The sequence below is a fragment of the Podarcis pityusensis genome (assembly GCF_964106645.2).
Source record: "Podarcis pityusensis genome assembly, chromosome: 11".
Taxonomy (NCBI): domain Eukaryota; kingdom Metazoa; phylum Chordata; class Lepidosauria; order Squamata; family Lacertidae; genus Podarcis; species Podarcis pityusensis.
In genome coordinates this window covers 21,289,158-21,433,336 of record NC_138036.1, presented here as the reverse complement: position 1 = coordinate 21,433,336, position 144,179 = coordinate 21,289,158, and positions in this window count along the sequence as shown.

The window sequence follows — 144,179 nt, the reverse complement described above, 5'->3', positions numbered from 1 at the left end:
GTTCTTTCGCGCCATGGATCTGATGTTTTCCAGCGATATTGAACAGGGAGTGGTCCGCAGACAGTTAATGGCTTGCAAACAGGGGAGCCGATCTGTCCGTGAGTACTGGACTGAGTTCACCATGTTGATCCATAAATTGGGGTGGGATCTATCGGCGGAACCCATTCAAATGCTCTTTGAAGAAGGGCTTTCTTCGGCTGTGAAAGACGAACTTTCCCGGGCGCCCAGGGCGGAGTCTATGGACCAGCTGACCAAATCAGCGCTGACCATAGGAGCGCGCCAGGAGGCGAGAGCATTGGAGAGGCGGGAAGGGAAGGGGGAACGTTGGAAGGAGTTCCGCATTCCAGACATTCCAGAGCCAACTTTCCCGCCGGCAGAGCCGATGGAAATCGGAACAGCGCGCGCGCGTGCAGTTTCAAAGCCCAGTGAAGGGGGAAAGAAGGAGGGAAAAGGCGCCCGGAAATGCTATCTCTGCCAACAGCCAGGTCACTTTGCCAGAGTCTGCCCCCAGAGGAAGGAATGGCAAGGGATGGTAGGAGCTGTGGAGGGAAGAGAGGAAGAAATACCGAAGCAAGTAAAAGCCAACGCCTGGCTGCCACCGTCGGGGCACAGCAGCCAGGCCAAAGAGCAGTGAAAGTGCCCACGCCAGAACCTCCTAAACCCGCCCTAGTGATAGAAGTGGCGCTAGAGCTGCCAAACGGACACCCTCTAAAGATAAAGGCGCTGTTGGACTCAGGCAGCTCCTGCAATTTCATGAGCAAAGAGTTTGCAGCTGAACACCAGATACAGACTATCCCTTTAAGCAACCCCCTGCAGGTGACCACGATCGATGGCAGGGAGCTGTTGGGAGGAGAAGTCAGCTTGCAGACCGTCCCAATGATAATGAAGGTGGCAAGGCACACCGAACTGATAGCGTTTAATGTGGCCACCTTGGGAGGAGCTCCCATTATATTGGGGATGAGCTGGCTAGCGTTACATGATCCGCTGGTGGGCTGGCATCAGAGAGTGGTTTCTTTTGGTTCAGCACATTGCTTAGAACACTGCAAAGAGGGAAAGGGTTTGGCAGGGGCCCAAGCCACCCTAGCAGGGACTGAAGTAACGGAGAACGTGAAGGTACCACGACAATACGCAGATCTCCGCGACGTCTTCAGTGAAAGGGAAGCTGACCAACTACCCCCGCATAGACCCTTTGACTGTCAAATCAATTTACTCCCTGGGGCACAGCTCCCTGTAGGCAAGCTGTACGCCATGTCAGACAGAGAGATGCAGGAGCTAAGAGAGTTCATTGACAAGAACCTGAAGAGAGGGTTCATCAGAGAGTCCAGGGCGGTGGGGGGCAGCCCAGTGTTTTTTGTGGATAAAAAAAACACGAACAAGCCGAGGCTTGTGTGTGACTTCAGGGCCTTAAATGCAGTGTCAGAACCAGTGGCTTTCCCTATGCCCAGGATTGACGACATTTTGACAAGGGTCAGGAAGGGAAAGATTTTTACTAAACTGGACCTAAGGGGGGCGTACAACCTGATACGAATAAGGAAGGGGGATGAATGGAAAACCACCATGTTCACCCCTTTGGGGGCATTTGAATATTTAGTTATGCCCTTCGGCCTACAAGGAGGCTCCGCGTGCTTTCAATCGTTTATGAACCACGTCCTGGGGCCTTTGCTTTACAAGAATTGTGTGGCCTTCTTAGACGACGTGTTGGTGTATTCTGAGAATGAGGAGCAGCATGTGAGAGACGTCAGAGAAGTGTTGAGCAGGCTGCAAGCCAACCAGCTGTGGGTGAAACTGGAGAAGTGTCAGTTTCATACCAAGGAGGTGGAATTCCTGGGGTATCGCCTGTCAGACAAGGGATTGGCCATGGATCCCGGCAAGGTCCAGGCGGTGCTGGAATGGAAAACACCCAAAACAAGGAAGGATGTGCAGAGGTTCCTAGGATTTGGGAACTTCTATCGTAAGTTCATCCGAAACTTTGCCCACCTGACGGCGCCCATTACGGACTGTCTCAGCAGTAAGAAGAAGTTCGTTTGGACTGAGGAGGCGGAGCGAGCATTTGAGGAACTAAAAAGGGCCTTCGCCTCGGAACAACAACTCCTGCATGTGGATTTACAAAAACCGATGAGAGTGGAAACTGACGCATCAGACAGAGCTATTGGGGCGGTGCTTCTGCAGCCAGGGAAGGAGGAGTCAGAGTGGAGACCGTGTGCCTTTTTTTCGCGAAAGCTGAACAAATCCGAGAGGAACTACACGGTGTATGACCGAGAACTACTAGCCATTTATGAGGCGTTCCGGAGATGGAGGCACCTGCTAATTGGCGCACAACATAAGGTGCAAGTGTGCACTGACCACAAGAACCTAGAGTATTGGAGGACGGCACGAGTGCTCAACCAACGGCAAGTGAGATGGGCCCAGGAGTTCTCCAAATTTAACTTTGAGATTTGTTACGTGCCAGGCCCAGAGAACATTAGGGCGGACGCTCTCTCACGCAAACCTGAATATTTGGAGGGGGAGGGAGCACCCGAAGAGAGACATGTCATTCCAGAGGACCGCTGGGTGTGTGGGGCGGCATTGGTGGGACAAAGAGAACTGGTAGAGGAAACGGAGAATGATGAATACGCCCAGAATAAGCTCAGAGGTCTTAGGGGTGAGGGAGAGGAACCAGGGGGTTTCGAGGAAAGAAATGGAGCTTTGTATTACAAAGGGGCACTGTATATCCCTGAAGGAGACTTAAGGGGGAGGGTACTCAAGCAGTTGCACGACAGCCCCACGGCGGGGCATTTTGGACAACACAAAACCATGTGGTTGGTCACCAGGGAATTTTGGTGGCCTAAGGTGAGGGAAGATGTACGGGAGTATGTAAGAGGGTGTGAGCAATGCCAGCGAGCCAAAGGGGAGAGGCGGGCACCGGCGGGGCTATTAGAACCCTTACCAACCCCAGAACGACCTTGGGAGGCAGTGTCGATAGATTTTATGACTGATCTGCCGAAGTCCAAGGGGAAAACAGCCATCATGGTGGTGGTAGACCTACTAACAAAGATGTGCCACTTTGTAGCCTGCTCGCATGCAGTCACGGCGGAAGAGACAGCGAAGTTATTTGTAGAACACATTTTTAGGTTGCACGGGGTGCCATTGAGGGTGGTCTCAGACCGAGGAAAACAATTTACTTCCAGGTTCTGGAGGAAGCTCATGAGCTTACTGCAGGTGGAGGTCAACTTTTCGACTGCCCGGCACCCTGAAACCAACGGGCAGGCGGAAAGAGCAAACGGGGTCCTCCAGCAATACCTGAGGTGTTATGTCAATGACAGAGAGAATGACTGGGTAGAAAAGTTGGCGCTGGCGGAATTTGCCTACAACAATGCCGAGAATGTGTCCACAGGGATGAGCCCCTTCTTGGCTAATTATGGGTGTCATCCCAGGGCTTTCCCAGGGGGAGAAGGGGAGAGATGGGGTGTCCCGGCAGCCGAGCATTTTGTAGAAGAAATGGAAGCAATCCATCGTCAGCTCCAACTCAACTTAGAAAGGGCGAAGGAAGAATACAAGAGGCAGGCAGACAAGAACCGAAGGGAAGGTGAAACCATAAGGGTGGGAGATAGGGTGTGGCTGTCAACCCAAGGGTTGCCGTTCAAAGGAGGTTGTAAGAAATTAAGACCCAGGAGATTGGGTCCCTTTGAGGTCATTCAACAGGTCAACCCAGTGGCTTTCAGGCTCCGGTTACCCAACCACATGAAACTGCACCCAGTATTTCACAGGTCGTTACTGTCACAGTATGAGGGGGGACGAGAAGGGATGGCCACTCGGGGACCGGTCATAGAAGAAAGGGAATGCAGCAGCCATGTGGCAGAAATCATCGACGCCAGATGGAAGGGGGATCAGGTGGAGTATTTGGTAGCGTGGGAAGGAGAACCGGAGTCAGAAAACACTTGGGTAATGGCAGAAGATATCAATGACGAGGTATTGATAGAAACGTTCCATCAAAGGTTCCCAAGGAAACCTCAGCCTGTGGAGAGGTTCCGGAGGGAATACTTTGGGACCACCGATGAGGAGGAGGAGTTGGAAGGATTCTCGGAATCGGAAGGGGAAGGGGAGATGGACTCTGAGGAGGAGGAGTACTTCGAGACCAGGAACCGCAACAGGTGGAGAGAAGTGTTCGGGACATCGGAAGATGAAGGAAGTTCATTCCGGGGTTTTGCCTCCTCACCGCCCGTAGAGGAGGGGGCGAGAGGGGATGAAGGGGGCCCTGGAGGGGAGGTGGATGTCAGGGAACTGCCATCGGAAGGAAGGGAAGTGAAAGGGCTCACACAGGTTGGGAGAGACTCAGCAGCTGAAGAGGGAACCAGTAGGGGGAGAGGAGCTGAGCTGAGGAAAAGGGAGCTGGAGGGATGGCTCAGAGACACTTCCAGCGAAAACAGTGGGGAGGTTTCAGGACCTCCTGTAGGGACACCCACTCCTCGCCGGAAACTGTCACGCAGAGAGTCCAGAAGACGTGTTTCCGTTAAGGAGCTTTTATGTTGGAAGCGATTCCGAAAGCAACCACTGTCGGAATCTGCCAGCGACTGACGGAGCCATGTTTAAGGGGCTCCGTTACAGACAGAGGTTTGCAAACTTGACCAAACTCTGAGGGACTAGGATTTTACACACAAGCAGCTCATCGTCCCATCACACCTTCTTTGGCACCAATTGGCCGACTATGCCCAACAGGAAGGCCTCTGGTTTTTTTAGAAAGGTATATTTAAATACCTTTTTCATTTCATTATAGATCATCTCCCAGAAAGCCTTAATCTTTGGGCACGTCCACCAAAGGTGAAAGAATGTACCTTCGTTTTCCTTACATTTCCAACATTTATTATCAGGCAAATGATAGATTTTTGCAAGCTTGACTGGTGTCATGTACCACCTGTATATCATTTTCATAATATTCTCTCTTAGGGCATTACATGCCGTAAATTTCATACCTGTAGTCCACAACTGTTCCCAGTCAGCAAACATAATGTTATGTCCAACATCTTGTGCCCATTTAATCATAGCAGATTTCACCGTTTCATCCTGAGTATTCCATTTCAACAGCAAGTTATACATCTTTGACAAAATCTTAGTTTTGGGTTCTAACAGTTCTGTTTCTAATTTTGATTTTTCCACCTGGAAGCCAATTTTCTTGTCCAAATTGTATGCCTCCATTATCTGATAATAATGAAGCCAGTCTCGCACTTTATCTTTTAATTTCTCAAAACTCTGCAATTTCAATTTGTCTCCTTCTTGTTCCAAAATTTCCCAATATTTCGGCCATTTGGCCTCCATATTGAGCTTTTTCTGAGCCTTTGCTTCCATCGGTGACAACCACCTTGCGCCAGTCACTGTCTGTCAGTCCTACCTACTTAACAGGGTTGTTGTAAGAATGGAGAGCGTAAAACTTTGTACACTGCTTTGAGATCATTGAAGAAAAGGTGGGATATAAATGTAATAAATAATATAAAATCAGGGTGGTTTTACTGAAAAAAAGAGGCTGATTCTGTCTGAGAATTTGAGTAATTCATGCCAATTTATTTAGTACGTCAGCAATGTCTAGGCAACACGATGACCATACACATACATAATAGACAATCTTTATAGAATTCCTTCAAACCATAACAAGTACAAAATGAAATCTTTAGTCTCAATGTCTCTGAAAATCTTTAAACGAAGCGAGGTACCAAACTTTGTACGATGAAAGACAAGCTGTGAAGCATTTTGCATTCAGCAAATATGATGTCCAACACTGAACAGTGGATCTGCATATTGACTACTGTTTTGTAGAATTCTTCGTCAGCGTGGTGGGAGGATATAGAATTGCTTCATAAACCCATCTTGTTTCGAATGAATGTATGTAAATGAAAATATCAAATGCTGTGGAACAATGCTCATGTAATAATGTAGTCGCTGCTCAGGTGTTTTTTTGGGGGGAGGGGGGATGGAATCTGGTTTTTGCCCAAGTTGGACGGAGACAACCCTGGATCGCCATGTTTTGGTCCCCAGAGCAATCCAGGGCAGTCAGGGAGCAGGCAAAAGGAGAGGCAGGCAGCCCCAATATATTCCCCTGCAAGGAATGAACTGGGGGAGCAGATCCCAGGAGAACTGAATTCTCCACTCACCAGAGGATACAATCCTGCAGGCTGCTCCTTAGAGCCAGGCAAGATTTCACCTTCCACTTGCAGTGTGTTTGTGGTGGAGATAGGAAGGAATTCAATATGCTGCTAAGGAGATTGCCCCATTGGCACAAGCATTGCTGCTTGCCTGACTGAACAGTCTCCCCTATCCTCTTCCCACATGCTGTGCTTGGGGGTTCCATCCTGCCACCCCCCACTGCCATATTGGGTTGGGGCAGGGAGGAGAAAAGCTAGAGGAAGTCCTTGTATATTGAATAATATTTGGAGGACTTCTCCTTCCTGACATAAGTACAGTGGTACCTCCGGTTACGAACTTAATTCGTTCCGGAGGTCCATTCTTAACACGAAACCATTCTTAACCTGAGGCGCGCTTTCGCTAATGGGGCCTCCCACTGCCGCTGCTCCACTGCTGCGCGACTTCTGCTCCTATCCTGGGGCAAAGTTCGCTACCAGAAGCACCTACTTCCGAGTTAGCGGAGCTCATTACCCGAAGTGTTTGTAAGGAGGACAGTATGTAATTCAAGGTTCCACTGTATATTATGTTTACTAGGTTTTCATATATCAAATAAACAAGCTACTTGCTTCATGCTCATACAGGCAAGCCAATTTCAAAAACAGCTTTCTTTCTTTCAATACCCCTTTCTATCATTTCCAGTAATATATTGACCAGCCTATGTGTTTGGCTTCTGATCCACCCTTATCTTTTTATTAGTATGCATACATTTCTTTCAGAAAGCACGGCGCGCACACAAAAGCACACTCAGTGAAGTATAGTTTGGATGTAGAATTTTATATTCCCCTTAATTGGAACATTGATCTTCTTTCATCCTTTCATCTTTTTCTTTTCTTTTTTAAAGCGTTCTTCTTTTTGTTTCCACCACCCCCTCCCATCTGGACCATGAAAGAGAAGAAAGAATATGGATACCCTTCAGAGAAAATGAAGATCTCTTATAATGAGAAATAAGCATATATATGTTGTTTTTTTTAAAAAGCAACAATGAAATGGTGGAGAAAGGAACTCATAAGGCTAAGCCCAGAGTTCAAGAGAAATTGCTTGCAAGGGCTTATTTCACAGAACTCCTTCTCTGATAAAAAAATGTATGCTCACAAATGAAAGGTTGGAGAGGAAAACATGGATCAAAGTCTGATTTACGCAAATACTGAACTAAACCCTTTCTTTCCTTATAACTTAGTTCGTCTGCAAAGAACACGCTTCCCCAAACTGGGCCCCCGTTCAAAACATCTAGATTGGTGAAGGTGGATGTAGATTAGCAGGTACTCATTTTTTACATATATAGTGGTACCTTGGTTTTTGAACGACTCTGTTGACGAACATTTCGGTTTTCGAACGCCATAAACCCAGAAGTAAATGCTTAGTTTTTGAACGCGCCTCGGAAGTTGAACATGCCACGCGACTTCCATATTGAGTTTTCTGTGTTGAGTTATCCATATTGAGGCTTCCATATTGAGTTTTCAGTTTTTGAATGTTTTGAAACTCCAATGGTCTTCCAGAATGGATTCGAAAACCGAGGTACCACTGTATAAAACTGTTCATACTAAAATAATTGAAAAATCATGAAAACTTGAGCTGAGTTCTAGGTTAACACAGGAATGAATTTTGCTGTCCTTTGGCTACAACACTGATGTGGCCTTATGAGTAATGGGTAATCTCCCCCTCCTTAAAGAACACCATTCACAACTCTTCTCTCCATTTCATGGTCAAGATAGAAGACCTGCTTTTTCAGGCACTTGCTCTAAAGGACTTCATTGCATTTCCATTTCCATGTGAAACTGACAGGAACTTAGTAGGAATCCCATCTCTCTTTGATCAGAAATCTAGTTTAGGGGTGTATGTTAGGGAATGGCTAGGAAGAGGGTTTCTGCTTCTGCCCCTCCAGCATCTGCCGCCTGAGGCAATGGCCTCACTTTGCTTAATGGTAGAGCCAGCACTGCCTATAGCGCTTCTTGGTAAAGTGGAGGTGAGGAGAATTTCAAACAATATCAGTGCGATTTCTGGATCAGCTCCAACAATATGGCTTGCTTTTACAAGGAAAATAAAAACTTACACAAAAGACTTTTCACACAAAGGGTGCCATAGCATAGTAAGATCACAGCTGGGCTCTCTATTTCACTGGCAAATGAAGAAGTGTGCTTGCACACGAAAGCTCATACCAAGAACTAACTTAGTTGGTCTTAAAGGTGCTACTGGAAGGATTTTTTTTTTCTTTTGACTGGCAAATCTGACATTGATATTTTCTAGTTCACACAACAGAAGAAGACATATTCTATGAGTCACTCCAAACTCACATTGCTCATATGAGAATGTTTGTGTAATATTTTTAAAGGCATGCCAGGGTTGTCTGCTGCTGCATTCCTTGAAGAAATTCTCAGTAGCAGTTACTTCCCTGTATATTTGGAAAGTCCCTCTGCACTGACCATCATTCATTTTGTGGCTTCTTTCTTCATCTGCACAAGTGTGTATGCACGTATCCACACACGGGAGAAAATCTGAAATGCACAGAGTAAAATGTAAAGGCAAAGTAGCGTATATAAAGTTTCCCGGGGAGGAAGTTGGTCGTATGTGAGATCCTTCCTTTCTTTTTAAAAATTTCAACAAAAATAAACAATAAACAATAACAAATACAACAACAACAAACACAGAAAAATATACACAAAAACAAATACATAAAATGGGATTCTCTGAATCCCGTGACTTCCCTCCCCTGGTTTCATAAATTTCTTTCCCCCACCCCTGGTTTCTTAAATTTTCTTTTCAACTGCACATTATTTCCACTCCAAAATATCGAATTTCCTGTACCATCTCTCAAATTACAAGTGTTCTTAAAATCCTGCCAATGTATTAACCTGTTTACAATACTTTTGCAAATACATAATAAACATATCCCATTCTTTTTTAAAATTTGTCATCTTGATTTCTGAGCTTTCCAGTTAGTTTCGCTATTTCAGCATAGTCCATTAACTTGGTTTGCCAATCTTCTTTGGTTGCGACTGCTTCCTCTTTCCACCTATATGCAAGATCCTTCTAATGGCATTTTTTCATCTCCACCAAGCTAAGCAGTTGGCCCCTTATCTCTCTCGCCCTGACCTAGCCACTGTGATCCACGTGACGGTCACCTCCAGACTGGATTATTGTAACTCGCTCTACGGGGGGCTGCCCTTGAGACTGACCCAAAAACTTCAGCGGGTGCAGAATGCCGCGGCGAGACTCCTTATGGGGTCTTCGCTGCGAGATCACATTCATCCGGTACTATACCAGCTGCACTGGCTCCCGGTGGAGTACAGGATCAGGTTTAAGGTGCTGGTTTTAACCTTTAAAGCCCTATATGGCCTAGGACCCTCGTACCTAAGGGACCGCCTCTCCTGGTATGCCCCACAGAGGAACCTACGGTCTGCAAATAAAAACATCCTGAAGGTCCCAGGCCACAGAGAGGTTAGGCTGGCCTCAACTAGAGCCAGGGCTTTCTCGGCTGCGGCTCCAATCTGGTGGAATGCTCTGTCACAAGAGACTAGGGCCCTGCGGGACTTGACATCTTTCCGCAGGGCCTGCAAGATAGAGTTGTTCCACCAGGCCTTTGGTCAGGGCGCAGCCTGACCCCCTCCTCTGGCAATCTGCACAGAATTTTGCTTAACGGTTGCCATTAATTTGATTTTAATTAATTTTTATAATGAAATGTTTTTAGAATGTTGGATTATTTGATTGTTTGATTATTTGATTGTTGTTAGCCGCCCTGAGCCCGGCTTCGCTTGGGAAGGGGGGGTTATAAATAAAATTTATTATTATTATTATTATTATTATTATTATTATTATTATTATCATTAAGCCCCAGATCTAGCAAGTATAAAGATATATAAGCCAGGCCAGCTTCCTGTGTTAAGGGGATAGCCTGGGTGATGGGTCATTAAGGGAAACAAAGGAAAGAAGCTCTGTGTGAGATGGCAAATGGGTGAGGCCCCCAGTTTGCAGTTAGTTAGTGTCAGAGCAATGTTTGATTTAATTCCAAGGCTGCGGCTATGCTGCCGAGACCACATAACACCGGTCTTGAAAGACCTACACTGCCTCCCAGTACGTTTCGAGCACAATTCAAAGTGTTGGTGCTGACCTTTAAAGCCCTAAACGGCCTCGGTCCAGTATACCTGAAGGAGCATCTCCACCCCCATCGTTCTGCCCAGACACTGAGGTCCAGTGCCGAGGGCCTTCTGGCAGTTCCCTCGCTGCGAGAAGCCAAGTTACAGGGAACCAGGCAGAGGGCCTTCTCGGTAGTGGCACCCACCCTGTGGAATGCCCTCCCACCAGATGTCAAAGAGAAAAACAACTACCAGACTTTTAGAAGACATCTGAAGGCAGCTCTGTTTAGGGAAGCTTTTAATGTTTAATAGACTATTGTATTTTAATATCCCCCAGAGTGGCTGGGGAAACAAATTAATAATAATAATAATAATAATAATAATAATAATAATAATAATTTATTATTTATACCCCACCCATCTGGTTGGGCTTCCCCAGCCACTCTGGGCGGCTTCCAAAAAAATATTAAAATACTGTAATACATCAAACATTAAAAGCTTCCCTAAACAGGGCTGCCTTCAGATGTCTTCTAAAAGTCTGGAAGTTAGACTAATTGTTGTTGTTGTTGTTGTTGTTGTTGTTGTTGTTGTTAGACCCTTTTGGGATATTAATGCTGTTATCCCCCTCCATTGTAGGCTCAGGTTGTATATATGTGCAAATAAACCATATATCATAAAGACACCACATTCTCCACAGTGCCTCATTCCCAAGGGTCCTTTGGGACCTCTGGAATCTCACACCACTTGAAGATTGGGATGACGTGCAACAACACATAAGCCTCTGTTGTCAAGGAAACAGCTTTCTTTCTATATATTCTGAATGGCAGTTGAGTGTCAGTCAAGGCATCTCACAGTGTGATCTTGATTTTTTTTTTTATTAAAGCTGAACAAAGAGGGAAAATACTTATAGGGAGGTCAAGAAGAGCTACCAGCACTAGAAGGAACAGCGATTGCTGGGGGAGGCAGCGCTTCGAGGACTTGTCAACATGCACAGCTAAGTGCATCCAATGTGCTGTTTAAATAAAATTAAAGTCTGGTATCCAAAGATTGCAACTAAAGCACAATAGCACTTTGTGCAAAGGCCTTGGGCGTAGGTGAAAATCATTTCAAGGAAGAAATTGGTCAAAATAAAAGCCAATGCCAGCACACACTTATTGGGGTGTTCAGATGTTATATTCAACAAGTGTACAGTCTGTTGTAAAGAGGCAGCTGAGCTGTGCCCTTGTACTGGTGCTGACCTTTAAAGCCCTAAACTGCCTCGGCCCAGTGTACCTGAAGGAGCGTCTCCACCCCCATCATTCAGCCCAGACACTGAGGTCCAGTGCCGAGGACCTTCTGGCAGTTCCCTCACTGCAATAAATGAGGTTACAGGGAACCAGGCAGAGGGCCTTCTCGGTGGTGGTGCCTGCCCTGTGGAACGCCCTCCCGTCAGATGTCAAGGAAATAAACAACTACAGTGGTACCTCAGGTTACAGATGCTTCAGGTTACAGACGCTTCAGGTTACAGACTCCGCTAACCCAGAATAAGTACCTCGGGTTAAGAACTTTGCTTCAGGATGAGAACAGAAATCTCATGACGGTGCCACAGCGGCAGCAGGAGGCCTCATTAGCTAAAGTGGTACCTCAGGTTAAGAACAGTTTCAGGTTAAGAACAGACCTCCGGAACGAATTACGTTCTTAACCCGAGGTACCACTGTATCTGACTTTTAGAAGACATCTGAAGGCAGCCCTGTTTAGGGAAGTTTTTAAAATTTGATGTTTTATAGTGTTTTTAATATTCTGTTGGAAGCCGCCCAAAGTGGCTGGAGAAACCCAGCCAGATGGGCAGGGTATAAATAATAAATTATTATTACTACTACTACTACTACTGCTATTCACACGTAACATTCAACGAGTGTACAGTGTGTGCAGAATAGCTGAGATGTGCAAATCCACAAATCCACCACCTTTCACATGAACATTTTTACACTTGTCGAGGCAGCTTGCACCCGTGTCCAGTGTAATGTATGAACAAGCCTTCTGTGTCCATTTTGCACTGCTTTGTTCTTAGGGGCAATTGCTGAATTGTATCTTACACATGCACTGCTGGGGAAGTGAACAGGTTATTCAAAGAGGAAATTTATGGTTGATACATCGCTGGTCCAATTAAGATGGAGGGAAATTCCTGCAGGAAACTTCTGGTCAATACTGTACTTCAGTGCCAAATTCCAGGAACATAGGAAGCTGCCTTATATTGAGTCAGGCCACCGTCCCAGCCAGCTCAGTATTGTCTACATGGACTGGCAGCACTCCCGCCATCCTGCCACGCCAGTTCAGTCTGTACATTTGTAAACGTCATTTTATTAACAAATTAATTCTTTAAAAATTTTTTTTTAAAAAAATTCATTTTAAAACATATTAATTGTCGTACATACCACAAAATTTCACATCTTATACAATCTTTTGGACTTCCATCAGGACCTCTGATGATTCCCCCATTTTTATGATTTCTTCTGCATTTCTTAAATTTATATTGCCTTTAATTATCTTAACTAACATCTTCCTTTTCATCCAATTATTCAATAATTCAAATTATTCACCTCACAAAACTTCTTGCAAACCAACAAATGTAATCTGATCATCACAATTACTTTTCAGATAGTCTGTAAATTTACGCCAATCTTCTGTGAATCTCTGGTCCCGCCGGCTTCGAATTCTTCCTGTTCTAATCTAATTCTGCATAGTCCATCAATTTCACCCTCCAATCTTCTTTCCTCGGTAATTCTTCTTGCTTCCATTTTTGTGCCAATAATATTCTTGCTGCCGTCATTGCGTATAAAAACAAATTAATTCAGAAGCATTTCTAAACTGCTAAGTGTCTAAAAATCTCTTATGCTTCATAAAAAGTACAACATAAAAACAGTAAATCGGTATCATAAAAACAAAGACACAAACATAAAACCAATAAAGTTATTATAAAACAGATAAAAGCAGACATTCAGTAATAACAGGGCTTAGCCTTGTGGGTCATGGAAAAGCCTGGGCAGAAAGATAGGTGAGGGCAATGTGAATGAAGGAAATGACACATGATTCTTCAGGTATGGTAGAGGGAAAGACATTCCAGAGTATAGGGGCAATGTCAGAAATGCCCATTTGAAGGTCCCAAGCTACGAATAAAATTTCCCCAGATGAAGGGGAAATTCAGGCGGTCTTCCAGGTCCCATATAGGGGTGGGCAGTAGAGATGAGTTATTCAGCTCAATTCAGTGTGCACTTCGCAAAACAATCTGCAAACCAGAATTTCCTTTGGAAATCTGCAGCTCTACAAATTCTTCAGTACAGTTCTCCAGCCAAGTTATATGTACAGAAATGCATATACTAGGGGAGATGGTGCATAAAAATTCATGTATTTGTGAAAATAGCATACCCAAATGCATTATACTGGGGGGAAATTGCCTTGCATGAAAGGTGTATGTTAGGGGAAAAAAGTATACTAAAAATGTGTACTTAGGAGAAATTTGCGTTAAAATGCTTATGAATTTTCACAAGAACTTTTTAAAAAAAGAATAAAATAAATCAACAAACTGATGCGGAATTATGGAGAACTGAATTTAGGACTGGAAAAATAAGAAAGCGAAACTGACAGAAGGCTATACAGAGAGGCCTCTGACCCCAGAGCCTGTCTTTGCCCATTGATGATCTAGCAGGACCAATCTACACCCTCATATGAAAAGCGTGTAGGCTTTTCCTTCCAAGTCAAATCTCTCACCAGCCCTGAACTGCACCTTCCTTGAATGGCTTTTGCCTGGCTGGAACCTCTTGTTGAACTCTGATTGTGCTTTTCGCTTGCTGGATGGAGGAACAGAGATGGGTGGGTGAGTGGAAACAAAGGCAAAATCCCTATTCATTGTTCTACTCGCTATTGCATTTTGCCCTGCTCACCCCCGGCATGTGGCCCCCAGAAGGGAATGTGGACCTCAGCCTGAAAAAGATACCACAGCTCTGCCTTAGATGCCTCTCAGATGCCACTAATTATATCTTGGGCATGGAAAATGAAGGAGGAAGGACCACCAGCCCTGATCTAAACAGACAACCTCCACCATGTTGTTGTTGTTTAGTCGTTTAGTCATGTCCGACTCTTCGTGACCCCATGGACCAGAGCACGTCAGGCACTTCTGTCTTCCACTGCCTCGTGCAGTTTGGTCAAACTCATGCTGGTAGCTTCAAGAACACTGTCCAACCATCTTGTCCTTTGTCGCCCCCTTCTCCTTGTGCCCTCCATCTTTCCCAACATCAGGGTCTTTTCCAGGGAGTCTTCTCTTCTCATGAGGTGGCCAAAGTATTGGAGCCTCAGCTTCAGGATCTGTCCTTCCAATGAGCACTCAGGGCTGATTTCCTTAAGAATGGATAGGTTTGATCTTCTTGCAGTCCATGGGACTCTCAAGAGTCTCCTCCAGCACCATAATTCAAAAGCATCCATTCTTTGGCAATCAGCCTTCTTTATGGTCCAGCTCTCACTTCCATATATCACTACTGGGAAAACCATAGCTTTTACTATACGGATCATGTTAGGCACTGCCTAACATTTGATCACCTCTGCAAACAGGAGCCTCATTCAGAAGCCCCACACAGTAGTGCAATGTTATTTCCCCCCCCCCCGTCTGTTGCACTCTTGAGCCAAGAGTCAATCCAACTTCCATTGGATCAGGGTGAGTGTTAATCCGAAATGCAATCTGATATCTTTTTTTTTTACGATATAAGTGTAGCTCCATCTGCATGTTTGGAGTGCTATGGAGTAGCTTGCATATATAACTGGGTAATTTTTGTTTATAGGTACTGCAGGAGAGAGGTACTTCAGAAATGGTATAAAGTGTATGGCTGCTTTTTAATGGTACATTTCTTCATAATAATGCACTATAAATAAGCCGTCCTGTAAAACATTGTTGCTCTTTGAAAAACCCCAAGCACTTAAAAGCACTCTCACATATTCCGCTTCTGGGGAGGAGAGAGAAAAAAAAAGCACCACACCACCTAGCTATTAATATTTATATATCTGCAGTGGCGTACAATACGTGTAAAATCCAGAGCTTAAATGCTAGCTCTTCCACTCAGGTCAAAAAGGAACTTTTAGATCTGTCTCAGAGGATTTCTTGCTATTACCAATATGAAACCAGGATATTTAAAAATGAAAAAAAGAAGCAGCAGCAGCAAATTTAATAACACTGGGGGAGGGGGCAAGTTGTGAGAGGGGCTGCTCAGCTTGATGGCTCCAGAGAATGGAAGGAGATTGTGTTAAGGTCTAAATGGAGCTTTAACATTTTTAAATCCAGAAGGTCTAATCTAATCTAATTCTTTTCAATCCAATTTTTTAAATGCAGCCTAGACATCAGATTAAAGAAGCTAGGCTTTGCTCTTCTTCTTCCTCCTCCTCTTTTAAAAAATTCTGTTTTAAGCAGACTCAGCATCTGTGCAGCCTTTCCCCCTTATTCAACATTTTGGTTAAAAAAAAGATAAAAGAATTTTAGGCATAGTGAAAGTATAATAGCAAAAACTGACAGAAAAGAAAGCTAGTCCCATTAGGTCACAAATTGTCATGGGTAGGCAAACTAAGGCCTGGGGGTCGGATCTGGCCCAAACGCCTTCTAAATCCGGCCCACGGACAGTCCGGGAATCAGCGTGTTTTTACGAGTAGAATATGTCCTTTTATTTAAAAAGCATCTCTGCGTTATTTGTGGGGCCTGCCTGGTGTTTTTGCATGAGTAGAATGTGTCCTTTTATTTAAAGTGCATCTCTGGGTTATTTGTGGGGCATAGGAATTTGTTCATTCCCTCCCCCCCCAAAAAAAATAGTCTGGCCCCCCACAAGGTCTGAGGGACAGTGGACTGGCCCCCTGCTGAAAAAGTCTGCTGATCCTTGGGTCACATCTTCCTGTTCGGAAAGCAGGATCCCCAACATTTTGCAGATAAAAATGGGGACATGCTCTTTACATATACTACATTGTTGGGATTCCATTCCACTTTTTGCTGCAGACATGGGATTGTTGCATGTCACATTTCTGTTTACATTCCAGCACAGATTGCTGGCGTAAGCGGAACTTCTGCTCTGTATAGCTGTTGTTTTTAGCTCTCTCCCCGAGAAGATGCCAAGGAGAGACGACATGTTTCTTTGTCCTGATTTATGTTTAATAAATGCGTAGCTTAGTATGTATCTACAGCCTCAAGCCTCTACTGTTGCCCAGTATACAGTGGTACCTCAGGTTAAGTACTTAATTCGTTCCAGAGGTCCGTTCTTAACCTGAAACTGTTCTTAACCTAATGCACCACTTTAGCTAATGGGGCCTCCTGCTGCCGCCGCGCCACTGAAGCACAATTTCTGTTCTCATCCTGAAGCAAAGTTCTTAACCTGAAGCACTATTTCTGGGTTAGCGGAGTCTGTAACCTGAAGTGTATGTAACCTGAAGCATATGTAACCCGAGGTACCACTTTACACTGCTAAGTAAAGTGTGCTCAAGTCTTCAAGCTTGAGTCGCTGATGTACGTTGGAGCAGAGGTCGAGGAAACCTTCGCAGCAGCAAGGCTAAGAGGGAGACGTTCCAGCTGGGCCGAGCCAGCTGGCCTATCGACCCTGAGATGCCAACATGGAATACAAGGCCTATTCCCCAACTCCAGCCTCCAATCATATTTGAAGTCAGAGGTGGCTCCACGTTTGAGGGGGTTAATATTACTTAGGCTCATGGACTCTCTCAAGCTTACTTAGAGTCATGGTGGTAGCACAACATGGAGGGAGGTGCCATTTTAATTTTCCACAGTGCTTGGGTATGCCTGCTGTAGTGCCACTCCAGGGCATTATGGGAAATGACAATGGAGGTTTGCAGACACAGCTACTTGATGAGATGGGCCTGGAGCAAATATCTGGGCTGACTGCTGCCCTAGATTGCCAGGTGCTGATGCCACACTCTACTGATGCCAAAGTCTCTACTCCACCTGTTCTTCACCATATTACTGTACTCTGCAAAAGGGTTTAAAAACGAAGAGGTTGCTTGTTCTTTTGGCTAAGGATGTTCTGGGGTGGGGGGATGCATCATTGTCTGGTTCAGAGTATACTTCAGCAGCTTCAGTTTGCAAAATGGCTGACTGTGCCCTGTGCCCTGTCTCTGTGTGCTTCATGCATATGCATTTATATGCACCTGGACAATTATCCTGTTGTCTCCCCTCCACCCCAGCAGCTTCCAGCAGAGCTTCTCTGCTTGTGTTGCAATTATGAACCAAGAAATGGGAAAGCACTTACTTGCACGATGCAATATCAATTTATTAAATTTGGGGCCAGAAGGTGTGGAGATGACTACTAGCTTAACTGGTCTGAAAGGTGATTAGATACTCCCCATGAGTTTTTTCTCAACAGAAGCTAGTAGTGACCCCTCCATCTTAGTAAGATTTGATTATCGAATGTTACTGGTCCTGATGGCTATATTGAACTTTAAGATTCAGAGGATCTGGCTGAAGACCAGCTTCTGGGGAGCAATTGTGGAAGACACCTATTGCCTTCCTGCCCTGCTTAAATGCTTCCCAGAGGTCTTTGAAACAATATTCTGACTGCCATTACTTGCTCACTGGAGCAATCTCTTCCATCCTTTTTCTGTATGTTTTTTTTTAAAGGACATACCTGAATAAATCCTTTAAAAAACTGCACATAATTTATCCAGCAGAACTTCTTAAGGGGTATTATAAGGAACTTCCAGCTTGCTATTACCGCCTCTTCAAAGTGCATAGTTATAGCTAAATGTCCTTCTGAATGCAAAGGTTTTCCTGTTGGGGCTTTTTAAATGTTAAAAGTTCCATTTAGACATTAAATATTCTCTGGACCATGTAGCAGCAAAGTTTGGTTGGTTACCTCTCATGCAGCTGGCATTGCATAATTTTATCCCTTTCCCCCCTAGGTGGTAAGGTCTGCATTCTTTTTGTTTTTACTCCTGTGGATTCTCTTTTTACTCCTGGATGGTTTGACAGCTTTCACTTTTTGCTTTTTCACACTTGTCCATCCCATTGCCCATTTCCTTGAGATCTTTGCTACAGGGTGGCCTGCAGATAAACAGATAAGGAACAGATGGTTTCGTAAAGGTACATTTCTGGTGCTGGTCCCCAAGAATCCAAAACCTACCTAAACTACCTGCCACATTAGCTACTGTTTCTTTTTCAAATTGGATTGTTTCCTGATAATTTCCATATTTTATGTGATTATGCACATGATGCAAAAGCTACTGCTGGAAATCTGGTGGAGGTTTAGTGCTCATTTCTTTGTTAATTGTTTATAGAAAAATATATATATTTTTGTTGCCCTGTTAACTCAGAAAAACTTGGGAGTTTTGCATTATAATTTCATGTGACGACATTTGAGGCAATATCCTTGTATACAGTTCTTTCCCACCATTTGAAATTTAGAGTGAAATGACGACATATAAATCAAAAAGCCACAGTTTAATAATGCAACAGGTTCTGCAGTTTTAAAGGAATGTTAGAAATTGGGACAGAAGCGCTAGCATTTTAAACAGCAAAACTAACACAATAAGCACCACATCTGAATGCCGCCTTGGTTCCCCTTTCCTCCCTGTGCCTGCAGATGACAGCTTTTTATCTCTTTTTGCTATCTCCATTCATCTTGGGTGTCCCTAGCTTCCTAGATTTATGTTTTTCCCTTGATGACACTATTTCACCAGTTCCTTGTCCTTGCTGTTCCAGACAGGAGAAGCAAATTTGATCTTTGAGTACTACAATATATCCAAAACATTGGGAGAAATTGGAAGGATCTCAAAAGAGAAGATAGACAGGGACTGGAAGGTGTTTAAAGGAAACTTGCAAAACCATAGCGAAAAATCAGAACTCCTATTAGAATAAACAAGTTCCGTTTTAAATACTGAAATACTAAATAAGATGGATACCAATGTGTAATAGAAAAAGAAGCATGAAATTAGGTTAAAGGTGTGTGAAAGAAAGTAATAGAAGTGGAAAGAAATTGCAATTGAGTAGATTGGAAGTCTAACACAAAGGTGGGGTGAGAGGTGGTGGATGGTGATGGGAAAAGGAATTATCTGTGGGACTGAGTGTAGGTATGTTTGAACATTTTTAAGGATTGTATGAAATGTATGTTTGTATGCTTGTATATTCACAATATGTGTGTATTAATGCTGAATTATTTTAACAATAAAAACTTTTCACAAAAAAATGGATCTTCTAACGCACCATGGTCACATTCACACAATACACTTAAAGCACTAAGACACCACTTTAAACAGTCCTGACTTCCCCAAAAGGATTTTGGGAGAGTTGCTAGGAGACCCCTATTCCTCCCAAATAGATACAATTCCCAGGGTGGTTTAACAATCTCTCTTCAAAGGGAATTCTGGGAATTGTAGCTCTGTGAGTGGCCTCTTTGCAATCTCAGCACTCTTAACAAACTACTGCTCCCAGAATTCTTTGGGAGGAAATTCTTGGTCAATCCTTCTCTACGTGGTAAGCTTCACATCCACTTATTCTGTGTACTGTAAGCCTTAAACCTCATGTAACTATGGCTTGTGTTAGTCCCCTATCAGCTGATAGGCACTGACTTTAAACCTGCTGGGAATTCTGACGTCAAGTACAATGGGGAATTCTGTAGCTCAGCCATCTTCTACTGGGAACTCAGTCACACTACAAAGGGAAAATGGGACTGTGGACACCAGGTGAGTGACAGATAGTTGGCCCTATCCCCATGTCAAAGAAACTTGCTAGGGGTGGAGGATCTGGGGATCCTGGGATCTGGCCCACCAGCTGAAACAGTTTGCTCATCCTCTAATATAGTTAATCAAAAACTGATTTCTCAACCATAGATGCTCTTTTAGTCCTATGTGGGTTGGCTGTTTAGAGAATGACTGACGATCAGAATAATTTACCCACTTCTTAAGAAAGAGTAAAGAGGTCCCTGTGAGTGAGCTCACAGGCTTGCATTATGGCTGCATCTTTCTACAGACTAGAAACTGCAAGCTGTGACACAGAAAGCAGCCCAAAGGAGATCGATAATTGCCCGTTGCTGGCTTAGGAGAGGGAGATGGCACATTTCAGATAGAGCTGCCTTCGTCCTTTGCCAAAGGCTGACCTTTTCCCGTTAATGATCTCCAGTATGACTGAAGTCTAATTAACAGAGTCTGGTTATTCCACGAGACGGCAACATTTCTAGTCCATAAAAGAAGGGTGCATTCCACCCGCCTTGCGTCAGGAATAGATAAAGTCAGGAAAAGGTCACATCCCAAATGGGCATGGCTTCTGCTCTTTATCAGCCCTATCACGCTGCGTCCAGAGTAGACTTCAATATCCATCTCTTAAACCTGCCCACAACTAAAAGAAAAAGAACGGCTCAAGAAATGTCAGCATGCCCTCTGTCACAGGTTTTTTCTCTCCTTTTCCAACCATAAAGCAAAGCAAAGACAGCTCAGGACATTCAATATTATGATTGATTTTTCTCAGGGTTGGCAGCCCTGTGCTGGCACTCAGTTGTTCTTCTTAAAGGTGTTGTTTTGATAGATGGCAGCAGCTGACACCAGAGAAAAAGAGAGCTCACAGTGGCGAGCGCAAGTGAGAAGAATCAAGTCCTAGGAGAGGCTGGCGCTTGCGTGTAGCTTTGGGACGAGGTCATTGCGGGTTTAATTTTTATGTGCTTGTTATGCGCCAGTTTGAGGCTGAAGTGGATGTATGCAACCAAAAATGTGTACAAGACTGGTGCAAGTTCAGGGAGGTAAATCAACAGTGGTGTACATTTGAGTATGGGATTAAATTCTGAGAGCACAGGATGGGGAACATTTCATAGAACTGTAAATAATAATAATAATAATAATAATAATAATAATAATAATTTATTTATACCCCGTCCATCTGGCTGGGTTTCCCCAGCCACTCTGGGCGGCTTCCAACAAAACACTAAAATACAATACCCTATTAAACATTAAAAGCTTCCATAAACAAGGGCTGCCTTCAGATATCTTCTAAAAGTTTGGTAGTTATTTTTCTCTTTGACATCTGGTGGGAGGGCATTTCACAGGGCGGGTTCCACTACCGAGAAGGCCTGCTGCCTGGTTCCCTGGATCCTGGCTTCTCGCAGCGAGGGAAGTGCCAGAAGGCCCTCGACGCTGGACCTCAGTGTCCGGGCAGTTGGAAAGGAGCCTGAGGGTCGTCTAGTCCAACCCTCTGCAATGTGGGAACCTCAACTAAAGCATCCATGACAGATGGTCACCCAACCTCTGCTTAAAAACCTCCAAGGAAGGAGAGTCCACAACCTCCCAAGGGAGTCCACTCCACTTTTGAACAGCTATTACTGTCAGAAAGTTCTTCTTGATGTTTAGTTGGAATCTCCTTTCTTGCAACTTGAACCCATTGGAGCTGGAGTAAACAAGCTTGCTTCATCTTCCATGTGACAGCACTTGTGATATTTGAAGACGGCTATCATAACTCCTCACAGTCATCTCTTACCCAGGCTCAACAGACCCAACTCCCTCATAAGGCTTGGTTTCCAGACCCTTAATCATCTTGGTCACCCTCCTATGCACACATTGCAGCTTGTCAATACAATCAGTGCTAATTTTATAGAAAAAGAGGTGCCAGAACTCACCATGAAGGTCTGCTCTCCCATCAAGCAGATATTTAGAATATGCTTCTTTGTTTTGCTTTTTGAATTGTAGAGGTACAAATTCTAATGTAAGACCAATTATTTCCTCTGCAATAGTGCCACTAAGAAGTACCAAAAGCAAAGTAAGGGACTTCTTAGTTTCATCCTCTGAAGGGCGGGAAAAATGAAATAGCTTTCTTCCTTCTCTTATGTTGACTGGTGGCAATGATTAGGGTGCAATAAACAGAATCAAGGCACATTTATTTTATTTTAACAACCACCATCATCCCTGATCATTGGCTACGCTGTCCAAGGCTGATGGGAATTGCAATCTAAAATATCCTGAGGACACCAGGTTGAAGAATATTGCCCTTGAGACATGGTGCCTTGGGTGAAAAAAGTACTGTTGGGTGAGCTGTTTCCCATTGTGTCATGCTAATAGTATGCAAGGACAGCCTACTATATCCCCAAACTTCCTTATCCCAAGTCAGACCATTCATACATCTCATTCAGTATTGCCAACACGGACTGACAGTAGCTCTCTGTGGTTCATCTCTCTACCTAGAGATGTCGGGGATTAATCTGAGATCTGCTTCATATAAGGAAGATGCTCTACCACTGAGCTATGGCCCTTTCTCAACAGCCTGTAACAATTTGGGTGCTATAGGCTGGCCCATGTATCTCCCAAGTATTCTGTAGTCTTGATAATACATTAGTCAGACCTTGCTCGGTGGGCGACTGGCTGTGGAGCTATTTTTATAACACCTGTGAGATCATAGTTAGTGTTAAATGGAGACAAATGCCAATAGAGTTTTTCCTTTTCATTCAAAGTGTTTTCTTCCTCCTTGCACAAAGAAGTGTAAATAGGAACGAGTACCATGCAAATAAGTTTGGGATTTAATCACAGAATGAAAAAAAAAAAAAAAAAAAAAAGAACCAGTTAACAAAAGAGGTCAAACACTCTAATTGGGAGGAAACAGAAAGTTTGCAATGGGGACTCTTTCCCCACCTCCTCTTTCATGACTTTCTGATGACATTGGTGTTGCTTCGCCCTTCCAGCCTCCCACACATATTGATTACTTCTCAACCTGATGCCTTTCCACCCGACACGCCTTGGTATCTAGCTCTGTGAATAACACACTTTTTCCCCCCAGACTGTGGGCAAAATTATCCCTGGTGAATTTGCACTGACTTTACATTAGAGGGGGGGGGGAGACTAAGTTGCACTATCTTAACTTCCCAATTGAGATTTAAGAACTAAATAAAGGAAAGGTGGGTGGGGAACAATCCAATGGATAACTAGAGCACTGAATACTCGGGCAAAAGTTCTCTGAGCTTAGGTTAACATTCCATAAGGCACTGTAGAAAGAGGGACAAACTTGGGGTGATTCTTTTTTTTTTTTTTTGGTGGGGAGCCAATTTCTCCCCAAAGTTGGGGGCTTTTATCTATTGTATCATAGTGGTGGTCCTTTATCTTTTCTTTATATTTTGTGTTGTCTCCTGGGCAGGTAAAAAATTTCCCCTGCAGAAGCCCATGGGTATCCCATGGGTGCTTCCAGAGTGTTGCTATTTGGGGGTGGGATTCAATCGTTTACTAGCAAATTCAGGTTGTGCACTTAGAAGGGGTCTTGTGCAAGAAAACTGCCCTCCTCCTCAGACTTCCTGCAATAATACGGAAAGTGAATGGGAGGTGCACCAGAAAATGTGGGAGAATTATTGCTTTGCACGCATAACCTCTCTGCAAATAAACCAGAATGGATGCTCAGTAAATAGCTGACGTCCAAATATCCCCACAAACTTGGTGCAAACAGATCAGAATGAATGAAATGAGTTCCATTGGGTACATGGCAGGTGCCAGGACAGGGGAGCAAGAAGACTATGAGGTGCAGTGTTGGAAAGCTATGTAATCCAGGGGGTCCCAAACAACCCCAAAGACAGCAAAGTGGGGTCACAGCATCAAATAGCAGCATATGGCACAATCAAACAGGGTTCCAGCTGTCTGTTTTAATTTAAATCATTTCTGACCCCAGGGGAAGAGTAGAAGTGAGCATCATCATCATCATCATCAGTTTATTTGTATGCTGCCTTTCCACAGTTAAAACAATGCTCAAGGCGGCTTACAATATGAAAAGATTTACATAGTTACAAACATAGCAAAGTAGTCATAAAGATAAATGTTGTTGTTGTTTAGTCATTTAGTCGTGTCCAGCTCTTCGTGACCCCATGGACCAGAGCACGCCAGGCACTCCTGTCTTCCACTGCCTCCCGCAGTTTGGTCAAACTCATGCTGGTAGCTTCGAGAACACTGTCCAGCCATCTCGTCCTCTGTCATCCCCTTCTCCTTGTGCCCTCCATCTTTCCCAACATCAGGGTCTTGCCCAGGGAGTCTTCTCTTCTCATGAGGTGGCCAAAGTATTGGAGCCTCAGCTTCAGGATCTGTCCTTCCAGTGAGCACTCAGGGCTGATTTCCTTAAGAATGGAGAGGTTTGATCTTCTTGCAGTCCATGGGATAAATAAAACACATCAAAAACTGCATAACCAAACTGAACAATTACCACATAAAAATAAAGATACAAAAAATTAATATCAATAACAGCAAAAACTCCAGACAAAACTTTCCCCAAAATACCCCAGTCCTTGCTGAGGGGCAGCAGCAGCAGTTCTCATGAAGCCTATCAGGCCCCGCCCTGAGCCAGGTGGAGGCAAGAAGGGTGATGATTTGGGTTTGTTGAGCACAGCCAATCAGGCATCATCTTCAGGAGTAGGTCACACCTCAGTGGAGAAATGCCCATGAGGGGAAAAATATTTAGGGGCACCTTTGAATTTTACTGGTCCTCTAATTTTGCAAGCCCAAAAGTTTTCCACCATAGGAAGCCATTTAGTTGGCCAAGTTGGTAAACAAGCTCTGCCCAGATGGCATCTCGTCAAACCTGGGAGTGGAACCTACACCTTCTTCTGCTACCGAAACACAACAGACAAGAGCCCCTACCTTTGGGGCAAGTTTTGCCTGCCCTCCTGAAAAATCAGCAAAATCTTTGCAAAATGTCATGGTGAAATGGAGTGATGCCTTTTCAGTACAGTATATCTCTTGGGCTTGTCGCCACCAGAATCATAACTTAACTGTGGGGAAACAGGACTTCCCACTTGGCCATGCACACAACACCTTAGGACTAACACTACACAAACTCGACACAAATTGTGTTTTTGCATGATTCGTCAAGAGGGCAGATTGTACCAACATGGCACCTTCATGAATGTGACATTATTTGCACATTTCAGTAGCGCCACCTTGCCCTGCACCACACATGTTCTAGGACTTAAACGATGCTCTCATCTGAAATCTGAAATCCTTGATGAAGGAGAGTAGGTGAGGGGCAAGACGTTAAGGGGTGCACATACACAGATAAATGTGTTTCAGATCAGACCTGGCTTAAAACATTTTAAAAGAGCACATGATGAGATGTCCTCATGAGCTAATACAAACTCTGAAGGCACATGGAGGGTGTGTGTGTGTTAGGCAGTCTTCTCCCAGAGGCATAAGCTTTACACACAAAAAAATATTTTTGTGTGAGGGTGTTTCCAAATGTGCAATCCCCCACATACATTCTTCAGTTGTGTTGGTCCGTGAGGACTTGCCAAATGCTCTTTTAGCAGTATCTCTGCGGTTGAGGAAGGATTTCTTTTCAGATGAAAAACTACGCAGTTGACCTTTTAAGTGTACCATATTTTTCTGTCTATAGGACGCCCCCATATTTAAGACACCCCCTATTTTGGGGGCAACAACCAATTGCCAGTCCACCCTCGGCCCACTGATTTCTGACTTTTTTGGGGGGGGACCCTAGTCTTATACATGGAAAAATACAGTATTTCCCTCTTTTTATTCTTTGGCAACTTCAGCGTAATTTAGCAGAGCCAGTGTGGCATAGTGGTAATAATGTTGGGAGACTGGGGTTCAAATTCCCACTCAATCATGAAGCTCACTGGGTGACCTTGGGCCAGTTGCTGTCTCTCAGCCTGACCTACCACACAGGGTTGTGGTGAGGGGGAAATGGGGAGGGGCAAAACAATGTAAGTCACCTAGATCTCCTCGGAGGCAAGGAGCTTTTTATATGTAATAATAAATTAAAAGCAGAAGGACGGAGTAGTAGATAACATGTTCAGGAACCCCCTCCACATGATGGAAAACATTTCCCATGAGCAGACTGAGCCCTGACTTTTACATCCTCTCACGAAAGAAGGGAGTATGGAAGAAGATTGCCATAGCACTGAGATTCCTCTCTAGGTGCTTGTTATTGTCTTGTCAGACACACTATTGATTTGCTAGACTGGGCAATATTTTGAAAGGGAAGGAAAAAAGGGGTTTTCGTTTTGCAGCTCTTTCATCCACATCTTCCCAAACAATATTTCTGTCCCTAAAGCAATCCACAATACAATCTTGTAAACACACACATTCGAAAACATTAAAATACATTTTAGCACATAGCCGAAGTTCAAGTCCTCCCCACAGTGAACTATCCAGGGTTCTGGAATGTAAGAAACGAAGTAAGTTGAGTTTCCCTTAAATGATCCTGTCTCCTTTTTGTCAGACTGAATGTTCTGAGAACGCTCGCTGTCAGAATCAGACAACACAGCCACTTGCCTTGGTCTAATGACATCTGTAGTGGAATTCTTACCCTAGCTCCATTTTCCACCAGTGTAGCCTGCTGCCAACATAACAAATGCCTGGTTTGGAAATGCAAGCCGCGTGTTGGAAAAGAAGAAGGAAGAATTACCTTTGCTTTAAGCACAACACTTTACCTTTGAAGGTTTGAATTTGGTGCTGCACTTACATGCGGGCTCAAGCTACAGTGACCACGTGGCAGAAAGAGTACAGACAACAATTTACTAATTAGGGATGAAGGCTGTCATCTACTGCTGAGCTAAAAAGTCCCCATACTTCTGCAGGCTACAAAAGGGGAGAGAGAGAGAGAGAGAGAGAGAGAGAGAGAGAGAGAGAGAGAGAGAGAGAGTGTTTGGGACTGTTGAGGGAAGGAACAGGAGAAATTCTAGTTTCAAATCTAACTATTGTCTGAATTAGTTCCCATCTCCTTTAAACATAGCTTGGCCCCTGCTACAAACATCAATTGACTTCCTATTAGCAGGGAAGTTCACCTGGCATTTTCATTATACACCTTTAGATGCCAGGCAAAAACGTTCCTATTTAACCAGGCCTTTGGCTGATCTGATTTACATCCTATGCCCTTTTATAATATGTTTTTTTTGGGGGGGGCTATTGGGTTTTTGTTTTTGTTTTTATTATGTATTTTGTGGTTTTATATCTTGATTGAGACCCCCAGTTATAGGTTGGTATATAAATTTAATAAATAAGAATAATAAATAACATGAGGCCTGTATGTGTTCCTCCAATCCCCTACAATGTCTCATTTGAAATGCCATGCTGCAGCAGCATCCCCAAGGCATCGTGGGGGAATAGAGTAGGCTATATAGACCAGTGGGAGCCCACTCACCGCTAGCCAAATATCTTTGGGACATGGCAACCCCAAGACAAATCAGTATTCCATATAAAGCAGTTGTCGGGGAACCTGTGAAGAGGGATTGATTGTTAAACTACAGCTCTGTGAATCTCCTAAGAACTCCCAGCACCCTTAATGAGCTACAAATCCCAGAATTCTTTGTGGAAAGCACCATAATGTTGGTACCATAATGATATAAATGTGTGGTGTGAATGTGGCTATACGATCCCTACTGGATGCAGTCACATTTGCCCTGTGCAGGTTAAGGGGTGTCAATGTGTGCACCTTGCTGTTGATGTGTGGGGAGTTTCATACAGATAAAAAGAAGCTCCAAATCACATCTCCCAAGCCCCCCACCTGGTCTCATCTCCAGTTCTCCTCTTAATCCCCGCGAGAGGCCTGCCAGCTACCTGTTTGTCTCTTCAGAACCACTCATCTCCTTTTGTTTGTTCTCACTAATGTGTGGTAAATGTGGCATGGTCAAAAGCACACAGCACCTAAAATATAGGATGGAGACCTTATCAACCTCTCACTGCAGTCACCCATGAATGCGTGAGCCAAGATTTGTTAAATGCAGTTAACAATTAACTGCAGACTCTCCACATCTTGGATGCCGAAATTTGTGCCTTTTTAATTTTATTACTGCAAAGTGATCAGCCACCTTGAAGGAAGCAAATGGGCGCATTTGGTGTGGGAGAACATGCAAGTTATAAATCACTCCAATTAATCACCTGGGCTACCCATTTCAGGAGGCGAAAGAGAGAGAAAGAAATGTGGGGAAAGCACTCCGGAAATAAAACCAGATGGTATAATCATGTCAGATCTGTTTAGATAAGGTGTTTGCCCAGAGACAGCAACGGTGTAATGCCAGATTTCCATAAACTGAATCAATATTTGTGCATTTGACCAGCTGTTTTTCAAGATGCCATTAAGGGGCAAGGGCACTCAGAGAAGGCTGCCTTGCCCTTCGCTGCCACACTCGCATTCCTCAGTTTCTAGTTTCCATTGGATCGAGAAGAACTGGGACAGATTGCTGCTACCCTGCCTGGCTTCTTCATCGAGTGTTTTATACATTTAGTGCCAGCAATAATCAATTCACTGAGCTGCATGTTTATTTGCATGAGGTCGCCTGCTCTAGAGGCAGTAAGAGCTCACCCAGTTTTTTTCCATCTCCAGTTTTTGCATCGCTTTGTAACTAGGCTAAGCGACCATTGATTTAGTTGAATGTTGATAAACATCCAACACTGCCATTAGTGCCTCGTTTGACTTAAGCTTAGTGACCATACTCATGTTGTGCTCCTGATAAAGATGGGGTGGGGGTGGGGGGTCAGTCAGTGGGCTTTTGCAATGATTTAGTCCCACTGAAATTAACCCTGTGGCCCAAATTCAGATTATGGACAGGTTAGCTATTCACAATGCCATCATCAGCACCATTGGGTTGGATTCAGAGATCCCATGAGGGGAGATCTGCTCATAGAAATCTTCTTTCTCTACAGTCTCCTGCATCCCCCCCTCAAAAAGAAATTCTTCTCTGGAGGTTTCGTGCATGTTCTTATTTATGCAATCAATGGTCTTTATTTTGAAATTATAGGAATTAGCTCCAGATTTGCAACTATGTGACTTTTTAAGTGGAGATCTTTATCCCAGTCTGTGTTGGTGTTGGAATTGTTTTTATCTATGAAATTGTTTTTGATGGGATGCGGGTGGCGCTGTGGTCTAAAACACTGAGACTAGGGCTTGCTGATTAGAAGGTCGGTGGTTCGAATCCTCATAACGGGGTGAGCTCCTGTTGCTCGGTTCCTACTCCTGCCCACCTAGGAGTTTGAAAACACGTCAAAGTGCAAGTAGATAAATAGGTACTGCTCCAACGGGAAGGTAAATGGTGTTTCTGTGCGCTGCTCTGGTTCGCCAGAAGAGGCTTAGTCATGCTGGCCACATGACCCAGAAGCTGTATGCCAGCTCCCTTGGCCAGTAAAGCAAGATGAGCACCACAACCCCAGAGTTGTCCGTGACTGGACCTAATGGTCAGGGGTCCCTTTACCTTTATGAAATTGTTTTAAATTATATTTATATATGGAATTATTTTAAATTGTTCTTGTTGCTGCTGCTTTTGCAGTGAAATCACTTTGAGATATTTTATAGGAAGCAATTTGTAAATGGAGTCGAAAAATAAATATAACGTATGCACAAATTGTATGCAAATCTGTCTCCTATTTTGTCCTATTTTTGGGTGCTGCATTTTCTCTTTAAGGAGATGCATATGTGGTTATCCTGCACCTGCTACAGTAGCACGGCAGTGGTTACCCTGGCCACAGATTTCTCAGGTGACTTCAGCAATAAGATGTGCTTGTTGAATGCTTGTGAAGGGGTGTATTTTTTTGGCACACCAAGTGTCACATTGAAATCAGGCCTCCATATACACTAAATCTTGTGATGCACTTTGACAATGGTTCACTTTCATCTTTGACAAACATCAATGGACTGAATTTCTGTGTTTTGATTTTGGGGCATATCCCTGCTAGGCAACAATAATAAACAAGTGTCTTTACCTTGCTTCTTCCTGTCCCTAATGGCTGAGATAATTGCCAAGATTTCCCACAGGCAACATATTATAAAGTAGCCAAGGTAAACAGAAACTACTTTAATCGACCAAAATGTTGGCAGTTGAAACCACGGTCCCTGAGAACACATCAATCATAGGTTCCTGACCCTTCCTATGCTACAATGATGCTATTGATTAATACGTGCAGCTAAAATAATTACTTCCATTTTTTTTTTTTTTTTGCAAAAATAAAATAACATGGTGACCTGGTTTCAGTGATGAAGGTATGATTGAAGGAAATGAAGAATCAATTTGATGGCTACAGTTCGAGATACATAATCAACTGGCTTGGTTTCAAGAAATGAAGATGAGAAATGCTTGTTGCTACAAATAAGTAGTAATATTAAGTGCAGTATCTAACATGATTATTCCTCAAATTACTTTTAGAATCTGCTGTGTTGTGTTTGGTTAAGTACAGTAATTAGCCCCACTGAAATAAATATATTTATTTATAAAAATATTTATACAACACTAACTCATTTTAAAAAATCAAAGTGGGTCACAGCAGCTGTACATAAAAACAAATAATAAAAACAACATTTAAAAAGTTGAAATCAGAAATCAGATAACTATTGCGGAAAGATATATTCTTAATTGCCCTCCTAAGCCTTACGGAGCAGAAAAGTTTTCAGCAGGTGCTTCAAAAGCAGGGGCAGAATGAGGGCAACGAATTTTGTGAGCTGTGTGTTAGCTTTGTTGTACCAATGTCTGCTGACCAGATGAGAAAGCGCTCTGGCAGAGATGGGGCAACTCAGGCCTGGAGCTGGAATGCAGACCTCTGAATCTCTTTACCTGGCCCTTAGAACTCTCCCCAGGTTGCAGTCCTTAAAGGTCCTTCTTCATATCCTGAGGGCATTTGCCTGGTGGAATGAGTTGTTGAACTCTGATCATTCCCCCTGCTTGTCCGGATGGAGGATGTAGGAAGATGTGCAAATGTGTGTAGAAACTAGTCCACACACACATTACACACCCATCACATATGATGCTCTATCCATCTTTGGCCTCCAGAGGCAGTGGCCTCTGGATTGTTGTCCAGAAGGCACTTGGACTGAAAAATGTCTCCTACCCATTCTAGAGGGTTAGAAAAATACAGGGACCATTTGTAGTGGGAAGGGAGAGGTTATGGCCAGTTGAGCCCAAGAGAACACAAAGAGTTGCAGAGCAAGGCTTCACCCCAACTTATTTGAAGCTTTGTAGCTCATCTCTGCTCTTGGCAGATGATGAGTCTACTTGCGTTATATTGTGAAACTTTTATAAAACTATGGAAGGTACGTTGGTCTTCAACACAAGGAGACTCCAGAGAAGAATACTGAGAAGACTCATCACCAGGCTGAGTTGATGAATCAGTGACCAAACAGCCTGATTCAGTGCTTGGCAGGGAAGATTAAGCAAAACTCCATTGTTGATAAAAACTCAAGAATATTGTACAAAGAAGCTGGAGGAGACTTGGCCACTTGCCTTTGGATCATGGGCGGCTTGAGGGGAGGGGCTGGCCACAATGGCTATTTTCCACAAGTGGGGGGAGAGCTGCTGTTGCACTCAGTTCCTGCTTGTGGGTTTCCCAAAGACATCTGATTGGTAGCTGTGAGAAAAAGATGCTGGACTTGATGGACCTTTGGACCTGATCCAGCAGTTTTTCTTATGTAGCTCACTTGTGGACCACATGATTTGCATGTGGGATGTCGCAGGTTCAATCCCTAGGATATCCAGATAAAGAATCTAAGATAACAGATAATGGGAAACCATGCAGGATAGATGGAGAAATAGTATTGCGTGTTGAGACCCCAAAACCACCCTTTTGTTGATGAATAAGACACAAGGAGATGGATATTAGGTTAATGTTATTGGGCAAATTTAGGCCACAGCTTTATTGGTTACAGAATGTGAATGGTATTGGCTTGGGCATTGGAATTGACCCGACTATATCTGACTCCTGCCCGTCACGCAGGGAGTCCTGTAAGGGTCAACCACTGATAGGGGGAGCCTCGTCAATGCAAACCAACTTGAGCTCCCCCAGGGTTCCTGAAATATACTCAGAGTCGAGAGTGGATTTCATGCTCTTTATTCAGCTCATAGTGGTGAGGAGGAATGAAAGTTCCCCCAAAGTATCTGCTTTATATACATTATTTACACAATGGGCTGCACGTGACTGGCTAATTCCGGAATTCTCCTGTAGGCCATTCAGGTTGTGGATCCACTTCCATCTGGAGCTGGATTGGGTGGCTCCTGCAGACCAATCATACTGCTGCATTGCTCTAGGACCAATCAGACTGCTGCATTTTGGATCCTATTCAACTCAGTACATAACAGTTCCCGAAGGGGTCATGGCATGGCCCTAGCCCCGCCCCGGGCTTTGGACAAGATCCACACCCCCAGATTCCTTTAATGGAATACCCTTAAGCTTGGAGGGGCAGGTGATGGCCACACCTCCCCTCCCCCAACATATGATCAACCAATGCCTAACTGCCAAACCTTACAAAGTTGTGACGGTTGCTACGAAGTAGGTGAAAACCAAATGGCCCATGCCAATTTGCCAAGTGGAAACATTCCTACCAGGCCCTTCAACAGCGCCCAACTGAGGTCCATAGCAAGGGAAATGTCGAAACCTGAAAATTAGGGAGGGCAGGTGGGAGATTGAGGAAGCGAGCCAAGAGGAAGCGAGCCAAGAGGAAGCTCTCCAGCTCGTGCCTCAGTTTAAATGGGGATTGGCTGGCTGGACAATGACGTGGCCAGGAACCTCCTGGTGACACGGGACTTCATCCTCCTCCCCCAGAGGGGAGTGGCTGGCCACGTGGTCCACCGCAACTCCTCCCCACTGGGAAGTGGAGCGGATTTACCAGGTATAAGGCAGCTTCTAGTGTCCTAGCAGAAGACAACTCAGCCAAGACTGATTATGACGTCAGTGTTTGTGTCCTGGAGCAGCAGCTTGACCCTAATGCTTGATCTCCCGGGCTGCTGCCAAAATATGTCATAATATGATCTATTGGTTAGATTCTTTGATCCAACTTGAATTACTTTCCCTGTCTTGTTCTTCACTGTTCCCAAGAAGTGAGTGAATGCCACTGAGTTAAAAAAAAAAAATTACATTGCCAATGTGAACTGACAGATTATTCCCTCCGCCTTAAATACCCTGCATTAGGCTGACCACATTTTCCATTTCCTTTTTCAATTGAGTCTTAAATATGTGTCCTATGGCAGCAAGCAGTTACATGGATCGTATCACTAAATAGAAGCATCACAGAAAAAAAACTATAAACATCATTTAGACACTACAGATTTCCCAGTCCAATGATTTTGATGTTGATAGAGAGAGACTTCCTTTGCAAGTGCAATGATCTGCGCACGTTTTGATCAATGTCTTTGGGGCAGTCTAATATTATTTCACTTTGGGGGAATACTAACAAATCTTTGTAGGGTGGTTTGATTCTTTTTTATTTTTTACTGCGTCTATATATATATATATATATATATATTTGCTCATGTATCTCATCTGCTAGATGGATTAATATATGTTGTGCTAATGATCTGTGACTCTTCCTGCATGTAAACTAGATGAAGGTGTGTTGACAAATACCCAGGGGGAAATATGGTTCCTTTTTGTTGCTAGCAAGACAATTCACCCCCAAAGGTACCACAAGAATATGTACTGTAGCTCTGCATGTAGAAAGGCATTCATGTTGGAACTGTGGCTTCTAATATTCACCCCAGGAAAAAGGTTAGGAGGTTAACTGGCTAAAAGCAGGAGGCCACTGTGTATAACTGCATGCTAAGTTCTAGTGTGTTTCCCACTGGCATTTATGGATGTAGTATCTGGATGGACTGCTTACTAGAAGAGAGAGAGAGAGAGAGAGAGAGAGAGAGAGAGAGAGAAAGAAAGAAAGAAAGAAGACTTTGTCCTTGAAACTTGCAAGGATGATATTTTTAGGGTATGGAAATGCCAAACCCATCATGAATACTTTGCATTTTGTGTATGCATTAATGATTTTACTGCTTTCCTTCCAGTATTTACAAGTTCTCAACTGCAAGCCTTTGGTGTTTTTACATTTGTACGTCACTCACATTTACATTTGTACTTCATTCACTCACAAACTATGGGTTTTATAGTTTGAAGGCCGTATAAGCAGCATTCTTGTCTATTATACTAAGATACTAAGATAATACTGAATCTCTACTGTCACTCAAACCAGCAGAGCACTGCCTGGATCAATCCTGCAAAGCTGTGCATAAATCCTGGCAAATTTGCATATCATTTCAGAACATGATTCTGTCTGAAGGGATCTTAAAATTTCTACCCAATGTGTAGAAATTCAGAAGGAACCCTAATTTCATTTGGAATGAAATGATCCAAGCTAATACTAATGGACTGAGTCATATAATCGCATCCATGATTACTGCAGCTGCTAAATGAGGTCTTAAGTTATGCAACTATGATGAAAGACACTACTTATAAAAGGAGTGAGGTTTGTCAAGTAATACACAAATGTATTGCCACAAATGAGTGCAATTCAACCCAAATGAATGACTCTCAGCAATCTCACTTGGAGGGCACTCCTTCTCCATTAAAGTGAATGGGGATGAGCCTTTATGAATGCAAGAATCTGCTGTACCCAGAAGAAACCACTGGATTGCAATGACTGGCTGAAAAACAGCAAGACTTGTATGTTTGTACTATATATTATGTATTGGCTTGTTAAAATTATATGCTGCCTTTCCACTAAATCAGGCATAGGCAAACGTGTCCCCCCAGATGTTTTGAGACTACAATTCCCATCACCCCTGACCACTGGTTCTGTTAGCTAGGGGTGATGGGAGTTGTAGTCCCAAAACATCTGGAGGGACGAGTTTGCCTATGCCTGCATTAAATGGTGCTCAAGAAGACAACACAGATATAATAGGAAACAATAAAACAGCAATAAAATGTAAAATAAACAAACTTTAAAAATGAGGCAGGTAGAATAAAAATATATACATCAATAATAATTAAAAAGAACAACCCAACCACCTAAAGCCAATTACAATTTATGTCTAAGTCAGTATATGGACCAAAGGCATGTCTAAATGAAACCATCTTTGCCCGTCTATGGGAGGTCAGATGCGGCCAAGTGAGCCTTTCTTAACAAGGCATTCCAGAGCCCAGAAGCCATCAAGCCATCTTTGAGTTCTTACTAATGTGCTTTGCGCAAAATATGGTCTGAAGCTCAACATAAAAAAACAACAACCCCAAGATCATGGCCACTGGGCCCATCACCTCCTGGCAAATAGAAGGGGAAGAAATGGAGGCAGTGAGAGATTTTACTTTCTTGGGCTCCATGATCACTGCAGATGGTGACAGTAGTCACGAAATTAAAAGACACCTGCTTCTTGGGAGGAAAGCAATGACAAACCTAGACAGCATCTTAAAAAGCAGAGACATCACCTTGCCAACAAAGGTCCGTATAGTAAAAGCTATGGTTTTCCCAGTAGTGATGTATGGAAGTGAGAGCTGGACCATAAAGAAGGCTGATCGCCGAAGAATTGATGCCTTTGAATTGTGGTGCTGGAGGAGACTCTTTAGAGTCCCATGGACTGCAAGAAGATCAAACCTCTCCATTCTTAAGGAAATCAGCCCTGAGTACTCACTGGAAGGACAGATCGTGAAGCTGAGGCTCCAATACTTTGGCCACCTCATGAGAAGAGAAGACTCCCTGATGTTGGGAAAGATGGAGGGCACAAGGAGAAGGGGACGACAGAGGACGAGATGGTTGGACAGTGTTCTCAAAGCTACCAGCATGAGTTTGACCAAACTGCGGGAGGCAGTGGAAGACAGGAGTGCCTGGCGTGCTTTGGTCCATGGGGTCACGAAGAGTCGGACATGACTAAACGACTAAAGGACAACAAATGTGCTTCAGATATTGGTAGCCAGCTAGAAGGGCTTCTTCAAAGGATCTAAAAACCCACTGGCTGGATTTAGGTTTCATGAGGCCCCAAGCTACTGAAGGTAATGGGGCCCTTTATATATCCAGCTGTCCTTTGTCAACAACAAATTGTCACTGTTTTTTGTGTTTAATATATGCTATATGGTAATTTATGGACCTAATAGGTATCTAAAGCCATTTGCACATAACAAATAGGAGCCTACACAACACAAAACACTGTTGCTGTATGTAGGTTTTATTTTTATTTTTATCTTATACTGTATTTTGGAAATGTACATCCAGTTTTTTCCCCTTTAAATTTTTTAGGGGCCCCCAAGAGAGTGGGGCCCTAAGCTATAGCTTGTTTAGCTTATACATAAATCTGGCACTGGGTGGGGAGCACGCAGAGGGAGGGGAAAGTCAGGAGGGTGGGGGGCACAGGGACGAGGAGAGAGGGGAAAGAGGGGGGAGGGCGGGCTGAGCCAACACTGCTAAGAGAGAGGGATAGTATTAACTCTACCTCTTCCCTTAATCCCCTTTGGATTTAAAAATTAGCTTGCATTGAAAGAAGAATGAGCTGTATTCAACTACCGGTAAATCATTGTATTAGCTAGTGCGAGGGTTTTCACTAGTGCAACCAGAGTTAATACTATCCCTCTCTCTTAGCAGTATTGGCTCACCCAGGGCTCACCCAGACTTCCATTTGTTGTTCTGTTCAGAACAAATGTCAGTCTACAGAAAACCGAACTGACGTTTGTTTCGATTCTAGGATAAACAGCTAGTTTCCTTGGGGAAAACATGGGACAAAACAAAAACACCCATTGCTAGGATCCATGCCTGGAAAGCATGGACCTTTGCCTACAAATTGCAGCACAAACAGAAAATTTGAGTGAGCCCCCATAATTTAAATATTACAGCCTCCTGCACTGTTGTCAGAACTGCAAGTCCGTTTTCTTAAATCATTAAACCGAGAGCCTCATTCATCCAACTTGTGTATCTTGTCTCCTTATCTCCCTGTACGGTCACAATAGGCAGACAGATATATATGGGGGCGGGGGAGGAGGTAAAAAATAATAATAATCCAACAGTAAAACACATATTAGCAGAATTATATGCAACCTCATTTGCAAATGACTCTATAAAGACTTTTAATATTGTTTAGTGCATTGCTAGGTTTGTGACTCTTTGGCATAATAATTAAATAGCCCCTCTTCATCCCCCAAGAAGTCACCAACCTTTTGTCATCATTAGACAAAATCAGGCAGAGTGTAAACACCGTCTCGTTTCCTCCACATTTCTGTATTTGTATGCAGCAATTGTCAGCATGTTGGCAGTGGACGGTGATAAAGTGCATTTTTCTGCTTGGGTGGTTAGCCCTTTCATTTTTACAAGTGACAAAATAAAAATCTGCTGAAGAGTGAACATGCTGCTTTCACTGTGGCATCTCAGCCCTGCGGGTCATTTTATTATAAAAATGTAAAAATCCAGTCAATTTTATTTAATCAGCTGAAAAGGAAAAGTGTTTCCAGGTCATTAATCAAGTGCTCCCTCTCTGTGGGGCTTGTCTCTTCAAAAACTGCCATCTGAATCATTAATAAAGCTGAAAAGATTTGGTGCCAGCAAGCAAGTTCCCCCAAAGCCTAGATGTTATCAATATAACAGAAGGAAAGTAATTTGAGGTCAACAAATAAAGCTCCCTAGTACTCATCACTTAAAAAAACACCACATCTGGGCTTTAAAAAAAGGGAGGGAGAGACTGAGCTGGATTTTTTCTTTTCTTTTAACATAATCAACAACAAAAAAGACCAAACATTTAATTGTTCAGATTGTTGGAAAACATTCTGCGGTTGTGATTGTATTTGATTATACATTCCATAATTACATGTTTTCTGGAATGTTCCCTAACCTTATATTTACATGAAACCTTTATTATGTGAATTGATCAAAACATAATGAGACAGTATGAAGAGATAATTGCTACTGGATCTATATAATAATGATAGTAATTAAACGGCAGAAAGAAAACGGCATTCATACCACCACACTGAGCTGGTGACTTAGGCTCATAGAAGCGAAGAAAGGAACGGGGGACATTTATTACAGGCACCCCTACTGTTTGTGCGTGCCTAGGAATAGTGGCACATAACTGAGACTGTAGCAGAAGGGGGAGAAAGACATTCTGGTTGCTATCAGGGTCTTTGCTACCTCATGGAGGAAGGGTCATAACATCTGCTTTGAATGCAGAAGGTCCCAATTTCAACCCCTGGCATCTCAAGTTAGGGCTGCAAAAAAATCCCCGCCTGAAAACCCAGGAAGCAACTACCAATCAGTATAGACAAGGCTAAGCTACACTGCCCAATGGGGTATAAGAAGAGCTTTCTGTGTTCCTATACGACTTTCCGCACACAGAGAGCCCCCCCAAGGGGCCTTCGAGTGGAAGCTGTTGCTGAAATGAATTGCAGCAGGGAAGAGAGACAATTTGGCTACTATAAGGCAGATGCTGAAGGTACTATCCTATTTAGTCCTGGTAAAGGTAAAGGGACGCCTGACCATTAGGTCCAGTCATGGCTGACTCTGGGGTTGCAGCGTTCATCTCGCTTTACTGGCTGAGGGAGCCGGCATACAGCTTCTGGGTCATGTGGCCAGCATGACTAAGCCGCTTCTGGCGAACCAGAGAAGCGCACAGAAACACAGAGCGGTACCTATTTATCTACTTGCACTTTGATGTGCTTTCGAACTGCTAGGTTGGCAGGAGCAGGGACCGAGCAACAGGAGCTCACCCCGTTGCGGGGATTCGAACCACCGACCTTCTGATCAACAAGTCCTAGGCCCTGTGGTTTAACCCACAGCGCCACCCACGTCCCTGGAGGAGAGGGTTAATTTGTTATTTTGAAAATGCACCTGGTTTGAGGGTGGGGGGGCACGGTGCATACCCCTAGTGAATCTGATGCACACCCCTGCTCAAGAGAACCTTACCTGAATGAAGCATTTGTACCACTTCCTACAGGCCATATGTCCCAGAATGCCTTAGGGGTCAATGCAATGCAATGCAATGCAGCACTGCTCCCAAGGCATATAATCTGGTATACATCTTGAAGCAAAGTGTGGAGGGAGCTCTGCACTATTTTGAAGGGTGTGGAATTGTTTTGTATAGTTAAGAGGGATAATATATTGGGGGGGGGGGGGCGCGTCCCTACATATTGTTAGTTTCCAGTATTTATAGATCAGTTTTCACCATGGATGGTCACAAAGTAGTTTATAGGACAGTCAGTAAAACAATTCCTCAGTTAAAGAATCTGACAAACAAAATCCAAAGTTATCTGAACCATTTATATCTGCGCAATCAGCGATGACTTTTTTAAGGCTCTCTATATATTTGATATCAGATTCAGATTCAGTGCAGCTTTCATACAAATGGTTTTAAGTTTCTTTTGCTCATTAGAAGTACCTCATTTTCTGTGTTCCTAGATAAATCTATACACAGTCCTGGGCAGTTTCCCATATATCCCATGTTGTATATCCTGGACCTCAGCTGCTATACAAACATGCATAGTCCACTAGGTTTCTTTCATTCCCTTTTGAAACCTTGCAGCATATGCCTAAATTGCTGGTTCTAGGTCACCTGGTTTGTAATTTATTTCCATCCAAATTGTCTAGACAGCTGATCCCTAAAAAGGGATGTGCCCTGACACATTCTTTTCCTGATCAGTTTCTTCTCACCTGTCCTGGGTAACTATTAGACTCCACAAGAAACTCATGCACACTTAGAATTTGGAAACTGTCTCATTTTTAGTTTCCTTGTTCTATTATTCCCCTTAAATAAATTTCGATAAAGAACAATTTATCGAAAAGGGTTTTGCCTTTGAGGTTCACATTAGTTGCTTACCACCAAGTTCAAGGCTACCTAAATCTTCATTTGTGATGATGGGATTGGAAAATCTAGATTAGTCATGTTTATGACCACAAGTAACACTGCCAACTCAAAAGTGAAGGTGCTAACTAATAGGATGGTGCTGTTAGTTGTCTCCGCCCCCACCACCCATAAGTTATTTCATACTATATAGTCCACAGGCAATTGAACAAACCCAGAAGTAGCTAATTCCTGACTTTATTCATAGCATATATCTTCAGATACAACATACTACATTTATCTGGTTTGTGTGTATGTTAAACAGTGATCAGTGGGGCAAAGAGCCAACAGTTAACATTGACATGAAAAAAAATGATTGTTTGCCAGGACAAAAGAGACTACCTCCGAATTTGCTCCACTTGACCCGGCAGTCATTGGATGGTAATGACTTTTTGGCCTGAGCAAACTGCGTTGACTTCAGAACAGCAAGTTCTCAGAAAAATGGTTCTATAGCCCACTTATGAATCCCCAAGACCAAATGGCTCAGGAGACTACTAATGGGTTAGGAAGCACAAAGCTACAGTGCTAGATATGCATCTATATCAAAAACAATTGAGATGGAAGCATCCCTATACCTGCTGTGATAATATAGGTCTTAGCAGACTTCTGTAATTCAAGGCAAAGAGTTTTTGTTGTTGTTTTCCTTCCTTCCCATTCTGATCCATGTTTTCATGTATAATAGTGTGCTGAAGATTCTTTGTTCTTATTGCAGGCTTATTAATGTCTATTCTGTATATAGGTTGTGTGTGCGTGTGTGTGTAGAATCAACCTCATTAAATACTTGTATTGTTCTTATATCACTATTATCATTAAAATATTTCAAAACATCTAGGACATTTGACTTTAAGATAAAGGAATATACAGATGTAGATTATATATAGATGTCTAATGCTATGTCACCAGCTTTCTAAGGTCTTCATTTAGCACAATAAGAATGAAGATAATAGTATCATAGAGTTGGAAGGGACCCTGAGGGTCATCTAGTCCAACCCCCCTGCAATGCAGGAATCTCAACTAAAGCATCCATGACAGTTGGATGCTTAAAAACATCCAATGAAGGAGAGTCCACAACCTCCGGAGGAAGTCTGTTCTTCTGTTGAACTGCAATGTCAGAAAGTTCTTCCTGACTTAGTTGGAATTTCCTTTCTAATAACTTGAAGCCACTGGCTTGAGTCCTACCCTCCAGAGCAGGAGGAAACAAGTTTGCTCCATTGTCTATGTGGCAGCCCTTTAGATATTTGAAGACGGCTGTCATATCTCCTCTCAGTCTCCTCTTTTCCAGGCTAAACATATACAGCTCCTTCAACTGTTTCTCATAAGGCTTGCTTTCTAGACCTTTGATTATCTTGGTTGCCTGTCAGAGACCAAGCTGAGGTGTACTGCTCTGATGAGGAATGGTGGGAGCCTCCTTCTTCCCTTGCTCCTGACCAGGATCCTGAATCTTCCCAGGAACAGTGGAGCTGCATAGATTTGGAACAGTGGTTTGCAGAGGGGCGTGGTTCTGAAGACAAAAGTTGGGACGAACTGGGGGGTGAACAGCAAAGAACAACTGGAAGAAAGAGAGCTAACAGACTCTCTTCTCACTGGAAAGTGTCCAGCCTATCAATCCAAGGTCACATAGAGCAGATAAGGTGGCTACATAAAAAACACAGTGCTTGCAAGATCAGGTTGCAAGTGACGCTTTTCGCTTTGTCCTGCTTATCTACAGCCAAAGGGGAGGAGGAAGCAGAGTCCCTGCTTTGCTGAAACCTGACATTGCCCTCCCTTGTCAACATCCTTATTAAATTGTGGTGCCCAGACACAGTATTGTTATAACAATATTTTTTTTTTTAAAAAAGAATCTGACTCCTAGATTCATGTAACATGCATTTGAAAGTCAAATAAGGGATTCAGCATTTTATGGCAAATTTCTCCCCCCCCCCCAAAAAAAAAATCATTCCAAAACCAGACTTCTCCAACCTGGTATCCTCCAGATGTTGTTGGATTACAACTGTCATCAGCCCTAGCTGGCATGACCAATAATGAGGGATAACAGGAGTTGAAGTCTAACAAAATCTGAAAGACACTAGGCTGCAGAAGGCAATTTTAAATGTAAGCACCCATCAGTACACTTTCAAATACACTCTAAGACTGAGTTACAACATTGAACCACTTATGCATTCAATATATTACATTTACAATTGCTTTTCATGAGTGGCTTCACTGGCATCCCTATCAAGTTTTGAAGTTCCTTCAACAGAGAACCCATGATCCACTTAATAGTCTACTTACAACAAAGATCCTGATATCTGGAAATTTTGACAACAATTTGACATATTCATTATCCCTGGACTCAAGGTGGCATTCTATTAATTAGAACAGGGAGAGAAAATTCGGGGCTTTTCAGATTGGGGTAGTAGGTAACACTGTGCCCTCCAGATGTTGTACTGAAATATTTTATGAATCACATTCAGAACGTGCCTGTGGGTCACAAATCTCTACAGTGAGATAGCCTGACTGTCAATAGTCATATATTAGTAGCAGGCAATGAATTCTAGGAACAATCTATATATTTGCACTACTGACTCTAAGAGTAGTTCTGTTCCTAATACATAATGTGATGGTAGAATTCTGGCCTACAGGCCTACAGAATTGGAGGGATATGTCCTATTTTTGAATGTTTACCCAATGTAAAATAAAAACTCCTTGTACATAATAAGTACACCACAGAGAGGTTGGTCCTAAACCTTGCAATCTAGTGGCACACTCCATAATTCTGTTAGCTTACTTCATTCCGTACTACATTTGAAGGTTGGCTTTAATATTGGTCAATGCAATCCAATACACAGCCATTGAAATATTCGCTCAGATCTTAGTGTAGAGGGTTTTTGGTTTGGTCTATATGGAGGCCAGAGGGGTTTGCTAGATACCAGTGCAAAATGTTTTCTAGTAAGTACCCTTGTCTACTACGATTGCCGGAATGAACCTCAGGCAGCCCTTTTCCTCACCAGAGGAAACAGTGTGTCAAGATATGGAAGAGATCATCTGCTATGATCTAAGTGGGTTGTGGGATAATGTATTAGGAACACTAATATCAGATGAAAACATATCCTGGGAGACAGGCTGGGAAATGGAGTTTATCAGTGCTCTGGCAGCACAGACTCAACTCATTCTTCGATTGGTCCTGTTTCAGGAGGTGCAGGGATATTGTGCCTCCCAACTGAGCATCATGGAATCAAAGTCTGTAATGCTGTGGCTTTTGCAAAATATGTGCCCAAGTCTTAGTGCTTTTTAGGAGTTCTAAAAGCTCTGAGCATCCATGACGAATTCAACCACATCCTTAAACACATGATCCCTGAAATTAGTTGAACATGGTTTCTGAGATACATTAGACATAATGGCAACCAGTTCAACAGCAAGGGAATGCCCCCATTCATTTATCTTTTTCTTTACTACTGCAAAGACCCTAATTTCATTTCAGACTCCCTTGGTCCTTACCTTTACGGTAAAAAGCACTTTGCAGAAGATGTACTATATCAGTGATGGATTCCGAGGGCTCTCTAAATGTTGGCAGGTCTCTTTTAAGAATTAGCTCTGAGAGCTTGGAACCGACCCAAGTGGCAAGCACTCTTATCTTATAAGAGATGAGGCAGATTAAGACATGCTGAGTCCCTAAGCTATGTCAAGCTTTAACATGCCCTAAAGAAGAACCTCACCAAATATGTATTAGTCTAACAGAAAGCACAGTGAAAATAGAAATTGTAAAGTTTTGTGCTTGCTTGCATATCTATCTATATCTATCTATCTATCTATCTATCTATCTATCTATCTATCTCTATCTCTATCTATCTATCATCTATCTATCTATCATCTATCTATCTATCATCTATCTATCTATCTATCTATCATCTATCTATCTATCTATCTATCTATCTATCTATCTATCTATCTATTATCTATCTATCTATCTATCTATCTATCTATCTATTATCTATCTATCATCTATCATCTATCTATATCTATCTATCTATCTATCTATCTATCTATCTATCTATCTATATCTATCATCTATCTATCTATCATCTATCTATCATCTATCTATCTATCTATCTATCTATCTATCATCTATCTATCATCTATCTATCTATCTATCTATCTATCTATCTATCTATCATCTATCTATCTATCTATCATCTATCTATCATCTCTCTCTTTCTCTCTCTCGCTCTCTCTCCTTACATAGGTAAGGATGAAAACTTAAGATTTAAGATTCAAATATGTATCTTGCAATAAGCCTATGAAATAGTTTTGAATTAAAATACTATATGATTTCCTATTCAGCATATATGAACACTTTTGGTGTATGTTTCAAAATCTTTTTCTTGTTTCTTTTATTTTTTAACCAACTATGTAAAACTTGACATTATAAAATAGCCATCAGGGTAAGCAGCTGTTTGTAGCCTTATCCTCCAGGCTGCCTAATCCTCTTTTAAAGCCTTCCAAGCTGGGGGCCAGATCTGCCTCTTAACACCACAGATTTGTAGAGTTGGAAGGGACCCTGGGGGTCGTATAGTCCAACTCCCTGAAATGCAGGAATCTCAACTAAAGCATTCAGGACAGATGGCCATCCAACGTCTGCTTGAAAACCTCCAAGGAAGGAGTCCACCACCTTCCAAGGGAGTCTGTTCCACTGTTGAACAGCTCTTATTGTCTGTTCTTGAACCTTCCAACAGTCAGCTTCAGTGTGTGCACTTCTAGAATGTTGTCTCTACTCACATTTTTCCCAAATTAAAAAAAAAGCCCTAAATGTTGTAACTTCTTGTGCCGCAGAGTTCAATATAGCAGGTGCCACTACATAAAACCCCGTCCCACACAAACATAGTTGAGCACCCCTGCTTCTTATTCTCATGCCCTTCTAAAGTAAGCTGAAGTTTAAAGATCAGTCATAGAAAAAGAAACAGAAATATAACGGCTAAATTGGTTATTACAGAAATGGATATTGGAAGATAAGCAGTCAAACTCCTTGCAAGCATCATGGTAAAGCCAATGTACACTCCTCCTCCCCCTTCAAACCCATCTTTTGTTGTTTGTTTCTTTTCTTTTCTTTTCTTTTCTTTTCTATTCTTTTCTTTCTTTCTTCTTCTTTTTTAAAAAATAACTCATTAGTCAGACTCTTAATATTAGCAGCTCTTAACACTGATTATTCGTGAACACCTTAGGATGTCAACCACCCTCTTAGGCAGCCTGATGGGTAGCCGGGGAGCCAAGAGGAAATACCTTGATTATAAAGTTAACCAGATTATTTGCAAATAATTACATGAAAACAGGAAGAATGCATTCTAAATTTGGGGTGAAGGGGAGGGAGAACACCCTGTTGTTCCTATGATTTGCGGAGATGCTGTGCCTATTATTTTCAAATTGCCTGTTGTTCTCAGATTTCTGGTTCTTTGTTTTAATTCCTTGATAGCAGCTATTTTGTGTCTTTCTTTCTTTCTTTCTTTCTTCCTTCCTTCCTTCCTTCCTTCCTTCCTTCCTTCCTTTCCTTTCCTTTCCTTTCCTTTCCTTTCCTTTCTTATTGACTGAGATGCACTTGCTACACACACACACAGGAAATGCATTACGCCTATGTGTAAGTCCATCCCTTTTCCTCTTGAACCCAAGTTCAAGAAGAAAATAAGTGCATATGTTTTAGAAGAGGTGTCACATCCTGTTGACTGCTTGGCCCTATCAACAATCTAGCTACTGCATTCTGCCCCAGATGGAACATCTGGACCAGGCCTAAGGGAATCCCCACAACTGAATGCAACTCAAAGGCCTTCTGTACAATTATACACAAGGCTCACATGCTACATTGTATAGCTAAGATGGAGGCTTGAAGACAGAAATTGGTAGTGAGGAGGATTGCAGGGCATAAGTGGGCGGTTGCTGGTGATCCCTGCTTTCCCTTCTTGTAGCTCTCTGTCTTTTGAAAGGACGTGGTCTGAACATCCCTTCAAACAAAGGACTGTTTTATGTAAAGTAGACATGGCCACTATGCTCAGACCACAGCAGCAGCAGCAACAACAACAACAAGTTACTTATATACTCCACCCATTTGACTGGGTTGCCCCAACCACTCTAGGCAGCTTCCAACATAATAAAAACACAGCAAAACATCAAACATTTAAAACTTCCTGATACAGGGCTGCCTTCAGATGTCTTCTAAAAGTTGTGTAGTGCCTTAGCTCCTTGACATCTGAGAGATCGTTCCACAGGGAGGATACCACTACTGAGAAGACCCTCTGCCTGGTTCCTTGCAACTTCACTTCTCACAGTGCTGGACCTCAGTGTCCAGGCTGAACAATGGATGTGGAGATGCTACTTCAGGTATACAGGGCTGAGGCCATTTAGGGCTTTAAAGGTCAGCACCAGCACTTTGAATTGTGCTCAGAAACATACTGGGAGCCATTGGAGGTCTTATATGGTGTTATATGGTTGCGGCGGCCGTTCCCAGGAACCAGCCTAGCAGTCACATTCTGGATTAGTTGTAGTTTCTGAGTCACCTTCAAAGGCAGTCCCATGTAGTGTGCATTGAAGTATCCAGCACTGTAGGATTTAGCTCTAGCTGACATAACTCAGTAGTGCAGCATATGCTTTATATACACAAAGTCCCAATTTGTCCTGTTCAGTTAACAGGATCTTAGGCAGCAAAGCTTTAAAAGAGTCAATATTTGAGGCCAGGGAGAGTCACTGCCAGTTGGACTCGCCAACTACTAGAAGGGCTTAATGTCTCCCATTAAGCCCTAAGTGCACAAAAGGAGGAAAAGGTGATTTCCCCCAAACTGTTCATACAGAAATAAGGTCCTTCATTGTGGAGAGTCAAGGTCAGTGAGTTTCTCACACATTGACTAACATCACCTCCCACTTCGAGGACCACAGATAAACATTAATATTGTCACTTACTATATATATATATAGTCGTACAAGACAGGACGGCATGTGTATGAGATAGAGACAGTGGTGATGGGGGAACTCTTACATTAAAAGGTAGTTGTTAGGGGCAGCCCAGTGTCATTGAAAGTTCCAATCCAGATTGCAGGGTTCACTTAAAAGGGATCTTGCATTTGTGTATGAAGGTAGCCAAAAATCCAAATGCTTTGGGGGGATTTCACAAGAAGGTCAGGTGCACTGAGTGTGTAATAAGTAGGAGGCAATGCTGCAGCCATTATCTTCCCTCTGACAAGGGAGCGGCTCACTGACCTGGCATGCTGACAAATGGAGAGGAAAACGCTGCGGCGAGATGTAAATTCCCCGCGCAGGTCCCTCATGAATATCTTGTCTCCAAGATTCAGGCTGGTGACCTGGAAAACAAGGTTTCTCCCCAATCAGAATGACAGGCAGAGCTGGTTTCCTGTTAGGAAGACTACTAGGTGTGTAAAAAAATTATGATTTCCGAAGGAAAAAAATGAGATGTCACACAGCGCAAAATATTACTTTCAAATGGTCTCTCTGTAGCCCCTTTGAGTGACAGCTGTTAAGAATTCAATTGTGTGTGAGAGACACACTGGAAGGCAGGATGGAAGTTGGGCTGGGGTGGAGGAGGGGAAGTCAAGAGAATAGGGATTTTCAATTCAAATGCTCATTTGAGAACAAACTGAATATATCTGTCATTCTTTCTAGCCTAGAGGTTAATTCTTAGAAATGAATTTCCATTAGTAACACAAATTATAACCTTGTCAAATCCTCTTATGTAAGGTAGCCAGTGTTGAAAGACGTCGATGGCAGAGCTACTCTGGCAAAATGCATAACCTTGATTCTTAGAGAATATATGCTTACAGATATTTCATTGATTTATCAGTTATGGATTTAAGAGAGCATTTTCTAAAAAGAAAATGTGTGTGCGTTTTTCTTAGTGGGTTATGGGAAAAAACTATTTTCAAGTTTTATTGTGAAATAACAGGATTGCTGCCTATGTATTCTTAATATTTCAAAAGTTAAGTGGCTAGTTGGATGTTATTGTAGCCAATAACTTATTGTTATTGTAGAGGAAGGCAATTGTTGGAAGATCTACCCCCACAACTCCTTGAGAACCAATTTCCATCTCTACATTCATACAGAGTTGAACACTCATTAAAGTGTCTGCCATTTTGATGTTGTAGGTTTTCATTAAAATTAGGCCATGCAAACATAACATGTTTGAATCCTGAATCTCTTAATCTGTTCACATCCTTATGGTTTATTTTTAATAGTTACTTTTAAGGCTAAAAAAATGCCACTATAGGAAATTAAAATGGCAGCCCCCATTTGTCAGTGACACTGCTGAGACACTGCTGTTCCAGCAGCTTCCCGAAGATGTCAGATGCTAGTATCAGCCTGGCTGTTGCACATTTGGGTGAGGAAGACTTTTCCTTTCACTTCAGTGACTCCTCTTCCCCTTGACTTAAATATCAAGGACTGCTTCAATACCCAAACACTACATCTGCCCCAAGTTACAAGGCACAACTCCTGCTTTCTGATACCCATCGCTGGTAAATCATTGTTCCTCTTCTTGCCTTTTAGCTTTCCTTGTTAACTTGTTGTCAGTGTGAGTTACTTGAGGCATTCTTCTCCAATGTTTTCTAGAAACCAGATGTTAATTCTCTGAGGGGACAATTGGAAACATTGTGCCTCCAAGGTATGTGCATGTTTGGGCACGTACACAAATAATTAGGGACCAGAGAGATCACAGCCTCCATTTCACATACTCCATCTCCTGAACAGTGGAGAACATATGGTGAAACATCATGGCGACATCAATATGCAGCACTATGGAGTAGGTGCTTTATAACAATAGGATAAAATGTAGTTAGAAATGCGTACATTGGGAGACAATTAAAATATGTTTTTTGTGATGAAATATGTATTTATCAGGCTGTTTCAATTCACAATTCACAGACTTTCGATTCACAGATTAAAATGAAAACAGGATAAAACAGACACGTGCAAGATTGACATGGACAATGTAAGCATTTCAGCGCATATTACTCTGGTGTAATGTGAGTTGCATGAACTTCCCATTTGTTTCTGGGAACAATTCAAAGGGCTGGTTATGTCAGGTGTAAAGAGGATCCAGCCCCCACGGTAGGTTGCCAGGAACGGATAAGACAAGGAAGTTCTTACCAACTGCTTTTTATTCAATATTCACAGAGAGAGGCTTAGAAAGGTAGCCTCTTGGAATACAGTGATACCTCGGGTTACAGGCACTTCAGGTTACAGACGCTTCAGCTTACAGACTCCACTAACCCAGAAATAATACCTCGGGTTAAGAACTTTGCTTCAGGATGAGAACAGAAATCACGCGATGGCAGTGCAGCAGCAGCGGGAGGCCCCATTAGTTAAGTAGTACCTCAGGTTAAGAACAGTTTCAGGTTAAGAATGGACCTCCAGAATGAATTAAGTTCTTAACCCGAGGTACTACTGTAATGGCGTTGCCCCCAAGTAAATCTCCCCTCCTCTTCTCTCCCACTTCCTCATTCATCATCCCATCTACAGGTGGCGCTAAGGGCCTTTTGCTCCTGAGTCCTTTGCTCTCCTACTTTTAAGGCTTGCCGGGTTCTGGGAGATGGTGGGTCTGGAATGCTTTCTAGTGATAACGTGTCAGCCAGCTGCTCCAGCTCTGCCTCCTCCTCATCTCCCATTACTTCCTAACCTTCCCCCTCATCATCCTCTGAGCTGTGGTCTCCCTCAAACCCCTGTTGTAATTCTGAACTGTCTGCTTCTTCTCTGGAAGGGTCAGGCTGGGGAGGCAGTCTCCACCATTCCTCCTCTGCCCAGTCCCTGACAGTTATTATCTATAAATCTCTGAATGGCTTTGGATCAAGCTATGACCATCATTTCGCCTATGAAAGGGGAAGGTCATAGATTAGCGGCAGAGAACCTATTTTTCTTCAGAAGCTCCCAGTTTCAATCTCCACTTATGGCTGGCTACGTCTCCTGGCTAAAACCCTGGAATGGGCATCCTAGGGAAATCTAGGTGAGCACCGTGGAAAACAGGATGCTGGACCACAAAGGTATCTGGTCTGATCCAGCAGGGCTCTTCTAAATTTTCTCAAATCCTTGTGAGCAGCTCATATAAACCCAAGTTATTTGCAGAAGCCAATTGAGCTATTGCCGGTGGTACTGGATTCCATATTCAGTTTCCACGTCGGCTGCCAATTGACTCCCATGTTGAAAGTCCACTAAATGCTCTCACAAGTGATACTTCATGCAGCTCAGCGCCACTGCGAAGTGCAAAGGTGGACAGATCTTGTGAAGCCACCACCGATTAGTGCTGTAGCACTTACTCCTGCCAAGCACACTTGTCCAGGGAGAGTGTGGGCAAATAATCTTGATTTGTTCATGTGTTCTGTACTTTAAGGAGACATGCAAGAAACACATATAGTATAGCAACTGAGCTTCCCAATAGATGGTAGAAAGTGTAAACAAGCAAAAAGTTTTATGAGAAGGTTATTTATTTTACTTTATTGAAAATATTTTTAGGCCATTTTTCCGGTCAAACGCCTGTCCAGGCAAAAAGAAGAAGATAAAAAGAGTACAGAATTTAAAACAGTACAAAATTTTAAATTTTAACACTGTAAATAATTATTATCTTATATACTGCTTATATGCCAACTCAGCCTCTAAGCTGTATACAAGTATAAAGTCAGTTATAAAATACCCACACATAGTTAAAATGCATGATCAAACAATTCCACCAAAACATTTAAGGCATCCATAATTATATATGTGTGTCTGTGTGTCTCCCAACAGAGGTCATCATACTGTTTTCAAAGTCTGTCTTATCACCATTTTATATACTTTATGAATAGTATGAATATCTCCTACTATTTTATCTAAACTGCTTACACTCACCCACTCCCTTCCATTAAGCAGTAATTAAATCCTGTTAATAATAATAATAATAATAATAATAAAGTTAACTTAAAATATTGTATCTGTCACATTCCAGTCACTTGGGCCATAATTTTAGGAAGTTTGCAGCAGCGAATTGAGGAGGCAATCCTATGCCAAGATGTGCCAGAATGAGCTGCTTAGGATGTGGCAGATCTTCAGATCAGCTGGCATTAAGTCCCCAAACTTTGCTCAGTCGAAAGTACACTGGCAAAACTTGCTCATTGTGCCTCAGCTGAGGCTCAGTTGAGTTGAGGCCAGTGTAAGTCCCCACAAAGAGGCATGATGGAGATGGGGATGGGTAGGGGTGACTTCACCTGTATCCTGGCTGTTCATCTCGGTCATAAGTCCTGTCAAAAAAGAGTGAGGCAATAGCCTTGCTCCTGAATGTTGCAGTATCTAAGATGTACCCAAGAAGCTTGCCACAGGCTTGATGGAGTCACCATGCTCCCAAATGATCTCAAATGATGAGCTACAGAGGTTGGTTCTAAGGCACCATATCAAAATATACAAAGATAAATAAAATCTGGCTGACACCACAAAGTTGTCATGTTTTGCTTTAAAAACAAGCAAACAATGACTTTAAGAAACATTTTTTTTTAAAAAAAATGAGTATACCAAAATTACATTAAAAATCGCATGCTTACTCCTAACTGCCTCTAATGTCACTTGTCCAGAATCTGATATTTATTTATTATAATTTCTACTAATAAAAAGAAAATTATTTGGGTCAGTTCTTTTGCAAGCGCTTTTCTGGAAAATAATATATATTGCAATTGGATTACATTGCCATCTCACTCTGAATATCCCCTCTCCCCAGCATCCTTGTGCTAGTTGTTTTAAAAGGCTTATATTCCTAAAAGAGAACCATCATTTCTCATGCATTTATTATTATTCTTGCTGGAATATCTCAGGCACCTGTGTGACTAATTTATTCCTTTATGTATTCATTCACCCATTAGAGAAATGCTATCGTTTAGAATGATGAGAAAGAGGTGCAGTAATTGACCAAGGCTGTCGTCCTAAAACTACTTACCTGGAGTATTTATCCTTGAAGTCAGTGGGATTTACTTCTGAGTAGACTGGACTGTGCTGTAAGCTTTTCATTATGTTTCGGGGATCCATTTGCTTCGTCTGGTGGAACCCTACAGCATGGATGATTTTGCTGAACACAAGGGGGCACAGTCTCTCTTTGAGGAGTCCTTGCAATTATTTCCAAGGTAATTTATGGGTTAGATGCACAGGAAATAAGAGACTGGAAAAAGTACACAAGGCTTTGCAGCTAGCTCTATGCACCATTCGGTAACACAGCATTTCAAGATCATACACTATGGAAGGAAACTGTGGTTTTATTTTATTTTTTTATAAGATATTTATTAAGATTTTTTAAAATATTACAATAAAAATGAAAAAAAAATGACAAAAATACAAAATAAAAATAGTTAAAAACACACAGATTTTCCATTACTTATTTTCCTTTGACTTATTTCCCGGACCTCCTCATACCTCCCTTTTTTGTATTCCACTTCAATCTGTTGGTTCAGCAAATCCTTTAAAAGTAATAATATTAAATTTTTACCTATTTATAACCCTTTTTTCATATTCCCTTAAAGCATTACAGCTGAAAACCACTTAATTACTATCCAACATCATTCTAACATTCATTAATTTTACAATATTTCTGTAGATAATCTTTGAATTTCTTCCACCGACTCTTCTCCCTGGTCTCGGATTCTGCCAGTCATTTCTGCCAGTTCCATATAGTCCATCACCTTCATCTGCCATTCTTCCAGAGTGGGTAGATCTTGTGTCTTCCAATACTTTGCAATGAGTATTCTTGCTGCTGTTGTGGCATACATAAAAAAAGTTCTGTCCTTCTTTGGCACCAATTGGCCGACTATGCCTAGGAGAAAGGCCTCTGGTTTCTTCAAGAAGGTATGTTTAAATACCTTTTTCAGTTCATTATATATCATTTCCCAGAAGGCCTTAATCCTTGGGCACGTCCACCAAAGGTGAAAGAATGTACCTTCAGTTTCTTTACATTTCCAGCATTTATTGTTGGGCAAATGATAGATTTTTGCAAGCTTGACTGGGGTCATGTACCACCTGTATATCATTTTCATAATATTCTCTCTTAGGACATTACATGCCGTAAACTTCATACCTGTGGTCCATAACTGTTCCCAGTCAGCAAACATAATATTATGTCCAACATCTTGTGCCCATTTAATCATAGCAGATTTCACCGTTTCATCCTGAGTATTCCATTTCAACAGCAAGTTATACATTCTTGACAAATTCTTAGTTTTGGGTTCTAACAGTTCTGTTTCTAATTTTGATTTTTCCACCTGGAAGCCAATTTTCTTGTCCAAATTATATGCCTCCATTATCTGATAATAATGAAACCAGTCTCGCACTTTATTTTTTAGTTTCTCAAAACTTTGCAGTTTCAGTCTATCTCCATCTTGTTCCAAAATTTCCCAATATTTCGGCCAATTGGCCTCCATATTGAGCCTTTTCAGAGCTTTCGCTTCCATCGGTGACAGCCACCTTGGGGTTTTGTTTTCCAACAAATCCTTGTATCTTATCCAAACATTAAACAGTGCTTTCCTGACAATATGGTTTTTAAATGATTTATGCGCTTTGACCGTGTCATACCACAGATATGCATGCCATCCAAATACATTGTTAAAACCTTCTAAGTCCAAAATGTCTGTGTTTTCAAGAAGTAGCCATTCTTTCAACCAGCAAAAAATCTGTAAATTCCTGTGTAAGGAATTCAACCAAATTGTCTTTCTCACGTTCTGGTACAGCCCTGATTCTTAGATTTCTTTGTTTCTCTTTCAATTCAATCATAGACAATGTCAAACCGTGGTCCTCCAATTGCTTATATACCGGTGGTATCTTCTCTTGAGTAGCAGTTGCTATATCTTTTGCTTCTTCGGCTATCTTTCGGGTCGAAGCAGATTCCTGTAATAATTTTTCAATAGACTCTGTATTGGTATTCACCTTCTGTCCCAAATTATTAATGCTTGTAGTATTCAGGTCAATTTTAACTGATGCTTCAGCTACTTGTTTGTTTATCTCGGCTACCTGCTTAGCTAAATTTTCCAAAGATTCATTAATTTTTCCAAGTGCATGTGCCAAAACATCTTCGGACGACATAACTTTTGGTTTGACCTGTGGAGGAGCAGCCCCTGATGTTCCAGATGCTCCAGATGTTGAAGCCCTTCGCTGCTGCGCAGTATCTGTCCGATAGGGTCTGCCAGACCTGGTTGTTTTATCCTGCGCCAGCTCTAACTTTCCTCTCCCATCTGCCATAACACTCTCATGAGAATTCAAGGTCGATCCCACAGTTGAAAGGTTGTTTTGGAATGGAATTTTCCTCTGACCCAGTTGCTATTGTAGCAATGTCAAACCTCCTCTAGGGGGACACAGTAACCACCAAAGCTTGCAACTTTTAAAAATGAAAATAGTCCTTATAAGCCCCCCAATTCATCTAAAAACAACAGTTTCAGTTACACTTAAACAGTTACTTTAGAACCAGGAGAGGTCCAGAAACACTGTATCTCTTTTGCAGAGTTAGCTGTCAGAAGTCAACTGCTTACCGATAGGCTTTCCACTGAACGACGTTCTTTATCTAGGGGCAGCCCGTTCCCAGGTTTTAGGCAGCGGATTTTAGCTTCCTTTTCCCCTTTTTTTGCAGGTAAATACAGTTCAAACCTTCCCCCCCTTCTCTCCTGCAATCCGGAGGGGAGACCGCTTTCCAGATGTTAAGATTTAAGTCTTTTTCCAAACGTCTTTCCGAGTTTCCGCTTTACAGTCTCTTTGCTTTGATCTATTTACAAGAAAGGAAGGCAGACTTCCTGTTTATACCTTCCCGCTTCGGTGTCGAATTAACTTGTTTTTTCTCCTTTTAAATCCAATTTAATCCTTCTCACGGGTAGTTGCTTTCAAAGTCCAATTGTCCCAGGAAAAAGTCAGTGCTCTCCGATAACGGCTGTGCGGCTTCACTCCGTGGAAGAAGCAGTCGACTCTCAGCAGCGCGCCGCTCACCCCGTCCCACTCCAGAGCCCTTAAAAGGGTCCCTTCGCAACTTGGGGGGGGGGGGGCGCAAAAGGTGCCCGTCGAGTCCCCACGTTCACAGGCTTCCCCCGCCTGTGATTTTTAAAGGGCCCCCGCTTTGCCGCAGCGGTAAGACCCGATCCCGCGGAGCTGGTCCCTCCGAGACTCAGAGGGAATCCGCCATTAACGATGGCGCTGACCTGGAAGTCTAGGAAACTGTGGTTTTATAAGGGCACAATTTTGTTTTCAGCTCTTCCTCCACAAAACATTAATTTGATACCTTTATTTCCATGAAGAAGAACGGCCCAGTTTTCACATTTCTGTATTTCTGTATTTCTTTGTGCTTGTTAGGCTTCCTCTACTAACAATGCAGAATGTGATGGTAGGATTTTGTGGACTGTACCACTTCAAATTCCAGGTGGTGGTGACTGGGACTGCCATTTTTATATGTCCCCTCACACAAAACACACACAGAGTAAAATTCTACCATATCAGGGAGAAAGATTAGTACCCCCTCAATCTGCTTCCTGCTGATTTTATTTACAAGGATTATTAATTTATTTTTACACCAGGGAGCATTCAACAATGAGATTCCTTACCTGCAGTCTGGAGTGACACTGTTAATTTCATCACACGACAAGACTGAAATGTGATGGGATGTCTAAGGTGCATGAATGACCCTAAATACTTCTACCAATCTCTCTGTCTCATTAGCCTGTAGATGTGTCACATGCAGGGCTATATTGTGTGGATGGGGTGGGGAGAGAAGGATTTTGTCTAGGGATGCAGAAATAATCCATTTCCAATGGGTATATTCAGAGAATTTGACATTTCTGACCTGGTAGAGCTTTGCTTGCATCAGAGAACCTCCTGTTTTGAGCACCCACTTAATGTTTGAGCCAGAATTGCATTGTCAGATTCTTTTCTTAAAAAAAATTAATGCAACTATTGAGATGCAAAATTATAGTCATAATATGTATAGGTATAATATTCTTCAAAAAGAGTCAAGCCTCACACTGTAATAGATTTTTGCAAAATAATTTTACAAATACGTTAAGACACACATAATTTATACAGTTATTTACATGGTTGTGTGTATCTGTTTATGTATCGATTTCTTTTAAGAAACCTGGATTATATATGCATTTAATATGTGTATAATATCATACAGAGAATATTGCATCTAATATGTGAGAATCGCTCCTATTTTTATGGGAACTGGGAATGGGAACTCACTTCTCACTGAGATTAAGGAGCAAGATCGAAATTCGAAAAGAAAATCCTTGCGTATAAATTTGACGCTGACATTTTCAGAAAAATTAATCCCTAATTGCACCTAGTGGCCCAGACCCCATCCCTATATGAACAGAGTTTCAGATGAACATATAGATGGTGTGAGACCCAGCAAATACAACCTCATTTCTCCCTCCACCCACGGTATTGTATCCCAACACATTGTGTTACGTCCCTTCCCAAGAGCCAGTTGTCTCTGTGTCTCTCTCTATGACAGATATTAAATCTCCCCCTATTTTTTTTTTTTTTTTAATGCTGGGTACTAATGACACAAGCTCACACACTAATAATGCACCCTAATACATGAAAAGCATAATCTGGCATCATAAAGCACTTTCAATCAAGGAATTATTTTCCATGCCCATTAGGAATGTTTGCTTTTTGCTTGGGCTTTACAAGAAACACCACAATCATTTATATTTATACATATATGCATTGTTGTACACATTGGTTGCAGGGGATGCGGGTGGCACTGTGGTCTAAACCACAGAGCCTAGGGCTTGCTGATCAGAAGGTCAGCGATTCGAATCCCCATGACGGAGTGAGCTCCCGTTGCTCGGTCCCTGCTCCTGCCAACCTAGCAGTTCAAAAGCACGTCAAAGTGCAAGTAGATAAATAGGTACCGCTCTGGCGGGAAGGTAAATGGCATTTCTGTGCGCTGCTCTGGTTCGTCAAAGGTGGCTTTGTCATGCTGGCCATGTGACACGGAAGCTGCACGCCGGCTCCCTCGGCCAGTAAAGCAAGATGAGTGCCACAGCCCCAGAGTCGATCACGACTGGACCTAATGGTCAGGGGTCCCTTTATCTTTATACATTGTTTGCAGAACTGAAAACTGAGACTATTGAAGGTGTCCATTCACACGTTGATTTGAGAAGTGCGTAGTTTCTCATTAAAATGCAAAAGAACCTCAACAAATTTCTCCCACATCCTTTGTTATGCAACATGCTTTCTGAATGTTTATTTTTTTATTATTCTGTATTTCTTGTGTATCACACTTCCTTATACAGAACCTAGAATGCCAGCACCATTTTTAAAATGCAACATTAAAAATAAAGTTAAAACACAATTCGCCACATAATTTGATAACAGCCAGAGTATTATGCCCAGCAAAACAAACAGGGCCAGAGACAAAAAATATTCCTTCTAGTAGCACCTAGGAATATTTTTTATTTTGACTATGGCAGACCAACACGGCTACCTATCTGTAACAGGGCCAGAGACAGTCAGTTCCATAAATAGGATGCCACCACTGAGAAGATCCCATTGGTGTTGTGGCCTGCTGGACCATACTCAACAAGAGGATTACAAGCAGCTCCTGGCTGGAAAATCTGAAAATGTTGGTTGGCTGCTGCTGAAGAGGGAACCCCATCAAGTACCTGGTTCCTAAGCAAATCAGAGCTTTGTACACTAGTACTAATGCCTTTAATTGGGCCCAGTAGCTTACTGGCAGCCAGTGGAGAGTATTTTATCAGTTCTGTGTAATGTTACTTTTAGCTTAAGCTACAAACATTCTGCGCTCAAATTACTTCTTTTGTGATATCCCCTGCTTAGAGGCCCATTTCATAACTCATGGTTTGGAGCTGCCTTGTTTAGAGACAGACCATAGGTAGTGTTAAACCATGATAATCCAAGTTCAGAAGAAACAGTAAGCTGCGCTTTACTAAAATGGAAATGTACTCCTCTTACTAGTCATATGGTGAGAGGAACAGAGGGGATACACATGAGCCTTTGATTTACTGTGACCCATGCATATCATGATAAATCATGGTTTATCATAATACGTAAACACGATTGGTGGGTGCTCCACTGTGTAAAAGATGAGTTGGTTGTGTACCTTGGCCAAAATTAAATTATTATGCTAAATTCTTCTGTTTAAAGTTAACATGGGATTATGCTACTCTATTTCTACAACCCAAAATATCAAGGGCTTGTCATATTGCTGTGAAGAATATCATTCACAACAATAGCTTGGCCAGAAAACAAATATGAACAAAAAATTGAGAGGTGGGGGAGAGAAATAGAATCCTCTCTGATAGCTGGCAGAAAGGTAAATAGGATTGCAGCACTGAAGAGTTAAAGTAGTTAATATGTAGATAGAGCACTCTTGCTGAATGAGTTTGGCTGCTGTTCAACTCAGTGCAATATCAATATTAAATTTCCATTTAAATCTCTGGATCGGATGAGTAAAGGGGGGATTAACATATTTTCTAGGTTTTTTTAAATTATATATCCTAATTCATTATTTCCAACCTCTGCTGAAAACAGAATGCTAAATTACATCACAAATAGATATCTTCAGGAGCCTAACATATTCCACTGTAATGTTCACAGAAATAAAAACAAAAATGCAGGGTTTCTGGGCAGCTAAATCAATAGGGTCTCTAGGCAATTTACAAATCACTGTAGAATTTTGCAGTTGCCACCAAGGACCCCAGTTCTGATGCTTCGTGTCCTGTACTCTGCCTCCACCCAGAAATGAACACAGGTGTCCTACAGGGAGCTCATAATACTCCTTAGCTCTTGTCTCTCCAAACTGGCATCATTCTCAGGGTTTAACATCCCTTTGACCAACTTCAGCTTCAGATCTAATCACATTTATAGGGTGAACTGGAAACTGAGCCAACAACTTCTGTAAACAAACCAATCAGGGCCTTTTTGCCTCTTTCTTCTTCATCTTTACCTGGTGCACATGAGCAGAAAATGATCAAATGAAAAGAGAAGCAGGACCATCTCCAGGTCTGAGTCCCCACCACCACCAATGGGCTTCTCTTCAGTTGAACTGGACCATCTTTCTGGAAACAGGTTATCTAGGACCCTACTGGAGGAAAAGAAACTGGGGAGGTTGGGACAGTTGCAGAATTGTAGAGGGACCCCAAGGGTCATCTAGTTCAACCACCTGCAGTGCAGGAATCACAGCTACAGAATCCCTGACAGATGGCCATCCAACCTCTGTTCAAAAACGGCCAAGGAAGGAGAGCCATCACAACATGGTTGCTTGCCAACCTCCCTCTTGCTCTCAAGTGGCAAGCCTGGGATCTGAGGAGCCTGCAGTATCAGGCCAATGGTCCAACTAGTCCAGTATCCTTTTTTCATATCACCTGCAATCAGGATTCAAACACAAGAGCACTCTCTTATTCTGTGGTTTCTAGCAACTATTATTCAGAAACATTACTGTCTCAGGAGGAGGAACTAGTTGGAATCTCCACTATGACCAACCTGGAAAAGTTCATCCTCTGGTCGAGTCTTCTGTTCTCTCCCCTGACAATGATTAACGACCTGAGCCTTTGATAAGGCTCCAGGCACGTTCCCCATTCAGAAGAGTATCCAGCAGCAGGGAAGGGCGAGAAATATGAGCTACATTGCAAAGAGTTTTATTTCTAGTTACGCAGACAGAAAAGAAACATCCTCTCTCTGTGAGAGCAGAGAGCAACTGAAAAACAAAGGAACAGGAAACCAGTAACATCACATCCGTCTCCTGTCTTCCGTGAGACTTCCAACAGTCTGGAATCCCTGGAATGCAAAACAGAGTCTTGTGACCCCAAGCACTGCACAGTGGCACAAACAGAAACCAATAGAACCACCCTTTTCTTGAACAGATTTTCTGTGAAGTTTCATTAGGCCCTTTGACCTCAAAAAAGACACAGAAAGGCAGAAAGAGATCCTTGCAACTACAGTTAGTAGTAAGGCAGGCAAGGTTTCTGTAGGAGGGTCTCAGCTCAGTGTTTGTTTATTTGGATTTCTAAAAAAGTTAAATCACTCTTATTTATTAAGTTAAAAAAACACCAACTGAAACCACTGATCAGACATTTCATCGAGGCCTAAGCTCTTCCTCCATCACAAACTCAAATCTGGTTGCAATTTTTGAAAAGGATCTTGACTTTCTTTTATAAAGGGATTTGGCATTTAGGGAATTCCAAGATGCAGGATATGGGATGCGGGTGGCGCTGTGGGTAAAACCTCAGCGCCTAGGACTTGCCGATCGTATGGTCGGCGGTTCGAATCCCTGCAGCGAGGTGAGCTCCCGTCGTCCGGTCCCAGCTCCTGCCCACCTAGCAGTTCGAAAGCACTCTTAAGTGCAAGTAGATAAATAGGGACCGCTTTATAGTGGGAAGGTAAACGGCGTTTCCGTGTGCTGCGCTGGTGCTGGCTCGCCAGCTGCAGCTTCGTCACGCTGGCCACGTGACCCGGAAGTATCTTCGGACGGCGCCGGCTCATGGCCTCTAGAGCGAGATGAGCACGCAACCCTAGAGTTGGACATGACTGGCCCGTACGGGCAGGGGTACCTTTATCTTTTACCTTTAAGATGCAGGATAGGGACACGTTCAGGGCAGGCTAAAGACCTCAAGATCTGACATTTAGCAGATCTCTCCTCTCCTAGGGTTCCCTGCTCCCTAAGAGGAGCAGGGGTGGCTGCTCCAGCAATGGGAGAGACGGTGCCCATGGGGGTGAGCTGGGGGTGTAAAGCAACTGCTTTGACTGCAGAAGGTGCCAGGTTCAGCATTTCCAGGTAGGGCTGTGAGAGGTTCCCTGCCTGAAACTCTGGAGAGCTGTCGCCAGTCAGTGTCATATCCTCCAAGTGTCCTGGTTTTCCAGACACAGTTCCAGAATTACAAAAGCCATCCCGGTTTCTGATTTGATCACAGAATGTCCCTATTTCCCCAGCCGGTGCTGCCGCTGCTGAGCTCGGAGAGGAGGATGAGCCAGCACTTGTCCCGAGTGCCAGCGGCTGTGAAGGAGCATCCCATTGCCTTTCCATGGCTATTGCTGCTGGCCTCCTCCCTTGGGCAACTCGTAGCAGCTGCTGCACAGCGTGCAAGGAGGAGGAAAAGCTGCTGTCAAGGTCCAGCCCCGTGTGACATGCTGGGTCTCAGGGGCAGGCAGAAGGCAGAGGGCAGAGCCATCTTGAGCAGGAAGAAAGGGGGCGTGGAATGGAGTGGAAGGAATCTAGATTATCATCATCATTATTATTTTTAAAAATGCTTTGTGCATCCATGTCTAATCTTGCCCCTTTCTAAAATTTATTTATTGGCGGGTTTTGTGTGTGTGCGAATCTACCAAAGAATAAAATAACATAGGGCTTAAGGGGTTTCCTCAGGATGGTGGAGTATGCGTGTGTTGTGTCCCTTTGGTGTTTTGGTGGTGGCACTCACAGGGGCGGAGCTACCTGCCCCGGCTCCCAGAGTGGGGCAGGGCAAGCTGCCTGCATGGTGAGCATCCCTAGCCACCTGCCGCCCATGCTGTGAGGGTTGGGAGGGGTGCCACTAGCCGCCCACGCGGCAAGCGTCGGGGGGTGCTGCTTGCCACCCACGCCAAAATAATCCCTAGTGGCCCACCACCCGCACAGTGAGCGTCCAGGGGCGCTGCCTGCACTGCGAGCGGCATGCAGTGGCAGCAATGTCACCCGCCCTCACAGCTGACACCCAGTGCGCACCGCACCCGCCTTCCTCCGCCAGTGGGCACTCATCCTTCTGGTGATAGGACATGCTCTGTGGCAGTGGGTGGGGGTGGCAAAAGGGGGGGGAGTTAAGCAGGGTCAATTGTGGGGGAGTGAGAAATGTCCATTTTTTTTCATTTGAGGAATGTTGGGGGGCTGTGATGTGTAGATAATACCGAGCAGTGCTATTTGTCTAGAAAATGAGGTGCTTGAACTCATCGCAAACACCTCCCTTGTTCTCTTTAATGGCTGTGGGGCCCACCTGAGAGGTGCCGGAACTGAGTTCCTGTGAGTTCCCCCTGAAAAGAAAGCCCTGGTACTGAGGTAGGTGGAGCTGCAGTCTAACTCGGTAGTGTCCCACATTCCAACGTGCTAGGGGAAGGGCTGCAGCTCAGAGGGAAAAAACCCTGTCAGAAACCTTGGCAAGCCATTGCCTTTCAGTGTAGATGGTACTTAGCTCTATAGTCCAATTTTTCTGACTCAGTATAAGGCTGCCACCGTTTCCTCTGTGGCATTGTACAATCTGCCAAAACGCAACTGGCAGTGAGGGGGATGGGGAGCAGGGGGGGAGGAAGAGAGAGACAACAACGCAAAACCCAACAAGCTCTTCCCAGGCCTCCTTCAGCCATCACAATGACAAAATAATTGCAGGACCACAGCAGATTAGTCAAACCACTGAGGAAGAGGGCAGGCAGTATGTGACAGAAGCTAGAAGGCTATTAGAGAAGTAGCCAAGTAGGGGCATGCTGTTCTGACACTGCTTTTGTTGCCAATGAATATAGAGTGATTTCGCCGAGTGAATGTCATGGCACCACAATTTGCATAATTGGAATATACCTTGGTGGCGTCGTCACAGGGCTGTATGGCGCCAACGTGTAAGGTTCATTTGCAATTAGCAAATAGTAACGTTAGCAAAACCCCAACCGACACTGAAGAGGCAGAGAAAAGGGATAGCCCTGCTTGCTGCATTGTTTGCAAGTTTTGATATTTCACAAGAAAGACTTTTTCCTTCCAGAAGGATATATGTTCATACAGTGGTCACTATTTCAGAATTAAAAGTTTAAAAAATGGATAAATCCCAAACAATTCTAAAATTAAGACTGCATAAATTATTGGAGGGGGGAGTCATGGTTTCAGCATAGAAAGTTGACAAACTACCTCGAAATTAGGAGTGCAGGAAATTACCAGCGAAAAAATATTCATACAATTATTGTTGGTGTAGCTTTGTGTTACTTTTGCCCCATAGTGGCTATGAAAGTGCTGCTGTGTATATACAGTATAGGGATGGGTGAATCTGTGAATTTCTTGCTTTTCCAATCTTTGGCTGAGTTCTCTGCACATCTATACTAGTTTGCGGTGTTAAAAATAAAATAAAATAGGTCTCATGAAAAAATCACATTTTAAGTGCACATTTCTCTTAATAAACACATTTTTGCGAAACAATTTCCACAAATATAACAAAGTTTTGCAGGCTATTTTCATGCATATAGGCATTCACATACAGGCTCAATGTGTGTGTTTTTCATACACGCCCTTTGGCTGCAGGACTTTTATTTTAAAATCTGGAGAAGCATGGATTTCAAAGGGTGGAATTGTATAGGTTCATGTATTGTTTAGGAAAGCATGAATTAGATAAGTTCACCTTTAAATATGAACTTAATCAAACAAATCAGACCTAGATGCTGAACAGACGGTCATTATGACAGACTTTGACACTAGCACAACCAATTGTCCAGGAGGAGAGGTGTGTTGGCTGAGTACACCAGCATGAACTATCAGTGGTGCTAGTTCAAAAGGACTTTATTATTTCTAAAGGAGAGAATACTTACTGATCTGATAAGAGTGAATTTCTAGGAGTGAGGGAGAACAAGGCCCTTCCCCTGCTTGATTATAGTGAATTATTTCAGTATAAGTTGATAAGTTGCAAGCAATATTGGGTTTCACTGGAAAGCACGTTCCTTGAGACTTTTAATTTTTTCCCCCTTTCAGAAAGCTTTCAAAACTGCATCTGTGTAGGGCGATAATAAAATCTATTGTCTGCCTGGCCATTTATTGCCTACACATATCCGAGAAGTTACAACCCAGGCCATTAATCTGAGAGGGAATAAATTCTGTTAAAACAAATCTAAAAAGTAAAATGATACAAATGGAGGATGAATTAGAACATCCGATCAGTGCTAATGCAGGGCAATTTAATGCATGTGGTGGAACTTGGCTTTTAAGACAATTCCTGTTTTTTAAAAGTATTCACTCTAAAGTAAGGCATAGCTGTCAATTAGTGATGGGTAACTGCAAGCAGCTGTGTGGAATTCCTAAATTATAAAGATCCAACAGAATATGAAAGCACACACACACACACAACTTTAGATGGAATTTCATCAGTAGCATCCAGAAGGCGGAAGGAAAGGAAAGTCATCTTTACTAGATGACTGCCTGCCTGCAGAAAATCAATCACAATAAAAGAAAGATCGACAGATTCTGGCTTGTCCTACCACATCTCCAGAGCTTATGCTGAGCTGTCGTTGCTTTGCAGAGCCAAATTCAGCTGCATCAGAAAATCCCAGCAAAGCTGTATCAGCTTAAGTTTAACTCCTGGATCTAGGTCAGTCTTCCTCAGCCTGGTCCCTTCCAGATCTTTTTGGATTACAGCTCCATATATCAGCCTCAGCCAGCATGGCCAATGACCAGGGATAATGGGAGATGAAGTCCAAAACAACTGGAGGGCACTAGGTTAGACAAATAATATGTTGTATATTGCTCATTTACTTGTCCCTCTTATAGCATTAAAATTTCTTACTTTCTCTTTTCTCTTTCAATGATTGGCCTGGAGATATACATGCTGCCCATAAAATTTAGGTTCAGCTCCAAATGAGCACCTATAATTTTTTTAAAAGAACACTTTGCAGATTAGAAGATGACTGAACACTCTGGACTTATTTGAAAATTGAAAACTATTTTTTTATCTCATGCCCTTGATAGTGCAGGGAATACTAGGGCTGCTCCCTAACTTGGGACCTCCCTTCCTAGAAAAGCTAGACTAGCTCCTTTATTGATGTCCTTCTGCTGGCTGGTGAAGACTGTTTTATTCTGGCAGGCTTTTGGGAATTGACTGCTTTTAAGGAAAGGGCTTTCAATAGGGTCATGCTGTTTTTACTATCTGCATTAAAAGGGGAGCGGGTGGCACTGTGGTCTAAACCACTGAGCCTCTTGGGCTTGCTGATCGGAAGGTCAGCTGTTTGAATCCACTCGGCGGAGTGAGCTCCCATTGCTCTGTCCCAGCTCCTGCCAACCTAGAAGTTTGAAAGCACGCCAGTGCAAGTAGATAAATAGGTACCGCTGTAGCAGGAAGGTAAATGGCGTTTCTGTGCTCTCTGGTTTCCGTCATGGTGTTCCGTTGCACCAGAAGTAGTTTAGGCATGACCCGGAAAGCTGTCTGTGGACAAATGCCGGCTCCCTCGGCCTGAAGCGAGATGAGCACTGCACCCCATAGTCGCCTTTGACTGGACTTGACCATCCAGGGGTCCTTTATCTTTACCTTTTTACTATCTGCATTTCAAAAGATTTGTTTTTATATTGTTTTTAATTCTACCTTTATTATATTTTTTGCCAACTGCATTTTATTCATGGCCATTTTAATTTTTGTGGGTCCCATTTTTTTAGGGAAGGCATGATGATGGTGGTGGTGGTGGTGGTAGTGATGGTGATACTACTACTAATACTAATATACTTTGCATTCAGAAGGTCCCAGATTCAATCCTGGCATCTTTAGGTAAGGCTGGCAGCGATCAGCATGGACAATACTGAGGCAGATGCACCGATGGTCTGAAACAGCAAAAGGCAGGCTCCTGTGTTCCTAATTGAATTTTTAGCTGTTGAATCTTCATGTCATTAGACCACCATGTGGGCCATTTTGATTACTAGCATTTTAATTAAATTGGTCTCCTAATTATTGACTTAGATTATTGTTTTCTGTAGCCAGCCTCTGGTCATTCTCATGTGCTTGATGTGCTGTAGACTGCTGGAATAAATAAGTTTATCCAATATTAACTTTGAAATGTGTAGATGATATTATGATTATGATTATTATTATTATTATTACAGAGCTATCACTATGCAAAACAGAGATTGTTTTATTTGTCATGTCCTGCTTGTTTTGGATTAAATCCTTGTCTGACTTTCCCATGATGCGAAAGTATGACCTGTAAGGTTAACCCTCCAAACGATAGAATTACAGCCCACCATCTGCCACAAGTATGATTCAGAAATGTTGTTCTGTTTAAAACGTCTAACAGGAAAAGAAAGTTTGCTTGTTTCTACTTGTTAGGTATGGAGACACTTTCAAGAGGCTTGCTATAGGCATGACATGAAATCTCCAGGATGTATTATATTAAAGTAAAAAAACCACTTGTCTTTCATGCGTTTTTAAAATGAGTGGCCTTGACACGGCGACTAATTAAAAAAGATATTCTGGTTTGTAAAACAACAACAACACGGAGTATGTCATCTGCTTAGGCCATCTTTTCTTCTGTATTTCACCTTCTCCTATTTGATCCTGAAGTCATGATGCCAAGGCATAATATTTCAATCATATCCATGGCAACGGGACATGAATTAGTAAACACCAGGTTGTTTCTTCTCAGGGAGATCAGGAGAGAAGAACACTTGTATTCAGATAACACATTTCCAGCCTCGTTATAAATAAGGCTTAGTCCTTCTGGAAGGCCAGAATGGGAGGTTCTCTACTTGTCATCCAGTAAATGCAAAGTTTAGAATACTTGCAGGAGGAGTTTTTGTTTTTTTGAGACAGAAATCAGATAAGCTTAGGAGGCAGCATATAAAAGTGTTACTGTCCTTTTTAATGCAATGTGCTGTTGGGTTGGAGCCTGGGCTTATTACAGGGCAGAATGGGGCATGCTTTTGTAGGGTCTTCAGAGGTCTCATATAGTGTCTAAGACCTCTTCCAACCAAAGAGGATGTGATGATTTGGACAGCAGAATATGCTGTCTGGCATGGTTCCCCCATGTCAATAATAGCCACTGTACAGAGACATGTTTAAGAAATTGTTCGCCCCAAAACAAGCTTTGGGCCACCCCAAATCATATGTCTACAACTCCATTCCAATGTTTGCTTAGGGTGTGAGACATTGGCAATCTTGGTGCCCCATGTTGATAATCGCCAGTGTTTATAGAAATGAATAAAGGACTGGTGTGTGGGTGTGTTTTGGGTCAACACAAAATCAGCCACCCACACCTTCAGAAGAGTGTCCTTTATGAGATGACATACAATTGCACATGACCCAGTGATTAATTTAGAGGTAAGACATTGTCAGGCATGGTGCATCCATAATTGCCAATCTAACTCTATAGAAACAAAGAAGGAAATGGGGTTTGTGGGTTCCCCACAATAAGCTTTGGGGCCAACTGAAACCATGCATCCATACCTCTTGTCGAGAGTTCTCAACAAGATAGGACAGGATTGTGTCTGGCCCAGTAAATGGTTGGGGTCCCAAAAATTGCAAAGCATTTCAGGTGGCGTAAAGTTCCTATTTAAATATTATATAAATAGATTATTTTGAATGTGTTTTCCAACAAAAGGCACATTGCTAAACGTATTTTATTCCCAAGCATGCCTTTTAAATATACGTTGGTATATTTTATCCATTGCAAAATTTGGAAAAGGGTAAATTCTGAAGAATAGCAATGTTCCAGTTATGCATGATTTCCTATCAGAATTTTCAAAGAGCACATTCCTCAAGCATTCCTAATCTGATCACCTGAAAACATGGGCATGTCAATCTGGGATTAAGTGCTCTTTCAGATAACTGAAACCCAAGTTGCTTAGGGCTGTAAGTTATAAGCACTGGCACTTGAACTGGGCTTGGAAGTGAACAGTTGGTGAAACACTTTCAGAGCTGGCCATGTAGGATAAGTTTGAGCAATGCCAGTCAAAATTCTGGCAATTGTCTTCTATACTCATTGAAGCTTCTGCACCATCTTCAGAAGTTCCATATACTATGCACTCTTGTAATCCTAGTAGAAGAAAATGATTCTACCTTTATTTTACTGAGAGTTTCTTTTAAATTAAATTTATTAACAAAGAATGCTGATTTCAAAAGGTTTACATAGATAGTTTTATAATTGTGCTGTTGGGGTTTTCTTGCTCCTGCTGCTGCTGCTAAAGTCTGTATTTTTATAGTGGAATGTGGGGAGGGTGAGGGGGGAGGATATTGGATGGTTGCTGACCTCTAATATAACGAGTGATTAAGGCATTTGTATTAGCATCATGTCAGTAATTGCAAACAGCAACTCTGTCAGCAGCCAATAAATGTACAGAAGCCATTGGCCTATGGCTGCCAATTCAAAGAAGGGACAATCTAGACCCTTAATCCCTCCTCACTAGCCATGCTAGCGGGGGCTGATGGGAATTGGAGTCCAACAACATCTGGAGGGCCACATCTCATTAAGCTTGACCTAGTCATCAGCTGTAAGATGAGGATGCTGAATAACTCCATCAATTCTATTAGCAAGGAAACATGTATTTGACCGCAACTGGATTTATATGCTTTTTCAAAAACTTCATTGGGTTATTTTGGCATTGTCTAGCTGATCTCCTTTAGCATTCTCCTTTGTTGTTTTGCACTTGTGTGTCTGGTCTTTTAGCTTGTAGGCAGGATCTGTGCCTTTTATTTTGATTTACATATAACACATTTTTAATCAAAGCAACCTTGAATAGAATAGAACGCTAATGCTAACAATAGTGTAGGTTTCGTTAGTGTTGATGATAAGAAGGCAATTAAATACACTGGCTTTCATAATATTTCTGGAGTGTGTGTAAGCATGCACTAAATTGTTTGCCTAAATAAATGAACTTGTCGGCATCTGAAATATCTCTCTACACTTAGTGAAATCCTGCTTTCCTGTTGGAGAACGCCTGGCTGCTGAGTCGCTCTGCTAAAGCAGTATGCAGTTGGAAATGAAAGGAGCAAGACATCCAATTTATGGTATGATTAGCACCAGTATGAAGAGAAACATGTGGCAGATTGACATAAATGCAAGGCAGTTGGTGTGATCTTTGTACTCTTGATAGTATCTTCAAGGGGACTTCTGTTGAGCTAAACTAAGTGAGTATCAATTTTCACCAACAGCGCCCGACAATAGATTGTGGGTAAGTCTGACAAGTCCCTTGGGATGGAATGCTGCCCTCTGCCACCATATGGCTTGAATGGGGTTTCATACCTGCTACAATGTCCTGAAAAGAAAGAATTCAGTGCTAAATCTGTGTATGGCTCATGCTTAAAGGACAGCTTAAAGCTGCTTTTTGTAAATAAGTATATTATTCAGCTTGTCAGCTGCAGTTCTTATTTTGTGGCAGATCTAACTTTCATGTATGCAATAACTGCCTTTCTTCACCAAGACGGCATTAGGGGAAGGATTAAGATAATTCTTTAGTCTGCCCAGCAAACCTTAACATTATTGTTGACCCCAGCCATTGATTAGGAAACTTGTTGATACTTTTAGGGCAAGTTGATCTATCAACTTACGTGATAAATCCCACATGTTGCTTAAGTGTTAAATGTTACAATAGCTTTTGTACATTTTTTTTTAAAAAGTGAAGTTGCTGAAATATTGATGGTATATGCTCCTTCCATTTTTCTTGAGTAAAAGGAAAAGCTGTCATATTCTTCAGCAGCTGAAGATAAGATATTAAACGGCAGTCCCATATAGAATGGCATGGAGAAAGCGGACAGAGAAAACTTTTTCACTGTCTAGAACTAGAACTCATGGTCCTCCAATGAAGATGAATGTTGGAAGAATCAGGACAGATAAAAGAAAGTACATATTCATGCAGCACGTAATTAAACTATGGCACTGGCTCCCACAGGAGGCAGTGATGGGCCACTGGTCTGATCCTGCAAGCTCTTCTTAGGGTCTCATGAATGCACTGAAGTAGTCAGTCCATGAGATTACAAAGTCATGTATGTCAGTTTAATGTGTATGTATTGATTTGTCTTAAATATATCACTATATTGACCTGCCAAACTATTATTACATACACTTTACATACAGTTAGGAAGTACAAAACTGCTTATTTTGAATCCATGTCCATTTTCCAATATTATCTCTCCCCCCCCCCCCGCTTCCCCTTCTGTTCTTTCCCCCATATCTTATTCCCCATATCTCTGGTGCCCTTCCCCCTCTGAATTAGTATTTAAATGCAGCTTTTCTCTTTAAATTCATAACTGAATGTGACATGTCTCTCGAAATATGTCTTTAAATCCCTTTTTGAAATTAGATATTTCAGGGACAACTCCAGTGGATAGCTAAATTTCAAATGGCATATTCTCTGAGGAGTGCAGATTAGGTCAATTCATAGAGGAAATCATAAAGATCTAATTTATCAAGCATCCTAAGGTGCAGCTCAGTAAGGATTCTGTTTTCTCATGGGTTTTTTTTAGTGGTTACTATGATATGACATCCCCATGAATTTCAGCTATAGAGGATGTAGATGGTGTCACTATATGAGGGAGAAGGGAAGCTAAAACCAAATGGGCAGAAATGAGGCAAATATACCAGGTGAGATGCAAAAGGTACTTATTCATCAAGGGTCAAAGCAGGACAGGGGTATGAACAGCACTACAGCACAACCAGAAAACTCTATCTGAAGTTATTGACATTCCTGCCAACAGATGCTTCCAACAATCGTTTACTGGGACTACTGGGATGCTGGAGCCAGGGAAGCTCAGATGAACCTGCATTCCAATGAAGGGTGCAGCTGAAGAAGAGCAATTCCTGATAGCTTGCTGCTCTATTATCTGAGCGATGCTTAAAATAGGTTCAGCTGCCAGTATTTTGGAAGGGGATGGAGGGGAATGAAACTCTTTGACCCAGCTGTCTTGCTCACTCAATGCTAAAAGCTGGCTTGAGCACCACTTCACTCAGACAAAAAGCTTCTTCTGTAGCCCTAACATGAATTCATAGCAGAGAAATATACGTTGTGAGTTGTGCATCATGTGGAGCAGGATTTAGGGGGATGTAGAGTGAAAAAACTAAAATTTCTGCAGATTATTCCTTTGTTTTATCTCTCCCGAACTGGCAACATCAAATGAGGTCAGCGCAAGTGGGTAGCTGCTATGAACAGCTAGCACCCAAAAGTAGCCAATCTCTGTTCCCTTTGCCATTTTGTAGTGCTGCAGGGGAGAACCTTAGACCCTTCTTTGAGTAGGCCCTCTTTGAACATTATTGGGGCTGCATGGATAACTAACTGGATATGCTGGAAACAGGAAAGACACATTATTGCTCTCCACCTTTTCCAAACCATGCATAGCAATTAAAGAAAAGCCCTGATAGGTTCAGTTGAAAGGCCCATCTGGTCCAGTGTTCTGTTCTCACAGTGGCCAGCCAGATGGCTGCAGGAAGGCTCTGAGTGCAAGAGCGCTGTTCCCACTTGTGATTCCTATCAACTGGTAGAACCATGAATTTGTTTAAGCCTCTTCTTAAATAATCACTACCTCTTGGGAGAGCGAATTCCATAGTCTGACTGTGTACTGTGTGAAGAAGTGTCGAGAAGTATCCTTCTTGGGGAAGGTGGTGGTGAAGGTCTTGGTGGGGACAACATTCTTGGAAGACTCAGATTGTTTCGATCCATTCCAATCTGGGTTCAGACCTGGCCATGGAACTGAGTTGGCTGATTGCATAGCGGGCGAGTGTGACCTTGCTCCTGTTTCTTGGTATCTCTCCTTGGTATTTGATACCATTGACCACCTATGGAGGTAGCACATGGTTCTTGAGTCCTCTGACTCCTCAGTCTCTCCCACTGGCTGGTTGAAGTCCACTCCCTTCCTCAGTGAAGTTCTGCATTCTTCAGGAGGGACGATGGAGAGCTGGTGGCTCTGCTTCCCCCTCTCCTTCATCTGGAAGCACAAGGGGAGCACCTCCATCCTCCATCCCTGGGTACCAGTCTTCAAGCTTTCCCTCTGATTCCTCTCCTTCTTTCTCCTCCTCTTCTTCCATCTGGGGCTGCCAAACCATGCCAGAACCAAGGGGATCATGACACCTGGTAACCACACTGACTGTTACTCCAACTGGTTTCTTGCATTTTATCCCTCTGCATCCTATTCAGCCTCAATCATTATTGTATATACCGTATTTTTTTGCTCTATAAGACTCACTTTTTCCCTCCTAAAAAGTAAGGGGAAATGTGTGTGTGTCTTATGGAGCGAATGCAGGCTGTGCAGCTATCCCAGAAGCCAGAACAGCAAGAGGGATTGCTGCTTTCACTGCGTAGCAATCCCTCTTGCTGTTCTGGCTTCTGAGATTCAGAATTTTTCCCCCTCTTGTTTTCCTCCTCCAAAAACTAGATGCGTCTTGTGGTCTGGTGCGTCTTAAAGAGCGAAAAATACGGCAATTGTGTGTAGCATGCATTGACTCTTTACTTACATACAAATGCTGGAGAAATGATGAAGTTCATTCCCAGAAGAAATGCTCCAAAATGTGAATTCATTTGTAAAATCTAAAAATAGGGCCTGAACCCCATGAGGGGCAGCCACCCATAATCCAAATCTTGCACAGTAGTTTTTGATCTGGTTTTGGTTAAAAGACAATCATGCCCATTATACTACTTGCTGGGTTTCTTGTAATCATTTAAGAACTATAAAACTTTTAAACGTTTAGAGTTATCCTCAGCAGTTTAGAATGGACATTAGACCTTTTTATGAAGCGGCTTTTGTCCTTTGAAGTCTTGGTCATAAAAATGAGCTGAGTTTCTCAGAAGGCATAAGAGGATAAGTTACAAGCGACTTTCTTTTATAATTTATGGCTGCTGTATTAGATATTTACATTTTGCCATAGTTTCAGCTCTGAATGTTTTGCATTTCACTTGAGAAGCAAACAGAGAAGGAGTCAAAAACCCTTCTGACACCAACATAAAAGCCAAGCTGGGATCTCTTTTGCTTTCTGTTAGGACCGGTAACTCTTACATGTGTGCAAATATTTTGGATTTTTAATTCCCCCCTACCTTAAAAGAGAATTATTCCTCATCTTAGGTTGGTCAAGTTTTAAAAGTCACTGTATTTTTGTAAACAGATTCTTTAAAAAAATATCCTATAATGTCCTTGCAATGGATACAACCATTAGTTAGAGCCCAAGGTAATGCCATAGAAAAGTCAAGCTTTTGTGCAGGGTTTTGGGCCTAATCCAATAACATAGCAAGCAGTCTTCCAATCTGGTGCGCTCTGGGTGTTTTGGACTTCAACGCTCAACAGGCTAGGGTGGCTGGGGATGATTGTGGGAGTCATCGGCCAATGCATCTGGAGGGCACTAGGTTGGGGGAGGTTGCTCTAGAGAACCAGAGCTACAAAATATTTTTTTGGTCCACACTGGACTGGTGCATATGAAGGCTCTGAATTGCAAACGTACCTGGAGGAAGCTACATGGCTGAGTTCAAATTCTCTGACAACAAAAATGCTCTCATGCTTACTCTTCTGATCCTTTATGAGGAACGTGGCAAATAAAATATCAGAGCACATGTATTGCTCATAATTTCTGTGGGACTTTTCATAAGGAGAGGAAGATATACTGACAGGATCATCAGTTACTCTAGTTTAGGGCTGAAGAGATTTTGAACTTCTATATGTTGCTGAACTGCACCTCCCTTCATCTCTAACATTGGCCATACTGGCTGGGTCTGATGAGAATTGGAGTTCTACCACAAATGAAGGGCTAAAGATTATCTAGTCCTGCTCTAGCTGGTCTTGCTATGTTATTTGTCCAAGCAGATGCCATCTTTAGTGACTGCCAACTGGTGTTGAGCATCGGAGTGAGAGGCTTGCACTTTCTGTGTTTGGGTGGGTTGGATGAGATCTTGGTCTTTCATATTTTTTGAGGACCTGGGCATGGACTAGGTGGACAAAGCCACAGCCTGTGAGTCTGGGAGTCAGCTGAGTGGTAGAAGCCATGTGAGGGGTGATATGAATCAGGGGGGAGGTTTTGGGTAGTGGGCTCCCAAAAGACAACACCTTTGTTTGGATGGAAGAATTGTCATAGGGATTATTATCAGTGAATGAATACTGAATGTGGCAAAATACTGTAAGTTACTCAATGGGAGAGGATGAAAGCAGATAACAAAAACAGAACAGAAATGCTGGACGAGCCTTGACTCCCATCATCCTCTAAACAATCTGTCAGGTGGGTCCTGTTACCTGACTGCCTTCTATGTGGCAGGCCAAATAGTGCAAGCATATGGAGAGATATTTTTTGTGTTTATGTGCTCCATTTTGGAGCTACATTTTCCAAGAGAGCCCAAACTTGATAAAAAGTGATATAAAGCCTTCTTATTCAAGAAAGTAGTGGGTGAGTTGAGTGTTCTTTTGCTTTCTGACTTGAAAAATAAATAAAAACACAGTAAAGATTTTGATGTGTATGTGGGTTGGATAATAATTGTCCACATGAGGTTCATACCTATCTGTCCGAGTTCAAATGGCACACAGTAGCTTAGAACAAAAGAACAGCCTGCCGGATCAGTTCAGCAACTTGTTCTTACAGTGGCCAACCAGATGTCTATGGGAAGCCTACAAGAAAGACTTGAGCACACAGCACTCTTGCCTCTTGCAGTTTCCAGCAAATGGCATTCAGAAGCATATTGCCTCCAACAGTGGAGCCAGAATATGCTGGACCACAATGGAATATATCAATAGAAGTATAAAACTTCAGAGGTTTAGTAAGATTTGTTGAACTATATTCATAAAGTATTATCTGAGAGAATGTACATTATTTAAGCACACTCAAAAAAACTCACATTGATGGCCAACGTTAGCTACATGAATCTCCCAGGATACGTTAGACACATCTTCCTGCATGAAGCCCTCGGGCAAGTGAGGAAGGAAAGAAGCAAGAGTTACACAGTGCCCTGGAGGTAAACAGCTTCAGACTCTGTCAGACCAAAAGGGGAAATGAATTCCAGAGCGATTGTTTTTCTGATGAGAACTCTCTCCTTCCCGTATCCAGATGTCTAAGTCATAGCAGGACAGGTAGTAAAAGCATATCAATTAATCTAAGTCAAGAATGGCAAGCCCTTGGCTTGTGTTTCCAATCAGAAGCCTCTATCCATTTACATGGTACATCTCAAAACACATCTTTGATACTTGCCGGCTTGCATCCTCCCTACTTCCCAGATGTTGGTAGGTGAATGGTTTTGGCTTCATGCCTTATTCTCAACATGGGAAGTTCTCCAGAAGGAAGACACTCAGAAGTGCATTTTATCTACCCTTGCAGGTATACTGGTGTAGATTTGAACCCATCCAAGGTTTGCAACCTTCCAATGGCTTCTCCATTCCCCTCAGAATCAGGTTTGAAGAATTTTCCCATCCCAGGGATCCCTCAGTGTACTCAAAGATGGTTGAGTGGAAGAGTTCCCTCTTGGTAGGGAAACCCTACCTTTGGTATCTTTGTAGTCTGGCTAGAACAACTCATGTCTCGTGGCCGGACTCCAGAACATTACAAGCCTCTGCACTGCACCATCTCACCTCTGTTATCTATAAGGACATGGTGTCCAGCATAGGGCTTCTTCAATACCTCTCCATATCCAAGTACCATGTCCAAGACCTGGCTCTGGGTAATGGCAGCAGTAGGATTCAGGTGTGATTGGAGTGATGGAGCTGTCCTTGTTCACAACCCAACACAGATTTGTTTCATAAGTCCTTTCTTGGCCACTAGCTCTATATTTTCTGCTAGCGGGTTGAGGAAGAGAAGGATGTTGGGCTCAGCAGTCTGATTTCTAGGGGCATTTGCGAATACACATAAATGTATGGGATTTGGGGCTAATGTTTAATTATGTTTTTAAGAACCCCAATTAATCATATGGTTGGAGGGGGCAGGAGGAGTTGGTATCAGAAAGTGGCCAGTTTCTTCTGTGAATCAGTCAGTACTGAAAGTCTACAGGCCCTTTTAACACCAGTGTAAAATGGGCCAGTTTACACCACCTGCTGAGTTGTGTTTAATAGACCAACTTGGTGAAAACTGGAGAAGCTCAGTGTTCGAAAAGTACCAGTTCTGGCAGTGCAAGTTTGTTGAAGCAGCAGGAATAGATAGGCAACATTTAGGATGATCCAGTGGCCCTTGCACCAGTGTAAGTGTCACTGCTTTATGTCAGTGCAAGGGCCGCTATTAGGCAGTTACTGTGTGGTATAGCTCAAACTACTGACTCCTATGCATCCCTGATACAGGGTGTAAGCAAAGAGAAAAGCACAGTTTGTGCCCATTTGTTTTTTGGTTATTTTATAGTGTGGGTTGTCTGATGGAGAATTTGTGCATTTGGAAGATCTGCTTTTTTAAAAAAAACCTTGGGGTTCCCCATCCCTGGCCCATGCAATGAAGTACCCTCAGGCCCAGAGCTGACTACACTCAAGCTAGACACTGGTTCCTCCTAGAGAGGAAAGAATATCAAGGGGCATACTGTTCTACTTGAGCCTTGCCCTAGCAACATGTTCTTATTGTCCTATGTTTGTTCCTGGGTCCTTCTGGCTTGCTCTTGAGACCTGACCTCTGATTTTGGTCATGCCTCCTGGTTTCCCCTTTAATTCTGACTTGCTCTGCACTCCTGATTTATGGCTTTGTCTCTTGAATCCGATTCCCTGGCACAAATTCCGCCTCCAGTTTCTCATCTCACACTACTGCCCTGAAAGCCTCAGAGGGAACTGGCTTACTTGGACAGTAGGGAAAGCCAGGGGTTCTTTCCTTTAAAATGTTTCTGTCCTCCCACCACTCCAAGTGATGACCTTATACACCACCTTCAAACAATAAGAATAGAGTATTAGAATGATACGACATCATGCTGATCCACGTAATCCCTCCCCACAAAAAAGGTGAACTGGAAATTCATCCCCCATCCCAGAGAAATGGTGTCCCCCACTTTTTGCTGCCCGCAAATGGTGCTGCGAAACTGTAAGGTCTTTCAGTAGTGCTCTCCTATGTTCCGCTTTAATCATTTAAGGGATTATTCAAGATCATAGCTGGCGTTCTCCCAAAGTTAGGTAGCCTTGGCAGGATGGAACACTGAGATTTCCCCATGACCTTTAAATCTGCTGATGAATCAGAAGATGAGACCTTCTGCAACCTGTCTACCCATCTGAAAGCTTTTGTCTCCTTCCTTTCTCACCTGCTGTGAGGGACATGTAGAATCCTGTGTGCGCAGGGAGAAAGATTAGATCATGGGGGTGGGGGAGGGGGAGGAAAGGGGAAGATAAAACCATGGCTGCTGAATCTATCAGTTCCACAATAGATTATAGAGGGGAAATTACTAGGCCACCACCTTCCCTTCTCCTGCTTCTTTTGCTAGCATATTCTAGACCTGGATTGCAGCATTTGTCTATTGCCCTTTGTAAACACTTATCTCGGGGCAGTTTACAATACGGTTTAAAATCCATGGCAACAACTAGAAAGCCTTTATAATAGAGCATTTTTTAAAAAAAAATCAAGAAAACAAATACATAGTCACAGCTGAGTGGAAGCAAATTTCTAAAATGGTCAAGGTTTTAAAACATTAAAACTTCTTAAAATGCCTGAGAGCTTCCAAACTTGATCGAGAGAATTTGGGGAAGGGCTATAGCTCAGTGATAGAGCAACCGGTTTTTTTGTGCAGAACGTCACAGAATCAACCCCCAGGATCTCCAGGTAGGGTTGCGGGAGACCTGTCAGAAACCCCGAACAGCCACTGCCAGTCAATGTAGAGAACACTCAGCTAGGTGGAGCAATGATCTGACTTATTACAGCGTAGCTCCCTATGTTCCTAACTGGAGGCATATTGCAGGAAAGCCCAGTGGATGCACAAAGTGTCCCATGCAACTTTATTGCACTTAGTGGGAATCATCCTGGGCCGGTGTCCTCAGGTAGCATAGCTTCTCTGCAGCTGTCACTGTGGCTACCTTCGGTTCTGTAGGGATGAGATTGAGATTATGGTGATGATCGCTGCTCCAGAAACGGTTTCCAGGTCAGCACACTAAGACTGGTGATGGGGAAGGATAACCTTGGTGGAACTCCTTTCCACCAGGCCATTCTAGGGAATTCTGAAGGGCAGAGTTGTGTACCTTCTAACAGCTTCATTGTTAGCATCCTGTATTGCAAACTTTGAAGGAGGGCCATAGCTCAGCAGTAGAGCTCAGTGGTAGATGCAGAAAATCCCAAATTCAACCACCAGCATCTTGGAAAGACTAGGAGAGACCCATTCCAGAAATCCTGGAGAGTTGCTCCTGGTCAGCATAGATTAGTATGATTCAGTAAAAGACAGCTTTCTATGTTGCTAACATCATGCATGTGGTGTGTTTTGAATACCCTGTGTTAGATCTCTACTAAACGCTATGATGGATTATGATTTATCTGTCCTCCCAGATCTAGAAACCAGATTTCATACGTTAGGTACAAACCTTCATACACATGTGATCAATTAGCTGGTACTTGAAGGTGTTGTTAGTATTGACTGCCAATCATAAATACAGGGGTTTGATCACAAGTTGTAATGACTGGGAATAGATTAGCCAGCTGGCAAAGCAGTAGTTCTGCCTCTGTATTTTAATCTACTATTAATCTACTCCTAAACTGGGAGATCCACAATCACAGAATGCTGATATTTGACTGAATTTGCTTTCAAAGGCTGAAACTGCTATGTAGATTGGCCAACAAATGAACAGACAAGGTGTATTTTTACAGTATAAAACGCCCATGTCCATTGTAAAATGTAAATCATATAGCTACATTCTAAATATGTAAGCCAAAATTGTATTCATCTACTTCATCTTTGTTTGTGGCTGCAGTTCTATGCTCCCTTACCAGGGAGTGAGTCTCATTAAACTCAGTGGGGCTTACATCTGAGTAGACATGTGTAGCAGCAAGGTACTAGTTTTCCTGGAATCTTATCTAGCAACCAAATTATATAATGACTTAACTAATTTAATTGACAACAGATAATTTAGTGAATATGTAACTGGAAATCCAACAATGAAACTCATTCTTCCTATTCCACTTGGTATATTCTTTCTAAGGCAACCTGATATGCTGCATGTAAAATTATTGTTTAAATCACATGTTGACTATGAACAGTAGGGGGTGGTGTTATACCAGCTAGTACAAAAACGCTTAAGTTTTAGAAAGAACAAACATTACCTTTTCTGTTTGTGTGGTGAGGAAAAGAACAACACACACAGACTGGTAGAAACTAATTGATATATTTCTTGTTTTGAAAATATCTGGAATGTTTTCTTCCAATTAAATATCACTCATCAGAACAAATATCAAAACTGTTTTTCATTGTGGACTTTCTGATGTAATTTCAAAGGGTTGACTGTACCTTTGCAGAAAACAAATGAATGACTAAGAGGAGGAAAATGCCAAAAAACAGGTAATGTTGGATGTGTATGTGCAAGGCAATAAACCCCACTAGACAAAATTGAGTTCAGTTCGAAGTAAACACACAAAAGACTGTGCTGTTAAGAGTAGCTTTCTTCATCTAAAACAGTGAAATCACACACAAAGAGGTGTGTGTGTGTGTGTACATGTAGGGGTGTACATGCTTTTATGACCCTCAGTCCAAAGAAACTAGGTATTCCATTTAACAATATGATTAAATTCCAGTCATTTAAATGAGCTGTATTTCCCTGGATTGTAAAAGATACCAGGCTTTTCCTGTATGGAGGGACACAGCCCCTTAGGATGGAAGGAAGAGAATCTTAGAGGAACAGAAGAGATGATGGAAATTGCAGCTGAAATGAAATGAGAAGGGGTAAAAAGTATCACACTCCCAACTCCAGTCTGGTTGGCAAAATCTAGATCTAATTCTATTTTGGGGTTCCCCCCTCATTATCAGTTAGGATCATTGCTACATTTTAGAGTATTCAACTCTTGTTGATTAATTTTAAGCAATAATGTTCTGATTTTCAACGTTTCAAATGTAACAGTTGAATTTCAAAGTGAGGTTTGTAGAGGTTTGAAATCCTGAAAGCTAAATTTTAGTTTTAAACCATTCTTTTTCTTTTTGCCTAAATTGAGGAGCCAACACTGCAAGATCAGACCTGTCTTCCACAGAAAACAATTCAAGAACTGAATAGGTCTGTTGGCATTAAAAAAAAAAAAAAAAAAGTCTTCAAGAGTTGTCTGGAAGTTAGCAAAAGGATGCCTGCCAAATCTCTGCTGTAAGAATATTCAACGGCACGGGAGTAGCAACACCACATTCCCAACTTCTATTTGGAGCCAGACAAGTTTTTGAAATAAATAACAGTGCTCCTCCATGACCGAGCAGGGATATAAGCGCTCAGGTGGGCCTTATGACCTTTCATGGATTTGTTTAATTCAGGCAGGCACTACTTCTTACTCATAAAACTGAATGCAGCTTGCCATTCACGCATGGTCGTAGCACATCAGCTTTACAGGTTGTTTTCGCTCCCTGGAAGGGACTGGTTCCATGCGAGTTACCTGGTCTGAACCACTGGGCCTCTTGGACTTGCCGATGAGAAGGTCAGCGCTTCGAATCCCTACGACGGGGTGAGCTCCATCTCTGTCCCAGCTCCTGCCAACCTAGCAGTTCAAAAGCATGCCAGTGCAAGTAGATAAATAGGTACCGCTGCGGCAGGAAGGTAAACGGCGTTTCCATGTGCCCTGTTTTCGTCACGTTGTCCTGTTGCGCCAGAAGCAGTTTAGTCATGCTGGCCACATGACTTGGAAAGCTGTCTGTGGACAAATGCCGGCTCCCTCGGCCTGAAAGCGAGATGAGTGCCGCACCCCATAGTGACCTTTGACTGGACTTAACCGTTTAGAGGTCCTTTACCTTTCCTTTTTTTTTTTTTACCTGGTTCACATGAGAGTATGGCACTGAGATATCCATGTCTTTTGGTGCTGTGCTCACAAGAGAGCACCACTGCAAGCACTAGAGCTGGCTGAAAACACCAGCTCACCCTTGTCCCCTTGCTTGGTGGCAGCAGCACTGGAGGGGGGGGGGAACAGGAGATTCTGGGATCAAATCAGCAGCTGGGATGACTTCTGTAATTCCAGGATGCCCAAGGAAAAACAGGACACTTGAAGGGTATGCGTTAGTGCATGGACACCATTTTGCCGCCATTGGCTATACAGGAAAGTATAGCTGCTTTTGGATAGCAGTGTGGGAGGAGGGGGCCCAGAATAATAGGCTGTAGAGTATCCTGTTTACATCACTAAAGGAAGGAGGATGATCCTGAAAAGAAGGAAGCTAAGGATGGGAGAATAAGAGGGCAATAAGGGAATAAGAATCTTACAGTGAAAAGCAGCAGCTGCTCCCAACTCACCTACCGCTATAATTCAACATTACTGTTTTGGAGTATGGTGTTTTCTCTCATAACATTTGGGAAGAGAATGGTTCAGGGAACAGAGGACACATGCTAAAAGTGCACCAAATAAAGTTTACGTGTTTACAGTGGTACCTTGGGTTACAGATGCTTCAGGTTACAGACGCTTCACGTTACAGACTCCTCTAACCTAGAAACAGTACTTCGGGTTAAGAACTTTGCTTCAGAATGAGAACAGAAATCGTGCTCCGGTGGCGCGGCAACAGTGGGAGGCCCCATTAGCTAAAGTGGCGCTTCAGGTTAAGAACAGTTTCAGGTTAAGAACGGACCTCCAGAACGAATTAAGTTCTTAACCCGAGGTACCACTGTATGATGAATCCTATCCAAAGCCTGAATCATCGGGGGGGGGGGGGATTGCAAGCAAACAAATGCATATTTGCTCATTTTCTGAATTACAGTGTAATTTAATTATTCTGGAGGCATTTTCTGATTACTGTAAAACGAACCCCTTGGTATATAGTGATCGAAATGTGTTAGTGATCAAAATGTGAGCTTGAGTAGTTCAAGTTATTTGTGCTGTTGTCTAAGGGGTGCTGCACACCTGCCTCCCCCCCAATGTTAAGGTTTATTTCTATACAACGAAAAGGATACACCTTGAGGCATGTGAACAATGGCACAAATGCGTTTGTGCGGCATACACGGTGCAAGACGCTTTGTAATTTGGCTTCCTGACCCACGTACCTACAGCGAAATATCTCTGTGATGGGCAACGTAGTTTGTGAAATGACCCTACCATCTCCAAATAGTACACAGTAGGTGCATCAATAATTGATGGGCTGGGGAGACGAAAATACAAGGAATAAATATAGCCTCTTTCAATGCAGTCTATAGATAGACTTGAAAGCAGGGACCCCATTGCTTCACCTTTGTCCTGTCAGATTTCATGATTGCAAGACTTCTGGCTCGGAACCTCTGTGATATCTAGCATACTGCTGGTGTTTTGTAAAGGGGAAACGGTGACAGAATGGGTAGTGGTTTTGGCTCAACAGACCATCTCTCCCTCTCCCTCCCTCTCTTTATATATATATAAATGGTAACTAAGATCGCATTACAACCTAGCTGGAAACTCAGTTCAGGATAGATCCTACTTATGAATGTAAGAAGTAGCTTGATAGTCACCAGTGGTAGTTTGTAGGCCCCTTCGCTTCCCCCATATATAAGTGCGTTCCTGCCATTTATTCCCATGGAGAAAGAACAATGGTCAGCAGTTAATGGACGTTGTTGCAACAGTAGGTGGTGGGTGGCAAAGCTTGCCTCAAGAACAAAAAAAAGGGGGGTGATTTCACCAGCACCAGCCTCCACAAGAGGTGAAGAATATTATAATTATGATTAATCTCACGAAAGATCGTTATATGTGCTGAAGTAATGCCCTTGCTCAGAGGCAATATATGCTTCTGGTTTTCAGTTATAAGGAAGTCCTCCATTCTCAAGGAAACCACTGTGGATTCCCTGTATTGAAAACCATAAGCTTTTTTGCTTCCATAGGTGGTGGTGGGGGGAGAGCCCCCCACCCCACCAAGAAGAGCTTGTCTCCCACTCCTCCAGTTTCTGAACTCCTGTCATTTTTCTTTCTCACCCACCTAGAAGTACAAATGACATTTTCTGGAATATGGTTCTTAAAAATAAACAAACAACAAAGCTATCCTAACTCCCATATCCACTGCCTGGAGGGGGTGGGGGTGGGGACTGCCACAGGGAATTCTCTCTCCCAAGCTGCCACTCCCCAAATGTTTGAGAGTGACAGAACTACCAAGAAAGTCCCCTCTGCCATTCTTGACACCTGAGAGGGTCTGTAGTGAATGGGCAATTTATGCTGCCCAAGTAGCTGCAGTAACCAGATCCTTTGCAGGGCACAGATAAATCATATTATTCAAGCCCAGGGCTGGGCTTACCATTTCCAAAAATAAACGACCTGCTATAGATGCTAGGTACTGAGAAGCAGCAAATGATTTTGATTTCATAAATCCTTATATTTTTACATCCAAAAGGGAGCCATTTGGATTTTATGCCTCTGGCACCCAAAATATCATGTACCGTCTATGCTCTAACCTATGCTCAATTCCCCCCCCCCCCGAAGTGGTACTGGGCCCTAAGCAGCCAGACACATGGATTTGGGCTGGAGTGTTCCCACAGAAGCTTGTAGGGCTGCTTTGGAGTAACAGGACTGAGTCTCGTGACACAGTGTCTCATAAACTGAATGTTGTTTGTTGCTGTTGTCTGTGTGAGTTAGAACCTCTATCTTCAACTTTACACCATTTGAAATAAATTGCACCTTAAATTTGAAGGCAATTTCAGGTAGTTTGGTTTGTGGAGTACCAATCCCATCTTTGATATTTAGAGAGCCTGCGATCTTTCCAACTTGTGAAGTCTTGTGTGTCGGCAAACTAGGATGGCTGTGTTTATTACCTTCTTCATGCATGCCTCAAAATGACTAAATTACAGGTATTTTACATGTGTTTTGTGGTACAAGACAGATACCGTCCGCTAGTATAATTTATCTTGAAAATATCTTGTTTTACAAAATTACAGAAAAGCACAGCAATTTGCTCATTTTTTTATTTTATTTCTAAGGCTATTACAAAATCTTCAAAGCCCACAAGATGCCTTCCACATAAGAACTTAGTCATGCAATAAACAATTTTCATCAAAGCACTGGGTTTGCAAAGATAGAATACAATTGTGAATTTAATTTTTTTTATAATGTGCCTTCCTTATTAGCTATTTTATCTTTTGTGTGTTGACCTAATTCAACCACCAAAGGCATCAGCCCTTATGTAAGATTAGATACACACATATAGTCCAAATCAGATTAACTTCAATCAAGGTAATTGTGTTGAAGAAAATTGTTCATCTCTGGTGTGCAGCTGCCTTTTGCATCTAGCATTTGATCCCAAGTGACTGCTAGAGTTTATACAGGGGTTCTTGCCTGATCCCAGATAATAAAAATAATGAAAAAATTATTTTAATACATAAAACTGTTCTGCTTGTTATAAGCTAGCAGCAAACAGCCTTGAAAATATAACTTGCTGCTGGCAGTGTTGCTAAGTGCTTCAAGGGTGTGCTGTCTGTCTTCTGCTATTGAGGCTATCATATTAAATATGGCAGGTGAACTTTTGGCAAAACTTCTGAATTATGAAGTTCTCCATGTTAAATGCAATTTTAAAATGGTAAGGGGGAGATATAAATATTTAAAACAGTGAAACGTCTGCATGTTTTGCGTTAGAAAGTCAGCATGGAAATTGTATTGAACGCCAAAAAACCAAATAACAGGAGGAAAAGAGAATATATATATATATATATATATATCGTAAAATAAAGGTAGCCTAAACAAAATGTTGGGGAACGCCAACAGACAGTGGGAAAGAGAGTGAGGTAAAGGTAAAGGACCCCTGGATGGTTAAGTCCAGTCAAAGGCGGTTGTGGGGTTGCAGTTCTCATCTCGCTTTCAGGCCAAGGGAGCCGGCGTTTGTCCACAGACAACTTTCCGGGTCATATGGTTAGCATGACTAAACTGCTGCTGGTGCATGGAGGACCATGACAAGTGCCAGAGCGCATGGAAACACCGTTTACCTTCCCACCACAGCAGTACCTATTTATCTACTTGCACTGGCATGCTTTTGAACTGCTAGGTTGGCAGGAGCTGGGACAGAGCAACGGGAGCTCATCCCATTGCGGGGATTCAAACCGCCAACCTTCTGATCGGCAAGCCCAAGAGGCTCAGTGGTTTAGAGCACAGTTAACCATTAGCAGAAGCATTGATGGAGTGATGAGAAGGATACAACTGCAAGCAAAAGCAGAACAAGAAACCTAGAGAGACCAGGCGTGAAGCGAACAAGATATAGGGTATCAAATTGTGCCACAATTGTCTGTGTGGTGTGGAATACCTAGAAGGACATGGGGAAAATCCATGATATTTCAGCACAGAATAAGCCCAGTGAAATCATTATCAGATTAATAAGAAACCCTTCCATTGCTTTGCATCAAGACCAAAGGGCCACCCAGCTGTCAGGAAAGTGATACGTGGTTGCAGCTCTCAAAAAGGATCATTTTACAGTAGTGGGACCACTATAGAGAATACCATGATGGAAATTCAGAACAGGCCTTTCAAGATTATCTCAATCCATTTCATAGAACAGTAGAATCATGGAATGGTGGAATTAGAAGGGACCCCAAGGGTCATCTGGTTCAATCCCCTGCAATGCAGGAATCATTGGCCTCCATCTGTTTTGGGAGTGTGCCTTTGGGGGTGAAGTCAAACTGTTGGAAGGTGACGATGTCTGCTGTGGCTCCCAATGCAGGTGAGACATGTTTTGCAGTTGCAACAAACAACAATATGCCACTAAATGCTTCCAATTGCCAGTTGTCCTCAGGCCGCAAAAGTGAGGGGAAGTGCACTCTGACACCTGCCACTTTCCAAAATAACATGCAAAGTGAATCACAGCCATCCTCAGAAACCCACACTTCTCCGAAATTTGCGGTACAGTTCTCCAAGCCAAGTAAGTCAAGCAATGTGTACAAAAATGCACAAACCAGGGTACAGTATGCATAAATATGCATATACAGTGGTACCTCTAGTTACATACGCTTCAGGTGACATACACTTCAGGTTACAGACTCTGCTAACCCAGAAATAGTACCTTGGGTTAAGAACTTTGCTTCAGGATGAGAACAGAAATCGTGCTCCGGTGGTGTGACGGCAGCAGGATGCCCCATTAGCTAAAGTGGTGCTTCAGGTTAAGAACAGTTTCAGGTTAAGAACGGACCTCCGGAACGAATTAAGTACTTAACCTGAGGTACCACTGTAGTCATGGAAATAACATAAATTAGGGGAAACTGGTTTTCAAAATTGTGTGTACTAGGAAAAAAATCATATGTACATTTCTAGGCGAAATCTGCACTAATACGCTGTTGAATTTTTCATGAAGATTTGTTTTTGTTTTAAATGCATACTGACATGGAGTACTGAATTTAAATCAGGAAAAGTGAGAAACCTAGAGAAACTGAAATCAACAGATTTGTTCATCCTCTTTTAGGGGCCAGGAGGGGGAAGGTCAGGAAAGAGCGGAAATGTTACTCCCCACGTTGGTGGTGTGATCCTGACATATTCTATCACCAAAGACTGATGGTTAACATTTTGGAATCTTTGACAGGAATTCTGGAAAGCACTGCAGTCACTCTACATGACTATGTTCTCCCCAGATCTGCAATGTGCAACAAGTCTGTTCCCGCTGAATTTTTGTAATGGGCAAAGTTCAACCAATTTAGAGAATGGCTAATTATATGCATTTTACCTCCCCTTGTGATTTGACAACCTTTTCTGCGACTATCCATGTAAATAAGACAATAAATTTAGAAAACCTCCCAAGAACTGGTAAACATAGGCAGATGCTCTTTACCGCTGGTGAGTGACAGAAGTCAGCCTGCAGGAAACTGTGCCACTAATGTAGCTCTTGATTAATCTCTAATTACACTTTTGTTATCTTAGCAGGGAGACAAAACTGTAGCAGTTCCGAAATAGGAAAGGAGCATTTTGGCACCTAGCAACCAACCTTTCTCTCATAATAGCTGTAGTGGACACTGCACTGTTACAGAGAAGGTGGTTATGGATCACTGCTCTATTATTTATAGTGCAGCCTTCGCAACAGTAGATAAATTAGCAGCTTAATAGGCTATCCCTGACTAAAAACATAGCATGTGCTATAGCCTCAAGTAGGAAATTAAAAACAAAAAAACAAAAACACACACATTGTGACTCAGTTATTTGTATCATGGATAGAGAGGAATGCAATTCCCCTATCCTCTGGCATTAACCTTTCGGGAGGCAGATGTAGAACACAATGTTTTATCAGTGCTCGCTGAATGTAAGCATCAAAGCATGCAAAAGTAAAAATGACCACTACGTAAAAATAACAGTCCTTTAAGATAAAATAGCATTTACTTTAGGTAGCATATGAACCTGTAGTCATTTGAATTGACAGATACAAAGTGACATAGAATTCTTCATATGAACGACTACGGGGCTCCACGTTTCATTAACATGGTCAAACACATTTGGGGGGTTTGCAGTATTCAGTTTATTTTACTAATAAAAGAGTATCCCAAAATGTTCTCAGCCATTTTTGTTTTGACGGCTCCTCCTCCTCCTCCTTCTGTGATTACTCGTAGCTGAGTAAGATTGTCTTCCATAAACACCGTTTTAACAATGAGTCCGTAAGTGACTGTGGAGGCCAATTCTGGATCCACATGTCCTTCCACAGTGGGGACATAGGTTTCTCGGTGGGAGTTGATCACAGTGTGGATTTGCCAAGCGGGCCTTCCACTTAGCATGTTCAAGTGTCTTCAAAGCCCACGCCACCTTTGGTAAAGGCTGTTCTCCAACTGGAGCGCTCGCAGGCCAGTGTTTCCCAATTGTTGGTGTTTATACTACATTTTTAAAAATTTGCCTTAAGGCAGTCTTTAAATCTCTTTTATTGACCACCAGCATTGCGCTTTTCATTTTTAAGTTCGGAATAAAGTAGTTGCTTTGGAAGACAATAATCAGGCATACGCACAACATGACCAGTCCAATGAAGTTGATGTTGAAGAATCATAGCTTCGACACTGGTGATCTTTGCTTCTTCCAGTACACTGGCATTAGTTCACCTGTCTTCCCAAGTGATGTGTAATTTTTTTCGGAGACGCCGTTGATGGAATCTTTCGAGGAATTGGATTATGGCATTTAACTTGAAGTGAGCCACCCATGGGGGCAGAGTGAGCCACCCATGGCAGACATTCGGCGTGCTGCCTGCCCGCGACTCCCAACCCCCACCCCCTTCCTACAGCCCTGCCTCTACCTGGTTCCGCATAACTTCACTTGCCATGAAGGACCATCTCCCCCTGCATTGTTCAACTGCGAAGGCCTTCTGGTGTGTCCTTGACTGCAAGTGAAGTTACACAGACCCAGGTAGAGGCAGGGGTGTAGGAAAGGGGGGGCATACCGCTCCAGGTTCCCTCACTGAGGGGAGTGACATTCGGTGTGCCGCCCTCCCACCATCGGGGTAAGGGAGGCAGCTGCACCACTTTTTTGGTGGCATTCCCCCCCTTCCCCCTTTGTTTTGACAGCTTGGGGAAGGCTTGGGAGTCGTGGGCGGGCAGTGCGCCAAATGTCCGCCATGGGCACCTTGCTCTGCCCCTGTAGGTGGCTCACTCCACCTCCCGGCTGCAGGGCGTGTGTGCGTCTCCGGGCACCTGAGCGGCTATCCCACGCCTGGGAGGGCACCCTCTGCACCATGCCCACCTCAGGAGCATGCCCGCCCTGGACAACGTGGGCATATGCTCCACCGCTGCGTAGAGGGCCTTCTCGGTAGTGGTACCTGCTCTGTGGAATGACCTCCCATCATATGTCAAAGAGATAAACAATTATACAACTTTCTGTAGACATCTGAAGGCAGCCCTGTATTGGGAAGTTTTAATATTTGACTATTTATATTTTGTTGGAAGCTGCCCCAAGTGTCTGGGGCAACCCAGTTAGATGGCTGGGTACAAATGATAAAATTATAACAACAACAACAACAACAGCTACAACAACAACAACAGCTACAACAATGGCTTTGAAGATAACTTCTGTTTGTCTGTGAATTAGGATCTACCTACCTATATAGCACAAATCTATTCAGACCACAAGATGCCATCTCCTTTGATGGTGTTAGGTGGTGTTCTCTAATTAGGTGATAAAGCAGCAATGCTGCTCCAAAGGTCTTTGAAGAAGTGTCTTATTAAAGAAGTAGAGTCGAACAATAAGGGTGTATTTCCTATTCCTGTTCTTCTTCTTCTTCATCATCATCATCTTCTCCATTTCTGCAACTGAGAGGTACAAACTCTGAAAATCTCACACCTCTCTTTCCTAGAGTCAGGGAATGATATTAACAACAACAAGAAGGCACAGTGGCCATTTATTTTTTAGTAACATTACTCCAGACTTTGATGGAAAGGAAAATCTGTTTCACTAGACCTGAATTAAAGTCACTAAGTTCTAGAAAGTTAAGGGATGAAACACTCATGTTAAAAATATGCAATGTTGCTTTCAAAGGAGCAATTTAATGAAACAGGGGTTGGACATATTTATTGGTTGCATTTATATTCCACCTTTCTGCCAAGGCATTTTACAACTCGAAAATACAAAGACAAATAAATGATATGAAATTTAAAATTAAATATGAAAATTAAAATCAGAGATAAACTTAAAACAGACTAAAACACATACCAACATTCTACATATCTGGATAGGCCTGTATAAACAGAAATGTTGTTAGCAGGTGTTGAAAAGAGTACAGTGAAGGTACCTGTCTGGTATCAATAGGCAGGGAGTTCCAAAGTCTACGTGCTGCCACCGTAAAATATCAGTTTTTTACAAATGTCAAACAGGTATTAGGTGGCACCTATAGCAGTGCCAGTTCCACAAATCAAACTGGTCTAGTGGGCATATACAGGTAAACTGGTCCCAAGTTGTTAAAAGCTTTATATGATTCTGCAGTAGATGCTACTACTAATCATTTACTTAGTTACTTTATACCCCAAAGAAATCTTTTAAAAATCTCTTTAAAATCTCTCAAAAATCCCAACAAAAAAATAATAATATAAGAGATACAATATAAATTACACAGTCAAAACCAAACAATACAACTATTACCACCACTACCACTTCCTCATTATAAGTAACATAATTAAATAAATACCTCAAAATAATGTACATGAATAAAAGAACTATTATCCACAAAAAAATAAGATGTTAAAAATATATAGACACCTCAAAATGCAACCTAAATACTATATATCATAAAATTTCATGTTTACTACAAAAATATTTACTATATATAATATAATCGATAAATCAGTCACCTACATATTGGCAGTGCACAAAACTAATTCTCACATACCCAATTATTGAACAATATCCTTCCACCAATCACATCATTGTGTATGTACGCGTACTCTCAATTTCTTTTCATGGTGGGATATCTAAAGATTTGTTTAAAGATGACACCTTGATTTTAATGAAGTGCTTTCCAGGGGTATTTTTTTTCCAATGAAATGTTTCCCTCTGATGAGCAATTTGGAATAAATAAATCCATACTTGTATCAATACTGAAAATAAAGCCCTTTTATTAACCCTGCGGATTTATTAGACACACATAGTTAAGTATTAGAAAGAACTTTTGACACAAAGGTTTAGGATCATTAGACAGGTCAATGCAACCCTCAGTAGTAAATCAGTGCAAGGCAGACTCAGCTAACGATTTCCACCAGGCAATTTGTTTATCAATCATTATAAATCTTTGTTTAAGAAAAAACAACAACACACGGAATAAGGAAATAGGAAAAGCGTGCTCATTTACGGCCATCTCCAAATTTTATCAGACACTTCCTTCTCTCTTTCTCTGAATATCCACACTGTAAAATATACATTTTGTATTTCACTCAAATGTAGCTAATGCTCTACAGACCTCCATCCTGATTTCCTGAGCAGTGAGTTCCATCGTCAATGGATGGTGGTGGTGGTGATGATGATGATGATCACCATTATTTATACAACACCTAAAATGTTGAAAGGGCTTCACATTTCTCAGTATTATTTGAATGGGATGTGTAGCTTTATGCCCCCCCCCCCCCGGATGCTGGGATTTAAATTCCCTGTCCAGTTGCCAGCATGAAAAGTCATTCCCCCCAGTATATGGAACACATCAAACCACAACCACCACTTCTGCCTTCTCTCTGCCCATAAGTAAGTTTCTCAGGTGCCTTGGGCAGAAGAAAAGGAAGTCCAGCTTCTTGAATACCCTGTAAAAAAAACACCTTGAACCCTTTCAGGATAAGACAAGGCTTAAAGAAGCATGGATCTCTGCAGTAGCATCCAGGACTATTAGGAATCAGATTTCCCATGATCCCTGACTTCCATAGATCTTGCTGCATCCAGAGTTTCAATCCCGAAGCCTCCTGCAAGGTCTTTCTACAACAATCCCTCACCTCAACAACAATTGCACTCCTCTATTTGAGGTTTCTAAACAACAGTTTCTAAAGGGACGTGGGTGGCGCTGTGGGTTAAACCACAGAGCCTAGGGCTTGCCGATCAGAAGGTCGGTGGTTTGAATCTCTGCGACGAGGTGAGCTCTCATTGCTCAGTCCCTGCTCTTGCCAACCTAGCAGTTTGAAAGCACATCTAAGTGCAAGTAGATAAATAGGCACCGCTCCGGCGGGAAGGTAAACGGCGTTTCCATGCACTGCTCTGGTTCGCCAGAAGCGGCTTAGTTATGCTGGCCACATGACCCGGAAGCTGTACACCAGCTCCCTTGGCCAATAAAGCAAGATGAGCGGCGCAACCCCAGAGTCGGTCACGACTGGACCTAATGGTCAGGGGTCCCTTTACCTTTACCTTTAAACAAAGCCTGGATGGTAATCTGTCAGGGATTCTTAAACTGTGATTCCTGCATTGCAGGTAGGTTGGAATAGATGCCTCTTGGGTTCCATTCCAGCTATGATTCTATAACTCATGCTTGCCAACTCTATGTTAGGCAATCAGAATCAAAGGTACGTGTATTTTTTTTACCTGTTAAGAAATTTCTCACAGAAGAACAGTAGCAGCTCCAAAATATTAATTAAATTCAATCGTATTGTGTGAAGATGTCTCAGTGACATCATGGGGTTAAATGACAGAAAAACACACATGGAGGTCAAGGTTTAAAGCCATCTAAAAAAATGAAGAAGTGAAGTCCTTCTGTCTAGGAGCAACACGGGGCCCAGGTACCCTTGGTGATTACAGTGACTAATAGAGCTAGCATTTGGAAGAGTCATTTGCCCTTTGCTTGCCTTTGCGAACTTAGCTGGAAAATAAAGTGAAAGAGCCAGCTGGAAAACAGAAGATTTATATGAAAAGTACTTTCCTGAGTGTATACCTTACAATGTGTCAAACCCATAAATTTTACTAATACAGACACAATCAATAGAGATTTAAAAGCTTTGGTTGGGTTTATTCCCCCTAGCGCTATGTTGCAGGCTCATCACACGTTCTGGAGAACCTAATTTCTGAGTTTTGTAGAAGGCGCATGGAAATGAATAAACATTAAACTTTCCAAGAGTCCCAGTTCCACTACGATTCATCACAGGTTGTTGTAGTGGTACTGTAGTAGTAATTTTATTATTAGCAATAGAAAAACAAATCCCACTGCATTGTGGTAAAAACAATGGTTATATAATCCCAGCCAATGGCATTCAAATCTTATCAATAGTGGATGTGATGTAATTGTTTTAGTACTGGGCTTCTTCAATTTATTTAATTATGCAGCAATTGAATCCCACTTGACTTGTCTCAAAATGGGCACACATTGTACCCCTCCAAGCTCCCTAGAGGAAGAGCAGGACACAAATAAACATGTGCCATGTTGAATTTCATGTGTTTAGATTTGGTTGTTAAAATCTGCATATCTGACAATGGTGAATCATTTGCTAAATATTACCATAAATTAAACACACCAAAAGGAGCGTTCTGTCTGTTTTTCTTTGTATCCTGTGTAGACCAGGCCTTGTTAAAAGGGGGCTGTACATTCCCACACACCACCCAGGGCTGGTTTTCCATGAGGAAACCACTGTTAGCCATATTTTGGCAGGTGATATACAGGGGAGGCTCACAATCCATTGTGCACCCATGTACAACATACAACAACAGCCTTCATATCCATTAAGTCATTAGGGTTATATTTTAAGCACTGGCGCTGTGGTATGCATGATTTGCATAACCAGTGTCTTCCCTGCTTTGCGGATGACTTCTTGAATTTTCACGAATGCTTTTGTGTGCATTATGCTAAAGTAGAAACAGACACGATACCCTGGAAGTCTCATTACCTGAAACCATTTGGGTTCGAAAAGCCAAACACATATAGACTCGCACACATCAGATTTCTTGACCAGGGCAAGAAAACTACTTCTATTTTGCTGCTTTTCAGAACCTTTTGCATAACAAAAAAAGCCCCCATACAAAATAGATCTGCTGCGATCTGGGGTGTTTTTATAACGAAGCCTGGCGTTAACACTCTGTCTCTCAGACACCATTTCACCATCACTCTGTATTGTTTTCTAATCAAAAGGGTCACCAAAGCACTGACTCTGAACAGTGCAAATGTGCAGCTATTTCCCCTCCTATCTGACAGCACATCTATAGATTGCTTAGACAGGCTGACAGGATACAGGGCTAATGACACATGAAACATGCGAAATCTTGGATGGATTATACAGTAAAATTTCAAATAATCCCATAAGGATTCTGCTTAATTTGAAGTCAGCTGTCAGGTAGTTAAGCTTCCTGTTTTAGCTTTTAAGACAAAAGGCTACAGAGATCTTTATTCTGTCTCGTCACACACACACACACACACACACACACACACACACGCCCCAAGAGTTTTCTCTCTCTCCTCTACCACCCTATTTGTTCTCCTACTAGCACATTGTAGATGCAAAAGATATTGGTCAAGAGAATGAGGAAAGCATAGTAGCATCAAAGGGGGCTCAGTTAGATAAATGGACATCTGTGACAGATAGCTCTTTGACACTGGAGTCACTAAACCTTGCACGCCTTTCTCACGGGAATGATCTGCAACTATTACAGTATCTCTAATGCATCTACGAACATGCAGCTTGAGACTCATTCACAGTCTGAAACCAGATCACATTTTACAGTGAAAAGACGAGGTCTTGAATGGCATGGAGTCCCAGATTGGTTTTTCTTATCACAGTTCTTCAATAGCATTAATCAGCTGTTTTATTTATTAAAGGTTCAATCTTTGGCCTCCGTGAATAGTTGGTCGTTGTTTCCCTTCTGCTTTGTGCAACCTGCTCCTACCAAGGTCAACACTAATTTTCAAACAAATCCTTCCTGGCAAAACTGTCTCCTAAACTCTGGGAACAAATTTCATAGATATCTGTTTTTGAGAGCATCAAGAGCATATGAACAAGCTGAGACATTATTAGCCACTTCCCCCTAAATTAGAATTCCCTTCATTTGAGATTAAGAGTCCATAGCAGCCCCCTTGCTAAATATTTTACATCTGTGCCTTCTTCCAGAGGAGTTTAACACAGTTTTTTCAATATATATTTTCAATCACATTTTAAATAAATTTAAATGCCACTTTTAAAATTAAGAAATTGGGAATGGAAGAAGGCTTATCATCAGTTAGGAATATTTGAAGATGCCATTGTTCCACCTAGCATAGCATTGTTTACCTTGACTGGCAATGGCTTTCCAGGGTTTCAGACAAGAATTTTCCCCAGGTCTTCCTTAAGATGCCGGGTATTGAATCTAGACCTTTTGCTTGCAAAGCATATTGCATTAGCTGAGATCCTACTCTTGTCTTTCAAGCATACAGTATCTCCCAACATCTCTGTTATGTCAGTGAGCAGAGTACGGTTTCCACTAATGCACATCCTTTGCGAGGAAAAAAAGGTTGGAAGCTAGAAGACAAGCAAGACCACATGAATATCTCCCAATGTCTCTGTTATATCCAGTGCTTTTCTTCTAGGAAAAAAGAGATACCAGTACTGTGGGTACCCTTGAGTACCCCAGAAAAAAGGCACTGGTTATATCACAGAGGTACCTGTTTCTGCTGAAGACACCAGTGTGGCCTCCCTTGTCTTCTAGCTTACAATCCCAGCTAAGAGTCTTGTGGAGTGGAGACAGCAGTGGTTATTTCAGGGAGTGTTCAGGACGGAGAGGGACATCCTCCAAATTAATCTTAGTCCAGATGAACAGATATTGTAGAGGTGAACAATCATATTTAAAATTAACCCTTGGTCTAAAGCTCCAGGGAAAATGGGTTATGGTCCTCTCAAAGCATTTGGTGAACAATGGGTTATGGAACCTTATGGTAATGTTAGTTATATTTGGCCCTGAAAACAAAACAGCTATCACTAGTGGCAGCATAGATATTAATTAACTCTAATATTATAAGCAGTTAAAAGATTGGCATAGCAATTGGTACTTTTTACAGGCAACCAGACCCTTTGAATGTAAATATATCTACTTTTTTCTGGATCATTTATTTGACTGATATATACACATATATACTGATAATAGGCCCAAGCTACCTTATTTCATGCTTCCAGAGCATTCTGACAAATGCAGAAGACATGGTCTCAATGTCTTAAGGATGTGCTTCAAAACGGATTATTGATATTTCATCCCACAGCTCTCTTGGTGGGTATTGAGTATCAGCCGCCTCGAAGGTTGGCGCCAAGCTTCTTCTTCTGTGCACCACAAACCAGAATTAATTGCAAATCAATCGAACAAAGTACAACTGATCAGTAAACCAATTAGTAATTTTAGCTGTTCATCCTGTCTTCATTTACTGAGGGGAAAGAGGTGGGGAGAGGGGAGGTGATTTCTAGCTAGCATTTCTTTCTTGCTAACTGTGTCCTTGTAAAAATTAAAATTAAAGAGCCATTCATGGAGAGCTGAATGTCATAGCTGTTTCACATCTTACATATTTCTTTGTTCCATTTTTTATTGCATTTGGAAAGAAAATCCAAAATAAAGCCGAAGTACATAATCTTATTTTTTTTTCTTTTTCTTTTGACACTTCTAGTGTCTTGAGTTATCACTGAATTTTGTCTAAAGCAAAATATAATAGGGGCATGGAAGATTCTTGCTAGGATGGCACCAAATTCAAAAAGAAAAATTTCCAGGCATTTCATCCATCTTGAAATTACTATTTCTATTTTTGCTAAGCTTCCATAGGTGAGGTGAAATTATTCGGTGGTTAAAGAGGATCAGAGTGGCTTTTGTGAAGAAACCCCATTCTGGGATGTTTTCTGAATTTTGGGGAAATCAAAATGACAGCTGCCATTAAAAATGGCTGTGTCCTTGGCCACCCACTGCTGAGTATAATGCACAGCATAATAATACGAGAAAGGCCCTGCTAGAACAGACCAAATGCCCATCTGGCCTAGCATTGTGTTTTCGCAGTGGCCAAACAAATGTGTATGGGAAGCCTGGAAGCAGAAGACAGCCATCTTGCAGCCTGAGAGGTGATATGATAGCCAGAACCAATGGATTTAAATTACAAGAAGGTAGATTCTAATTAAACAATAGGAAGTACTTTCTGACAGTAAGAGCTGTTCAGCAGACTCTTCTTCACTGGATATTTTTAAACAGAGGTTAGATAGCCATCTGTGATCAGTCGCATAGCATGGCTTGCCAGTAGCCGGGGCCACATGGAGGAGGGGTGGGAAAGAAGGAAATAGATGGACACACGTACATTCAACTGCCTACCAGTGTGAGCCAGTGTGGTGTAGTGGTTAAGAGCGGTAGTCTCGTAATCTGGGGAACCGGGTTCGCGTCTCCGCTCCTCCACATGCAGCTGCTGGGTGACCTTGGGCCAGTCACGCTTCTTTGAAGTCTCTCAGCCCCACTCACCTCACAGAGTGTTTGTTGTGGGGGAGGAAGGGAAAGGAGAATGTTAGCCGCTTTGAGATTCCTTAAAGGGAGTGAAAGGCGGGATATCAAATCCAAACTCTTCTCGTCTTCTTCTTCTTCTTCTTCTTCTTCTTCTTCTTCTTCTTCTTCTTCTTCTTCTACCAATGTCTGCAACACCCAGGAGATTGCAGCTGCAGAGATCTGCCCAGACACTGAGGTCCAGCACCGAGGGCCTTCTGGCGGTTCCCTCACTGCGAGAAGCAAAGTTACAGGGAATCAGACAGAGGGCCTTCATGGTAGTGGCGCCTGCCCTGTGGAACACCCTCCCAGCAGATGTCAAAGTAAAAAACAACTATCGGACCTTTAGGAGACATATGAAGGCAGCCCTGTTTAGGGAAGCGTTTAATATTTGATGAATCATTGTATTTTAATATTCTGCTGGAAGCCACCCAGAGAGGCTGGGGAAACCCAGCCAGATGGGCAGGTTATAAATAATAAATTGTTATTATTATTAGAAAAGAAAAATTGTTCCATTGTTTGGAGAGGCTACTTACTGGTTCGCATGGGGAAGTCATTTTCAGTGGAGCCCTATGACAGAAGTGTGCCACTGTATTGAGGCAGCACTGGGTGTTAACATTTTGCATCCCTAACACTTTTGGGCCCATGTGGACCACCATGCTACATCACTGATTCTGCATTGCTGAGTGTTTGACTAGGTGACCCTTGATGTCCCTTCCAACTCTACAATTCTGTGATTCTATGAAAGGCATGTTAAAAATGGTCAGATCCATTTGGACAGTTAATAGACACAAAAATATAGTATAAACACTGACAACTGGGAAACACTGGTCTGCGAGCACTCCAGCTGGAGAACAGCCTTTACCAAAGGTGTCATGGACTTTGAAGACACTCAAACTCAGAACGCAAGGGAGAAATGTGCTAAGAGGAAGGCACGCTTGGCAAATCCACACTGTGATCAACTCCCGCCCAGAAACCAATGTCCCCACTGTGGAAGCATGTGTGTATCCAGAATTGGCCTCCATAGTCACTTATGGACTCATTGATCGCCCAAAAAGAAGACACACGGACTGTATTGAACAGTAATGTATACTAATATAAGCTGATATCGCCCTGTTGAAATCTTCACACATAAAATGAATACACGAAGAAGTGGGTGTTGGTGGGTGAGACTGTATTGCTGACAAGTAGAGCTTAAGTCCTGGGCCACATTTCTCCATTATATGGAGAAGATCTAAACAAAGCCTTTCTTTTCTCTGAATCAGGGAGTGGAAAATACGTTATGATGTTAATCACAGGCATCAAATATAATTTCAGCTCATCAAATTCTTTGGCATTCCTTGGTCCACTGCTCTATTGTATTTTAATGTGTTTATCACTTGTTTTCTTAGAGCATTTTTGCGAATGTTTTCATCATTCAAACATGTGTGCGTGTGTCTGAAATTTTAGACGTTCTTTGGGCTACCGGCGTACTTTGGCTTTCATCGTAAAGAAACCCGAGACACTCAAAATTGTCAGTAATAACTGATAAATAATACGTTCCTGCTAATGATTTAGTGGGGAAAAGATCCTTTAGCACAAAGCAATCTCCCGCTTGCAGGCGTAAAAGCTGGATGCCCAAACTGTGACTGACTGCAGCAGCAGCGGTCACCAGGTGATTGAAATTAACAGTTTTCTTTCAATTGTTCTAATTGAGTCCAACGGGAGTTCTGGAATTCACTAAAAAGTAGCTCAAGTTGCTGTCTTCTCTAGGCTCCGGTGACTCTGACTTTCACCTTCCACACTCAGTTTAGTCTAACTTGAAAACATCGTTTTAAAACATGCTCTCATATGGATACAACCTCAAAGAGAAATCTCTGCATTAGTGGCGATGAGTAGGGACCAATCTTACATTGGATATCTTACACTGTTGTTCACCTCACAATGCAGAGAGTTTAGAACACTTCTTATCAGATATTTCTTATCATATGAACCAAATTTTTAAGGAATTGCTAACAGAAGCAGCCCACCACCTTTTCTTATCACATATAAGCCCTGTGCAGGTGTTACTTGCCTGAAGAGTGCAAATGTGGTCAAAGGGATTGCAGAGTCATATAGTCTAGCTTCCTGGCTGCCACATCATTGCCATCCTAGACTCCTTTGGGAAGAAGGGCAGGATTTTATTTCTTTCTTTCATATACCACCCTATACCCGGAGGTTCACAGAAAAGATCACAAAATATAAAATTAAAATAAAAACAATAACCCAATAACATGCCCCCTCAAAAGAGCCACATTTTAAAAGGGTATAGGATGTCAATCAAGTCAACCAAAGGTCTGGTTAAAAAGGAACGTTTTTGCCTAGCACTTAAAGGTATATAATGAAGGCGCCAGGCAAAATTCCCTGGGGAGAGCATTCCACAGACCGGGAGCCACTGCAGAAAAGGCCCGTTTTTGTGTTGCCACTGTCCGAACCTCTCGAGGAGGAGGCACACAAAGAAGGGCCTCAGAAGATGATCTCAGGGTCCGAGTAGATTCATATGGAAAGAGGCGGTCCTTGAGGTATTGTGGCCCTGAGCCATTATAATTGAATAAATAAATTTATTCATTGGTAGGCAGACAGGGAAGCATGAGGCACTGTGAGCACAACAGCTGTAAATTGGATTTACATCACCCCTCCCAGTAAGCAGTAGGAACTCCACTGGCAGAAAGCCAGTGTGGTGACCCTGCCCCACTGTGCTTATCTCCGCCTCTGAAGAAATGTGACAAGGTAACTCTGTTCAGCTTGTGTGTTGGTAGAAATCTCCCCCCTCTCCTGCCAATACCTTCAGTCCCAGGCCCCTTCAGCCACTTCTGCTTCTTTAGTAGTCATAAACTGCTGTTTAGATTCCCTGTAAACCACTTGGAGCATAAATCTATCAGTGGGAAACATGGTATATAAGTAAACTGACTATGTCTATACAAATTAGCTTCCCCCTGGTCCACATCCTGGTCAAACAAGGCAGAGCACAAGATTATTTAATCCTTTTGTATCACAAAGGTCTAAGTAGGCTTAAATCCAAGCACTTCATTTTAAATGTGTTGCTGATCTGGCTGCGAGATTATCAAATCATGTACTCCAAAGCGGTTCTACTTAAACCAATTGACTTTCTTCGAAGTAAGTGTTTCAGGATTAAAGCCATGATCATACCATGTCCTCTTTCTCTCTCGAAAGTGATTAGAAACACAGTATGCTGTTTTACAAGATGAAAAGTTAAGTGTCATTGCACGCTTAAAATAGAGCTTTAATTCCATTGCAGTATTTCTCATTTTAATTGTTAATTTAAACCTTACTAGGACAAGTAAATGGATACAAATGCATAATTCATTTGTTTGAAGTGTGCTCTTTAATAATGCAGCATTCAAATGATGATACATTAATCTGGCTTGCAGGGAAAAGTAAAAAAACCAAAAACAAAACAGCAAATGAGCTCATTTTGCATTTTCTGTAATTGCATATTATGAATGGAATTGATAATTAAAGGTGTGGGGCTATCCAGAGAGGAAGGAATTCAAACTGTTTGGAAACATTTTTTTTCAGTGTCTTTGAAGCAAAAACAAATGCAACAAAATTAAAATGGCATGTAACTCCCCTGTTATTTAGTGGGGTTATTTCCCAAATAAGTGTGCATACTAAAGGTGAAATGAGTTTGAACCCAGTTTCCCCCACTTCAAAAATCCCTTGACATGTTTTCTGGGGGATTAGCAGTAAATCATCAAGAGGTTCTGATTCTTGACTGCATGAGAAGAGCAACAACTAAAAGCCCCAAGAAAACTTGGGGGGGGGGGGAGGCAGAAGTGGATTTTTCTGTAAAAGGACTGTAAATTTTGATCCTTAAACAAAAAAACAAATTCCTGGGTCTGAGCATGATCTGAACGGCACTCTGTTCCTTAATGTTAAGTGTATGGGCGTTACATGTTAAGATCACCAAAACTGCCTAGAAATAAATTCACACATGACTCAAATTTTAGTTTGAGGTTTGGCACAATTTTGGCCACAACTTTATTGATTACAGACTGTGATTGGTTTGCTTAGGTATTGGTTCAGACTATCTGAACCTGTCCCAGACAGTCTAGGACAGGAACAGAACTGACAACTGTGAGTTGCAGAGGCCAGTCAAGGTCAGCACTCTGGGAGATCAATTGGGATGAGTGCAGATCCCTAAGATCATACCCAGAATGCTCCCAGGGGCTCTTGCGCAGCCCTATCCTCCTTTCAGGGGTCGGACAAATGCATGGCAAGCCCCTGGATTCCTTTAATGGAATACCTACGCAGCAACCATTGGAGGGACAGGTCACAGTCACGCCTCGTCCCCTCCACACACATTAACCAATGCCTAACCGTAAACTTTACAATTTGCTACACAGTAGGCAAAACCCAAAAGGCACCAGCCAATCAGCCAAGTGGGAAAAATTCCTACCAGGCCCCTGCCCCCAAAGCAGACGACCCACAGCGGTATAGCAGGGTCAAAAAGGACCCTAAATATAGAGAGGGTGGATGGGTGGATGAAGCAAAACAGAGGAATCTCAACGCAATGTGCAGCGGTATATATCTGTCCCTCGGAAGCAATTTCTGCAACCCCATTGGCCGGAACAAGTCCCATGCTTCCAAGGGACCAATCGGGTAGCTGTGGCAATCCAAACTTACCCACCCCAGCAACAGATAGTCAGTTGTGGCGACCTCACTGCAACACGTGCTCTCTGGGAGGAGAACCCGATTTCTTCAACTGAGCAGACTTATTGAAATTAATGAACATGACCACTTGCACCCACCACACCCCCTTCCTCCACCCCTGTCTCTGGGCCACCTCTGGTCCCTTTGAAGTCCAAGCATGGCTGAATGACTTGTATGAGGAAGCATCTCCTGACGTATTAAGCAAGTCCTCCTGAAGAGGTTCAGTTAAGGATTGCTTTGATCAGCTGGATTTTGGTAAGGGAAGATTTCGTTTTATTCATTCCACAATTTATAGACCACTTTCCTGACAAACAAGTGCCCCCCCCCCCCCAGATCATAGCAGTATCCCATTAAAACCTAACACAGCTATTGAACTCAATAGGGGGTGTTCTGAATAGTCAAGTATTGGCCTACACTGTCGGTTGCTCAGATTCCAATTCCTTCCAGGCTCTATCACACTTTCCCATTGTGATCACCCTTTCTTCTAGGAGAATACCTTTGCAATGCCTCTGCGAGGGCTGCTGGCCATTTTCACAATCTTCACAGCTCCACCAAGTTTAAGGCTGTTGTTTAAGAGCCTGTGGGATTCACACGGAATTGGGGAATGGAGCCACTGAGATCCAGAGAGAGGGAGAGGGAGAAAATACTGCAAGGCAACCTCCCTGGCACTGAAAACTTCCAGACTTACTAGCCCTGCCACATTTGATTTACTTGGTGACATGAACATAAAGCAGAGTTACTGTGCCTTTTGCTGCGGACCACCATTCCTTCTTCTGTTCTGCACTACAGCCAATATACATCTGAATGAAATGCATAATTAAAGCTCTGAAAAAGTTATTTAAGGTAATTAAAAAGATAATTATATACAAGTGAGAGAAATATTGGTCATATAAAGGTGCAATGTTGTTGTTATTTTCAGAATTTGGCCTCGGCTGGGGTTTGTTTATTGAAACAGCAAAATTTAGGTGAAACAAGTCAGAAGTGCAACAAAATGTTGCAGCATGAAATGCTCAAACTAAGTCCAGCCAGCCAGCCAGCCATGCCTCTTTCCATGATACTCCATTTGATTCACCTTAACCCTTTTGCACCCTCTCCAACAGACACATTATATTCTGCCATTACTGACCACACTCAATCTTCATTGGGCTAGTTTTTTCTTTTTATGCCCCCTTAGGTATTTTTACTCGTGCAGATTATTATTATTTTCTGCTTCTGCAAACTTTGGGGTTCCTTTGAGCATGCTGATACCTCCCACCTGTTTCTCAGAGGCCCCCCCTTTGGCTCCAATGCTGTTGGCACTCATCATCCGACTTCATTATTAGAGGGAGTGATTCCACAGATCTGTCAATTATGACTGCTGTTCTGAAACGTAAAGCTGCTTTATCAAAACCCACAATGCTTTTACCAAAATTTCAAGTGGTTTAGTGTTTCAGATGTTTCTTGATATTAAAAAAAGTGATATTGCAGGACAGGGCAAGAAGACAGGAGGTGGGTTGCGGTGAAATTAGTTGGAATGGTGTGAGAATGCAGGAAAAAAAGTAATCTGCATTCTTGCAGTATATGCATATTCATGGAGAGGCAACTTTTTTCCACGACAAACCACCATCTGTAAGCTCATCCAATTGTACAATGGCATCTTTTAATTAACTGTATCACTGTAATTCATAATCACTTGGCTCAGGGCGTGAATTTGTCTGGCTCATAATGTTCCTCTGTTTTCTGAAGAGTCAGCATTAAGCTGACTAGGCAGCCAAAGCCAGATGCCTTGTAAGTGCATTTTATTGATGGGTGGAATCGCCAAGGTTCTTCCTAGAGTGGCCTGGAGATATTCTGGACTTTCAAGGGAGCAGGATCATTAAGGACCTAAATAATAATAATCCCAATCCAGTCCAAGGGTTTGGAAAGGTGTTGCCCCCCCCCCCCCAAGTCTGTGCCTGCAACCCTCCTACATCTTTCTGCCACCTCAACCTCAAAACATGCCTTATCACCCAGAGGCGTAGCAAGGACAGGTGGTACATGATGACGATCGCGCCAATCTCGAAAATCCGCCTCCTGGGGGGTACAAGCGCCGTCACGCTGATCCGCCCGGGGGGGTTGTTGCCGCCCCCAGGCATGACACCCGGGACGGACCGTACCCCCCTTTCCAGGGTTCTGACAGTAGCAGCAGTGCTGTCAAAAGTGCAGAGGAGGGTACATTTCCCACTTTCCCTCTCCTTCTCTTCCTCCCTCTGTTACTAGATATTACGTAATCTGCACTTTCCAAAACAATGCATGGACAAAAGCCGTCACCCATCAAAATTCGCACTTCTCCAATTTTTGCAATGCATTTTGTGCATAGTTGGGTGCTTGACAGCTGGTAAATACCATAGGATGACACTTCTGTTGTAAAATAAAATAAAAAGAAAATTCATTAGCTGCAAAATAGAAATAGAAATGAATATATTTATTGCTTTGTTTCATGGTCACTCGAAACAGCAGTGTTATCAAGTAATCATGGTTTCGTAAAGCATTGACCACACAGATGGGACGATACAAATGAAAGGATGAATGTTGCTTTGCTGTAAGTTTTGAAGGACATTCAACATTTACTAGGGTTCTGGTTTCACAAACAAGAGCTTTGCCTAAGAGGAATGTTTTAGCTGGGAATGCTGAACATGTATTTGGAAGGTCTGCAGTGCAAATTGCATGGAGATGAGAGGCAAAAAACTGAATGCCAAAAAATTGTAAGGAAAGAAAGAAGAGAAATGGATGCTGAATAAAGAGTGCTTGATATTGAAATAAAACAATTGAGCTATTGATCAGTATTTTTAAATTTTTGAGTCAACAACCTGCAAGGAATCTGTATTGACCTAACAATGGTTTCTGTGTGGGACCTTTTGTGTATTCTAAGTCCACCCATAAAACATTTGTGATAGGATTGTGCAAGAGGGGGAAATAATACACTACCCAAAACCAAAACATTACTCTGGGAACTCCCCCCCCCCCACAATTCTGCTTAAAACCATATTGGTTTCCCTCAGAATAATCCAGAGACTTTGCCCAAGGAGACACAATCAAATTTCAGACAGATGCCTATGTTCCTGCATTAATGTGCAGTGCATGACCTGTGAAGAAGGGTTAAGCTCTATCATTTTATAAATTTCCAGAAATTGAATACAATTACCTTGAATATCCTACCTTATATGACTCCCAGTGATCTCAAAACACCAGAAGTCACAAATATATTTCAAGTCATGGCAAGGGGGAGAAGCTCTGCTTACATCTTGTAAGTTCTTTAGCCCATCATTCTAAGCCTTACACGAATCTTTTTAGCTAAAGTTTGGGATGAATGTGTTAAAGGACAATCAATAGGAACTGGAATTGGAACATCGTTTTTTATTGAGCAAAGGAAGAAGAGTGGTCCATTGATTTGAACCAGACTCCTGTGCAAGGACCTGCGCAGTAAGAAGACAGCATAAGGTTTTCACCTGTCAGCACTGGCTTGATATTAGTTTCTCATCATGAGTGACAAGGGAGACTAGAGCTGGCTGCTGTTTCACACCAGACATTCTTTAATAGATGTGCTTGGAATAGCATATAAAGTTTCTGTTGTCAGGTGGTGTACAATTTAAGCTGCCTTATTTGCTTGAGGGGATATTTACACAATACTCCGGGCTGTTTTGCCACATGCATCCATGTCTTACACAAATTGCATTCCCCTCCTCTTCCCTTTGATCCTAGAAGGAGCAGCCAAGGATGTTAGTTTCGAAAGTTTCCTAGGCCTCTGGAAAAGAAAGAAAGAAAGAAAGAAAGAAAGAAAGAAAGAAAGAAAGAAAAGAATTAGTAACAAGATCCTGCTGCAGGCCTCACACGACCATGGCTGAGAGGCTTTTTATTCTTTGAGACTGGAACACATGTAATAACAAAATGACTCTTAATAACAGAAGAGCACATTATTGTGATGGTGATGATTTTTTTCCTTTATGAAAGATAATTTTAACTCTTTCAAATCTAGGCAAGCAGAGTCAGCCTTCAATCATTTCAATGGAATTCAGGGGAAGAAACAGCTCCTATTGCTTCCTCCTAGTGCTATCGGCTGATTATATATAATTATTATATAATTACAGTTGTACCATGCGGGGAACAACCCGCTCCTCAGGATAATCATGATGCTGACCCAAAGAGATCCAGGTATTTATGATAAAACTCTTGGTATTTATCTGTCTGGTAAAAGTGAGGGGTCAAGTGGTCAGAAAGTGCCTCAAGAAATTACTCCCCCAAAATGACAGCCTTGTGGCGAATGTTCTCGTTAGCTTTCTGCGCCACAATTATAGTGGGAAAGGAGTGAATGAGAGAGCTTTGAAAGTTAAGAGGAAATTATTAATATTTCTTGAGGAGAAATGGAATGAAAAGAGCATTTTCTTCATATTTAGGTTTTTTCTGGGGGGTGTTAAGCATTATTTCTCCACTAGGAATAGAAATACAGTGGTACCTTGGTTGACGAACGGCTTAGTTGTTGAACAAATCAACTCCCGAACGCCGCAAACTCGGAAGTGAGTGTTCCGGTTTGCGAACATTTTTGGGAAGCCAAACATCCAACGAGGCTTCTGTGGCTCCCCATTAAGTGCAGGAAGCTCCTGCAGCCAATTGGAAGCCGCATCTTGGTTTTCGAACCATTCTGGGAGTCGGTTTGACTCCCGAAATGGATTAAGTTTGACAACCAAGGTACCACTGTAGTGCTGTCAAAATTTAATCCTCATGAAAACCAGTTTGGCTGAATGTGTTTAGTATTGGGCAAGGTGGATCTTGAAGACCTAGGCATCTTGCCCTGAGGGGAGAAGGGAGGGAGCAATGTAGCAACCTCCCTGCCACCAATTCCAGTGGTATCTCTCCTTCCCCAACTGTTACCACAGTGGCTTGGGAAGAACCATCTTGTCCATAGGAGGAGAGAGAGAAGCTGTTTGGTAAGATGCCCCAATTTATCTCCCAGGAGTGCCTCCTCCTTCCCCTCAACTGACACCACAGGGACTTCTGAAGAAGACTTGTGCTCCTGCTGACTAGGTTCTTTGCTAACAATGGTGTTTCATCCTTTGGCTGATGTATATACAGTGGAACCTCGTGTTACATACCGTCCCCCTTACGAATGCTTCGGGTAATGATCTCCACTAACCCAGAAGTAGTTGCTCCTGGTAGTGAACCCGGGATGTGAGCGGAGGTTGTGTACTGGCGGCACGGCAGCAGCGGGAGGCGCCATTAGTGAATGTGCGCCTCATGCTAAGAACGTTTTCTGGTTATGAACGGACTTCCGGAACGAATTAAGTTCGTAACCGGAAGTACCACTGTACTATTATTGCTGAGTCTGTTCATATTATGATGTTTTGGGAGCTGAATTGTATCTTGCTTTTATGGAAGTTTTATTTTCTAAATAGTTAATTTAGAACTAAAAAGTTAATTTATTTTCTAAATAGTTAATTCTCTGGGCTTGGATACAATACAATAATCACTGATGCTACCTGAGTTTATAAAAATAATCATAACAATTTATTACTCTGGGCTGCTTCCAACAGAATATAAAAAGCATAATGGAACATCAGAGATTAAAAACTTCCTGATATAGGGCTGCCTTCGGATATCTTCAAAAAGTCAAATAGTTATTTATCTGTTTGACATCTGGTGGGCACCAGTATCGAGAAGGCCTTCTGCCTGGTTTCCTGTAACTTCACTTCTCACAGTGATTAGGGTTGTCATATTTCAAAAAGTGAAAATCCAGACACAAAAGCGTTTTTTGTTTTTGTTTTGCCCAAAGTTGCTGAGCTTTATTTTGCAAATTTTCAAAAAACTAAAACTAAAAAAAGGGACGTTTTTGAGCTACTTTTAAGGAAATTCGCCAAAATCTATATGGGTTACCATACATCCGGATTTTCCCAGACAGTTCTGCAATTTCTGCCCAGACACTGTTTCTGACGGCCGAATCTCGGCTCCGTCTGGGAAAATCCGGATGTATGGCAACCCTAGCAGTGATGGAACTGCCTGAAGGCCCTCAGAGCTGGACCTCAGTGTCTGGGCTGAACAGTTGAGATGCTCCTTCAGGTATACAAGGCTGAGGCCTTACTTAACTGGCATTAACAACTGATTTCAGATTCACCATATGCACCACACCTAAAGTCTCAGCAGGGGAATTCCTGGCTTACCAACAGCAAAAGGTTCTAAAATGTAGAACAGCAGCACAGAACTCCTGAACAACACCCATGTGAGTGTCTGGCTGGAGACAAGTGACACTTTTGGAAGGACCTGCCAAGAAAAATATGACCACAGTGAATCAGCCATTTGCACAGGCTTCAAATAAAAAACAACACTGGGCATCAATCCAGACTGCAAGCATTGCCATGCTCTGCTCCAAGCTAAATAATGTCAGGAAATATACAATGCTATGCAATTTTTAAAGAAAGAGGGGGAGGAGAGAGATGGAAAGACCACACTGCACTAAATCTGGTTCAGGAACTGTAACTTTTGAGTGTGGTTTTGTCCCCAGTTGCTGAACACTGGATTTATTGGTTCATTTATAAAGATACCAAGAGTTTCAGGCATATTATACATACCATATTACTCACACCATTTCATTTTTTTTAAAAAATAATGTTTATTAAGTTTTCAATTTTACATTTCAAAATAAACATTTAATGTACTTTAAAATATCCAGTGACTTCCCTTCTTCTCCTTCCATGGTTCATTTTACATACCATACATTCCTGCATATTTTACTATAACCATTCAAATCAGTTTTCCACTTTTACATCCATCAAAAATTATTTACTCTGTTGAATTTATTTTACTGCTTCCAGTGTTTTCAGCTGTATACAGTTATTTCCCATATATTCAATAAATATTTTCCACTCTTCTTTGAATGTATACTCACACTATTTCAAGTCACTAAGTACCTTCTGTATAGGATTCTTTAGATTTTATGAAGGCTTTGGGGGAGGGGGAAAGATCTTGACCTTTGGTGAGTTGTGTAAGAGACAGCAGTGCGGCATAATGCGTTCCTCTCAAGAAACTCAGAAGATCTTCGCAAAATGACATATTTTGTTGCTGTTCTTTCTACATGTGGTTCCATTTGCTGCAGGGTAGATTTCAGAAATTTTGAAAAAAAAGTGTTTTAATCCAACAATATCTGGAGTGCCATCAGCTTCCTCATCCCTTACCTAAAACCAAAGAACTTAAACATGCCTAAATCTGTTTCGGATTTAGAGCTAGGGCTGTGTGTGTGTGTTTGCATTTGTACATTATTCAAAGTTAGTATTGCTGTCCTAATGGTATAGTATTGCCTGTCTCTCTCTCTCTCTCTCCTGAATGATAGTTCTTTGTCTCTTTTGGCACTTCCACACCTTTTGTTTTTCTAGGGTCTGCAACTTTTATTATAAATAATAATAATAATAATAATAATAATAATAATAATATATTATTATTATTATTATTATTATTATTATTATTTATTATTTATACCCTGCCTATCTGGCTGGGTTTCTCCAGCCACTCTGGGTGGCTAGCCACTCTTTTTGCATGTGGCTTGCATAATCTTGATTGACATGTTTTTCAGTGTGTTCTCATGAGCATTGTTCCAACTGGCAATTGTGACCAATGGGGCTGGATCCATTTTGGCCCACTGAGAGAGGCTCAGTGATCTGCAAAGCCTTGGCTCGCCTGATGAGTGTCACGGTGCCATGGCAAAAGATTGGATATTAGGGAAGGGGGCAACAGAGAAAAAGTAAAGCCATCTGCTCACACTGCTCACATTTATTTCAGTGGGAAACTTGTCCAGTGAACATCAAGGTGCATTGTGTCCTTATTAAGGCTGTGTCTAGGGCTGTGACCCAACTGTAAAATGCATTAATATGGGTTCAGCCATATAGCTGCTGAAACATGCTATTCAACGTAACAGTAGACCTGGATGTCTTTTGTGGGTAGAACTTCAAAAAAGGATCACAGCAGCAGACAGGTGACTCTATTTATCCGACTGGCCAGTGTGCATAAGCCCCCCAAGTGATATTTCTCAGAAATTAGAACAACTACAAGAAATAGTCAATATTGTGCCATTTTTAAATTGCAGCGCTTGTCTATCAAATCCCACACAGGCGGAGATAAAAGCTCTTCTGTGAGCAAAAAAACAAAACGACAAAACAAATGCATGCACACATCCCCCCCACCCCCCCACCCAATATTGCAACAAAATATTGAAGTGCTCTATTGAGGTGGAGATCTCATTAATTATTTGATTTACAGAAAAAGAGGACAGAGGGAAAAGAGGGCCCTAGCTAATGCCATGATGCACCATCTTGAGACTTAAGATCTTTTTAATGTATTCACTAGCGAGGCAGCTGAAAGGAGAAAGAGAGAACTGAATGGATCCATTAATTTAATTGAAGCCAGCCCTGACAACAGATAAAACATCTTGGGCCTTGCTTCTCTTCAACCCACATCAGTTCTAAAGTAAGCAGTCAATGATCCATATACACACACAAGCACACACATAGGGCTGGAGATACACATAGACTCTAGAGACTTCAAGGCCAGAGAATATCAACAGGCCTTCTCATCTTCACGCTGCCCTCACATAAGTATTTTGCATCTCTACTGTATGCATGCTCCATTGTGCAGCAGAACAATCCTGGGGTTAGCTGTAAGTAATTTTCTCCTCCTGGGGGAGGGGAAAAAGTTACATTTAGTCATTTTTTGCTGGCTTCTGAGAAAAGCACTCCAGCTCTCTCTCTGTCTTTTGAAAGATGGAAATAGAAACGGGAAATGGACTTTGCCTGGTCTTTGAAGCAGGTTAGGTGCTTGTCTTTCAGCTGCTCCCCCACCCACTCTCCTAAAAGAATTGTTGTAATTTCAGAGAACCAGCTCTGTGCTTTGGTCATTTCTCTTGTAATGCTCAGCAGAGTTTTATATGATCATAGTTGCATGACAACAGGTGGCTCAATAAAACTGAGAGTAATTGAATGTATTTTCCTATCATTTCATGAGTAAATAGAGATGTCACAATTAAAGAAACCTCAAATGATGGATTTTTTGAGCAAAGTAGTTGATAAATATATTAATATGATTTGCAGAAGATGACATGGAGTGAATGCCTCAGCTAAGAGGAGGAGAGATTTTGGCCAATTCTCCATAGCCAAATTTACACAGGGACTGGGTGCTAAAGAGGGAATTTGCAAACGTCAGATCCAGCTAGAGTCCCATGCATAAGCAGTGGCTCCACCTGTTTGCATATGACATGGATGGGGAACTTCTCGGTAGTGGCGCCCACCCTGTGGAACACTCTCCCCTCAGATGTGAAGGAAATAAGCAGCTATCCTATCTTTAAAAGACATCTGAAGGCAGCCCTGTTCAGGGAAGTTTTTAATATTTAATGCTGTACTGTTTTTAACACTTGATTGGGAGCCGCCCAGAGTGGCTGGGGAAACTCAGCCAGATGGGCGGGGTATAAATAATAAATTATTATTATATTATTATTATTCAGATGTTGTTGGGCTACAACTCCCATCATCCCTGACTGTTGGCCATGTTGGCTGGGGCTGACTGGAGCTGGAGTTCAACATTTGGGTAACCACAAGAAAAACGTAGCATATTAAAAGGCTAGAAATGCAAAGATTATTTTAATTTCAATACAGTCCGCAATCTCAAAGGTTTGGGGGGCAGTCCCACTGCTACATTTCCAGTCAGTGCACATGCCATAATCTCCTACGGAAAACCTGTAACTATGCCACAAATGTTCTGCTTTGTTTTTGTCTCACTTTTGTCCCACCACAGCCCTTCCAGACAGCAATAATCCGGTAGCACAGAGGAAGTATCACAGAAGAAAGAAAAACAGAATAAATTCACCACAAATGTGCTATTGTCGTGTCAAGCAAATGTTGCAGAATACACAGAGCTCTAACCAGCATGGGGATCTAGGCTAGAACCACCCATCACATGCAACAAATTGGGACTGCAGTTGGATTGGGACCATGAACTTGGTGCGTGGGGCCTCAACCCATATTACAAAAGCATAGCTAACAGTGAAATCCAAGAGTTGTTTACACGGAAGCAAGTCCAACAGAGTTCAATCGTTCTTACTCCAAGGTAAGTGGCTATAAGATTCAGGCCTACGTATCTTGATAAAATGCATGAAATATTTTCCGCTTCCCTTTAGATAAGGGGTTGGGGAACCTGTGGCCTTCCAGATGTTGTTGGACTCATCTCCCTTCACCCAAATGGCTTTATGGATGATGGGGGTTGTAGTCTAGCAAAATTTGTAGAGCTACAGGTTTCCCACCTCTGCTTCAGATGTATACAATAATTTGAAATGTTTGATAGCATATAAATGCCAGGTGCACGCTCTTAATATTGCCTCTGAACACCTGATGGCATAATTGAGCAGGATTTTTTAATAAAAGGTCACTTGCTTGTATGAACCAATTGTGAATTATATTAAAAGTGTTCCTGTGATGATTTTGTATGGACAGCTCTTGGAAGAACAGCTGGAATCCTATGTTTATTATACACGAAACTTGTTTCAACAGCTCCTTGGTAGCTAAGCCTGCTGTTTTGCAGGATGCTTGTACAATAACTGGTTGCTGGAAGCCAAGTTGAAATGAAGCAAGCAAGCTCAGTCTAGTAAGAAATGAGTTTGCAGAGAGGATCCATATTAAGGTTTCTCACAATTTGGCTCCTGTTTTACCTTTTCTTTCGTGATGTCGCTATGCCAAACTCTAAACCCACAAAGAAAAACCTCATTGCATAGTGCAGTCCTTATTGGGAGAAATTCAATCTTTGCTTTAGCTCAGGGCCTTGTAAATAGGAACAGTTGGGATGAATGGTGCCTTTTCTGTTCACCATCTTTCAGTACCTCCGAGCATTAACCTTTTATTTCCCAAGGCCATTCTCTCGAATGCAGGCAATGGATGAATGAGAGTGGTTTTCTTCCCTTCGATTCAACAATTGTGTGTTCATCTTGCCCATCTCTCCTTGCATAATTACAGAAGTAGTACATATGCCAATATCTGAAGGTTTTGTCAGCATTGCTATTATAAATTCTAATTTTCAGGAGTTTATAATAGGCTTGTGCATTTGGCTGGAACGGAAGGCAGATGAAAATCGGGCTTGTTGTTGTAACATTGAATCCTAAATATGAATAGTGATTTGTTTCAGGTCGGGCCAAGTATTTGGCAAGAAACAGAAGCCAAAAGCAAGCGAGCAAAATTGAAGCAAAGGAAAGCCAAGAATGCTTGAACATTATGTAATGTTAAAGAGCCAAGTAAAAAACAACAACAACAAACAGAAGCTTACTAAATAATGTTCAATCTTTACTAGGTTTTCAGAGAACTATGAAAAATTCAGTTGTGAGAGATGGTTTGGCCTGTATCTCAATTCACTGGGTGGAGGGCAGGACTACACAATATGTGACCCAGGAAGCATTGTGGACTGCTAAGTGCTTGAAAACACCTCTTATTTTCTAGTCCATGATATCATGGGAAATCTAACCAGGACTTGGAGGAAAAGTGGGACCTTCCAGGATCAAATCAGAAACCGGGATGGCTTTTGTAAATCTGGGACTGTCCCTGGAAAATAGGGACACTTGGAGAGTCCCTATTTTATGTAATGTTTTATGTTCTATGTTGTGCTATGTCCAAAATGATATAATTGAAGCTTAATAAATATTCCTAGTCCTATGCGAGATAAACAGATAAATATGATTCAGGTTAATTTGTCCATCATGCCTGTATTTCAACCAAAGGGTGAAAATAAAGTTTTTGCCAAAGAATGAAAAATCAGGCAAGTAAGACCTCAAAACAGTTTGTGTGTATTTGCTGTAGCACTTATTAGTTGTAGCTGTTTCTTTATCAGAGGTTCCCCCCTTCCTCTTCCTGCTGCTGCTATGTTCTCTTGAATAGAACTAGCTCTAAATGAAAAGTGTTTTACATGTAAAAAATGCATATGCATCGCTCATAACTTTTGTTGCTTTGCAGCACAGCTCCAAATGACTCCAAGAAAATGTAAATTATGTGTGTGGCCTGAACACAAGGGCAAATTGATCACTGCGTGCACCAGCTAGCACATGCACACACCCCACACAAATGCACACGCACATATCCTAATTGCATAAATATGGTTGCTGCCAGCCCTCTGAAAGGTTATAATGGTTTCAATTGTACCTTTTGAGAACAATTGGTTGAATTCACTATTTACGGTATAAAGATGGGTGTTCTTATTGCTGTGTCCCATTAGCATTACGCCGGTTGATGACACATCCATCATACTTGTCAAATTATTCATGGCCTACTTTTGTGCTGTACTTTCCTCTCTTATGCCTTTCCATACTGGTATGGGAATAGGTTGCTATGGAACCAGACTTTTAAAAAGAAGTCTGTTTATAGGTATGGTACCATTCTTGGACACAGTGTCCTGTGTAACTGCATGACTACATTAAATATATATGTTCTTTGAAATACTAATATGAACTACAGACATGTTTTTTTTTCGTGCAGGGGAGAATAGCTCAAAGATTTAACTGAAATGATTTCATCATTATTACTGAGCTATTTACATTCAGAACACCCGCTCCCAAACCCAATACTTAGGGATTAAGAGATACTGGAAGTACTTTCATGGTGTTTTATTCTATGGTGTGGGATGAGGATCAAAAGGAAGATAAAGTAGCATGGATATGGCCAAAGTAGATCTACAACTACCAAGGAATTTTCAGATTAATTCATTCATTACATGGCACAGACCCTCCTGTCCCAATTTTCCAGGGACAATCCCAGATTTACAGAAACCGTCCCGGTTTCTGATTTTATTCCAGAATGTCTCGCTTTTCCTGGAGACTTGTGCGACCCTAAGTCAAGGAGATAAGGGACTATACAGCCATTAAAAAACCATCTGAAGGCAGCCCTGTATAGGGGAGTTTTTTTAATGTTCACTGTTTTATTATGTTTTATATATATGTTGGAAGCTGCCCAGAGTGGAAGCTGCCCAGAAGTGTTGGAGGGTATGCATGGCATGCTACCAATTGGTAGAAGAGGAGTTACTCCTGATTTCTGTCACCTCTCTTTTAAAAAGAACGGTGTGTATGTGATTGTGGTTTCTTTCAGACAAAAAAGGGATGTGTTTCTTTTTTTTTCTTTTGCAGCAGCAGCCAGGCACAATGACATCTTTGCAGGTTCACGTTGGCTGCCTGCCATGTTTTTGGATAAGTGAATGATAGGAAACCTTTTGTACATGGATATGTTACAGATAAGAAAAAATAAAAATATGTGCTTCTGATGCTTGTTTTTCAGATTCAGGGCATGCATAGCTGATTGATACAAACGGCATGTGCAACTCAATGTATGCATAATCTAACTGAATGCTCATTGCTAATTTCCTCAATGTATGTTTGTGTGTTACATAGCTTTTTGTATTTGATGCATTAATTTTATTCCTTTTAAAAGCCAACATGAATGAAACGGCTTTACAGAAAACTGAACCACGGTGTGCTTGGGGAATGCATGTTGACTGAGATTCCCTTCAGTGTATGTGTGTTGTGTGTGGTTTTTATGAAACCTGTTTATAGGACTGACCTGATTATGCAGACATTTAGAAGTCTGCGGATACAAAGAAGCCATGCTTTATTCTTTATTTTTAAAAAGGTTGTTTGCATTAAACACTGCTGTGCAGTTTGCCTTCATCAATCACTAGACCAAGAATGAAAAGTCAAACATATTTTGTTGATGAGCTATTCAGGGTGGTAGATAGAGTGTCTCTCCAGTCACCGCTCCATTCAGTACAATTTATTCTCATCACAGTTGAAAGATTGTTTAGTTGGACTAGGGAAGAGAAGGGCTCGCCGTGGCTAATCCTGAATTATTGCACCAATTTTTCTGCCTTTTCCTGAACACGGTATGAGACTTCCCCAAGCTTTGAATCAACTTCAGGTTTTGTTTATGTCTTCCAGACAGAACCCCCATCTTTCTTGTGATATTCAGCACATGGAATTTGTCAGCTTAAGCTGTTGACATGACCCTCATTGCCTAGGAATCCATCACCAAAGAAGAGGAAATGGTGTCACCTGACAGTGTTCTCACCTGAAGCAGACAAGAGGGCCCATTCTTAGCAAGTGCAGTTTTATTGCTCTATAGTGGGGAGAAATGTAAAAGTGGAAATCTTTTTAAAGTGGGTAGTCTTTGTTCATCCCCATATACTAAAATCTGGGATTCCATTGCATAACTGGGTCAGGTTTTAAGGTCTCCTTTCGCACTTGCAAAAATGATGCTTACATTAGGGCCATTTTTCCCTCATGCGTATGATGTCAGCTCATTACGTAGGTATTCGGTTGGCACAGATCATATAAGAAAAAAGGTGTAGTGTGTGTTCACGCGTTTGTATACACACACACACACACACACACACACACACTTCATTAGATTTAAAACTACAAGTGACATTTCAACATTTCCATCCATGTGTGGTATTTAAATTCTAATGCATTTTTTTTTCAGAGTGTAAAAAGACAGTGCTTTTATGGCTTGCTGTTTTGAATGCACCTTGATTTTAGTAGTTTTAGTTAGCCCCACATGTATGGAATTGGGGTTCAGGTCTGGGGATGTGGGTTAAAAAAATCTGCTGCTTCTGTTGCATCACATCACTGCTCCATGTCACTTCTGATTTAATGACTATATGCTGCAAAACTGCATCCTTTTATAGTGTCACAATACTGCCACGCATGTGCAATGGCCTGTTTAGTAACCACCCCATGGCATATTCCGGAAAGGGTACACTACATGTTGTGCATCAGGGGGTGGGGCGAGCGTCCCAGGGGGCAAGATGCCCATGGGGGGTGGAGCAAACCACCCATGGCAGGCTGCTTCCTGGGGGGGGGGGGGGAGGTAGCCACAACACTTTGCCAGCAGCCTTCCTCCCTTCCCTCTTCCTTTTGACAGCTTGGGGGAGGCTTCCCCCCCCCCCAGGAAGCAGCCCGGGAGCAGGGGGCAACAGTGCGCCAGCCACTCACGACTCCCAAGCCTCCCCGAGCTGCCGAAACAAAGGGGGGGGGGGGAGGGGGAAGGCCGCCGGCAAGGCGACGCAGCTCTGCCCCTTCCCCCGATGGCTCGGGGTAGGCTTGGGAGTTGCAGACCTCCCCTCCCTGACATGTAAATGTATATTAGGCAGTACCAGTATAAATTCAGATGGTAATGCCACCGAGTTCAGACATGTGGGCTGGTGCTTTGTTCAATAAACAACTATTATATATATATATATATATATATATATATATATATATATATATAATTTTCTTTCATAAAACATAAGATATAACCACATTACAATAATCAATCAAATGCATTTGCTCCGCCGAGCTTGTGACTTCCCTCCCTCCCTTCAACTGGTTTCGTGTTTCCTCATAAATTATACACGCCTTTCTAATGTCAGTTTCTGTCCTTTAATACATATCAGATCCTTCTATTGTTTATGGTCAGATACTAGTTATTACACTATGTTGCAGGATTTATGTCAGTCCTGTTAGTGTCTTCAAATTTTTACACTAATCTCTTAAATACTCAATAAATTTACTCCAATCAATAAACAACTATCTGACTTTTAGAAGACATCTGAAGGCAACCCTGTTTAGGGAAGTTTTTAATATTTGATGTTTTATCATGTTTTTAATATTCTGTTGGGAGCCGCCCAGAGTGGCTGGGGAAACCCAGCCAGATGGGCGGGATATTAATAATAATAATAATAATAATAATAATAATAATAATAATAACTACTTACTACTACTACTACTACTACTCCTGAACCACACTCTCAGGATAGGTGGCAGCAATAATATACACTGCTGAGTATGCTGCAAGTTCATACCAGACACGATCTTCTGCTTCATATACTAGACAATGGCAAAAAACACATGGAAACACCACGCTTCTATAATATGACAAGAGCTCTTCTCGGCACTGCTACCAAGCCATTAATATGGATGAAATTTCAGATTAATTTTGGCAATGACAGTTTTAGAAATGTTCAGAATGAAAGAATGAAATAGGGATTTTAAGAAAGAAAGAAAGAAAGAAAGAAAGATGAAAAAGCTACATAGAAATTAAGTGTTAATTATGGTGGTGGGGTTTTGTTTTGTTTTTTTGTTTTTTTGAGGAATTGACAATAGGAAGTTCTTCACACAATGCACTTATGGGATTCATTGCAACAGGATATGCTGATGGCCATTAGCTTAGATGGCCTTTAAAATGATTGCAATGGGGAAAGGTGGCAGCAGAAACAAACAAGGAAGGTAAAATAAAAGGCACAACCCCAAAATGTTGCCAAGAAATGGTTGTTTTTTTTTAATCAAATGTGGTTCTTGTAAAATACTAAAAGGCCCAAAGTTTTTCAGTTAATAACAACCTTCTGTGGGCACACTGAAAAAATGAACATATAAATTAAAAAGTAAATCAAAATACAGGTAAGTATAAACATGCACATTAATTACAAAGAAGGCAACAGCTCCCTAAACCCTTGATTTAACACAGACACTACAGGGAGATGATGATGCATTTTCAGTAAGGTCAGTAGTTCTTAAGATTTCCAGTACTGTAAGTGGGGATACCTGAGGATTTCATTTGGTCCTAATTCGTAAGCAGACTAGCCGGATTTGCACTTTGTGGTCAAATGTGCAGATTGCAGTAAAGTTACCCTTTGGTTTCCACACATCTCTGAATTTTATAATATTATTGGCTCAAAAGAGTTCCCAAATTCATTTTTATATGCGTATTTCAGGTAAAATGTCTACGAATTTGCCCATCTTAAAGTGCAAAATAAGTACATACAATTCACATTATCTCATGGTCTTTAAGTGTAAAGGAGATAAGATGCAGTGAATTAATCTATTTGTCTGTAAGCATATTTGTATACCAGAATTTCATTATAAATGATCACAGCGGTTTTTAAACAATTATAATACCTTAGAAACAACACTAAAATTAAAATATAGCACTAGCTGACTATTATGAAAAATATTTTTTCTTGTCTGCATAAGCCTGGTGCCAAAGAAAAGTTTTCAGCAAATGTTTGAATTTTAGCATAGGCAACTCCCTATTTATGCAGGGGTTGCTTTCTAAGGCACCACACTTGTCAATAGAATGTGTATAAGCCCGCCCTGTTCTGCCCCCCACCTTGCACTGCTGAAAATGGCACATGGGTCAGTGGTCACACGCTTGCCAATTGCACGCAAATGGGGAGTTGCCTGTATAGCAGGCTGAATCTCCCGAATTTCTATTGGAAGAGCATTCCACTGGAGTGGGCAAATAACAATGAAGGCTGTGTTTCGTGTTGATGTCAAAAGAGCCTCACCAATTTGGGGGAGAACCAATAACATACAGATGTTTTCAGCAAACACTTTAGAGACTCCTAGAGATGAGCTCAGTCACTATTTATGAATGAGCATGTGCAAAATTGACATGCACCAGAAACAGACTGATCTGTCATCCCTACAGATCAAGAGATTTTTATTTACAGAATATCCATTTGTCTTGGATGCCTTCTGAGGGATCACTGCTGCTGTAGGAATGAGCACAGGAGATAAACTTCCTTGCAGAGAGTGGGCTTCTTCTTCGTTTTACACTAAGGACATAATTAGATCACAAAAATGACGTGACAAAAGGATAGTCCTTCATTCAGACAGTACATGAAGCAGATGAGAAATATCCCACCTTTGACTTTATTGCGTAAATCATTTTCTGTCAATATAGTTGTGACCATTTTAATTACACCGTCATCTTTCCACACACCAAGGCAACAAATCTACTGCTACTTGCTTTTGGAACTCAAGTGGAAAAAAATTGTAATTATTATTTGCTTAATCAGTTTCAGTTCATTTTTCTCTGTTTGACATTCCCTTTCCAAAGTGAGCTAACTGATAGTTATAATGCACCTTTGGGCATGGTCATGAAGAGCATTAGTTAATTGTAGATTTGATTTCAGAACCAGGTACATTTACACTCTGGTTCCTGAACAGTAGGCTTCATAGTTACACATAATGAAAACAGCTAGGTACCAACAATTCAGCAATATACCAGCAGCGCGCTTGTCTAAATTTGTTTCTTCCACCGCTGCAGATAGAAATGAGGATTATTTTCAGGTAGGTTCATCTTAACAGATAAAATGGACAAGCCCACCGAGACATGGCCTTCCACTCTTTCTGAAATTCACCCCCACAAGAAGTAGAGATGGCCACCAACTTGGATAGCCAGGGATTCAGGTGTTGTCCATCTGCTTTTTTAAGGAATCAGGTTAATATGTGTGTATTTTGCCAAGCTTATGGTTTTGGCCAATGTAAGAGATAAATTGTTGCTAGACTAAATTGTTGCTAGACTGTGTAAATTTCTTCTGTCTTGGTATTTTGATGTTTTGTTTCGATAACTATTCTGCATTGTTGGTTTTTATGGTTCTTGTATTGATTTGATTTGTATTTGATTTGATTTGTTACATATCGCCCTGGGAAGGTTTGGGTTGAAGGGCAGAGCACACATTTAATAAATAAGTATCAGTAGTAACACACTCCTGCTCACGATCCTCTGTACCCATTCAGTCCCCATCCCCCCATGAAACCCAATATTGAATGGCAGTGGCTGTTTCACTTCACCAGCTGTCTGATCCTTTAATCCTGAAGATGCCAGGGATCAAAGCTCGGAGCAGTGCTTTTTTTCTGGGGGGACGCAGGGGTACGCATACCCCAATAAAGCAAGATGAACGCCGCAACCCCAGAGTCGGTCACGACTGGACCTAATGGTCAGGGGTCCCTTTACATTTAGGATAATGAGAGTACCCCAAAACATTTATTTTTTTAAGAAAAAAAGCACGGGCTAGGACTATGTGGATGTTCTACTGCTATGCTATGATCTCTTTCCAAAGGAAGCAATGCTCTTTCCAGAAAGCCGGCTCACTGATTCCTGTTACTCATGTTCTACAGTAGCAGGCCCAGAAATTGGGTATGGGCGATGTTGAAAACAGAGGTATGTTTTAAGGTAAGAATGATGTAAGTGAGATGTGTCTCAGCCTTTTTCACTGGAACAAATCTTCCCACCTTCTTCCTTGTCTATATATGAGCCAAACAAACTGCTCTTCCATCTAAAGCAACTTTTCCCAAACTAGGGGTCATCAGGTTGGACAAGGATGCTCCCCAGATAAGTCATCTTTACATTTCTTTCTCCTTGTCAAGCAAATGTTGACTCTTAATACCAACCAGACTTGTTTTCATACATAGATGTACAGGTTTTGCCAATGTTAGCTCTTTTTATTGTTGTGATAATGAACAACTCTAGTTATAACCAAGGTCTTTGATTCATATTATTTTGCCAATGCAGTTGTTTTCACACCACCATTGGTAGTGGAGATGAATGGGTGCTTTGAATCTCTTAATGAAAAGTCAATATAAAACTACAACAAATATGCCCGCCGTACAAATTATTCATTGCCAGTAAGTTGCAGTAAAGAATCAAGAAATGATGCAGGCAGAAGACCATTTTTCACCATAGTAGAACAGTGGTACATCAGTACATATTGTTGCTCCTGGTGTCTGCAGGAGGCGGGGGGAAGACAGTGCCCACTTCCAAATTTCAGCTCATAAAGCATTGGCTGAAATACCCCCACCGCCTTTTTTTTTGTGTGTGTGCATGCAAATGGAGCTGTGAAATGTGTATGTGAGAGAACGCCATTTCAGCTAAACTGAACACAGATTTCAGCCTCATTTTCTCTAATCCGCATGAAACTGAATCTTCTAGTTTCTGCATCAAGCTACAGTACCAGGCACATGTGAATAACACATAAATGAATTTTATTGTAACATTATCTATATATGAACAAAGCTTGCTGATAAAAGCATGAAGGCTTTTGGACAGAATTAAAAGAGGGAGAAATGTTTTCATTTCTGAGAGCCCTGATACCGAAATTTCATTATATGCCCGGTAGGAAATCATCCAAATGAATACAAGTCAGGCAGCACATTACTATGAATTTTAAAGGGTATTTATCCATTGCAACTTTGTCATCAAATATTGCCTGTGGCCTATGGTTATCGTCACTGTGCATTTACATTTCAATTGGAGAAAAAGACACCTTCTTTTTGTCTTCTCTGATTAACATTTTGAAGCTCTGTAATTTCCTTGCTGTTTGGAGAAACAAAGCACCCAGGCTCACAGAGAAAACCCATTCAACAAGATATAAATATTTGCTATTCAGGAAACCTCAATGAGGGTTTAGTTATTTCAAACTAAAAAAAAAGAAGAAAATTACTAATAATGATTGGTTTCAGCTAATGAAATGCTTTTATGCAAATAAGTGAACCTTAAATATGACCTGGAAACAAAAGACTGCTTAACAGTTACTATTAAGCAATACATTAGGAGATCAATTAAACAGAACTTCTTTCTAATGAACATGCTGTACCACAGTTGCCATGGATACTTGCAAAGAAAAAGCCCCAGAATGCTAATTTCTAATTTTAAGACCTAGAAGTATTAGTGGGCTGGTGCTAGCTAGCTGCAGTGGCACAAGGTAAAATATAAATAGTGATGAGTGTAGTCTACTCCGCTCAATTTGAGAACTGGGTTTGAAAAATTGAGCTATTTCCCACCCCCACCCCCCAAAATGTTTTTAAATGTATTGGTTTTTCTGAGCTATATTTTGAATTCATACCTCTGTTGCACTTCCTTAACATATTCATTTTAGAGTATGACACCTGACCATCTCCCTTCCCAATACCCCTCATGATCCCTCAAGTTGCCTCCTGTGAACATCTGAATCCTGCCCTCCATTTTACTTTTTCTTCCTCTAAGCCTGCATGATCGTGGTAACAGCTGGGCAATGGATGGTATCAAGGGTTCTCTGGAGACCTCTACATATTCTCCAACCTTTCTCTGATGAAAATAGGAAGTCCCAGCTCCTGTCAACCTAGCAGTTTGAAAGCACACCAAAGAAAAGTGCAAGTAGATAAATAGGTACCGCTCTGGTGGGAAGGTAAACAGTGTTTCCATGTGCTTCTCTGGTTTTGGTGTTCTGTTGCGCCTGAAGCGGCTTAGTCATGCTGGCCACATGACCCGGAAAACTGTCTGTGGACAAACGCTGGCTCCCTCAGCCTGTAAAGCAAGATGAGCACCGCAACCCCAGAGTTGTCTGCAACAGGACTTAACTGTCAGGGGTCCTTTACGTTTTTTATAGAAGAAGAAGAAGAAGAAGAAGAAGAAGAAGAAGAAGAAGAAGAAGAAGAAGAAGAAGAAGTTTATTTTTTATACCCCACCCATCTGACTGGATTGCGCCAGCCACACTGGGCAGCTTCCAACATATATCAAACCATACCGTAATACAGTGGTACCTCTGGTTACGAACTTAATTCATTCTGGAGATCTGTTCTTAACCTGAAACCGTTCTTAACCTGAGGCATGCTTTCGCTAATGGGGCCTCCTGCTGCCGCCGCCACGTGATTTCTGTTCTCATCCTCAGGTAAAGTTCTTAACCTGAGGTACTACTTCCGGGTTAGTGGAGTCTGTAACTTGAAGTGTTTGTAACCCGAGGTGTTTGTAACCCAAGGTACCACTGTAAAACATTAAACATTAAAAACATCCTTATACAGGGCTGCCTTCAGATGTCTTCTAAAGGTTGTATAGTAACTTATCGTTACTTATGGAGGTTGCATAACTCCATATCCGCCAACATTTCTCCAATGAAAATAGGGATGTCCTACGGAAAAGTTGGGAAAGATGGAGGGCACAAGGAAAAGGGGACGACAGAGGACGAGATGGTTGGATAGTGTTCTCGAAGCATGAGTTTGACCAAACTGTGAGAGGCAGTGGAAGACAGGAGTGCCTGGCGTGCTCTGGTCCATGGGGTCACAAAGAGTCGGACACGACTAAACGACTAAACAACAAAAAGGAAAAGCAGGATATTCCGGGATCAAAACAGAAACGGGGACAGCTTCTGTAAATCCAGGACTGTCCCTGGAAAATAGGGACACTTGGAGGGTCTGCATTCTGTACAAGGCTTCCCCCCCGGCTCCTAGAACATGCAATGGCAGCTTTGCAGGTGCCAGGGAGCCTGGGAATTACAGTTTTTTAGGGCTCCTAAAATCACACTATGGATTTTGTTCTCTGGAAAACTCCTCTGCAGGACTCTGCAGTGAACATTGCAGCTACAACCTTCTAGGTTCGAGGGAAGGAATTAGGCCTCACACAAATATTTACTGAAAAACCTTGATGACCTATCCACCTCCACTGCCAGTTTGGTTTTGAGAGACAGAAATAATTTTTATATAACCATATGGCTTCAGTAACTAGTGAATGCTAAGTAGCAGACCACACAGTTACACACGCTTCCATTCCTCCCTCCACCTTTTAAACTAGGTAAATATTGAGTCGGCAGACATGAAATAAAGGCTGATTAACGCAAATCAGTTTGAGGCAGTATCCATAGAACCCTGGCCAGGGGAAACTGAACAAAAATTACTCTAAGTAAATGGTTCAGTTTATTGCAAGAAAACTATATTTGCAAGTGTTTCTGAGTCTGCAGAAATCTCCCCAGTCAAGTTGAAAAGACAAGGTTTCCTTTCTTTCCCCGCCTTTATTTTCATGATACTCCTGGGTCCATTTGAAGTCAGTGGAAAATCTAAAAGTAAAGCGGACCACAGTCGGCACAGAATGAATTAATTTAAAATATGTAAGTTCCATTGATTGCACCCATTTCTAAAACAGAAGCTTTTAACAGAAAAGATTAAAACGTTATGGAGAAAATTGGCAAGCACTTGGCAGTTTTGAAGATACATACTGCCAGTTATGAAATTCCTTCAGTATATATTTAAGAAATGTAATTGCGGGGATTATAATACATTTTGTGACCTAATAATGTAATGAGGTCCTACTGAAATGGAGGCTATTTCATCGAAGGGGTTTCTCCCTATATCCCAAAGCCACAATCTAACAGAGAATCTAAGATGCCCACACCCCATCTCACTGTTGGATTGTGGCTACTCTCTCTCTCTCTCTGTGTGTGTGTGTCACAGCTGTCAACATTTCCCCCTTTTTAAGGGAAATTCCCTTATTCCGAATAGGATTCTTTGCAAGAAAAGGGAAAAGTTGACAGCTATGGTGTGTGTGTGGTGTCACCCCTGCCTCCAAACAAGTCATTAGGAAAGTTTGTTGACTCACTAGCAGGGTTTTATTAAACACTTGCAATTAACAAAATGAATATAAGAAATAGAATGTCAAAATGATAAGAGGATAATAATTATTATTTTAAAGATTTTTAAAAATAAGAAATAATAAAAACAAGCAGGAGACGCTAATATGCCAAAAAAACCAGAAGAGGAAGTTGAGGGAAGTCGTGGGGAGGGGGGGAAATTGAGGGGTGGAATTCTTTCTTTCTTTCTTTCTTTCTTTCTTTCTTTCTTTCTTTCTTTCTTGTTATATGTCATGATATGTTGATGGGAAAAAATGTAAAATTCAATAAAAGTTACTTTTTTAAAAAAGGGAAGGTTTTCTGGCAAAAGAAGAGAAGCAACTGAGCTTCTGTTTCTGTTGCTAGCCTAGAAATGAAGATTTACACAAGATTCTGAAATCTTGCAGCAAGTTTACACATGCTCCCTATGTAAAAATGGCAGGATTGGGTGATGACTGTTTGTTTATTTATAAAGTATATGGGCTGGACCAAGAAATTTGGCCACTTCTTTATTTGGGTCAGGGGAACCTCCCTGAAAATTGAAAGAAGTGCAGACTTTCAGCTGCAGAGGACAAAGTTCTCTGTAAGAGAGAGTAGTAAAATGCTTGCTTACAATTTCGAGGTGGTAAGAGCTCATGAGAGCAACTTTTTTGGGGGGGGTACAATGATAGGGTAACAAATTTTTGTGATGGGGAGCCCCCTAGTATAACCAAGGAGGCTCATTTGATCTGTTCTGAAGCTGTTTGCATTGAAACCACTTCCTAAAATGGGAGGGGGGGAGCTCTGGAAGCAACTTGAAGTTGAGCAAGTTTCAAGTTGCAGGTATGCTATCAGTGCGAATCATCTGAGAGTTATCCAGTTGAAGCCCTGTTCAAAATTAAAGAATCATAAGAAGAGAGGGGAGTTAACAGAGAACAGCTGAGAAGAGACTACATCTCAAGATGCTGATACGTTTTTGTTGATAGCCAAACCATTTTCACCCAAAAGGCCTCCAGAGGCTTTCCATAAGAGACAAACCGCAATCATATTTGTCCAAGAGCAATACTAGGGTTTGTTGGAATATCCTGGAAGGCCTTTGCCATTTCTAGGAGATTTCAGGTGGTATACAGGAATGTCCTTTGCATGCCCAATAAATATGGTGGGTCTAGGTCTTTAAGTGGTTAATTCTGTTTCTTTTTCTAATATTGTGTTTTAATTGTTGTAACCTGCCCTGGAACCTCAGGGTGAAGGCTGGGTAAAAAAAGAATAATAATCCACAAACTTGTAGTTTCTAATGAAGAAGAGTTTGGATTTGATATCCCGCTTTATCACTATCCTAAGGAGTCTCAAAGCGGCTAACATTCTCCTTTCCCTTCCTCCCCCACAACAAACATTCTGTGAGGTGAATGAGGCTGAGAGACTTCAGAGAAGTGTGACTAGCCCAAGGTCACACAGCAGCTGCATGTGGAGGAGCGGAGACACGAACCCGGTTCACCAGATTACGAGTCCACTGCTCTTAACCACTACACCATGCTGGCTCCCATAATGCCTAGTTATGTTGAGATGGGTCTGTGTGGGGGGTTTCTCTCTCTCTTTAAGATAAGACTTTTAGCTCACACCTGTTTTAGAGAGTACCAGATAGACTTGGAAGTTATCTCTTGACTTCCTGTCGAGTATTAGTTAGCCTTATTCTTCGGAGGGAAACTGATGTATCACCCAAACACCAAATGTGGCTTATGTATCCCCAACAGTATGAAGTAGTCTTCTACTCTGAGGTGCCTATTAGGCTTGCCATATTTAAAAAGTAAAAACCAGGACACTCCAAAAGTTGTTTTAGGAAGACCCCAAAATTGTTGAGGAAACCACCAAAATTCTTAAATTTTTAAGCTGTTTTTAGGAAAATGCAAATAAAGCACGATTTGTCAGATCCAGGACAAACCCCCCAGATGTCACTTCCGCCTTTGAAATCCTGGTAATGTCCAGGAAATCCCAGATATGTGGCAGCCCTAGTTTCATCATCATGAACAAATACTATGTAAGCCTTAATAACACCACTCGCTGAAAACCTTCGGCTGAGACAAAGGCTGCTCCTTACCTTCCAGGGGTCCATACCCACTGCCATATAGAGGGGGTTCTCTAGGCAATATAAAGGGGCATAAGACAGGTACAGTGGTACCTTGGTTCATACTCAAACAACTTGGAACTCAAACACTGCAAACCCAGAAGTAAGTGTTTTGGTTTGCGAACTGTTTTCGGAAGCTGAACTTGATCCGTTTTAAGTGTTACGCTTCCGATTTGAATGCCACGCTTTCGTTTTGAGTGCCACACTTCCGTTTTGAGTGTTACGCTGAGGTCAGTCTGTTTTTGCTATTTATTTTGCGTTTTTCTGGCTCTGTTTTTGTGACTGTGTGGAACCCAGTTCAGCTACTACTGTAACTGATTGATTGTGTGACTGCAGTACATTGTTTACTGCTTTCATGTTATGGATCAATGGTCTCGTTAAATAGTAAAAATCATGTTAAATTGCTGTTTTAGGGGTTGTTTTTAAAAGTCTGGAATGGATTAATCCATTTTGCATTCCTTTCTATGGGAAAGCACGCCTTGGTTTTGGAATGCTTTGGTTTTGGAATGGACTTCCGGAATGAATTGAGTTTGAGAACCAAGGTACCACTGTATCTAATAACCAGAAGGAACCTGATGACCCTGATTATTATTGATATTATTTTTTCTAGAGGGGAAAAAAATGTAGCCAAGCCAACTCATAACAACCAAAAGTGTAGCCAGAATCTTAAGAGGAAAATTAAATAGAAAAGATTCTACAATCAAAAACAAAAGCCAGCCAAGCAGACAGCTGTAGAATGGCTAGGAAAAAAATGTCCTGTGTGGGAAAAGGTTTTTTTCTTATTATTTTAATGTCACTGAAGGATATTAGATCTGTTGATATTATCTAAAGATTTTGTTTTCATTTCCTTCTGTTTCCTATGAGGATACTTTAGGTATCTATCTAATCAAGGTTGGTCTATGATACTCATTTCTTTTTTCTTAAAAAAGTGTACATAATAGAAAAGGAAAATATTACTTAACTGTGGCAGTACCAGATTTTGTAAGGATTGAGTGTTTTACAAAAAAACCTAAAAGAAATATACTATTCTGTAAATATAATGGTTGCATTTATTCTTGCCTTTTCATATGCTTCAAATAGATCACACAATACATAATCCAAGAAAAAGCAGTGTTTATAGTGGCCTACTTTTTCCTTCCTGAACTCTCTTTACAGCTAGAAAGAAAATGCCTTCTTTCAAAAGAATAGGTTTCTTCATGTCTGCAGCTACTGGAATTATACTTCACTATCATGATAAATGTGCTATTTACCTTAGCGGAACACAAATGTCTTCCTTCGAATAGAAAGACAGCAGAAGAAAAAGCATCTGGGAAAACTGAATAGGTTCCTCATTTTGGCTTGCTTTTTTGGAGGAGAATCTGAAAGTTTGGAAGAGTTGCAGTTTCCTTAGCTTTGAAATAGCAATTTGTGAGGACGTTTTCTCACTCCATTTTGTTTATTTGTTTTCTGCAAAAGCTTGAAATAGTGGGGAAGGGTGTAGCTCAGTGCTACAGCATCTAGTTCCCAAATTCAATCTCCAGCATCTTCTGAAGTTGGACTGAAAACTTGGGAGAACTGCTGCCAACACTGAGCTTGACTGGCCAATGGATTCACTCAGTTTAAGGCAGCTTCCTATGTTCCTGAAGTGGTTCTGTAGCCTTATTGGAGTTCATTGATTGGGTCTGCGTTGCTCCCGGACAGGAGGAAGGAAGTCAAATGACACCGAGGGTTGGTTCAGAGAAAGAGTTCTTTATTTCTGCTCTCCAGAACAGCAGAAAGGCACTTGCGTGGTCAGTCCACAGCAAGTCCCCCCTTCCCCAGGAATCCAGCCCCGTCAGCTTGAACACGCAGGTTGACATCACAGATGTTCCTGCTCCGGCACTCTTAACCTTAAAAAGGTATTCCTTCCTATACTTCTGACCATAAAAGGATCTTCCTTCCTGTACTTCTGACCATAAAAGGATCTTCCTGTTCCTACTCTTATCTTGGAGCAAGAGGTCACCATCTCCAAGAACACCCTCTGACGCTGTTCCCAGACTAGGTCTGTGCGTCTTTTGTAGTCTTTGTGGTCAGGATGTAAGATAAGGTACAGACGTGTCTTCCCTGTTCTGCTGGTACAGTGAAGGCCATCCTTGCTGTCACAAACTGATAAAGGAGAGGGCTCTGAGCACTTGTTTATACAGCTGGGTTTTGGCTCAAGAGCTCAAGTTAAAGCATTTTAGCTAAGGAAAAATAGGGATTTTGGTGCAGTTTCAAACTGCCTGCACAGTCAGTTTTAGGTTTGGGAAACCCATTCCTTCAATTCCATTCATGTTTAAAAGGCTGATGCTACCCTGGCAGCAATGGGGTCCCGGGGTCTTGTATCTGATGAGGGAGAAATTCAATTCAATTTGCACTTAAAGGTGACCCTACCTAATTCACAATTTCCAAAACAATGGGGAAGCCTGCTTTGAAAGCCAAACCTCTCCAAAATTTGCAATGCAGTTCTCCAGGCAAATTATGTCTACAAAAATGCACATCTCAAATCCATGGTAGAAGATATGCATTGCATGCAGAAGTTCCTAGGTTCAATTCCCAGCATATCCGGATAAGGCTTGGGAAGATTCCGGTTAGAAATCCTCAAGTATCTTTGCCAGTTATTGTAGACAATTACAGCCTTCCATCCCTCACACACACTGAAATTCAAAACTCATTGAAGCCTTTGAGCAAAATGTCTGTACCTTCTCCATGTTTGCACCAGTATGTGTTGCAGGTGGGCAGTGGGTGGGAGACAGCTTGTGATTTCAGGATATGGTAGAACATAGGATACAGGTGGCGCTGTGGTCTAAACCACTGACCCTCTTGGGATTGCCGATCAGAAGGTTGGAGGTTTGAATCCCTGCGACAGGGTGAGCTCCCGTTGCTCTGTCCCAGCTCCTGCCAACCTAGCAGTGCGAAAGCACGCCAGTGCAAGTAGATAAATAGGTACCGCTGTGGCTCGAAGGTAAACAGCATTTCTGTGTGCTCTGGTTTCCGTCACGGTGTTCCATTGAGCCAGAAGCGGTTTAGTCATGCTGGCCACATGACCTGGAAAGCTCTCTATGGACAAATGCCAGCTCATCTTTGATTGGACTTAACTGTCCAGGGGTACTTTACCTTTACCATTACCTAGAACATAGGATTTTGTAGTAGTTCTATCCAGCATTAGAAGGAAAGAAAACAGGCAAAGGCCAATCAGAATTCATATGTGCATAGACCATTACTTTCCAAACTTCTTTTTTATACATAACAAAGTAAGAATAGCTAGAGGTAGAGGAAGTTTGAGAATTTCTATTTGAAGCCCATTCCTTTTGAGATCCTGGCAGTCAATCAATCATAATTTCAACAAAGGCAATGCAAGAAATATATCATTAGGACCTGCCTTTCTTCAGCTGTGGAAAATGTCATATTTAATGACACAACAATGCCAGAAATACTGAGTAAGTTCAAGTAATGTATCTGGCTTTTCTTTAAATAAAAAAATATGAAATTTGACAGTGGGGGGATTTTTCTCTGATTTTTTTTTGGGGGGGGGACTTTCTTTTGCATGGTTGTATACATTGCTTTAATGTGCTGGGAAAGAATCATTGAGATGCAATTTAAAAAGACAGATGGTGAGGCTGCAATCCTATATTCATTTACCTGGGAGTAAGCCCCACTGAATCTAGAATGGTGCTTTCTGTACCCCCCCCCCCAGTAGACACTTGCAGGATTGGACTGCATTGTTTTAAGAGCTTATAATTCAGTATTTTTTAATGTTTAGATTCTTTTTTAAAAGTATCATAGGTTTGAATAGAAATAAGCCATCCTCAGAGCTGAACTGTTGTAAATAGGATTTAGTTGGGTTCAGCCCATCAACTGTTAAACCCCCTGAACAGGTCTTTGAGCACTTTGGATGTGAGGAAGGTATCACTGGAATTCTATCGCTGAGATTCAAAACATGCATAGGAAGCAGCAAGAGTAAACATAGGAAAGCTGCATTTTACTTGGAAAACATAATTCAGAATTTAAATGTGTTCAGTTAATGGACTCCCCCCATCAAAGTAGCTATTTTTGTGTCTGACATCATTCAGATTAGATGACCTATAGTTACATTTTCATAATTTAAGTCTGCAATCCTACTATCTACCTCACACTCAAAGGGTTCTGTGGAGCAAAAGAGACACTAGATCCTGGGCCAGCTAAGGCCCACCCCGTCCTTGGAATTCCATGTTCTGGAGCTTTCTATTGGCAGGAATGCTACCATCCAGCCTTCTGCAATCCTCCGCGTTCAGTGGCTAGCAGGATCCTGCATGGATGGCTGTTTTCACTAAATCTAAGCCTCCTGCACTCTAGTGCAAGAGTTTCTCAAATAGCTCTATTAATATATCACTCCATAAATCAATATAGATGTGTATGATTTGTTACCACCTTCCTCGAAACCTTTTAGTTATGTTCCTGGGCTGTATCTAGTTAAAAGCGGCTCACAAGGTAGAGTGGACCTATGCTTGCTTACTGGCAGGTAGGTCACTGCTGTTTACTGTGAAGGAGAGGAGCACACGGCAGAGAGGTCGGCATGGTACAAACGCACCAGCAGGAATGCTGGATTTGCTCTGCTGGTGTGTTTGCACCCCACTGATCCCCCCCCCCCGTCATCACTTTACCTCTCCCCTTCTCTATGAGCAACAGAGACCCGCTTGCTGGGAAGCTAGCATAGTGGCTTCACCTTACCCAATGAGTTGCATCTGTATCTAGCATATAGAGAGAATTACTAACTAAGCCGATTCAAAAATGTAAATGATGGCCAAGATTTTTTGTTTCAGGTAAATACTGGCCAAGGATATAGCTATATCAACAAATTCGATCAATAAAAGGCTTTATCCGTCCTTTCCAGTATATAGATGGATGGCAGCATGAAAAGCAGCAGCATATGTGTACAGTCCATGCTTGATGCACATCCGAGTTCCTCAAATGATTCCAGGAATTTCAACCAGAATTTTAGCCAAAAACAAAAATGACCCCTTTCCCACAAAGTACGTTAGTGGTTTGTGCAAGAGTCTCCGGCCAGATAAATAATTTTGTCCAGCCATCTTTATTTTATTTCTTAGGAGAATCTTCTGTTGAAATCAGGAGGCTTGAATGTTTTTGACTGGAGTCCAATGCATCGCCCCTCATACAAGGCTTTGGAAGGCCACTCTGGAAACCACCAGGTTCTTACTGAGAATCTACCAGTCTAGCAGTAACCAGAAAGTCAGGGACCACAACTTCTTTAATGCTCCTGTAGAGTCAACTGGACTGCTTTGTGCAATTTATAACATTTAATATAGCTCTGTTCACTTGTTTATACTGTGGTTGGTCCATAGCAAGGTCATCAACATGGTGCCCTCCAGATGTTGCTGGCCTGCAACTCACCCCTAACTATTGGCCATTCTGGCTGGGTCTGATGGGAAATGGAGCCCAGTAGCATCTCAAGGGCATGGTTTTGGCTTCCCCTGGCTTATAGATTAATGGACTCCTTTGTGCCTTTTGCTTGATTCCACCTCATATCGTGCTTACCTATAGTTACACCAGTTAGAAGATAACCATGACATGTGCCCATTGCTGGCACCTCCAGGGAGGGCATTGACTGGTGGAAGGAATAATGAAGAAGGAGAACTAAGAGGAGGAGGAGTGCTGGATGAGCTCCTTGTATTTTTCATGGCTTAGGGGAGGACTGTAACCCGATCAACAGCAAACACAGTCATGGAACAGTTTTGCTCCTGCTGGAACTAAAGTATTGATTCTGTTCTGCCAGGACTGTTTGATGTTGCCTTGGAGCATTCAGGCAGGGGGAAAAACTATAGACAGGTCTCACTAGACATACAAGCCATGGTAGAGGGCCTAGTGGCAAAGACACACCAAAATGGCCTTTCTGTGTTAGATGTGTGTGAGGCAGTAACCTGACCTGGAAGCCAAGTGCAGCTGCCCTCGTTTAGTGTCCTTCAAATTTCACGAAATGCGATAAATAATTGAAGACCCTGTGTTGTCTGCAGTGTTAACCATTTCCTCACAAAAGGCCTTTAGTCTCTTGTCTATCCAAAATTATGGCTGCTCCTGACCTTTATGGGGGGAATCCATTAAATTCAGAGACATTTTTGCCATCCCACATGTTCTCTGTGGTTCTTCTCTCAGAGCCTCTATTGTTAAAAAAGAGAGAGAAAGAAAAAGGTTTTGACACATCCCCCCAACCCCCAACCCCAAAAGGCTAAATTATATGTGAGATAACTTTCTTGTCAGGAATTCGTCTTCTAAGGGAGCCTATGTCCTCTGAGCCGGGATTAAGATACTTTTGACTTGTTTATGTTAATAAAATTCTTCTGACTGCTCTGCGTATAAATTTGACTGTCAAGAGTATACCTATAATTTCACGTTTCTCAGAAAATGTTTTGTCAGGAGAGTCTGTGAATTTATTTATGAACTACTTTCTACAGACGAGTTAAATCTAACTGATATGCCCTGCCTTTCAGGATGCCATTAACTCTGTGACACTTCACAGCCTATGTTAATCAAAATTGTTTTAGCTGCCTTTAGAGTGCGGGGTGGGGTGAGGAACGCAGACAAATACACCCCCCCCTTGTCAGCATAACCCCCAGGCTTTTCTTTCTTTTTTCCCAAGATTCAAACTTCCTGTACTTTATATTTGTTATCACTTCAGAAGTTTAGAAACTGTTTTGTTACTACACTTTTCCCCAATCTGTCCCCCCGCCCCACATAAGAGCATTTAATAAGAGCCCCTGAATTTAGCCGTCTGAAATGTGTCTTAGGCTTTTTTGTTTTGAATTTTGTTTTGTTTTGTTTTGTTTTGTTTTTGCGGGGTGGGGTGGGGTGGGGAGAGCAAAAGATAAAAGAATTGTAAAAATGTGCAGCTGCAGAACTTCACATCTGTGCCAATCTGAGGTTTGGTGCCTGGTGTGTCTGAGTTATCTTAGCAAGTGGCCTGGGTGTATGAGGACACTTGCTCAGAAGATAGCTTCACCATTCGAGAATGACAGAGAAAACTCATCTCAATGTGATTTCCCCCTATTATTGTTGTTGTTTGTAAAGATAACTGAACTGGACACATGAGGGGCCATTTTACAGAGTCAGATCTAGTCTCTAGCTCAGAATTGCCTATACTTGCTGTGTAAGAAAAGCCCTATAGAACAGGCCAAAGGTCTACCTTAGTCCAGAATTCTGTTCCCACTATTGCCCACAATACCCTGTTGATATTTTCACCCCTCCCATTGACAGAATCTCCTGATCTGATGTTTTGAGAAAGGAGGGGGCGGAAACTGCTCTTCTACTCTTCCGCCCCTACCTGACTGCCTGACTCTGTGTGTGGAGAGAGTTTTATCTATGTAGTGACTAGATGGCTGAGTGGGAGATGTAACACTCATGCAAGCCAGTAGTTCTTTAGTTTGTAGTAAAAGGTAAAGGTACCCCTGACTGTTAGGTCCAGTCGCAAACGCTCTATAGGCCAAGAGAGCCAGCGTTTGTCCGCAGACAGCTTTCTGGGTCATGTGGCCAGCATGACTAAGCTGCTTCTGGTGAACGAGAGCAGCGCACAGAAATGCCGTTTACCTTCCCACCGGAGTGGTACCTATTTATTTACTTGCACTTTGACGTGCTTTCAAACTGCTAGGTTGCAGGAGCTGGGACCGAACAACGGGAGCTCACCCTGTTGCGGGGATTCGAACTGCCGACCTGATCAGCAAGTCCTAGGCTCTGTGGTTTAGACCACAGCGCCATCCACACCCCCAGGTTTGTATTACCTATTAGAAATAAAAGGAGTTATGCTTCCGCATTATTTATACTCTACATGAGTCTGGTGCTCACAATGCACAGTTGTGGGTCCAGTGCACTGGGACCTGTTTTCCAGGATTGGAAGGTCTCTGAAAGTGCTCCTGTCGCCTAGCCGAGTCAGGGCAGAACCAGTTATTGAGCCCAGTCACTGACATCAGTTGAAAGGCGTACTGACATACCCTATGGGAAGGCTGCAAAACGACATGAACACCATAGCATTCTATTGCTTGTGATCCCCAACAACTGGTATTCTGATGCATGCTGCTTCCCAGACTGGAGGTAATACCACTTTCAGGACAGCCTTGGAAATTTGCTGCCTGGCTATATCCAGCAGCAACGTGTGAGGGAATGGAATGGCAGCATTGCCCTCCTCACTGGAGGAGGAAGGCGGGTTTGGGAGGTGTGTCCGCCCTGGGTATCAGCCATGAGGAGAGGTGACATTGCTGTGCCACCGCTGTGCCAATAAAATTTGGATTTTATAGCAATAACTATTAAAACAAAATGTAAAATTAGAAAGGAAGTTAGAAAACCATCAGTTGAGGTTGATGGAAGGCCTAGGCTGTGATAGCCAAAGGTCTGTTATGTTGTTTAAGATGGGATGTTATGTTTGGAAAATGTGTGTAAAAACCAATAAAAATTATATTAAAAAAAAAATCTTCGAATCCTTCCTGAACAATGATATTCCCAGTAACTGGTGTTTGAGGCAGCAGTAGAATTTGGTTTCCCAGTCCTGCTGTCCATAATTTTGAATTGAACCCCACATCTCTGTGGGGTGTTTTCTGTTTTATAGGCAAGAGCCAAGTTGCTTCTTGTCCCCATTATGTCTGCTGCTCATTTTGTTCAATGCTCATTTTCTCAACACATTTCAGATTGCTCACTCCAATGTGACTTTCCCTCTTGAGCCCCTGAGTAACAAATTCATATACAATACAAGCTGCCCTTTTCAGTCTTATTGCAGTACATGATCTTAGGTTACTTTGCTTCTTTTCAAAACTCAGTTGGGTATATTTAGCGTCTTTCTGTCAGCACTCAAAGAAATGTCTAAGAAAATGCATTCAAAGCAAGTTAATCCCTGAGCAATCAACTTTTTCCCTCTGAATATATATGCTCTATCACTAAACAGTAGTTACATGCACCTGTCTGAATGAAAAATTAGATACAGCTGTCAGATTTCTGTCTTTTCCATTTTCTGATTGAAAATCAAAACCAAGAATTGTGCAGAGAGGGAGAAAGATGATATTACAAAGCGCCATTAAGACTTACGTTAAATATTCTTTCCAAATGGAAAGTGTATGGGTCTTATTAAAATTCTAGTCTTGTCGTATATACATACGTACTTTGATTCTCCTTTTATTTTCATAAATTTTCTCTGTGTTTGTATGTCTCACTGATATGAATAATATCGTGGAGTAAATCGTGTCCATTTATTCCAGGGTGGCGGGGAGCAATGTTCGGTATTTGGGGGATACAGAACATGTCTGAAGCAGGGCAGTCAGCCAAACATACAAGCCTGCCCCATGAGTTAAAAGTAGGCATGGGCAAATATATCAATTTTGATTTTTCTAAATATCTCATTTTTCCATTCTTAAGTTGAGTTCTTCACATATCCATATCAGTTCATGATTTAAAAACAACAACAATCTCATGAAAATTTGCATTTTTGTGCAATTTTTTCACAATATGCATATTTTTATATACATTTCTGCCTAATACAAATTTCTAATACAAATTTTAGCTAATACAAATATTAGCTTGGGTGGTGCTGTGGGTTAAACCACAGAGCCTAGGACTTGCTGATCAGAAGGTCGGCAGTTTGAATCCCTGCGATGGGGTGAGCAAGATGAGCCCCACAACCCTAGAGTCGGTCACGACTGGACCTAATGGTCAGGGGTCCCTTTACCTTTTAATACAAATATTTTTTCAAAGCAATTTTCCCTATTACAATGCATTTAACAGCTGATTACTGCATTTCAGTTTTTTTTTTATTTATTTATTTATTTATTTATTTATTTATTTATAGAAAGGGTGAATTAGGTTAGGTTGCCTTTAAATGATAACTGAACTGAATTTCCCCTCCATCCCTAGCTTGAACCCTCTATTGGTTCCCGTGAAACCTACAGTGAATTATTGGTCTCCCATTTAATCTTCCATTAATTTGGAATTTAATAATGGATACAATTTAGAATTTTTAAAGATTATATTAATATTGTGCAAGGAAGCAATCAGCTTGGCTCCTACTCCTTCCAGTCCTCTACTCTTTAAGCTCATTGCTTCCTTCGTTTACCAGTATGCACTAGCAACAGAGTTTAATTCAACATTCAGTGAGCTAAAATTTATTGGAAAATAATTTTCTAACCAATGTTTTGAAAATTGTCTCTTTCTTTGAGTTCTTACTGGTGGAGAATTTTAGTCCTCCCCTGGAGAATATTTAGTGAAATGCCCTCCTCCCATTTCACTATGCACAAATAATACAAATAATTTTGGGAGGCCATTTTCACTCAAACCTTTGTACAATGTTTCAGATTGCCATTTGGCATGTTTTCTCAATAGCATTGTAGAAAGGAATAAATGTACTAAAACAGTTGGGAAAGGCAGAATGCAGAGCAGGTTCCGTGCTGTCTACATGCAGGTCCTGTTTTCTTAATGCCCACTATGCAGAGATTCACTTATCCAAACACAAGGGATTAGTACCCAAACCTTACTATATGCACCACAGATAGGGTACACATTATAAGTTTTCCCATAGGAATCAATGGAAACCATCAACTCATTATGCAAACAGAAATTGTGGACTCATTATATGAATGCTCGTCTAACAAATGATTTCTAGGGAACGCATTGTGCTCATAAAGTGGAGCCTGTGTTTATATACAATTCTGAACTATTTGGAACCTATAATCTGGAGGGAAATGTGGTCGAAAACTTTGGATCCATAATTTCTTTATAATGTACCTTTCAGCGGTTAAGCAGTTTTTTAGACCAATGGTGGTAGCCTACTAGAAACAGTCTGAATAAAACAATCTTCATGTGGGCACAAGACAAGGGTTTTGATAGAGCAGAGAACAAAGGCTGGGACTTCAGGGCACCGTGATAATGCTTTTATACCTTTTGCACCTTCCATCATATCTTTTTTCCAATATGACTTGTGGCAGAAGAAATCCCAGATATGTTAACACTATATGTCTTAAAGGATTCAGCTTGGAGTTATGGGATGTGTTTGCCATCACCACTCATGCTGAAAATCCTCTTTGAGCAAATTCCCATTGGAGAATAGCCCAGCTAATAAAATACAAGTTTAACTGAAGCCAAAGACTAATTAAGGTAAACCTGAATGAACTTAGCAAACAGCTGAAAGAACCCTCCCAAGTGCTTTCTTTCTTCTCCTAAGCATCAGAACTAATGTGTCCCAGAGCAAGCTGTATTAATTCATCACCAACACTAGTGCCCCTCTGTGCCACTCACCTACTGTATCCCTCTTCCTTCCTATTGGTGAGATTTTATCAGTTGTTTACTGTCTTCTTCCTTCTGGAGTGCCAGCTGTCAATTTCTGACCTCACATCCAGCAAAAGATCACAAGTCTTTTTCCTTCCCCAGAGATGGACAAACTTTATATATTAAAAAAACCAGACAGAAGCTTTTCAAAAATGACTTGAAGCTTCATGAATTATGAATGTGGTACATTACATTGTCATTAACATTATGTGTCAAGTTGGTTATTAGGAATCAAAGATGACAGCCATGAGAGAAATGCAAAACTTTCCTAACTTTAGGCACAATGGATTGAGAACATCTCTTAGATAAGACCCATTTATTTCCATGGAGCTAGGGAACACTATTGCGCATCCCTGACTCTTAGGGTGTGGTTGGCCACCCTGGATACCCTGAGCATCTTGGGCTCCCTCATAAGAATCAGAATGGCAGAATGGACCCTTATCTCATCACAGGCTGATTGTAAGCTACTTCTCATTTCCTGTAAGGTGTTGCTCATTGATGGTTCAACTGTGTCAGACCAACACAGCTACCTACCTCAATCTATAATTTAGGAGTGAGGAACAGGATCTGGTCAATGGCATGGATTCTGAGCTCCCCACTGCCATGGGTCACTTTAACAGGTGGGCTGCCCATGGCATCAAGTGACCCAAATCATTGTAAAGGGAAGAATCAGGACCATGCCATCTTCCTGTTCCATGTATCCTATAGTGTTTTTGAGCAGAACACTGGCAATATTCTTCTTTTGAAAAATGTTGGACAGAAGCATTCACGGAGATTCCTCACCAATCTATCCCTTTTCCCTTTTTCTTTTGTTGAAAGAATCTTCTATAGGGGAAAAAGCTTACACAGAATAAACTGGACCATGCAGTAAGAATTCTATCCAGTCACATGATTTTAACTTAAGTCAGTGTTTTCCTTATGTCCCAGGCCTTGTTCCAAGTATGGGTGGTGCGTGAGAGCATTTGTAACTGGAAGCTGGTATTAGAGCATTGTGTTCACACGGCTCTCCCCAAATTGAGGCCTACAGTAATTTATTAGCAAAAATTCTCGAAGAAGTAATTGAAGCACAAACATGGCAGTATGGCAGGAACAGGCCTGCATGGTAACGATGAAATAATTGTGGTGGAGAATAGAACAGGACAGATAGCATGGAAATGGGAGTACCAGCTGAGTACAACATTAAACCAGACAGGGTGCACTGGGTAGAAATAACAATAGTTGCAGGTGACAGTAAGCTACTGAGTCAGACAAGACTTCAACATAAGAATTGTCTAGCTAAATCAGACCAAGGTCCATCTAGTCGAACACTGTCTTTCCAATACTGGACAGCATTTGGAAGCTCAGAAGCAGAACACAAGGGTGGTGATTATGATTGCGAAGAATTTGTCCTGTCTGTTCCCCAACATCTGGGCCTCAAGAGGTATTCTGCCACAGTCCCCTGAAGAACCTGTGTATGTCCAGATGTATCATGACTGCTGGGGTGTAACACCTTTGCCCAGGTGGCTGCTCTGAGGCCCTTTCTACCCTGAGAACTCCAGTAACTGCCGAATACTACTGGCCCAAAAATGGAAGCAAAGAGATTTCCGACGATTGAAGAATGGAGGATGAAGTTAATGGACTATGCAGAACTAGATAAACTAACAGGAAGGATTCAAAACCGGCGGGACCAGAAATTCACGGAAGACTGGAGTAAATTTACGGACTATTTGAAAAGTATTTGTGAAGATCAGACGACGTTTCTAGGTTTGCAAGGAGTTTTGTGAGGAGTATTATTAGAAGTATTGCAAAAATGGAGAAGGGGAAGGATGATTTGTTAAGAGATGTAAAGGCAATATAAAGTTAAGAAATGCATAAGAAGTGGTTAAAACGGTGGATCAACAGAGGTGCTGATGGAAGTCTAAAAAGATTGTATAAGTGATAAGTTTTGTGGTACATTTTATAATTTATATGTTAAAATCAATAAAAATTATACACACACACACGCCCTGGCTGCTTGGAATCCTGATTCTGCTTAAGGCAAACAGCATGGCTCTCTTCCACCAACGTTCTCTTAATCTGCTATTAGTTGTTTTCTCTTCCTCTCCCTGATCTCTTCCTCATCCTCATTCTAGAATTGCCATTCCCTCATCCACCTAATCTCTGAACCACCCTTCAACAACCTCATCCACCTAGCCTTTTGTTCTAGCCTTCACCAATCTGGTGCCCCCAGATGTTTTGAACTACAATCTCTACCATCCTCAACCAGTGCAACTGTTTTGGACTGCAAAGAAACAGTCTAAAACATAGTCAAAACATCTGGATGATACCATCTGGTAGTTCTTTATGCAAAGAGTATTTTGGCACCTTAAAGACGAGCGAATTTATTATGGCATGCATTTTCATGGAGTAGAGTCCCATATTTTACCCTAGAAAGTTGCATCTTTAGGTAGAGCAGGTACATTTCAGTGCCCACATGTCTGTTGCTGACAGAATTTACATACATCAGGACTTATGGTCACATTGGCTTTGAGCTTGAGAATTCTAATACAGACTTCATGTTGCATGAAAATGAATGATTTACATATTTATTGCTTGTGATTTGTGCATGAACTGAACCATCAGGAATGCTCACAGGATGCTATGTGAACCAGAAGAAGGAATAATTCATACATCTTGAAATGGGACATGAAGGGTAAGGAATGAAGGGAAGTATAAATAGATTAAAGGGGAAATGTGGAAAGAACATAAAGCACAGCCTTTAAGATTAGCTAGAAAAGGAATTGTATGTCATTCTCCCTCTCTCATCTCTTTCTTTTGATTTCTAAGGTATCTATTTGATATCAAATAACCACATTTTTTCAGTTTACAGAGTCAGTAAGTTTATAGGATCTCAACTCTGTTAAATTGCAGAAGTATGTCTGTCATATTTTGTTTGCTCCCTGAAATAGTCTTTGGTTCTTAACCGGAAACAATAACTGATGCCAGGATTGTAGAAGAGATCTAGGGATCTATCTCCCTTAAATCGAATACTAATGTAATTCTAGAACCCATTGTCATTCGGTGAAGGTGACTATTGGAAGGTTCAAGATAGACAATATGGAGTACTTTTTCCACACAGCATATAGTTTAACTACCACAAGATGTAGATTCAGGTAGGTAGCCGTGTTGGTCTGACGCAGTCGAAATGAAAATAAATAATAATAATAATAAATTGTCCAGTAGCACCTTATAGAACAACTAAGCTTGTTCTGGGTATCAGCTTTGGTGTGCATGCACACTTCTTCAGATACACTAAGCAGAAGTCACCAGACCCTTATATATAGTGAGAGGGTGGGGTATTTCTCAGAAGAGTAGTTGGAGATAGGTGATTGGCTCAAGATTTAATATGGCCACTAACTAAGATGGCTTGAAAATGAGATTTAGACAAATTCATGGAGCATAGCCTGCCACCTCTAGCATTTCAGGCCACATGCCTCTGAATACCACTTTCATGACAGCACAAGTGGAGAGATAGCTGTTGTGCTCATGTCCTGCTTCAAGTTGTCCCAGGTTGGCTTATGTGAAACAAGATACTGAATTAAATGTGCCTGTGGCCTGATCCAGCTGGGCTCATCTTATGTTCTTAGTGGTTTGTAAAAGGGAGGAACAAAATCTAGATGTTTGATAGTCAAACAATTAGGAAAGCTAGCTCTTAGATTGAACTGAACATGTAATTCCTGTACTTGTTTTCCCCTTCACAAACTCACTAAACAATATTGGAAGATCTTCCTTACAATACTATCCTTTGCAACGACAATGCCATGCCCTCCAACATCTCTCTGATGAAAATAGGGACATCCTATTCTATTATTATTATTATTATTATTATTATTATTATTATTATACCCCACCCATCTGACTGGGTTGCCCCAGCCACTCTGGGCAGCTTCCAACATATATAAAAACATAATTAAACTTTTAAAAACTTCCCCATACAGTGCTGCCATCAGACATCTTCTAAAGGCTGTATAGTTACTTATCTCCTTGGCTCAGGGGTCACATAACTCCATACTCTCCAACATTTCTCCAATGAAAAGAGGAATGTCCTAAGGAAAAGCAGGACATTCCGGGATCAAATCTGAAAATCTGAAAAATAGGGACACTTGGAGGGTCTGCAATGCATATGCATTAATATTGCAACTCATATTTAATTATTTCCTAAAAGCTGAATAGCTTCATGGGGATGGTGTTTTCATGGAGTGGTGTTCTGGTTGCCCAGACAGGTGATGCTGATCAATAGGTGAGGGTACCATCTCTCTGTCGTTCTCCCTTTGTGATTGAATAGCAAAGTTATTGCTTTATACTTATCTGCAATATTTCTTCTGTGCGCTTCAAATAGCTATCTGGTTGGCCACAGTAGGAAGAAGAATGCTAGTCTAGTTGGGCATTAACCTGCTCTAGAAGGACGCTTTCCATGTTCTTAATAGCAGAGGCTTTCTGGGCTGTTTCATGTAAAAATACAAAATGAAAATACAAGAGAATAAAGACAACAATAGAATAAAACCACCAGCAGAGGATAATATCATTTCAAGGCAGCTAAACACTACTAAAAATATTTAAGATTGGAAAGTCCGGGACAGGGGAGGTCAACACCAGGTACTGAAAAGACAGTAGCATAAGCTTTAGACAATATTTCGTTGTTTCTTGTTGGATTTGCATCCCAGATGCATTATGTTTTTATAGTACTAGCTCATGCAAGTTCACTCAAACACATGTCCCAATATGTTCAATGGGATTTACTTCCTTGTAATAGTGTCTAGGATTGCAACCTTAAATTGTGTTTGCACCCCATATACATACATGCACAAATGCATCCATCCAAGGCAAATCAAATTTATAAAATACATCAACTGGGCAAGATGATAAATACGTCTCATTATTTTATGCTTCTGTCATGGCAGGAATTCCTTTCTGACAGTTGCCATTGTTCTGCTACTGGTGTTGACAAAACTGGGACAAGGGTGTACACGTTCCTTGTTAAAGTTTATTCACTGCACCAACCTGATAGCCACGGAGCCTTATCGCATTCACAAAAGACTTGTATTTAACTACTCTATTAGTTTATTGGACATTCATTTATAAGAATTTCCTTGCTAACAATCCTGCAACCCTATCGACGACTTCCTGCTGCAGTAGCATTCTTTGATGTCTAGAGGTTGCCTTGAAATAACACCACTTCAAAGGAGAAATATCATGCAGCCGGGCCAGAAGTTAAGGCAGTTCCCCTGCCCTATATCTGATATGACTGGCAGTTAATAATCAAACTGAGAAACTTGCAACTATAAATGCATGTTATTGTTTAAGAAGATGCAATCTCCTGGCTCAAGACTGGTGGTACGTCAGAATCTGATGGGGTTCTTTGCATAGGAAACTGGGGGGGGGGGGGGGGACTAACAGGATAGCAACTTGTATTCCCTGTGCTTTAGTAGGCAGTATATACTCTGAATATGGAGGCTAACTGTAAATCTTTCAGACAGATTTCTGATTTTTTTTATATATGTCTGCTGTATAGCCTAATACCACTTTTACAACAAAATAATGAAAGTGAATTTGCCCTCCCCACCAAAAGTAATCTAAACTGTTTTGAACAGCCTAGATTCAGGTGACATGATCCTTCCAATTCTTTTCTGTCTTACCTTGCAACAGACTTATCTGCATATTTTTTTATTTTAAAAAATGCATGGAATATCTATACAGACGTGATAAACAGCTGTGGCTTCACTTGTGATCTTGATAAATAACACACTTAGCAAATGGTCACCATGGTATCATCCAATGGCTGCAGGGAATACATCAGTTCCTTTTGATAATAACAGCAACATAATCTATATTTAAGGCATTACTCCTACAAATAGTGTATAAATGTGCTACAAAGAAGAGAAGGAATTATTGGGGGAAAGCAAGCTGTTACACAGAAGCACATACCCCTCTCTCCATCGCTCAAACTCTTGGCCTAAATAGGCCCTGTGAAGAAGCGTAGCTGCCCCATCCTCTCTGAAAGGAGCCAAACAAGACTTCCTTCACCATTAAGGTAAAGGGTAAAGGGAACCCTGACCATTAGGTCCAGTTGTGGCCGACTCTGGGGTTGTGGCGCTCATTTCGCTTTACTGGCTGAGGGAGTCAGCGTACAGCTTCTGGGTCATGTGGCCAGCATGACTAAGCCACTTCTGGCGAATCAGAGCAGCACACGGAAACGCCAATTAACTTCCCGCCGGAGCGGTACCTATTTATCTACTTGCACTTTGACATGCTTTCAAACTGCTAGGTTGGCAGGAGCAGGGACCGAGCAATGGGAGCTCACCCCGTCGCGGGGATTCGATCTGCCGACCTTCTGATCGGCAAGTCCTAGGCTCTGTGGTTTAACCCACAGCGCCACCCACATCCCTTTCCTTCACCATTAGGGTACACCAAAACCGCTGTCAGCTAATGCAGCCTTGTCGCAGAATTTGTTTTTTTAAAAAAATGATATTTATTAAAGTTTCAAAGAAAAGATTACATAGATAAAAAGAAAGGGAAAAAAAAAGAAAAAGAAAAAATACAAATTACAGAAAAAAGATAAAAAAACACTTAAAAAACACATCGATCTTTCCATACCTTACATTTCATTTCCTTACTTCCCTGACTTCCTCACACCTCCCCTTT